The sequence below is a fragment of the Plectrocnemia conspersa genome, unplaced genomic scaffold (assembly GCF_051122295.1).
Source record: "Plectrocnemia conspersa isolate PC_06_02 unplaced genomic scaffold, ASM5112229v1 ptg000003l, whole genome shotgun sequence".
In the NCBI taxonomy this organism is placed as follows: domain Eukaryota; kingdom Metazoa; phylum Arthropoda; class Insecta; order Trichoptera; family Polycentropodidae; genus Plectrocnemia; species Plectrocnemia conspersa.
Window position 1 is genome coordinate 15129300 of NW_028277167.1, and position 121896 is coordinate 15251195.

A 121896-nucleotide genomic window follows, 5' to 3' on the forward strand; every position below is an offset into this window, starting at 1 on the left:
TAAAATGCTGCATTTGTTGTTAATGATGCACAATTAATTGAGCATTAAATAATTAGATTATGAGCAATTAAATGAGCTTGATATGAATATATAGTTTAGTTGTTTACATAAAACGTTTTTAAACTATAATATGTACTATTAAACCAAAATATTTATTTATATATATTTTTATTGTTTAGTATATAAGTTATTTAATTTTCTTAGTCTATCTTTATTTATATAGATTTTATACAATCTAATTTATAATGTGTCAACTGGCAAAAAAGTATATCTACTCATTATTTTAGTTAAAATTTATATTCATTAATACATTCAGATCCAGTCTGGTTCCCGCTACGTTCTACATACATATATAACACGCGTTAGCTTTTGACTTCTTTTAACAAATAAAAAACCCATAGACAAAAGTGTAAGGTGTAAAAATGCCGAACAAAAAAAATGTCTTAGTGAAATTGCAAGTCACGCATTTTGATAATTAAATTCAATTTATGAATGAATCGACAGAATTTGAGACACTACAGAACAGTAGCCATGTTGAGGTTGAGTTCTCTTTATATATTATATTATACAATTCAATACATTCACGATGTGTTAGTATATATAATATGTGTATCTTGCGGCCGTTACTGTCTGAGGAACGAGTTTAGTGGCGCCAGTGCGACACATCTGAAGAAGCGACAGATTTTGTATTAATCGCTGATTAATAAATCGCATTTATTGTTATTAAAAAAAAATCTATTACTGCGCTAGTTAACTATATAAATATGTCAAAACTTGAATGAACGTATCAATATAAATTGAATTAGTTAAACGATTTCCGTTCAACAGGGGTGGTTCTAGTTACCTGCTCTTCATAATGGCTTCTCGCGTCGAGAGCTAATTAACTTTTTTTATTTAGCTCCGACGGCTAAAATAGATCGCCAAAGAGCTGTTAAGCAAATATATTGCACAAAAATACCATTACGGCTTTTTCTGAGCTCGGAGGTCCCCCCATTAGCGACGCCGCCCCCCGTGCGTGAATTTTTTTGCGAAGGCCGACAGGTCGTTTGTCGGCACACGTCTGGAACATTAGAACAGGTAAAAGCTCACCTGTTTTGTGATATTCTAAAGTATCTAGAAAGCCATTTCTTGCGAATAATACCCACTTTGTGGATTTAGAAAGGTATGTATTTGCTATCATATCCAATCATAATGATCGTATCTAAAACTAATATTTCTAAGAATGCATACAACTATTTCTTTATTTATTTATTACTGTTAATATTTTGTAATGTTATGCTGCCATTATTTACACCAATTTTATTAAGTTTAAAATACACGTTTCAATGCATAAAATAAATTCCAAGAAGTAATCGTATTCGTACGTCTAATATAAGAATTATATTTTATATACCTATGTGTAGATACCTACGAGATATCCCAAACACATAAAAAGGTAAATATATTTATTAGGTCCAAAGAAAATATACAATAATATAAATTAGAACACAATAGACGTGAGTAAACGTTTGTCCTTTAGATGTTCCGTGACTAATTTTTGAGGCACAAAAGGGATGCCGCTACTTCTGGTGTAAAATACATATTATAGTATATTCATAATATATTACAATCAATATATTATTCAATAATAAAACTCAAAATTACAATGAATGTTTTAATCAATAAAACTTTAAGTTTAATCTAACAATTAATGCTTATATCATTGAGAGACAATATATTAATTTAATATAAAGTGTCTAGACGTTTTTTTATTAAGTTAACTTCACACCGCTCAGTTGAACAGACTGTAAGAAATCTACCTGTTCTTTGATGCACAGGTAACCGACGTAAGAACGAAATAAAAAAAACAAACAATTAAAGTTATAGGTGATAAAATAGCATAAGTATCAAATAAATGTCAACAAAAATATGCAATGTATTCAATGTCAAATAAAAATATTAATATATATATACTAAATGATTTGCCAGAAATAATAAAATATTTGGTTTACAAATATAGTGTGAAAATGTCTAATTAAGACAAAACATGTCATAAATGTTTTATATTAATTGGGTGTCGCAATACAAAAAGGCTTCAAACACGACCCGATCTTCTTCAAAGGATCGTAAATTATATAGAGAGCTGTAAAAATCTCGATAATTAATATATTATACCAGGAAAGGACGAGTTTTATGATATTTTATGCCACGATCAAATAATACTAATTTTATATTTTACATAAGTTTTTTGTGTTGTAAAACTAATAAGGCAATAGATTTTCTACGATATTTAGTAAATAAAAATATCTAAAGAGTAATAAACAATCATTAGTTAATTAAAAATAAATAAGAAAATTATATAATTTAATGTAGCAGAGCATTTATTAGAATGTGTTTGATAACATTCGTAATTTTATAATTAAATATAAGTACTAAGTACCTACTGACTTTTGAGACATCCTGTATATATTGGTATGATTGGCTCCGGCTTTTAAGGAACTAATAGATGATGTTTTAATAGAATCCGGCTACCGTATGAAAGCCAATGGTTCGATTTTAAATGTTTTTTTCACTCGCAGAAAAAGAGGAGAGTACACTCGATTGCGACGTGCTAGACCAATTTTTTATTTTAAGTTATATTCTTCTGTTCATACTAACTTTTAATAAATCAATACTACAATTTTGTTTATGTTTAGATTTTATGCTATTTAATATATATGTATCTTCCCTTATAGCGAATTTGTCATTAATTTCGTCTGGTTTTCGATATTTGACTATATTTTAGTTTTTTTCTAATGCCTCACTTTCGACCAACGAATAGTACCTACTAAAAAATAGTAGAAATAACCAAAAATTTTTTTGCTTATATCCTCTGTAAAATATAATTTACATATAGTTTATTTAATATATTTATGTGCTGTTATTTAATTTTATATTTTATAAAATTAGACAGTAATGTTTAGAGCAAATATCAGTATTGAATTATTTATTGTATTGCATAAATCTAACATTAAAACTATTTTTAAGTTTCTTAGAAGAATTTGGTGTTATTATTTACATGGTATTAATTTAAATACTCTATTTTAAATATTTACAAAATTAGGCTGCGCAACAAAATAATCTTACTTTTTCCATAAAATAATATTTCTCATCCTAATAATTATTTCTTAAATTTAAAACATGACCGTTAGTACAATTTAATTACTAAATATATAACTTGTGTTACGAAATTATTAATTTTTGTTTTTTATAAAATGTATATCTCTTCTCCAAAAAAATTTTTGTACTGAAATAACTGAGATATGGAGTCATGACATTGTGTTAGAAGTGTACTTACTAAAATAGAAGCTAAAAATGGTAAATTGTCACAAATTAGCTACTACAGAATAATTATTTACATAGTTATAAATAATTAATGCTATAATCGTTCTCTCGTCAGTGCCTGTCACTGTCGCCACAGTGTTGCCAGAAAACCGCATTACTCCAGAGTAGCCAAATTAAATCAGAACCCACAAACATTTCTGAATATGTCTTAACTGCCTAGCGCTTATTCTGAACCATAAGTCCGGTTTTTATACGACTAAGTTTAATCAAATTAAATTTTTCCTTCTCTAAATTAAGTTTTCTTCTTCAATAAATGATTTTTTATACACTTGATTTACTAGATAAAGAAAAAACATATTTTTAAAATATGCTCTAAATTAAATATAAACGCATGTGGCAAAGGCTTACTCAGATTTCTTGCACTTTTTCTACATCTGGAACCTCTCCCACTACCCATGCAGTGTGTCCTGAGCTGTTTTTTTAGTGTTTATGCTTGTTTAAATAATAAATTATTCTAAAATAGAAGCTTACAATTTTAATTTGACTACTTTTTAAAGTAGATGCCAATAATATTTTTAGATAAAATTAAAGTTTTTTTTCAATACTCTTCAAAAAGTTTAGACTGTACACAACTAAAGTATATCACTATTAATGGAAAATCGCAAGGTTTTTATACGAAAATATTTGTCATAGATTTAACTGTTTAATTAATGAGTCGCCTGTTACTTATCTCTTTTTAAAAAAATACACATATAAATGCTACTAGTAGGTACAGTATTTATATATTAAAAATCTTCATTTTTTAACAAAAAATAGTTTAAGTCACTGGTGAGATAATGGCGTGTATAGTGAATCAAAATACGCTGGAGTTTAAGTTAAGAGTGCAGTGCTAAAATAATTGATATTTAATTTACCTATTTTTTGCACTTAAATTATCAAGTTATTTAGATCAATAATTTTTTTCTCATAAAAGATAATTTTGATTTTTTTTCTCAAGGGCTGCTGTGTCCATTATAGTAGTGCTATAGCAATAAATCAGAAAATGATTTGAGTTGAATTATATTTGGTGTTTTTATATGTCTATAAAATTAATGATATGTTAGCATAACAAATGTCGCTCTCTAAAATTGTAAATGTCACATTGACTCCCAGCCTCCCCGGTCCAGGTGAGATCCGCTCCCGTTCCCCCGCGCCGATGGCGTCATCGCAATTAATGAGGTGCACGATGACGCGCATTGTTGTCTCGGGGGCGCCGGCGCGACCATCTGCAGACATGGTAAAGCACAACGTGAGAAATCAATTGGCGCTGACGCACTTTTTCGGGATGCTGCTGGACCCGCCGCGGAAAAGGTGCCGCGCAACTGTTCATAATGACTGTGTGAACGTGCCAATGAACGACCACTGAATGACCAAACTCGACACTGAGAAATTCACTCGCTCCAAATGGCATCCAACGACTAATACGGCTAACGGATTTCGATTATTGCTTTTACGGAAAATTTAACGTGTGTGAAACTCAAAGCTCACAAAGAGGATCATCGCCATTATGATCTTTATAACTTGGCTTAATCATTCTTTTTAAAGCACTCAAGCAGTTTTTAGATACAGTTTTAATATTCTTAGAAATATATGAAATGTTTGGATGCACATATACGTTTGCTGATAAACGTATGTGTGGTTTTGTAGAGCTCGTAATAATTAATCTATTAATACATAATCATTTGGGAATACCGCAGATGTCCAATTTGTGTCCGCTGCTTAGTGGCCATCAGCAATCAAAAAACTTATAAATAAAAATATATGGATCTAAGCTGATTTTATCTTAAAAAAATAATTGCTTTTAATAAGTCAGCGTTTAAAATCGGAGTCAGTAAAATTTTAATCGACTCACATCCCTGAATTAAATAGATAGTTCAATAGTTGTGAGGTTTTAGACATCAACGACACTATCATTGAAATCGTGTATAATTTTTCATCTTAATTTAAGTAAATATAAATTAAAGATACATTATAAATGACTATTTATGACAATAGAAAAGAGTATGAATTCACCGTTGATTTTTTTAAATTAAAAAAATAATTATTCCCAACTAAAAAGTATTATATTTGTCCGATATTTATCTCTCGCTATAAACCGTGTACCACAATTTAGAAGCCACTGGTTTATGAAATTGATCAATCATTTTTATTAAAATTTGAGTGACTTTCTCATAAGCTTTTCTTTACTAATATAATAATTTTAATCTCACAGATATGTATCTCACAGATAAACACAAACTTACATTATTCTTGGCTATACCACAGAATTTGCATTTTAAAAGGTATTGCAATAAGATATTTAGTAGAAATTATTTATAATTAAAAAATAGTTCAAGTATTGCACCTGTACCTTGCTTTATGACTACTGATCGATTGTCCTGATTTAAATATTATTTAATTTCAGATCAGATTTATTCATCTTTAAAATTATTGTAATTTTTTTAAATAGATAGAACGTTAGATGATTTATTCGCTTATCTATATGACTAATAAGTATGCATATTTATTATTATTGCCATGCAAAAATAATTTGTAAATTGTACTATTAAATTTCTATAGCCTTCAACATAAAATTATCTTAAATGTACTAAAGTAAAATTATACACCAGAAAAGTACACATGTATGTTTTGCATAGGGATTTTACCTTCTCTCTAAACAAATATATTTTTAGCTCTTAACCTTTGTATACTACTATATAATTTAAGCTTTTTATTTTTTACAACTATTATTTATTTGAGTGTAAGTACAGTATTTTCCCGTCAATGTTTAGAAGAAGAAAACTGAAATATGATCTTACTAATATTAATAATTTTAATAAGACATAAATTTTATGGTAGCACTAATAGATAACTAATAGATAATTTCAGATAATAACTAAAATTTATTAAGACTAGACAAAAGTTTATAACAATAAAAATATATTATATGTATATTTTTTATAATAATAAAAATAATATATTTATGTTTGTAAAACAGTCACTTAATGGCGATGATTATCACAAAAATAAAACAATATAATTCTCGGAGCAATAAATATATTTTCAATAATGTCATCCAATTTTTCTTTAGGGTTGTTTTTAGTCCATCTTTAACTTTTTTTCCAATATGTAGATTTACTATCATCGTTTTCAACCGTCACATTGTATTTTATGATCGAAATATTACGTTTTATACGACTTGCTATGGCGTGATGTTAACGCCGGTTCATGACGAATTTGTCTAGGAACTTGACCCCTTGGCACGAGGGGCACCTGTATAATACAGTGCGTGTATAGTAACTTTTTGTTCGGGGGAGTCGAACCGCATCCCTTTGGCTATGTATGCTGCCGCTTTTGGCCCCGGGGCCCTACAAACGTAACCCATAAAATTTTAAAGGCGAACCGCCGAGAAAAAAGCACACACATACACACCATACATACGTACGTATAACACTACAATAATATTCAGGAACACGCCTTGGCGCCAAGTCGAAATAAAGGTGTAACAGACCGCTCTCTTATAGCTGAAATACGAATAAAGAAACGATAAAAAATATTTACTACATGTAAATATAATGAACATATACATACACACACTTTATATATGAATTTATTTTTATCTCCGCTCTACAGCTACACGTTCGATCTTGTGCGTGCGCAAAAAAATAACGTAAACGCAATAAACACATTACGCTGGCGTGATGTTTGTATCTAGATAATGAAAATTATATTTATGTGTTGACGTTAACGCTGGAAATTAGGTCGAAATGCCTCTGATTGACTTTCCGGTGAAAAAGCTCAAGTGTTGGGCTTTAAAACTAAAAACGTAAATAAATGAGATTCTCGATACGCAGCTTAATATTTCAGCTTGGCAAAATCATAATATAATATTTCTCATACAAACCTCACAAGATTACTTAATAAGTTATAATTTAAAAATATTATAGTTTAAGAACTATTTAATAATCTTGATGTTTCAATCTTCAGCTTTATAACAAAAGATTTTATAAATAACTGACTGCAACGCTTCATTTAAATCAAGTAGATAATAAATTTAAAATCTCTCTAAAAAATATATTTAATAGGTGATAAATATTTATAAGTAAATCAAAAATAATAAATATTTAATTATTAATAAATTTCTAAAAATATTTTTTAATCAGTGTGTATCTCATTGTATACAGTCATTTTATAAAAAAGTTTATAGATAATTTTACGATAATTTATGCTGCATCTTTGATTTTAATATTATAAATACATTGTCGTGCAGCTAAGAATTATACTTTGGTCTAGAGAAGGCTTTTATACTTTTTAATTACATCTATATTTTGACATAAATAATTATCAAATATGCATATTTACATAATTTATTAATATATGTATATGCAAATATACATAAATATTTAAATTGTTATAAAATATGTAAAGTAACTTTATAACTTATTTACTCATGCAATTATTATATAATGAGATAATTTTATAATTAGATACTATTGTTTTCAATATATATGATTCTATTCAAAATTTAGTTTTTTTATAATTCTCTTGCATCTTAACATCTATATAGTTAGATACGGTAGATAGTTACTGTTAGATAATAAAAAATATACCACGACTTATTCTTATTAAAATTGCTTCGGTAGCTTAAATGCACATAAGTTGGTTTGTTTGTATAATTAAGTTTAAATCAGTTAACTATTATTTTTCTTAGATTGGCTGAAAAAATGGTAAAGGTTAAAGGTTAATAAATTAAAGTTTAACGTGCAAAATAAAAATGCACAAATATAACCTATAAGTTTGTAAGTAACAATAGTTTTAATAGACAAAAATAAATATTTAGGTGTAAGTATTAATAATAAAATCAGTTTGCTATCATTTTCTTTAGATTTGCTGCGAAAATGTTTATTAAAACTGATTCTATTCAATATTTTAGCATTATATGTAATATTTATATAACGTCTTTTAATCATCTACGATTTTATTTCCCTATCAGAGCGATTTTTATAGAACGGAATTTTAGCTTTTAAATATAATATATCATAACTTATAGAGAACTAACTTAACCAATATGAAAAAAATACATTAGGTATTCTAAGTTTATATTGACATTTTAATAAGAAAATTATTGAAAATTACGCTAAATTTCGTTAGCTGACCTGTTCTGTTTTTCATAATTTTTTTTCATCGCTTCCTCATATTGAATTGAAGCTTTTGCCATCTAAAAATATCTAAAATCTACCTTGTTTTGAAATTTAATTAAAGCCTCCACTAAATATTTTAGGTTCTTCAATAATATATCCATATTTTGTTAATAAATAATCAAAAGCGCACTTTTAAACTTTCGTAAACTTTCGAAAAAATAAAAATTTTGTGAAATAAACAAATCTATATGAAAATTAAATTATTTTATTAATTAACATTGGTACTCAACAACGCACTCTTAAAAATATTGCAATTTTTCAACAAAAATGAAGTAAAAAAAAAGTCTAACAAAAAAATTAATGAAAATCTAATATAACTATTTTTTAAACAATCACATATATGTATATATTTTATTATTAAATAAGATATATTCAAGAAAATAAATTTTACTATAAAAATTAATATGACACATTTATCAACAAATATAAAAATTCTAAAAGAGACTTTGAGCAAATATAAAAAACTTGCTAATAGATTTTGTTTAACTAAATTAATCTGCAATGAAATTTTATTATTTTTTTTATTAAATATGTATTCAAAACGCATTCTTAATAGCTCCCTATCTATTTTAAACGCTTCAAAATAAAAACGTAATATTTTTTATACGAAATGCTAATGTAACTTATAACTTAACAATATTAAAAAATTAATCCATATTTTGTCAATAAATTGCCAATCAAACTTACACTGTTAAAATTGATGATTTATACAAACTAGAAATAAAACTTAGACAACTTAATAATATTCTATATAATATCAATATTATGTTAATTAAATGGCAATCTAAATTGTATTCTTAATAATGAGTCGAAAGTGATGTAAAACAAATATTATATTATTGTGTTGTAATTTTTAACTCTAGTCACTTTTTGCTTTCGCATAAAGAGTTATTAAAAAAATATATTTTTTATATGTGGAATTATTTTATACGAAATAAAAATTCATTATCCTTGATACTGAAATTTTTACTCGAATATTAGTTTCTTGACCCTTACTCTTAATGTTACGGTATAGTTCATTAAACAAAAACTTCAGTAATATCAAAAAGTTAAGAGGTTGAAGATTAATAAATTAAAGTTTAACGTGCAAAAGAAAAATGCACGATTATAACCTATAAGTTTGTAAGTAACAATAGTTTTTAAAATGAATATTACAATTTAGTTAAATATTATTAATAAATACGGTTAATAATAAAAATAAATATATAACACAATTGTTGCTCTATTTTTCTAATTAGTTAATTTAACAACCATTTAATTGTTAGGCAATATGTAAAATTAAAAACTTGCAAAATACAGGAATGACAACAGTTCGAAATAAAAATATATAAGTATGAGAAACGTGATACATAAAGTAGAGTATGCTAATTAAATATAGAGTATGAATTTATTAAAATAGTGACATGCAACAGAAAGAAAGAGGAGTTGTGTACGGAGAAAGTAAGACATAAAAAACTAAAAAAGGTATAAATATCTTTATAATTATGTACAAAATAATTGATTGTACTATATATTTAATTATTAATAACTAATCAATCGAAATAAGTAACAATTGATATTGTCATTGACTTTGGTTGACAACGTAAATTAAAAATAGCTTACTGTTTTGTACTGATAATTATTTAAATTATAGTCTTTGACGTTGCGTATCTCGTGTAATTTCTATTATATACAAGTTAAAATTAAATAATTCTCATTATAATATTCACTAAATTATTTATGTGAAAATATATTGAAATTCAATGTATACTGAGCGTGTAGTACCCCATTAACAATACATTGTTTGAATAATTTATAATTTATCTTCCACGCATTTTACGGTAATTTGCGTTACGTGTGTAACAATTGATTAATTTTCTTCCTGCCGTAAAAATCGCGCATGCGAATTTGGATTGAATTTTCTATTATTGCTCAATTAATAAGGTTATATTTTTTTTAGAACAAATGCAGTTTTTATACCGGATATAAATTTTGCGGCTTTTTATCACTATTTTTTTCTTCGTAGACAGTTTTTTTTTATATTGAAGCGGCTTCTTAGCAAAGAAAAGGTGTCTTGTCGTGTTACACATGTCGGAGTCGTAGTTTTGACCGTTGTTACCTGTCATAAACCAATGTACCACGAATGTGTTTCTCAAATATTGTATTCAGCAATTAACAATTAAAATAATAGATTTAGAGATATAATTTTATATTTATATACCATTTAAAAAACAATAATTGTTTATATGTTGAGATAATTTTGATTATGTCCGCAAAAAAACTTTTTATTATATATATATAGAATAAATAAATTAAAGTCCTTCGTAATGTTTTAACTGAATACAAAAAATAATAAGCCTTAAGCACGTTATAGTAAGGGCTAAATTTTTGAAGTATTTTATTATATTATAGGATCAAACCATGAATGTCAATCCATAAATATTTCGAACCGCTCTTTAATTATTATTGGCGCCACAAGTTGCGTGATTTTCACCTGAATCCACATACGTGTATATATTTAGCGTTGCGGTTTATAAAACAATAGTTCTATCGTCGGCCGCTTTCGTATCTTTTTTCAATAAAAAAAGTCCGGCGCCCTTTTGGGCGTTAACCCTGTCTTCTCGTAGAGACAATTGTCGAGTTGGAAAAAATCAACCGACAGAGGGATTCGAACCGGACGCCTCGGGTGCAAAGGATGCCCGAATCCTTGTCAATCAATCCCGAATAAAAATATACTATCCTTGTGTGTGTGTTTCATCTGTGATTGTGTGCACAAAAGCCCATCATTAGTGCAGCACATGCGTTTTTTGCAGCATCAATTATATCATGCAATCGCCTATTATGGCTATGTTACGGTCTAAATTGTTGTTTCTTATTCTTTTATATGCACTTTTTGTAAAAACGCTAGAGGTCAGAGTTTTTGTATGTGTGAGTATGCTGGAAAGCATCGTCAAACTTTGTTTAGTACGAAAAATGTATTTCCACACCCTAAAAGGGCGTGTGGAAAAAACATGCGTGTATCTAACTCGTAGATATGTTTTTACATAAATAACATAAATTGTGTTATTTACTAAAAACTACTTTAAATAAATTGTTATCTTGTGATCACTATTATTTAATGTCCCTAATGTAAACCAAACTAAATTAAAACATCTAAAATTGTCGCACAAAACATGTTCATTAAAAACGTATAATTTATAAAAAAAAATATGCTTCTATAATATATATTTTTAATGTTAAATGACATTTTTTATAAAACGATAAGTTTTTCGCTGTGCTGCTTAAAATTTAGAATTAAAATACGGTAATGGATTATAAAGAAAATATTTTTTAACAAATTTTTTGAGAAAAAAAAACATAATCTCAGCGCGTATATATGTTTTTTGGTCTGTTTTTATTAGTTCGTTATTATTTTTAAATTAAATCTTTATATTTTACAGATTTTTTTTATTATATAATAGTAATATATCATACAAGAATAATAATAAATAAAGATGTACTTAGATTTAATACTAGAAATAGAGACAAATTAAGGATAGTTAATTATGAGAAAACGAGTACGGCCAAGGGAATAATGTAAGTGTGAAGTTGTATAATAAATAAAAATGTAGCGGGTTTCTTTAATGGAATGAATAAATATATTCTTGCATTAACTAATAAATTATAATATTATAGCCTTTTTTATACTCTGTTAATGTTTATTATTTTGTATGTATGTTTTGATTAAATTTGTTTAGTATATAAACAATTAGTAATTAAATAAAAATTAAAAATTGTCTGTAAAATAAAATCACACATAAAATGTAATGTTTGATCATGTCGCTAAACTACAGTGTCGTAATAAATTGTTAACTGACAACATATTTATAATATTACAGACCATTTCATTTAAATGTTATTTATTTAGTTGCCATTTTTTACTTTTAAGAAAATAGTTTAAGAACTACAAGAAAAGATATAAATTAATACAGTATCTTAAATAATTATTGAAATTAATTGGAATAATAATTTAATTAATCCAAAGGTTTAATTTAATATTGAAACTATCACTTATTGCGACATGCAATAAAAATATTTCACTGATCATTGTTCACAAATTTTATTTATAAGTTAAATACATAAAAAAAGTTCACTGTGCAACTAATTGAACCTCAAAATTATCTTTCAATAAAATAGGTATTTGTGAGTAAATTATCTAAAAACCTTGTGCTATTGATGAAAAAAAAATCAATTGTTTTGCTGCCAATTATTTCTCAGCGTTTTCTTAAATAACAGTTTATTAGTAAAACATCCCAATACTATGTGCTGCACAGCTAATTGCGCATTAATATTTTATAGAATGAACTACGATTAACTATATTTTCAGCTCATAAAACTCGAAAGCTAAAATATTAATAATTAAATATATTATGTATTTATGTTTAGCAACATATTATTATTTTTACTTTAGAAATATCGCTAATGAATCAAGGTTCCAATTGTGTGTACCTAAATGAAAATATGAAGGTATAAACATACAACTTAAAAAGTAAATATGTTTTAGAATTACTAAATCGTTTTATTGTATACATATGCACATATATGAACAATAGTTATATACAATACTAACTAGATAATATAAACAATAAAAAAATATAACTAATTTGTGACTGGAAAGTAGAATGAATAATGTAAATTTCATTATGATTTTTATGAAAAAAATTGCATAATAAAACTAAAAAATAAATATAACATTAAAATAAAATACATCTAATGAAAATAATGGTTTAATTTTACTGAAAAAATATCTCGAAAAGACTGATGTGAAAAAATAATAGTTTAAAATAACCCGAAAAATTATAAAACGATAAAAAAATAACACTACCAATTAAAAAAGACAATAATTAAATACGTTATATGCTCAATGAAACAAATGAAACACGGATTTCGTCGGCGTCGTTCCATGGTCACTAGCCTATTGTACCCTTTGAATGCGGTCTATACCGACTTATGCAAAAAATGAATGTCTTGTTAATATTTTGCTCATTCTAGAGTACCACAGGGATTCAATCTTGGTCATATGCTCTTTTAATATGCGGCAATTATTATTTCGAAAAATTTATTATAGGCTTATAACCTGAAAGTGTTTCAGGGTATTCACATAAATTTGTGTTGACACCTTTTCCAGATCTTCTTACCTGGACTATGTTATATACTTTGCGAGAGTAAGGCCAAATTACATTAGTAGACATCGTGTAAAATTTGAATTAGTTTGAGGAGAATTGAGTAAAAAAGTTTAAGAATTTGAAGAGAATATAACTAAGCAACAACATATTTTTAAATAATTAAAAATAAAAATGTTTCCGCAGCTAGAACCAGTTACCATGTTACCCAAATTATTACAAAAAATTCCGATCTTTTACTGATGACGAAAATGTTAAAAAAATGTCTTCTGGCACTTTCTAAAGAAAACATAGAAAATTTTGCTGATATATAGTAGTTATGAGATAGATCAAAGACTTAAGAGCAAATGTTTTTTTAAGCTCAACGAAAAAACATAAAAGTTCATACGTTTCGCTATCACGCGAAAACGCGTGAACGGACCGTAATATGTTAATGTCATTTACTTAACTCATTGCTAAATTTAATTATGTTTCTTTAATTGATTTAATTGTATATATGTATGTATTCGATTTTTTTATTAATCTAAGGGTATAATTTAATCAATATTCAGTGATTTACATTGATCAAAACTGGAGTGATATTAATATGGAAATTTAATAATAAACATCATGAAACAATAATAAATAGCATTCTCGATACGATCACTAGGGACAGGGCCACAATGGCGGCACTATTTTCCCAAACTTTCGATAGCTATCGTGCCGCGGGGTACGCGTTTAGCAGCGCTCAACGCAGACCCTCGATCCTAAACTTTCAGTTTTCCTCGTGTTCCTTTCCTTCTTTCGAACATATATTTTTGTTTTTAATTTTGTCACGTTTAGGAGCGTTCGTTCCGCCCTCGCAGAGTAGTAATACCTCGGCAGTCGGCAGACATGCTCCGAACAAAGCCAGAAACGTTCTCTCTATATATACTTGAGGTTTGTGCCTGCAACACGCAATGTTGCGTTTCGACCGCGAACGCATCCGCTGTCAGGCCAAGCCAGGACAGGGTGGCCCGACATTAACGACACGACACGACCCATTTTTTCCCCTTGCACCGCAATCATCTCGGACTCGGTGGCTGTAAAAATTCGACTTCACTACACACATTGAACTATTTATCTACGGTTAAACCGCAAAACTACAGAAGATTTCGGCCTAGACCAACTTCTAGGCCCGGGGCGCGTCTGCTTTTATATACTTTTGTAATTAATAAGTCAAAATTCTGATATTTCTGGATTTACGCTCTATTGGAAAAAGAGCGTATTCAACCCATGATATGTTCGACGGTTAAAATATACCTACTCACGTATGCTTTCTTGCTTCAAATCTTCATTTTCATACTTAACGCAAATAAAGATCACAGATAACTGACACACATTTAGAAGATCAACTGAAACTGTGAACGTTTATGTTTGATCCAAATATTCGCCAATACAAACACGAATCAGCATTAAAGGTTGGTTAATTGTAACATTAACAAATATTTTTAATTAAGCATGTATGTTTCTGATGCGATAAAAATAAAATAAATTGGATTGGATTAAAATTGAGATATAAAATATTGGATTAAAAATATTCCGTACATAAAAATTAATGAATAATACGGTGAAATCTCAGTATAACGAAGTTCACGGGACCGAAGAAAAAAATCGTTATATTGCATGTAAGGGAGATATTTATTTTATTTTTAATTACCATATTACTACAGCATCAAAATAACCTCTTACAAGATTGACAGATGATTTTTAGATACTGATTCATTATTACACAATATTTGTTAAAAAAATGTTTAAAGGTCTGCGAAACACTTTGAATTTCACTTTTGAACACATCCGGAAAAATATTTTGTCAAGTTGTAACGTCAATTCGGATCAAAATATTTCGTTATACTGAAATCAGTCTTCGTTACGATGAAAACATTTTGTATGAAAGTTTTTCGGGGATAAATTTAAGATTAGTTATACTATGAATTATTTCGATATTCGTTACAAAGGGATTTCACTGTATATTATGATTATTCAAATAAGTATAACATTCCTGTGATTTTCAGTATTCTGTTTTTTTTTAACAATAAATTTATAATTTTGCAATTTTTTATTAATAGATTTTTTAAATAAAAATAATCATTTGGGGGGGGGGGAGTCAACATTTTCTTGAGTGCGGCCTTATGTTGAATCAGATAAACGAATGCGGTTTTTCGTTCGCCACACCTGGTCTAGTCACTAGACTAACTAATGTCCCTAATGAGTTATAATGTAGAAAATACAATCAACAACTACACCAGTCTATAAATCAGTGATATATATTTTATAATTTATTAACTATTATTACCTCTCACAAGTATTGTCTTTATGCACGACTTAGCTCAATTTTATTTTAAATATTAATTGCGATATTTATCCGTGAGATTAGGAAAATCTAAGAAAACCTAAGGAATTTTAATTATATAATAATCACTAATTCTGATTTTTAGACACAAAAAAAAACACTAGACAAAGACACAAACTCACTGGTATATCGTACTATCTGTAATGTTCGTCCAAAATTATAATTACATAAACACTAATTCTGGTATTGCTGCCACTAAATAAATTGAAACATGTTAGGATTCATCTAGGATTCGAAACTAGATCTTTCGGATGTTTTTACCGTTTTTAAATAAATACTTTAAATAAATGTACAATGCTAATCAATCAAAATGCTAAGATAATTGCATAAAGAAAAGGAAGAGGAACATATTATTATTTTAATAATTTATTTAGCATAATAGCTAATTTTTACACCAAATTTTTTTTAACTAAACATACGTATAATATATAGCATAAACAGAAAATGAAAAAAAAAATATAATAGTTTATTTCTTAATGCACGAAGGTGTTTTTTTATTCCATTTAGGAAACCCGTTACAGTTTTATTTTTGCGGATTGTCCTAGAAATATATTGCGAATAAATATATTAGTATTTTTATTCAATATAGATCAATTAACATGCTACGAAAATTTTAAAAATATACTTTAATTTATTTTTACCATTTACGATATATAAAATACCAATTTATTTAATTAAATGTCCTAAATATACCTCAGGTTTTCTTTGATTGAACTTCACCTATAATTTTAGCAATAATAATTACAACATATTTTAGTAGTAATTGTATTATATTTTTACGATTATGAATTACACTATTATATCATATAAAAGTAGCTTAGATTTTTTGCATAATGACCCAAAATTTGAAATAAACTGCCATTTTTTTAGGAAAATGATGAAACAAGTTTAGTTTTCTCAGTACATAATTTCTTGATATTTTCACGAGCATTTTTAATTTTTCTACCTCGATTAACAATGGACAATTTGCTTTTATATATTATTACTCGGACAGGGGTTGCGACGCAATTAAATAATCTGTCTTTAATTTAAAATACTTGAAAAATAGTAAAAATCCTACGTTTCAATTAGAAATTTAGTCATTTTTCAATGACGTTATTTTTTTTAATTTGACAATACAATAACATTCTTTTGTTAATATGTAGTTTTAAATAATTAATATAAATAAATACGTTTATATTTTCTCCATTTTCATATTTCTACTACTGAAAATATAATTTAACTGATAGGCGCTAGTGAAATTATATGCTGCTTTTAAATGTCTATGAATGTTTAAATAAACATTTTTAAAGTAATGTAATAGCTTAGGTTAGGTACATAATAACTTAATTTAAATAAATTAATATATAATTATTATTATAAATAAATAAATGTCTACAAATATTTTTTATTTAATTGCTTGATTTATTTGGTAAATAAGACGTGATTGATTTTCATCAAAACTGATTTCGCGGTGTCAAAATTTCGTCAATACCATTAGATATTTATATGTGATAGTTAAATATCATATATTATACTTTAAATAAGAAGGTCACTTTCGCTTTCGTTTGAGTAATAATTACCTAGTGTTTTGTCAAGGGGGTCGTTAGAGCAGGACCTTGCGCCCCGGGCCTCGTCCTCCTCACAAAGATCGCTTACCGAGCGCTCATTTTCATCTTTAATTATGGTATACTCGTTACGATTACCACTGAAAAAAAATATTCATATAGTATATATTCCGGAGCATTAGGCCGGTGGTGCCGGTCGGTGTGCTCGCCTCTTTTTTATTGCTTTCCCCGAATTTCAGGATTGCGCTCGAGGCGCCTTAAACCGGGATATTTCGGCCATCGCGTGGTAAGCCTCGGGTTTTCGGGGTAAAACGTGGCGGATCTTGTAAGAACCGAGTACGAAAAAAAAATATGTATGTATACGAGAAGCCGACGCGCCTCAGGCAATGACGTCTACGGTTTTGAGTCCTATCGTGTGGTTTTGTGGCCGAGTAGAGATAAATAGTTCGATAGAGCAGTCGAATTTTACAGTATACAATCTGACTACTCAAAAAAAAATGTGATAAAACATGGCAAGTTTTTGAGAGGAAGTTTATGCTATATAAATTTATGAAATTTATGTAAGCTCAATATGTTTTCAAAATGAAAATGTCGTTGATTAATTGACAGCTTGTAACTGTATAAACCATAATAATCGAAATGTAACAGATATATTTTCATCTTATTTACAGAAAAGTTTTGATAGATTAATCAATTACGCAGGATTTTTTTGTAATATACCTATGTGATTATTGGAATATTTTTTACAATAGTAAAACTGTTTGTAACGCACATATTAATTTTCACTCAAATTGAATGCGTAGTTTGTGTTTGAAAGTCAAGTATTGACAATGCCTATTTCGTGCTCTTCGAACTATGAACTTGCATTAAATTTTTCGTTAAAAATAAAATTAGATACAGTTAGGTGAAAAATATTTTTGTATTGAGTATATGTGAGTCGTATATATGCTGTCTATCTTCACAGCCCAAGAGGGCTGTGAAGATAGACAGCACATCAACCACCGATAAAAATACGAAAAAATAAGGACATCGTCCTCAATAATCGCTTAATCACTATTAGATATATTGCTGAAGAAGTTAATTACAATTTTTACTAACATTTTAGCATTAAATTTGTTTTAAACCTGAGAAATTATTTAAAAAATGTATAATTGCTACATAAAATCATAAATGGCGTTAAATCTTTGAAAAAAACGAACAATAAAAGTGCATTAAAGAGAAAAGACCAAAAAGCACGTCAAGTTCAATTTATTTTCAATGTTATCATTACTCACTACCAGTTTTTGCGTTCAATAAAGAGTAGGCAGATTTAACTCATGTATCTGCTCTTTTATCTAAATCATATAAATAACTTACTTTTCTAGAAACACTTATTTTTTTAAATATTGAAATAATTTTTCAATCCTCTCCTACAAATTGCTATAACAATTACATTATTTTCAAGAGTACGTTGCACGTATTAACTACATATCGTTTTAAAGCGACCAAATATTTATAGTATAACTTAATAATAACCCATCGACATTAATTTCGAGGATACAAAAAGCTTTTTTATCAATCCTCTTGTTCGAATAGGAACGGAAAAGCCCCACAGCGATGGTCAATCATCGGTCACGACACTTGAAAAACGACCCTCTAAGGTCCTCAGGCTAATCGTCTCGAAAAAACACTTTTTGCTCTTCTGCTCGTCATTAAACACGTATGCTTCCACACGTGAATAATCACTCTAAAAACTCACTAATGTGTTTCATATCTGACTTATATAAAAACCTCACGTACATATACAAATGCAATGATTCAATTTTTCGTGGTATATCGTCCGTTTTTTTAATAAACTAGAAAATTAACAATAGTGGTTCTACATTTAGCTTAGATTTATTTAACTTTTTAGAAATCAATTCATTCTTTCAATATTAAAATATTGAGCATTTATGCATTTAATCAAAACATATAACAACCTCGTATTCAAACTAACTAAAATTTATATATAAATAGTATAACGCAATAGCCTAAGTTAGGAGTAACAATACATAGCTAAGCCTAACCATTATTTTTATATTTAAACACTTATTTAAGAATCATCTTTAAACATATATTTAAGATTTATCCATCAAAAATCAATTAATATTATATTTATTTATTATTATTACAAAAAAAAATCATCTAACCATATTTGAATTCCTGACTAAATTACTTTATTATTTAATATATGTATGTTATAGGGCGCCATTTTTAATATTATTTTATACTTACAAGGAATTAATAACAACATTAAATTTTAAATAAGAAACTTAATAATCTAAAAGAAAAATAATATTAAAAAATCTTCCGAAACATAAAGAACATCCATACATTTTAAATATTTCTGTAAAAATAAAAATATAATTTGTTGTAGAGCAATAATACTAAACAATATTATTCTCACTCGTTATAAATCCATATAAATATTTCATTTAATTATGTAAAATATATTTTATTGATCTATACTAATATTTAAGATCTATAGTAATATAAAAAAATGGCCAAAAAATAAAACCTAAAAATATGGCAGTGTCTGTACTTATGTGGAAAATTATTTATTTTGTTACCAAATAAATTTGGTTGTAGATTTTATTAGTCCTTAAAAAATAAATGCTTATTATAGTTATTTATTTATAGTATATTCAACGTATTACATGTGAAATTAACTTGCTCTTATAGTATGATTTTAGAGTAAAATATAATTTAATAAGGAATAAAATTATTTATTTGCAACATTAAATTGTAGGCTACATATATATATAAAATATATGCAACGAAATAAAAAATATATTATAGTATTTAATTTTTATACTTTTTGTTTAAGGTTTGAAGCAAATTAGTGTATTACAAAAAAAGGGATTCTAAACTTTTTTTGTAACTTAAAAATTAAGAATTAAAAATAAATATAATAATATTAATAACCCAATAATTCTCTTAATTTATAAAAAATATATACTTCAGTTAAAGTAAAACTTATTGCTGTCATCTATTGTCGAGTAGCATAAGCATTTATAATACATTTTAATATTATTATTTATAATGTTCATAGTAATATATAAAAATACATTATATCTATAACTATTAATAAATATTACATAATTTTTAAAACGCATGTATGTAAAATGCGTACAGTGAAAATATTTAATTGTCGAACTGAATTGCACTAATTCGTTAATTTTAGGCAATTTTCCGACTCCCTCTTATCTTAACGAGGTGTAAACGTCTCTTATAATTATCATAAATAGTTCAAATCTTAAATAATGACTGTTTTTCTTAAGCGCAAAACGATCTTCTAACGAGCCTAATTTTATATGTATGTATGTACTTCTTACTACGACACAAATTGTCGAAACTTTTAATCTATTAAATGGAAATAATGAGTATACAAATATAAAAAAGTATTTTGATGTATTATAAACAATGCTATATTCAATTAGTTAATGGCTTAATAGCACACGTTTTTTCCCTGACCGATTGTTAAATTGTAGCAATATCAGAATTGAAACGCTACTATCGCATCAATTCCATCTAGGATGTCATATTTGTTTGTTGTTATGATTAAAAAAACATATATAATTATTTTTCAATAATTTTATATGAAACTTGAAAACTGCACGATGGAATTATTATGTGACAAGAAAATTAAATTAGAAAAAAAATACGGAAATTGTCCACAAGCTAATTTTATTTATGTTTCCAATTCGTATTGCCAGATAGAGCACAGGATTAATCTATGGCCATTATAATGACTATGTCGTAAATATAATAATCTCGTGGCAAGAAGCCATACTGTCATCGGCATAATGAGAAACTAGATAACCGAATATTACTTTCAATTATGTCGTTCTGTTTTTTATGATCGTTAGACACGTCATTTAAATTGCGCGCCTATTAGTTGACACACGCCCAAAATCCCTATTTGTCTCTCGGGTGGGTTTAACTTAAATAATATAAATTAAAAAAAGTATATACCTAATTACAAAAAATGGTTGTGTAATTGTTTTTATCTCAATTGAAGATTTTTGCTTATTATATGTATCACAAAACACAAATTTACTGGAGAGCAGAAAAGTGTTTCTTTTTTTATTTATTACATTTTATCTTTAAATATTCCATACTAATTCAGAATAAAAACTAAAAATGCAGTATACAAATAAAATCGTACATTTTTGCAAAATACGTAAAGCATTCATTACTATAATATCTTCAGAAATCACAGTCAGTAAGCAACATTTAACAAAAGAAACACGTTTATTTTTTGTAGATTCATAAATTACGATTTTATATTAATTCCAAAACATTTCAAAACGATACGTAAAAAGCAATGTGAATCTATCACAGTTTTAATTTATGTCAGCTGTTTACCCTCATATTCTGACCTACCGTAATAGCATTGGAATTGCGAAATTGTATCGGAAATCGGCGTTAGTCAAACAAAAAGCACTCGCGTATTATCCACAATAATGTCTGTCCTTTGTTCGACACAACAAACATGCGATTCGCAGACGAATAATGACAAAATTAAAATTGCAAAAGCTCAATTAAATCGACAATGGTACGAGGTATAGATAGTTATAATTCGTACGTCATCTCGTCAATAAAAGCATCCAAGAAATGCTTTAAAAATAATTAAAAAAATATATATATATAATCATTACTATTATACAGGCCTGCTGAGAGGAGACGAATTCCCGGGTCCCGTTCTCCTTGAGGGGTCCGACACTGGAAAAATCATTGCAAGAATATATATATAAAAAAAGTAAAAACCGAAGAAATAATACGATTTTATTTAGCTACTCAGTGAAAAATTCGATTGATATTTATTTCCGAAAATTTAAGACGTCTTCTAAAAACAATCTGCAGTAATTGAAAAAATAGACAATATGTGAATAGTTCAGTATGCATTTGTGTCTTGCGTGACGAGAAGCGCATCAGCATAATTCAATATCGACAATCATTCGCCAAATTGTTTGCAGCAAAATGTCACAAGCAATTGCCTTTCGACGAACGCCCGGGTAATTTCGCATAATTCCAATTGTCGTTTGCTACCGCAACTGACGAGTCATACAATAAAAATATTTATCTTGTAGCTTACCTTTTTAAGATACATAGAATTTTGATATAATACATCTTCATCGAAAAAACAAATGCAGAATCCATATAAGGCAATATAACTATTCAAATAAAAATTCAATGCAAATAAATAAAAGAATATTGCTATGACAAAAAATAAATAATATAATTCGTTATGCAAGATCAAATTAATTATAATAATAAAATCTCACAGTCGCGTAATAAAAAAATTAGCATTTTGTAAGTAGGTGTAGTTTCTTACCTATGCATATGAGATACATATGACGCCCCAGACGTTTGCTTGAATAGTTGAATGACTACCATACCACAACTCCACTGCATTTATTTTTGCCATATTGTCATATTATGTGAACGTATGTACATGTGTATGTATATTTAACCGCTTAAAAGCGACATGCGACATCCATTATATTATAGTTTTATACAATGCTGACATTTCAATACAATTATTGCCCATATATTATGTTGTACACATCATATCTTGCATTCATAAAATATTGCTAGTGTTTTTTATTTTTTTGATAGAAAGTAAAAATCTAGTTTGTGTCAAAATATTTCATTGAATATATTTATACCTAATATGTACTATATATAGAATCCATTATTCAAAAAATTAACGTAGAACTATATACTATATCTGGAAAACATTTTTAATAATAAATATTTAAATCGTATGTATTACAAAACTATAAATTTTGCATATAGCCGTATTTTACGCTGTTAAGACCATGTGTCAATACATTTTATAGACAAACAATTATTGTCCTTTTTACTATTAACCTTCTAAATATTAGAAAATAGTTCATGCGAATGTGTATAATCGTAGTTAATTAATACAGTATGGCTGCAATATCTTGTATTTAAGACCAAATGTGTCAAGCATTGCAGTTACTTATTATTTCTTACACACAGTGACTCGTTCAACGCGCATGCGCAAGCATAGTAGAATTATCATACAAACAAATCTTGCCAGTCGCATTCAGAAATAATTTATCAACAATCCTTCCTGCTTATGAATGAAGAATATGAGGACATAAAAATACTATAATTTTATTAAAATCGAAATATTAAAAAAGCAACCACTAACTGAGAAAGTGTTGCTGCCTCCCACCTCCCCCTAGAAAAAACCGAAATAACGTCCCTAGTTTTAAATCAGAATTTCTCGGGTTATACCTCAAATAAAATCTAAAATAGAGTCTCGAATCTATCACGAAAATATTTTTTAAATATGCCATTACAGTGAAATACATTTTCACCGGTAATATAATTTTTTGCAAGTGAAAATATAGTTTATATTGCAAATGCTACTATAATTAAATGATTTCAACTCTTCCATACGTAGTAATATATTACTTTTACATATTTATCATTATTTGTTTACATGCGATGTATAAATGTTACAGTGACTGTATTTTTCACTGAAGTCCAAATATACTTTCACCAGTAGATATAAATTTCCATTAGCGAAAATATATTTTAACTAATAGGCGCTAGTGAAATTATTATATAAACGACCACTGAGTTGCCAACTTTTATTCCCCACCCCCAGAAAAATTGAAATGCCATCACTGGTTCCCCCTTCACACTTTATGAACATATGTTTATAACTACCCTATCAAAAATATTTTTTTATATTTAATTTCAGCTTTACATTAATCAGTTATTTTTATGTCTTAGTGGTATAGAAATTTTGCTTTAAGTATTTTTTGTTCAGTAATTAAATTAAGTGAAAACAGCGCCGGACGGATATTGTGAAATAGCGTTAGTGGCGGGCAATGCTACAAATAAAATGATGTATTTTGATTACGTGCCGATCAACGGAACGCATCCTTCCATTGCGTCGCCAATGATTCCAACTCTCCGCTGCCTCTCCGCCTCGGTGTTGCAAGCGTAACTCCAGTTTCCTACGCTCAAATTAGGTTTTCTTCTTAGAGCGTAAACTTGGATTAATCGATTGAAGTTTTAGCTCTCGAGTCAGTGACAACATTTAAATATATATGGCGTACAAAATATTAAGACTGAACTAATTCACTAAGGTGTATTTTGTAATACCATAGTAAAAAGTCGATTCCAGAGTATACCTCTAAATGCTTATAAAATATAAAATAATCTTATGCCAAATGGAAATGGAGATTTTCTATAAATGACAAACTTAACACGAAATGGGCGATGAGTTTAGCTGGCTCTTACTATTCTAAAATACTACTTTGTAGCCTACTATATCGAAACATGAATTTGCTAACCACATCCTAAATATTCTCAATACTTCATATAGCATTGTGCACTATAAAGTAACTTTGCATGCCGATTAGAAAGCTTTAAATGGTACGTGAACCATTAAACTACTAAATTCCATATAATAGGTAATCCATGGAGCGTTAACCCCAAATTTTATTTATAATCTTAGACTAATTATAAATGTGCTTAGCATAATAAAAGCCCGCATTAACTAAAATATATGTAGGACAATGTAATCCAAAAATACATTTAATAACAATTTTCTGATGAAGTCATCTGATTTTTCAATAGACGCATTTTATAACTATAATCCAATCTTAAATGTTCTTTGATTTAGTAGTATTTTCGTTGGTGTTTTAATAAAATTTCGTTTAAGTCTCTTGAACTTTAAATTTTTAAGCATTCTTAAAAAGCGAATTGTTAAATAATATAAATACAATTTATTAATTTCGATGATGGTTTTACAACTTCACGGGGACAGTTTCGCAGCCATCGGCAGAGAGCTGAATGAAAGATAATATAACAAATATAACAACACAGCCTTCTAATCTAAATGCATAGGTTTCTCCACGATAAACTAGAAAATAAAAACACAAGGTTACTAATTTAAAAAATGTGACTTTAGCAACAAATATAAACTTGTTACATTCAGTTTAATAAATATATTTATAAAATAAGTTACATTATCGTGTATATCATAACATATTCAATTCACAATTTATTAAACGCAATTATAAAATTTAGATAAATATATTAACGATTCACAAATAGAACGGATTAGACACTTTGCAATAATAAGCACACCGTGAGATTTCTCAGAAGCCGGGACTGGCACTTCACGTAACGACAACGACCATTTGTTTCTTCGGAACAACAGCTTTTCATTTGAAAAACTTAAATACTGAGGCAACAACACCCTTACTTGTTCAAACACGATCACAATGCGAAAAGGCAGATGAGACATTATAAAATTTCATTCAAACACAGTTTAATTTTGTTATCCAGATACCACCACATAAAATAAAAAATAATTTCAATTCATTATATCATTATACACATTTACAATAATTATAAATCAACAGCAATATAATCAATTACAACCATTTTGATGGGAATGTGTAAAAAATAGTCTATGAACATTCAATACAAATTGTCTAGTAAAAAATTTAACCATCGTAAACAAGTCACAGCGTAAAAGTCATCGCTTATGTACATATTCATAAATATAATGTCAATGCATAACTGATTCAAAATGAATTTAACATTGTTAAATGAATAATTAAATAACCCTTATCGTATGTTTTTGTAATACTGAGAATATTTTGTCAAAAATAAAATGAAAAACACCGAAAGCGGTGCGATTTTTTTGGGATAATCTTTGTGAACATATTGTAAATAAATCAATTCGAAGAAAAGCTATGTTTACACAGCTTCCAAAAACGCACCGCCCCTCGAAGGCACCTTTCCATAAAAATATTTAAATTGCAATTCATATTTAATATCATATAATTTTGATGAACTGCTTAAAAGAAAACCTAATTAATTTTAAAAATACATAAGATTGCCTTCCATTATTTTAATTTAAAAAAAACTGACATTACTAATTATTATACTATAAATATGTATGTATAAAAACAGTTAATCGTTAGTCATATTAATAAAAAAAAAGGCAGATGAATATCATTTAATAGGAATTGCACAGTGAAAATAAACGAAAATGAAAACATCAATCAACTCGCTTGCTCCGATTTATTCGGTAAGTCTGAAGGTGGTTGATTAGCAAATATCTCTACTGATGCTTTTGATTGTAATTTTGCAGCACGGCGTTTCGCCTCTATTAAAGCTTTCCTTTCTTCGTCCCTCTTTTTGGACAACGCTGATTTTGAAGCCGGAGCAGATTCACATTTAGATTTGATGGATTTTTTAGCATTCGAAGATGGTTTTGATTGTACGTCAGCTCGTTTCTTTGTAGGGATCTGCAAAATGTATAAAAAAAGTCGATTAGAACAAAGAACATCGATCATTTATTTTTAATTTATATAATTTAATAAATCACCATTTTCCAACCAGTACTGCGCATGGAATCGATTTGTTCGAATAAAATTCCAATATCGTCGACTTGAAGATAGACCATATCCCAAAACCCTCGCAAGTCTTCGATGGTGGTGGGAAATTTATTATCAAGCTGGGCGTTTAAATTTTTGAAACACAAACCTGAAAATAAAAAAAATACACATTAAAAATACTGAAAAGATATTTATATCATATATTTAATAAAGACACATTTTTAAGAATTATGTATTTATTTTAGTTACAAAAAATTGTTTTAAGAATATTCGGAATGATTTTAGAATATATTGTTTAAAACATCTAAGTTTTTATAGAATTCATGAAGTTAGATGCAGGTTAAATAATAAGAATCTGATTTATTTGCTTTAGTTGACAAAATTTATTTATCAGTTATTTAAAAAAAATGTTTATAGATGTCTTCATATAAATATGTAAAAATAATAAAATATTTTTATTTATAATGCATGATTTTTAAGATACAACAGCATTATTCTCACACAGAATAATCAATTAACCCTTTGTTGCCAAAATTTTTAGTATTATCATCTAAATTTGATGTATCGCATAATATAAAAATTATGTCTACAGAAGCATTTATCCTACAGCTCATTAAAATGTATCTTATGTTGTCTTCGATGATGGCATCAGATCCAGCAATTCTTGCAAAAGTCGATTTATCGGATTTCGGCAATTAATGGGTTAGTTTTTATAAATTTAAATTTAAAAAATAATTATTATATTTAAATTAGATTAACACAAAAATTAAGTAAAATGTCAGTTGATGACATTCTGCATTCTGGCCGCAACTTAAAGTAAGATGTTTTACTGAAATTCAGCGAGATTAGCTGGCAACCCTTAACAGTATTCCAGTTCCCTGAAGCGGGATTGTAATTTGGTAAATAACTTTTAAAGAATTATAATTAGATAGAAAAAGTTCTAAAAATATTTTTTTTAAATAATTCTGTATGGAAAAAAATTGCAGAAATTTTCTCACAAACTTTACAAAAAAACTCCATAATAGTAAAATTCACATGAAGGATTAAAACTTGGTTGTTTATTTCTATACTTTTTTTCTTATAGATCCAAAAATAAAATATTAGAATTACAAATTTTCTAGCAACTCTGCAAAATATTTTTGAAACGTTTCTGTAAAATTACTTGGTATTTGATACATTGAGATTTTTATAGCAAACCCATCAGAATGGTAGAAACATTATTAAATGACGTTAGCCAATGTACACTTAAGGCCATTGATTGATACATTAGTATGAATGACACTAACCTTCAAATTGTTTCATTTTCTCTGTAGCCAACAACCTTGCTTTGCCAGCAGCGACTCTTAAAAATCCCCTAACTTCTTCGGAAACTTCGGGATTGTCCTAAAACAAACACAACATGTAAATACTTATACATCACAATATATTTCAAGAAAAAGTCCAGTATATAAATCTCACTTGTACTCCATGAAGTTCCAACTCGGCCTTTTCAGCCAACTGTTCTAATTTGAGGGTCTCGACATGACACAACGCCAAAAAATGGTGACCGTCCTCGCACCCCGTCTCCTTTGGTGCGTTTATATGAATAATTTCAGAATTGTTTATTTGGCTAACGTTTGTCTGCGTCGAAGCAGCATTATCGACAATTTGTTTTATCACAGGAATGTTTTCATAAGATTCAATAATTGTTTCGTCTACAATCGGTCTAACGTACTCGACTGATTTATTTACATCGTCGAATTCACTATCAATATCACTAGATACACCAGTCTTTGGAAGTAGATCCCCGTTCGAGGATTTGTTATTATTCAAACTAGATTCGGTTTTTTGTATAGGTATAACGGTTACGACCAATTTTGTCTCATTTTCGTCAGGACAAACTCTATCGACTACGTCCGCGCCCTTTAGCCTGGAACATTCCGTATTAATTCTACTCGCGTTGTCTGCAAATTTGCACAACGGGCTTTTCTTGGGTGACAGCGGTAACTGGGCCCGGAATTCGGCTCTGAGATGACGAAAAACAGGTAAAACACTTTCGTTGTCAACGCAATCATAATTTGAATACATGTTATTGTGAGCAATGCCGTTTTGAATGTTGTTTATATCCTTGTGCGGTGATATTTCGCGCAGCCCATTATCTCCGTTGAACGATTTCCTGTTCATTTGTTTCTTCTGATTAAAGAATCCTTGAGCGAGCGCCCCGGGTCCGTACAGTCTTTCCACTCTTTGTTGAATGAAAGATTTTGAGCACTCCGCCGCCGCGTTCCCATTTGATATTGTCTGATAACTCTTCGAAGAATGATTTTCCGACGAGATTGTCTGACCGTTGGATTTTAAATACGTGATGACGTTTTGCGAACTGATGCTCGTTTCAGACAGACTGGTTTTAAAATATGTATTAGAATTGATCGACTTTGTGGTGTTGTTCGCCATAGTGCTGTTAGGGCAGTTTCGCAGTATAAATGAAGATATATTGCCAATTCTCGCTGGCGATTGCTCTCTTGACTTGCTCAGCTTTTGCCTTAACGTCGAATCATAAGTAGTCAAATTAGAATAACCGTTCACCGAGCAAGCTAAATGCAGGTAACTAGGCTTCTTCGGCTGAGTGTTGTTAAATTGAAAATGATTAGATTGCTTTATTTGCTCGGCGATATCTCGATACACCGGTATATGAGATGTGTTTTCCTCCTCTAATGGACAACTGCGCAGATCTTGCACGACGGGAGCTGTTCTCTCATGAAATTTTGAAGCAAAGTCTCTGTAATGACTGGCTGTCGAAGAGGGCGTCAATATATTGAGACTCCCCGATGTAGTATCTGTAAAATAAAAACAGATATTTAAGAAATTTGAATATTATTAAAATTAAAACCCGAAAGAAGTATCAATTATTTAATTTTATAAATTGAACCAAAATCTGTTAGTATGTATATATATAATATTCACACAAAAAAATTACCATTCCGCAAGCTAATTGATTCTCCCGTATTTTAAGTTATATAAAAATTGTATCTTATTATATAAATGGTATTTTATTTATGAATAACAGTGATAAAAAATAATACATAATAATATAAATAAGGTATAAATAATAAAAAGAAAAAAAACAGAATGAAGAAAAGTTTATTATATGAAAAATAAGCACTAAAAAGAGGCATTGTGAAACTTGTTATGTAATGAAAGTTACTTGTTAAGCAATATTGAGAGGATGAAAATTCTCCCATTATTATTGATTATATACCGAACATTAAATTATAATAATTCATTAATAATAAACCATTACGCATGTTTCAAAATGCTCACTTTCGTTATTCTACAGAAGAAAAGATAAAACACAACAACAAAAATGGCATCCAAAACGAAGATGTCGTGAACGAAGATGTAATGAAGCTGGAACACATTTGCTACTTCAAAATCACACTCCTTAACTGTATATACCTGAGAAATCAGTATTTTCCGCGTCCACGTCCAACGAGCAAGATCCTATCGAATCTACGGACTTGTCCATAGTTTTTACGACCAAGTTCTTTGTCTTCTCAATATTCAAAATGTCATCGTGAGTAACGTTGATTTCATACGCCGACGAAGGTGTTCCTTCCTTGCAACAAATGCCTCTCGATTTTCTATTCGGCGTCAAGTTCGAACAGTCTATCGAGCAAGCGTTCACATCGAAGCTGACAGAGTTTGAAATGGAGGAATGCGAATGTTCACGAGCGGCACCGTTTCTTTGCGATTGATTCGATCCAATTTTATGGGCTTGTTCGCCCTTTACCGCAACATGTTCCTCCTTCGGGATATTAATATCGTTCCCAATTCCGATTACAAGTGTGCTCTGACTTGTCGTAGAACCGTCATATATGGGCTCGGCATAAATAGGTTCCTGTCCGTTACCGCACTTGTTACTCGCTACAGTTTGTCGAGAATTTTTTAATCTTTGGATCTTATTAAAATGATTCTCTAGCTTATCCAATCGCTTCTTACACCTGGATTCGTCGGAAATAAATTCGCAGTTTACAATCACGGGTAAATCTAGCAAATCTGGAGTAGCTCTTCCTTTTAATACGGGCGAACACTCTGCGCTACTGTCCAAGTAAAATTTGCAATACTTCGATGAATGAAAATCGTCGATTGACGAAGCTTCCGATCGTCTAGAATCCAAAAAGGTGTCAAGAGTGAAGAACGACTTTGGTCTGAAGCGTTTCTTTTTAACGGTTTTACTAGACTTGTCAGTCGAATTACTTGAGCAATTGTTCAGGTTAAAATTTGGCGCGTTTACCATAGACTTGGGTCTGGCGTTGCTACCAGACACTTTACGATTATCATTGACCCTGGAGTCGAGACTGAGAGTTTTTCTAAAGCGTTCGTTGAGCTGCGTTAGCAATCGTCTATGTCGTTCAGTTTGCGGTTCGACGGGCAGTGCGAGATAATCAGAATTTACTATATCTTCTTGCAACGGTGATTGAGTTTTGTGAACTGCGAGCAGTAAGACGGGTGAAGAAATTTCTTCGCGATCTGGCAAATCACTGTAGACAAAATTAGGCATCATTATTTATTTTCTGCTTAAATAACAACACCGTCAAACCATTCTTTGTACAAATTACAACAACCGTGCATGTCATTTCATAATACAGTGCTTGTTTATTTCTATACATAGAACCATTATCGTTTTGTATAATAATGTAGAAAGATCCAAAATATTTATGCTATATTATGTTAGATTACTACATGCAAATACTATGTACAACATGTTACATATTTCCATGCTAAAAATACTTATAAATAATAAAAAGTACAGTTTATCAGTCGATCAATTAATCCTAAACGTGTGTATACATTCATTATCCTACATCACGCAGACAGGAAGCAATTTAAAGTACACTGTTTTAAAAAGGTACTATGCAATGAGTGCATTCCTCTGTTCAATGAAACCAAATGGGCGTAGAAAAGTTCACTGAAGCATTACGCTACCATATTGATCATGTAGTAAAAATATCAAGCAAGCATTTAACGATGAATATCAAAGGTAACGTTACTGGGAACACACGAAAAATAAAACAACGAAACGCGCATATGTGCACGTGAATTTTGTTAGTTCGTCACTCTCGATTTAATAATCGTTTTACCTTTTAATCCATTTGAAGAAGAACCCTCCTCTTTTCCTTCTAGCCATTTTTTCTCGCTCTTAGTTAATCCGTAGAAACTATTAACAGTTATATTTTTATATATGTATATGCAAATTTAAAATCTAAACACTGCTGCGAAATGAAATAAACACTAAATAAAAACAACTACTAGTTATTATGAGATGTTTTTTAGTATTCAGTAGTTTTCATTTAATTTTTAGCAATGAAAATATGTTTTGCTAAGAATTGTTGAAACACACGTCACTGGTTAATTGGAGTTAATGTAGAGCAATATAAAATGCCGGTTATGTTTTTTTTTTAGGTGTAAGTATGATATTTTTTATTATATCTGGAAAGATATAAGGTACATCGGAAAAAATATTATATTAGTAAAATTCTTGATACGCGGCTTTCTACATAATACGTTATTTAATTATAAAAATAACAATTTTTTAAAAAAAAACGATCATCATAAATCTGTTTTTAAAATTTGACGTTAAAACGTTGACTAATTAAAGAGTTACGATGTTTTAAAAAAAATAAATTTGTATCCTAATTTTCGCAAATAATCCCCGCCGCACGGCTCGATTTTTAGGAATAATGCCCAGTATTCAATGTGTTAATATTTCGATTTCTTCAAGATTCATAGTATTTTATTAAATTACATATTTTTTCTGGCCAAATTCAAGGGGGGAGAAAATCTCCCACCTGCCCCCCTCCAAATGACTAGCAATAAAATCGTGCCGTTGTAGTGGAAACAGTCGGTTATCTAGCGTTAATATAAAGACTTTTATATAACAATATATCGATTTACAATAAGTGATAATTAAACCAAGCATATCTAAACCGAATTTTGACCAATAAAAGAGCGCAAAAACAATTATCTCTTCTCAGAAGTCAAAAATTCACGTCAAAAGCAATAAAATAGTGTCGGAGCCGTCGCAGTGGGAACGCTCGGTAACGAGCGTTTCCACTGCGACGGCTCCGACACGATTTTTTTTTGCTTTTGACGTGGATTTTTGACTTCTGAGAAGAGATAATTGTTTTTGCGCTCTTTTATTGGTCAAAATTCGGTTTAGATATGCTTGGTTTAATTATCACTTATTGTAAATCGATATATTGTTATATAAAAGTCTTTATATTAACGCTAGATAACCGACTGTTTCCACTACAACGGCACGATTTTATTGCTAGTCATTTGGAGGGGGGCAGGTGGGAGATTTTCTCCCCCCTTGAATTTGGCCAGAAAAAATATGTAATTTAATAAAATACTATGAATCTTGAAGAAATCGAAATATTAACACATTGAATACTGGGCATTATTCCTAAAAATCGAGCCGTGCGGCGGGGATTATTTGCGAAAATTAGGATACAAATTTATTTTTTTTAAAACATCGTAACTCTTTAATTAGTCAACGTTTTAACGTCAAATTTTAAAAACAGATTTATGATGATCGTTTTTTTGTATTCGCAATGATAAAATCAGTAAACGTCAAACTGTGGATCGCGTACCAATAAAATAAAATATAATTTTTAGTTTAGAATAACCAAATATATATATTTTTGAATAAAAACAATAAAGATAATAATAAAATGATGATAAAATACTGTTGTATATAATAAAAACCGAAAATATCTAATTTTGTTACCTATACAATCAATTCAAATTTTTTAACACTTGACGGTCAAGTTACGCAGCGATATTTGCACGACACCCAACTGTCCAATTTCGAACAAACGTAACGTTTTTCTATGGCTGTAATCTTTTATTGTTTATGTATTATTATTTTATATTTGTGTTATAATTTATGTATTATTTTTTTATATAGTATATTTAATATAATTAAAAATTATCAGTGATTCTAAACATTTTATTGCTTTAATATTATATTTACCACTTTTTGTATTTTTACCACACGGTACGCAATTTGTTAAAATAATGAAAAACGCGCACTTACTGTATACTTAGCATCCAATAAAGATTCGAACCACCAATGTGCTTGGATAGTTACACAAATTAAAGTCCTAATTTTTGCAAATAATCCCCGCCGCACGCTCCATTTTTAGGAATAATGCCCGGTATTCAATGTGTTGGTAATTGAAAACATGTTGAGAACAGTTTATTTAATTTGAACAGATCGGGATCATTTCAGGTCTAAATATTATAAAATATCACATTTGGGATTGATGAATCTGCATTTAAATGCCCACGATACCTCTACATACATATATATATAACAGAAAATAATGATAAATAAAAAACATTATATTTTATATTATAAAAATATGAATTTGATTTACTGTAATTTATTTATTTTACCTGACTGGCCAATTTTTGTCCCCCCCCCCCCACCCCCGCTACACACTATATGAAAATACGTTTATAACTAGTTATAAATTACCAAAAATGACGGCTTTACATTAATATTGCGAAATAGCGTCAGTGACGAACATTGTTACATAGAAAACTATGTATTTTGATTACGCGCCAATCGGCGGAAGGCGTCCTTCCGTTGCGTCGCCAAATGATTCCCTCTCCACTACCTGAATTTGGCTAAAAAATTAATGTCATTTAATTAAATACTATGAATCTGAATAAAATCGGAATATTATTAGGATTTATTGGCTTACACTTATACTTGGAAATATTTAATTATTGCAATATTTATTTGTTTGATACCCTTAATAATAAACAAACATGCGAATTAAAATGAGTTTTATATACAACTTTCACGGACAATGATGAATTACAGTTGTATAACTTAGCATAAATATATGCTGTCTCTCATTCATGTACCTGGACAATTTAAAAAAAATGAAGGCTTGGAACGCTTTAATCTGAATTGTGAATATCTGTCCGAGATTACCTGCATAAAGGCAAGGGAAACTAGAGTATCGGGAGATAATGCAATTGCGTGTTGAATTCGTCGTTTATATTCTGAAAATATGAAATATCCATCCGGCACAGCACATTTTTCTTACTTCATGAACATATAGGGATTTATAAATAAAATGAGTTCGCCCTCTTCAAGCTTCATATAATATCGAATCATGTCTTCAAAACAATTGCAAAATGGTCAACACACATTCAGAAAACTGTCTTTATTATATAGAGTATACTTTCGTTGATTATCATTAAACCGCACATATCATAATCAAACTCTTTGTCGGACAAAAATACACTGTGCGTGTATATACACGATGCACGCGCAAGATAAAAAAAACGAAGAAGACGCATCCGACAGACGCCCAGTTAAATTTAGACTTAGAGGGGCACGCGCCTATGCGTTCGTATGTAGAAAATAAAATTTTAAATTCGATACAGCGAGAGTGAAAGAGATATGTGTATAATCGATGCACACAATCATAGATAATAACGATGACGAATTGCGCCCGAAATGGAAGACGACGCCGGAAAAGTCGACCGACGACTCGCTGCGCGGTTTTCGGCGATTTTACCGCGAAACACGGCCCCGGTTCGCGCTCGGAACCTGGGCCGCCGGAATGCGCCGACAGACTGCCATCTCAGAAGCGTCTCCACAAAAAGCGCGTCGAATCCACGGAATCCAACGATCTATTTGCGGGAAAGCACACACGGTATCCATGGAAACGGAGCGATGGGCCGTGATGGCCCGAGAGGAGGTATTTCATGCCGAAAAAGCTGTAAGCTGCGGGTTTACGACCCGATAATTACAAGATCCGTAAATAAAAACATAGCGTGATAGCTTCGTTCTCCTATCGCAGTGTTTGTACCTTTTCATAGACATTGAGAGAAAAAAAGAAACATTCGCTTCGCTTGATCTTGAGGCGAACGAAACACGCGCAAAAATCCCTTTACAGCAAGCAAGCTACCGGTAGCTCTTGAACTTCAGAGAAAGAAAACAAATCTAACCATTATGATTCAAAAGGTTTACCCGATGCGTATCATATAAAGTTTTTATATCAAAAAATTCATTCGCTTACATACACTATAGTTCATCTCAAACATGCAGTCATATATTTGCATATACAGTAGACCCCCCCAAATAACACGGCAAATTGGGGACGTGCTATTTGGGAGCGTGTAATTGGGGGAGATATAAAATACTTATACAATTTTTCGCAATACGTACGTACGAATCAGACGCGTGTGGTAAGATATCATCTCTTCGGCTCGCTCAGACATAAAGTAACGGGCATCCAAATAGCACGTCCCTACTTTACCGTGTTATTGGGGGTCTACTGTACACACAAAATCTTTGTTTATACAAATGTAATAAGGTAAGCATTCTCGAGCGCTAAAGTCTTGGTTGCGACGGTAAAGATTAAGGGTCGCAATCGCGACTCTCCCGTAGCTCAAAATTACCGAGCATCGACGGATTGTCGACACCGTCCCCTGCGAATCCCTGGGATTCCAGACAATATAGCCATACTCAACGACACTACGAACTATTAAATTGTTGACAAATTATTAAAATGACACGCGCTCCGCATAACTAAACCGAACATCCTCAATTATACAATACATATACCAATCGATGCGGCCAGAATTTTTTTTTATAGCAAGAAGGATTCACGATATCTTAAAAAAACATTTGTTTCAATGTTACAAAGATTTTTAAATTAAATATCAAAGGGCTTGATACATATAACTTTTATTTTTTCTACAGCATAAACGATTTAGGAGATAAAAGCCTCAATATGCGGATTTAATTAGGTTTTTTATATTTGTTTCACCACAATTGTCTTTGAATAACCAATTTTTAGCATTGTGAGCGAGTATTTAAAGCGGCTGCGTTATTATATTTGGGACCAATAACTCCAGGGCATATTTTTTATCACAATAATTTAGCTGAGGTAAATTTTTAGACTTCTAATAATACCTTGACATATAAAAACTAACTTATTTAGCGTTATGTGAAATTATATTTCTTTTGCTTATCAATTTTTCTTCACAGTAATTATAATTATTTTTAAACTATTATCGTATCGTACATATGAACATGTAAAGAAGCAATTGAGAATATTATTAGCTAGTAAAATGTCAAAATTAAATATAGTTTTATATATTTATTCTTAGATACATAATTGATTCATAAAACAGTATTAATCTAATACCACATATTAACCCTTTAATTGCCTAAATTTTATATCTGCGAAAATTGACGGATTCGACAATATCTTTGTAGAAAGTCAGATTTAAGTTTAATGGGTTTAATTTTTAAAAATATTAACATATCATATAATTATATTATTATGTATATAGAAATCTAAAATACGCAATAACTAATTGTTATTAAAAAAAAATAAAAAAAATGTTCAAAGCCTGCGGAAAAATAATAGAAAGCCTGAAAGTTTTGAGTTAGAATTCTACAATACATGAACCCTAGTGTTTCATCAAAATTACGATGGCTTATCTGTGATCATTGTTCAGAGAAATATTGTCACAAAGCAACTTGCTCGCACGAAAATTGGTCACACATGGATCGCTCACAAGGCGATTGCCCATACGAATATTGTTCACATAGTTTAAGGAAAAGAAAGTTTTTTAAGAAAAGTTATTTAATATCATTAACATAACCAAAGTGAAAATATTCATACACTATTTTTAAAATGATTTTATTCGGTTTCACAAGAAAAATCTCCTGATTAAAAAATAATGTGGCAATTATGTATTTAAAATCGAAAGCACATAGATAATTTGAATTATGAAAGCTGCTGATTTGATAAGCAAAATAGTATGTCAATGAACGGTGAAAGATATAAACATATGTAATTATATAATAGCTGATTAAAAAATAAATAAAATCAAATTAATGATTGTATTTAATTATTATATAGGAAATATGTTTTTTAATTCCCACCATAATTCAGAACTCTTCTAAAAAGTGTTTCAGCACGGGTCTGCCGAGCACCCAAAACTGCACAATAACCTTTGAAACTCGTATAGAAAAAAACATTAATGATCTCGCATCGAATGAGCATTTTTTAAACTATCCTTTGTAATAATCAGACGGTCGTCCACCGCGGGGTGTTGCCTTTAAAATATAAACTTTTACTTTAAAGCGGATGATTTTGGATGTGGAGTTGGAGTAGTATTATTAAATTTTATGAAATCTTATTTTTAAATATAATACATAAATTAAAAACATATTGTTAAGCTAATTACAACTTTAAATCGATTATTTCACACTTATATTATATAATGCCTGTCAACAATTTTTTGCGTTTAAAAATTTTGGCAGACGCTGTTGTAAATATACACAAGCTCACAGCGGAGCAAAATATTATAATTCTTGTATTAACAGAAAAGAAAGGAACTGTAACTTATTTTATAAATTCGAAAATTTCCGAAAATATATGCATAGCCAGTTAATGGAAAAAAATCACATTTAAATATTTATATAATAATTTCAGCTAGTTTACATAACAGAAGCGTCGTATACTTATTTATATAGGCAAATTATTATAGAAAACACTCAAAAAACGAGTTCACTGCTTATAAAACAACCAAACGGTACAAGTCGTCTCTAATAACTGAGGCGCCTAATTCTAAAAGTTCACTTATGTAATTGACTGTGGGTTAATTTGATTAATTAATCGTACATTTGAGTACACCGCCCAGGGGGCAGTGGCACAAAATGTTCAAAATGAACGGCGCATCGTGGCGAGAAAAGATAGGAGAAATGCGTTCTATTCTTGAATCCCACACATACTATAATTATTACCATAAGCGAAAGAACTCGGCGCATATCATCACACGCCTCGCGGAACGTAAAAGCGATAGCGGTTATCGTCCGCATTCAACGCAAAATGCGGAACAAAACCATGACGAAAAATTACAATAATAAAATAATAGTTACACAATAAAATAATAATACACTTAACGCATATTGTTTTTATGAACTTTTAACAATTACAGAAAAAAAACACGGAGAGTTCGTTACTCTTGCCGTGTTATTCTCGTAACAAATTTTTCACCAAATAATATGTATCAGTATTACCGTTTGATTTTTTACTTCACACTAAAACAAAAGTAGCAACGTGGCACAATAAAGAGCGAAAACAGTAGCGAAAAACAGGTACAAAGAAAAGTGATACATAATAATAACACTTAAATATTTAAACGGTACTGCTAACAATTTCAATATATCGATCTCTAAATCTCGAACGCTTAATGGTGAAAGAACTTTCATATTGTATGCTTTTTATTTTATTTTTAATCAATATAATTAATTAATTTCATTTTTGTGTAAGACGATTGTTTATATGGTAAGTATTTTTAAAGATTAATAACTGTAGTATGTTTTCTTCATAAACCAGATAAAAACATCGTCAAAAGTACAAGACATCAACGACCAAAGATACACTGTCTACAAATCCTCGTCATATATTAGAAGTTGTAATATGCAATCAGGAATAAGCGCGAAACCTGAGAAAATGTTCGTCGACACCCAATGCAAAATCAACTAACAAGACAGAAAAAAGTAAAAACAATATCTCCCTATATACTTAGTATCGGAAATTTCATACAGTGCAACATAGTGCAATGCTACAAGTGTGTTTACTAATTGGAATGTTGAGTTGAAATTTCTCATGATGCTCAAATAGTATTAAAATAAAACTGTGTTTGGATTATAATTTCGAAATTTTCCTAACTGATTATCGAGATTGAGTAACTAGAGTCACTATTATGGTAATGAAGTAATAAAAAACACTAAAATTTCTTAATATTTTAGTATCCAATCAGAAACGCGAAGGCAAAAAAATCAAATACGCTATATTGATATTACATTATGGTTACTTACATAATCATGGCGTCGAAATTACAAAATTTTATAAAAGTGGCTCTATGATTTGCGTCCCTTGAACTCTTAATAAACCAAGTTTTTCTTGTTGGCGTAAACAAACGATAATGCGTATTCAAGCGGATATCATCAACAGTTACAAAATCACTTGTATAAAGACAAAGATATGACTGATATTAAAATATCAATATGTTTTAAACTCTACCATATTTATTAATACACGTGTATATATATCATATTTATATTACTTTATGTTAATACATTCCTTTATAATATTGATTGTGTTTGTATTAACTTTTTTACTATTTTAGTACTATTAGTGTTTCCATTTTGGAACATTTAGAAAAACTCATATAAAATCAACACAAATGTAAAAAAAAGAAAATATGTCATTGTGTGTCATATATCATTATGATTTATTATTATTTTCATAAATTTTAAGAAAAAAAAATTCGAGCAAAAATATTTAAAATTGCGCTAAAAAGTAACAATCATCCCCAGATCACATATTCAGTATAATGACAACGTTGTCAATTTTTACCGATTTCGAATCTATCGTTACACAAATACACGCTAAAAAGCCTAATTAGTACTCCTTTTGTCTTTTAAAAAAAATCCTGAAATTACTTTTTTTAGTTTTCGCAGCAATCCTCCTTGAATTAAAATTTCCGAGATGGCCTTTTTTTAATGTCCTCGTTTGATATTTTCAAAATCTGGTCACCTTACAATAACAAAGAGGCTGAGGCTGAAAGTCTCGAATCATCGACATTGATCAGATGCTCCAAGGACTTGGATGGATGTTTAACTTCTCCCTTTGAATTAAATCCTTCGGACACTTCAGACAGGAATTTACTTCTGCCATTTCAATCAGAACTACCACTACGTGTCTTAACAGATACAGCTGAAACAGTAAACCGAAATCACCAGAGTGCAACTAGAACTTCGATACGACGTTGAGACTACGTAGCGCAGTACTACGAGTATAATTATCATTGCATAAATTGTACGACCACATTTCAAAACGCCAGGTTCCACAAATTACTACTGTATCTGGTGATGGCATCTTAAAGATACATCTATAATAACATTTTAAGTGAATGTGTTGCGAAAGGCTACTCAACAGGCCGCTACTTCCTACTAGCTACTACTTGCCTTTCACGCGATACCACCATTTTCAGCTATTTCTGCGCACGTTTTTAATTCGTGTTCTACTACTTCTCATTTTCCCGTTAATTAATAATATCACCTGACCACTTCTGATTCTTAAAACTTCCTATTTCTACCACAAGATTTTTTATGCATTTTGTTACGTCCACATTTGCACGAAGTTACATTCTCCAGTTGAAGGCATTAAATAGAAGGTGTACAATGAATGAAGATATTAGGAAGTAAACATCGCAATTTCCGTTTATGAAAGTCTTGGATCACCTTCCTCCATCTTCAACTGTTAAATATATTGCGTGATAGAAGATTAGCACCATGTTGCAATGTAGCTTTAGTTATTTTACGTTTTCAATTTTGTCCGACAACAGCTCAAGTCGCTTCTGCCGTCAGTACCCTTGATCATAGTCATTGCGACCAATGAACCTTAACATCACTAGTGGGCTGCAAACATTTTTAGTTATTACCTCTAAATCAATCAATTTCTGTTCAGTGTTTCAAGTTTATTGGAGTGAAAAATACATGTTTTCAAAGATAGTTTGTTGCAAACGGCATCAGAATTTTCTCCGGTTCCCGACCTCTAATCTAGGATGACGCATTTTTGGCATTGGTTTGGTACTCACGCACAGTGAAATGCCATATGTTTGGCAGGTCATGATTACGACATAGTTTAAAAAATGAAAATATCGAATTTGACCCCGAGCGCTGGAAAACTGGAAAGTTTTCCCGAATTTTCCGCTCTTTATCGTCATGTTTGCGTAACGCGTCCATGGCGAATATCATCTTCGGAAAGGTCGCAGTCGAACGAGAATATCCCAAATGCACTCATCGAAGAGGGTTACGCCCACAGTCGAAATAGAAGCATCTTAACCCTGAAGCCGGACCAAAACACTCGCGCACCGCACTCGCAATATAAACAAGCCAGTGGCGCACTTTTTTTCGAGGGGCTGCCCACTCCGGCGTGGGCCGAGCGAAAAAATTCGGCGAGACAATGAATCCGGAACGAGGCGAGTCCTTGATCCGGTTATTCGAGAGACGAAGGTCGCGATCGCGAAGTTTAATCGATCGAAAAAACCGTGACCTACCGGCTAAAAATCTGATAAATTTAAATGATGAACTACATATCGTTCAACGATGATGTCATGACAAATAAAATATGCCAATGCTTTCTACATATTTAAATTGGGCGTTTAGGAATGCTATCTACTGCACTATGTAAACATGGGTTCACAAACCAAGATGGATCATGGTCCAACTCGGTTCTACTCTATTCTGGGCCATTGCTTATTTCTAAGAAATGCTATCATCCCTGAAGGATTACCGTCTGCGAATGTACAGTCAATTCTACCGAGTTTTAGCTTTATTAGTTGCTGAAGAATCTTAATGAATGGATAATAAAAGATCGCGTTGTTCGTTTATACTTTAATCGTAGAGAAACTCCATTACGGTATTTAAAATTTGTTTCATTAATATTATTGTACTATTAATGAAACAAATTTTATCTTTTTCGCGAGTGTGTATATAGATAGTGTTGTTGAAAGAGCAATAGCCTTTACCCACGTACATTTATGATTAAGTATAGAGTATCCACATATGTTAGAACATTTAAAAAAAATGTAAAAATAAATCTTAAATGTAACCAGTTTGTCTTACAAATATCTTGACTATAAGAATGTGCAAAACTAGGCTATTTTACAGGGTTTAATTTTTGGTGTGGTGTACTAAATTCGGGCAGAGCACGAGCTATGTTTATTATTTGGAATCCTAAGTGTTATAAAATATTCAACTACCTGATCATAAAGAACAAATACCATGACTTCTTGAAAAAAGTTTGGTTAGTCTGAAATGTTATTCTTATCGTAACCTTACTGTGTGTCAGTAACGTAAAATTCAACCGACCAAAAAAAAATTGTAGTTAAACACATCAATACTACAAAAAATTCTAGTCAGACAAGAGTCGCCAAATGTCCGCTTTTTAGAGTTCTAATCCGTTGGCCGATATATAATAATATTAAGCTTCCCGTTACGGTGCGCTCCGGTGATGTACACTCAGTGTACAAGTTAAAATTAGTGATTTTAAAATTTAAAAAACTCGAATATTATTATAAAATAATCAATACGTAACAATTATCGTATAATGTGCTGAAAAATGCATAAATTTAACGTACCAAATATTTATTTACAAAAATTATAATAAAAAATCAAGTTTTAAATCTTTAAAAACAGGGATTTCGGGGACCAAAATTTATTTTTCTGGTGAGAGCTAAAACAATTACGTTTGTTTACGGCGTAAACGAACAAAAATGTCTGAGATGACCGTGATTTATTTTTGTAATACCGGTATTGACATTTAAAATACCGTAATATAATATGAAATACCAGTATTGATGAGTGACAAAATAATTAGACCACTACAACATTTCACATATTTTGATATTTTGCAAGTAACTAATATAGGAAATAAATATTGAGGGTTAAAAGATTTAAATCATGAATGATAATCAAGATCAATATAAAAACGTTTTGGTTAAATATTTTTATCTATATTTTATCGATAAAAACATTAAAAACAATAACTATATTTATGCAAGATGCGGCAATATCAATAAAGAATTATTTGGCAAACAAAAATATACAAGTTTTACCTTGGCTAGGTAATTCACCTGATATAAATCTAATGGAAAGTAGTGTGTAAAAACTACAAAAATATGAAAAATAATGCCTGGTCCAATTATTATGTCACACCATTTGTGTATTATTCCGGTACTGCAATCCCTACGCGAATATCACTCTCGTGCGAAGCAAAAGATACGACTTGCAACTCTGACTGGTGAGCTAATAACCGATTTTGTCGACAGAATATTTATTTTTCTCACTTCTGATAATTACTTAAATTGTAATCATATGATTTAATATGTAAGTGTATTATGAAGGAATATCGTAAATATGTACACTCGGCGTACATTACAGTAAAGCCTGCCCGTTTTTCCCGTAAATTCAAAATTCAAATAATTTATTAAAAAAATACGTAGAACATCGAATATCCAGTTTGTTACGTAAACTCTAGATATGCGCCGAGGATTTTCAACCGCATTCTCGTGGATTCGTTCCAAAAAATAGAGCCTAATCGACCGCGGTTGCGTCTTTCTCGGTCGGGCGCGTGTTAACGGTATTCCTATATTGCTACGTGCATCACCATTTCGGCGCAGTTCATCTATCTTTCTATAGGACAATTTCTGCCATAAATGAAACAACAATCGACGCATTTGCAGCATGAATCACCGAGAGACGTCCCACGATAGCGAAGCGAAACTCGTTTGCCAAAAAAGCGTGGGATGAGAGCGGAGAAAGTGAGCCGCTGCTGCACGCTAGCGTTGCGTTTGTTTGTTGCACACCAAATATTTTTTTCTGACTCAATTACGAAACGGTGAGCTAAAATTAATAATAAATTAAGAGTCATCGACGGCCGCCGTGACCATAAGCTCTATTGATCCATATTAGGTGCATAATGCGACATTGTGCATGCAATATCATTCATTGAAATTAAAATGTGCCACTACTATATTATAGTTTTATAAAAATACCAAGGACAAGAAAATATATCTCTACCATAAAAAATAAAACTAACATACAAAATTAAAAATAGTTAGCTTTCCAAATGATAAATCAATAGTAGACATAAAGACGACTCTGCAAGACAAAGAAATTTTTGATTCAAGAATTTAACACGAAAGTATTTTATAGGTATCCTGAGTTAAACATACAAAAATTGCTACTATGCTACACGCAAGTAGTAAAATTAGTTGCATCTGATTTTGAAATTCAACTTAAGTTACACGTCGTGGATTTTGAAATCAACTGCTTTGGAGAAATTGAGAGAAGAGTTTTGCTAATAAATTATGTGAGCCAATGCTAAAGGAAAATTACAATAAATTGTACAAACATTAAAATCGTTTTTTGTAGTAAAACCAGTATCGTACCCATTGAAAAATTAACGGTGTAGTACATACAATTAGTATAAATTAACGGAAAGTTGTATATGCATAATCCATTATTTATAACATATAAAAACTATATTTATAACACATAAAAATTGTAATTTATTCATAATACGTAATTCAATTTAAAATATATATTATGAATACTCAATCAAATTACATATTATATTATGTTGTGAAAGATAAAACTAAAAAACTCGTCACATTCTTCCACGTTAATTAATCCGAAATATATCTGTATGGTAAACACGAACAGCAGCTAAATAGCGATATGCATCATACTTTAGAATGACGTTATCTATAAACATACAACGAGCATTAACAGATATCAATATATTGCCATATTTATCGTTTGCGCAATTCACACAAAATTATTCATCATTATATATAGAAAAAATATGCAATGTTCCACTTTTAGAATAAACATGCTTATACACACATAGATACAATATATATGTTGAAATATTTTATAAAGTTAAAAAAAATCACTTAGTGGGGAATCATCCATAGAACAAAATAAAAGCGCGTATGTGCCCTCAGAATTTTCTGGGGGACTCGCGAGGCCCTCTGAAATATATTTTTATATATTTGTAAGAAATATCTATCTACTATCATCAATGACCCTACAAAACAATATTTTTACTTTTGACGTGACTTGTATATTACCAGAAAAATACATATCTTTTAATAAAATACTGTGAATCTTAATAAAATGGAAATATTAAAAAATGACCGCTTACTGGCCCATTCTTGACCCCCCCCCCCCCCCCCGCTGAAATGACATCCCTGCACCCACACCAAAAGGAATAAATTCAATATAAAAAAATGGGAGATATATAAATAAATCTGTGTATATATATAAATAAATGCTACGCTAAAAAAATAAAGGGATATATTATATTTGCAGCTTTGAGTTGTGATAAAAATAAAAACAAAGTTCTTCCAGAATCTCTAGATTGTTTACATTGCCTATCAGAATCCTCGAGCAAATGCTTTTCCAAGTATACACGTCGACGCGACTCGAGGGAATCATATCACAGCAAACGTCGTAGAAATTTTGTGAGAAATAAAAACTAATAGTATTTATTATTTCATCGTGAAAATGTATTTAAAAAACTATTTTTAGAGATTTTCAATAAAAAGATACATTATTTGTACACCAAAACAGAGGAGTATACGCTCAAGGATACTGCGCACCAGGTGATTATACGCGAAACACAGTACCCTCGAGCTCCTGAAATGATAACATCTAAGAAGTTTTATTGCTTATGTTTTTTATTGAATAATGAAAGATTTTTCCAGCGTGTGGGGGGGAGTGGAATAGCCATTTAGATTTCAGTAAGATTCCTAGTATTTCATTAAATAACATGGATTTTTCTGCCCAAATTCAAGGGGAGGACAAATGCCACCTGCCCCCCAAAATGACGTGCCAGTTTAGAATCCGCGCCAAAAGAAATAAAATCGTACCATCGCAGTTTAAGTGCTCGGTTATCTAGCGTTCATATTAAGACTTTTTATAATCGAATGAAGCATATCTAAACTGAATTTTGACTACCATGAGAGAGCAAAAAACAATTATCCCTTCTCAAAAGTCAAAGTCCACGTCAAAAGCAATAAAATTGTACCGTCGCCGTCGCAGTGGCAACGACGCCGACGCGATTTTATTGCTTTTGACGTAAATGTTTGACTTCTGAGAAGTGATAATTATTTTTGCGCCCTCCTATTGACCAAAATTCGGTTAGAATATATTTTGACAAATGCTCTCATATAGGGATTCCAATCCCGGGATCCCGAACGATTTTCAATACCCGATGAGTCCCGGGATTATAAAACATAATCCCGATTTTTTCGGATTGGTTGATTTATCAAGCACAATCGAATTATTATTGACAACATCGTTATATTTCGTGTACAAACTTGCGCGAGTTGCACGTGTCATCTGTGAATCTTTGAGGCTGTGAGTCTGAACGTGCTTTTTCAGCAGCAGGCTGCTTAGGAACCAAAATCAGATCAAGGCTAAATGATAAAACACTTGATGCTTTGATGTTACTTCGTGAGTTTTATTCAAAATAATGTTTTCAATTAATTGTGTCTATGAATGTACATACCTATGTGCATACATTGTCAAAAGTTCATTTTTTTCTTCTCAAATAAATATATAAGACCTTCCCTTTTTTATTTTTATTATATTATTTTCTATTTTAAGTCCAAGACTAAAATTATACGTACTTTATACATTGTACGTTATAAAAAACAGATGTAAAAATATATTGTATTATTCATTTTAAATTATTTTTGTCGATAAAATAACATGAAAATTATCCCGGGACTGGTCCCGGGATCCCGGGATCGACTAATTGCAATACCGAAATCCCGGGATCAAAATTTTGGCCCGGGATTGGAATCCCTACTCTCATATCATAAGTAGTAATGTAGTAATATAGGTAGAATAGCTACCATGTATTTAAAACATTGTATAACATCGAAGTGCAGACAAATTATGAGGCAATATGCGAAATGCGACATCAGTCTGTATTTCTTCTTGAGAGATGAATTGGCTTAGTTTATATTTTGGAATTAAAGGTCTAAGATTATAATTAGTTTAAAAACTTCAATTTAGAAAGTTGAGTTTGGTTAATTCGTATAGGTCAGGTTTGGGTTTAAACAGTAAATGGACGTTTCGCAACTGTCAAATTGAGTTTCAGACATTTTAGGGCAGCATATTCATTAGCGGCTATCAGTTAAAATATATTTTCGCTAAAAATGCGGTGAAAATGTATTTGTACTTCACTATAAAAATATAACTTCACTGATAAATACACATTCCCTGTAGCATTTATACATCGCATGTAAATAAATAATAAGTATGTAAATGTATATATTACTATATTTGGAACAGATCACATGATTATTGCTAATTTCTTTATCTATACACATATAGCCCAACTTATGTTGCACTTAGGTCTTCCGAAAAGCTTGATTCTTCATTGCTGAACACACTTTTTATCATAATTGAAAACACGTCATAACAAGTAAATAAAAGACGACCGCGAAAAAATAAATTGTTAATTGTAAGCAGTTGTCCGATTTAAAAGAGAATGTTGGCTTAGCTTGTTCTTATTATAAAATAATATTGAATCATAAGATTTTCTTAACGTTGGTCAAAAACTTATTTGTGTTAATTTCAAATTCGATTTACATCAACGGCCACGTAAGCTATTTAACATTACGCTGAAGACATCAAGTCAATCTTTTTCAGTTGGCGCAGTGAGATTGCCAAAAATCTATAACAATGTCGACCTTTTTGATCAATATCTGGATAAGTCTCAAGGAACGATACCTCTTAGCGGACAATCGTCAATTCAAACATTGTCATCGACACGCCGACACAGTCACCGGGTGACAGAGAGCGAACAGCTGGTCGGCGGGACCGGTCTCTTTCCGGCTTGCCCTTACAAGGCCGACAAGAGCCCTCGCGTCGCAAAAAATCGCAACGAGAACAAAAATAAATAAAGAACCCACCTTCTTCGATCAGCATCTTAGCGCGACGATCGACCGCGACGAAGCGGTGCCGTTAACTGAACAACTCCGACGGGGGCCCTCTTCGCATGGCGGAGGTGGCAGCTCGGCACCGTTCCGCCGAGGGCGTTCACTTGGTGGTGGTGTTTATTTTTTTTAATACGCTTACTTTTAGTGGTAAGCTGAAGAGACGACCTGCTCGATTTGGCAAGACACTGGTTAGACACAGAGGTGGCATGCCATGGAAGAGACCTTTGCTAAGCAGTGGGCGAAAGACACGGACTGAAGATCCTTTTTATGGTATTACAACGATCGATGGACCAGTCTAAGCTTGTGACCTGGCATTCTGATATATCGATGATTTTCATTTTTCAAGAAACGAGAATTCTCTACTTCACTTCTCAAATTTCTTGAGAAATTTTGATGAATGAAAAAATGTATATAATACAGTCAAGTATTGCAGATACATTATTACATGTTATTTTTAAAATAACCCTTTAAAAACACATGCCATCTAAAGTAGAATCAAACATCCTCGTTCTTTTTTTGTAAAAAAAATTCGGCCGTGAAAAAATTTCTCTCGATTTGTGTTGATATTGGTTTAATTGACAACAAGGATTCAAATAGGCACTGTAAAATATTTTTCCTCTTGCCCGTCGATTCAAATATTTTGAATTTTCTCTCCATTAATTCGTAAGATGTTGGTTTTCTTACAATACTCTGTAAGGCAGATAGAAATTTATTTTTCTAATTGTTGCGCCAATAAATTTTCAATTTCTTTAACGGATTCTAATGATTTAATTGAGTCGCGAAGGTCCTTAGAATTCGTCGAGCAATTAAATAATCTGCGAATAATTTGTTTCACCATTTTACATATTTCTGTTTTTGAAGAATAACCAAGGAAGTCATTATTTGTTTGACTGCTGAAAGATTCTGGATTTTGCAAATATTTAATTAATGACATCAATGTCTGGTTTCTTCGATTATATAATTTCTCTTCAATTGCCCGTTGAAATTTCGAGCTTGGCTCAAAATTTATATTTTCCTATTTTTTAACAAAAATGTTAAAGCCCCTTCGGCTGTCAATAATCGTGAGACAATTTTCAATAACAGCTGTTGCTACTTTACAAAAACAATATAAAAAACCTTTTTGGATTATCGAAAAAGAAAAATATAGCTAAATCGTTTTGCATTCTGCGTATTTTTTTTCTTATCGGATCATAGATCACCAAAGCAAAGATAAAACCGCCGGCCGGTTAGAGTAGTATAAAATCACAAAAAAATTGTCATTCAAATACTTTCGATCTTCCGAGAAAGTATGCATATTTTCAAACATCTGGCACGAACGCCTTCGGAAAGGTTTCTTATCTGAGTGTCCTCTTTTATTACTTAAGAAAAAATATGGCGAGTTCGAGTGTTAAAAATTTGTTATTAAAACCTTCTATAAAGTATGCATATTAGGCATTAAACACCTTTACATATGCAACGTTATAAAAAGGGCAGTGGTTGTAAACCTTATAAAAATACTCGTACAAATTTAATTTTATATAATAAAAAATGCTTTATAAAATTTCTCGAGAAGAAACACTACTTGTGACCATACATTTAAATGTTTGCGTATTTTAGAGAAAAACATAATAAAACTTCCCGCAGCGCTGCTGAGGTGTGTTTTAAAGTAGATTATTTAACCCGAAACTTATAGTCCAAACTTAATGAAGTTGAGGGTTAAATGAACAATTATATTGAACATACGTAGTGTGTTAAGAAAATATATAATACATATTGTATATCTCTTGTTTTTTATTAATGTAAAGAAAAGGCAATATAAGATGTCAAAACTAATGGTATACCAATTGGTATTTGTCCCACATAGATGTAACAAAAATAGAGTCACGCTTATCAGCGGTGTGCAACGATTCTAGTATACTGGATATCACTGTTCTAGTGTTTAAAACAAATTTTAAAGACGAGAGTTCCAACTTCATAAAATAGATTGTTGCACTATTATGCAACCCAGTTTATCTGAGCTGGAAATCGGAGACGAAGAAAAGCGAATACTTTCATTTTAAAAACGACACTAGAAAACACTGCATATATGTATGTTTTATTGACATTCTATCGTTGTGATTTCTAATGGGTTTGTATCTACCTGTTTTTTTCTAAAAAGCTGTCTTAACATAACGATGGGCCCACATTGGTGACCCCGACACCAATGTACGCCGAATCGAAGTTTGCGCCTAGTCTTTTTAACAATGCGTTATTGGTTATAAAACAACGGTGACCGAATCCGTTATATCGAAACTACCTTTCCGCCGGTGGAGCGGAACGTCCCGCCGGATCAAAACTAGCATAGTCCATCCACAACGGCCATATTTCACATTCGGTGACCGAACCGTGACCGCCCGACCGCTTACGGTCACTCTGGAACGGTGAGTATCTGCTACCGTCGAAATTATGGGGCCGCGATAAATCAGCGCGCCTTTTTCTTTTAGGCGTGTCTGCTGCGTTTTGTTTTTGGTCGTCCATTGTGGAGTCACGTGACGTCCTGACAACATTAGCAGTCATGGCATGACACTGTACAGCGGCAACGATTAAATAATTAATAAATGGGGAAATGGCGAAAGTGAACGCGCACGGAATGTTTTTGTTTTCGGTACTGTTTCTCGAAACGCTTCCTATTGGGCAAGGTTCCTCAAATGAAATCAATTTTACATACATGATATTATCACAGCATATCGAAAAATATATTAAAGATAGCTCGAACGCATATACTATGAAAGTTAAGTGGTTTAACAACAGTGTAAATGTTAAATCAGCTAGATATTTGTTGGTAACACTTTTTCCAGCGACAGCCAATTTGACAGCTGACAGCTGATTTGTGATCAGTTTGGTTTGCCATTTCAACATGAATAGACTTACGCCAAAATGCTTGCAAATTTATTTCGAAAAACGTGGTTCAGATCGCGACACTTACCGTGCGCTACGTCCATTTTACGGTCGACATAAACGTCCATCCGAGCAAGTAATTCGAATAACCATGGATCGTTTTGCACCACGAATAATCAAATTGATAATACGCATCCGCAGAGACGTCGCACAGTGCGCACCGAAGAAATTGTTTCTGCTGCGAAGCGTAATATTGAGGAGGACCCAAATGAGTCGATTCACCATCGTGCACAGCAATTGGAGCTGTGTCCATCCACTTTATGGAAGATTTTGCGGAAAGATCTTGGTTTACGAGCTTACAAGATACAGCTTTAAAGCCGCTTGAATATCGTGTACGTCGTACGTTCGGTAAATGGACCGAAAACGAGAATGCTCTTGATCCTCAATTTCATTATAAAATTTTGTTCAGTGATGAGGCTCATTTTTGGTTGAATGGCTCCGTCAACAAGCGCGCCATAATCAATTTATTGAAAGAAACACTGTATGAGCGCATAATTTCGCATAATGGACCAGTGAATTGGGCTCCAAGATCGTATGAGTTAACACCTATGGGATATGTGAAATCGCTAGTCTATGCCGATAAACCAGAAACGATGAACGATTTGAAAGCCAACATTCGCCGCGTTATTTTCGATATATAGCTGATCGAAAAATGGACTTCCAGATTGCGCTTTATTCAAGCCCGAAATAATATTTAAGCACTAATGGTATAAAATTATCTTTCCAATAAAGCCAATACCATGGCCATTGCCACGATTTTTATGCATTTTATTTAATTTTAAAGTTCTATACCTCTAAAAAAACACCTTTATATGAACGGACTATTGCTCACGTGGCAACTGGTCACAGGAAGATTGCTCACGTGGACTATTTCTCACACGAATATTGGTCACAAGTCAATCGCTCACACGGTTTAAAGAAAGTAAGTTTTAACACATTATTAGAATAACATAAAAGTCTCGTCATTGCTTGCAATAATAGATTTCTAGGAATCTATATATGACAAGCAATAGTGCTTGTTACCAGCATAGATTGGGTTTGGTTGAATGTTTTTCCTGTAATATTTATCATGTTTCAAACTATGTTTTGTTACAATTTTTAAAACATATAATAATGTTAGAAGTGTGTAAAGCTTATGAATATTGTATTTAATCTGTTTTAGCAACCAAATTACCACAGTACTCAAGTAAAATAGCAGTGTTTCAAAAATAAATAAAATACTTATTTATGGCGTGGAGCGCAAAATAAGGTCTAAAAAAGTTCAATAACACCAATTTAAACTGGTAATCCTATAGAATGAAAACGTCTCGTATGTACGCTTCGCTAAGTTCTGTAGATGCAAAAATCGAAAAGTTGTCAAACCGTTTGAATCCAGTCTAATAGGAAAAAAATGCCATGACACACCACCTCGAGAGTCCTTCAGTAAACCGGTCGAATCGTCAAGTATGCGAAGAATTAACAGATAAGCAGTCTTGAATTAATGTTTATTAAACGGTCAACTTTAACTCCAGTCGTCTAACCGAGATTGGACAAATACAGAATTAACCGAGTGTTCGCTCTGCGAGTGGAATGCGAACGTAGAAGTGCTGTGGATGTGGTTTACAATATTTTATACATATGATAAAAAAAAACACAATACCACATACCGTTTCTGTAAACACCAGTAAACGGGTTTGAATCACGTAATTGCGTGTAACGTAATGCGGAATCCCTGGATGCCATGTTCTACCTAATCACACTAATTTCTAAATTGTATTCAGTCTAACCTATATAACAAAAAAAAAGTTATTTTCTAGTATTATGATAGGCTTAATTTACATTAGAACATGAAAGATCTTACGAAGAATATGTGCATGAACTAATAAGTCTAATTACACCCTAAGTCTCACTCTCTCTCTCTCTCTCTCTCTCTTTCTGATTTTGTGGATGATATGACAAATTGTATATTTGAGGTATATAAACCATACTTATAGAAACCCAGCCCAGATGCTGACTCTGTACTGACTTGTCTTTTGCATGCGGAACTATTCAATTCTACAAAATTCAACAGTTTATATTATATGCATTCCTGAATAGGTTGTAGACCAATCGGCAGATGTCTCGATGACATTACAAAGGTAGAAAGAGACAAAACAGATTCTTTTCAATGTCCATAAATGTAAGCATATCAATTGAGCTCGAACACAATCGATAAAAAATCATTTATATATGAAAAATATAATAACGGAACAATAAAAATACGTTCGCTTTCCCACGTATGCTGGTACTGTAAACGTACCGCTTTTACCACAACTCGCTCGGCAATTACAACCGTAGAAACAATGAGATCGTCATCTAATCGAGATTTACGCCGCTCTAAATCGTCGATTTATCTCGTTACGAGGCAATTCACCGAGCTCCGGAACGTTGTGAGCAAAGTGAGTAAAAGTAGCTCAACGAACAAGTGACAGGCGACGAAGTGCAAAGGTCGTAAAAATTTAGGGTTTCTGTGATTACAACGTTCGTTATTTGATGACGTCTCCAACAGTGGACTTTACAGTGAATCTGAATCGACATTTTAGGGTAGTGATAATTACACAATTGTAAACATAAAATAAACGAAAATTTATCACCTGCAAAACATTCGAATACTCGTAGAGAAATTGACAGTAAATATTTTGGATAAATTTGATTTTTTTTTACCAATTAATATAGTATATTCAGAGGTACCCACTATTTTTCTACTTGGGGTACACGATTAAATAGTTCAGAGACCACTGATCTATTATACAATAACTCGACATAGAATTATTAATTGTATTATTATGTAACACTGAATGTCCATTTCAGTAAAAAATAAACAAATCTACAAAATTGGCAAAAGTATTTGGCAAGGAAAAAGGCAATATCAATAAATAATAAAAGTAGGAAATGTAACTTTTTCTTTGATAACCACACAAATATTTGGATATGATTGTGACATACATAACTAGTAGCGTATCGGTTGAAAAATCAACGGATAGTACATGAAAAATGAATTAATCGAAATTTATCGATATTTCTACCCTAGAAAATATAATGTATTCATAATATGTAATTAAATTTAAAAAATATAAAATAAATATGTACGTATGTATGAATTTCTTGAAAATATTATCGTATTATATAAATAGCAATAAAAAAATATTACTACATACATACAAAAAACCATTATTGAAATAATGATGGACTATTTCACACTAGACTAATAACTTCGGAGCGTTCTACGCGGATCTAATATAAGTTAGTGTTTATTATATTAATCCAGAACATTTAAATAAAAAGTTGATACTAGTCGGTTTCATACCTGCCATCGCCACGCTTGCACACGCATAATGAAGCAGTTTGGCGCATGCGCAAAAGTCGTTATTCATCGCGTAATCTGTGAAAACAGCTGTTTCGCGAAAACTTTGAGCAACAGAGTTATAACAAAAAATTATGATAACTTTTGAATATAAAAACAAAAATATATCAAATATTTTGACATTTATTGGTACATATATTAAAATTATTTTATCAATATTTTTCAATCTGTAGATCGCATAAGATCAAAATTAAAATCATAAAATATATTTTATTCTTCTTTGTTTTATTTCTAGTTGAAAAAAATGCAGAAAAACTGAATGTTTTGAAACTAATATATAAAACAAAAAAAGTTGATTTTGAGGATTATTTCACAAAATGCAACGATTTTGTTCGGTACTTATAACGGCGCCTGCCAGGCGGAGCCACGTTTAAATTTCACAGTTGCGAACCTAATTTGCTGTTCAAACCCAATCCTAACCTAAACGAATATAATAACAGTATAATGGTTCATTTCTTTAAGTTAGGTTTGAAAAGCAAATGAACGTTTCGCAACTTTCAAAATTGAGCGTGGTGTCGTAATAATGAACAATTCTCAAAATTTGGTTTAAATAAAATAATTAATAACTTAATTTTTCGATTGTTTCCTGCTATCGGGAGGCAAATTTATCCAAAAAATAATTATTGATTTGTTTATACATTTTATTTATTTATATACAAATGACACTTTTAAAGTAGATTCGTTATAGAAAGTTATTCATGGGATGTTCACTGATTCTGACCAACGCTCACTCGGAAAACGCATTTATCAAAACAACGTTTTGCTATATAAATAGTGCGCACAAATGAGACCCAAATTTTGAAAACCCCTGATATAATAATTTTAATATACCAATACAAGTCAAAACATTTGATAAATTTGTTTTTTAATTTATTTTAATTTAAATGTAATCATATTTCATGCGGCGAAAAGACATGTCACTCGAGTGTTAATGCAACTTCCGCGCGTGCTCCCAATTGCTTCAGTGTATGTGTGCAAGCGCGGCGGTGGCTGATATAAAATCGACCAGTACCGATATTTGTATTTTGTATTTTAACCATTTAATTCACATGAAATAAGAATTTTAAATACAATTTGAATCAGCTATGCATATAAAAACTTAATTTAGTTGTATGCATTCATTCATTCTGAAACGGCGCGTGTCTTATCAAGATAGATTATGTTGAAAGCAATATAATAATACAATTCTCTGACCAACGACAACGATGGTATTCTCGCCTGAACAGTTTGTATAGGTACCCTATGAAGTCACATTAAAAAAATAATGTATCGTGCTAGATACCGGTACAGGGACAAGTTGCTCGTCGTTTATCTAAATTGATTCACCAGCCGTGTGCTAAGTGAATCAAAGAGAAGCCTCCTTTAACCTATAAGTAAACAATATCGTTACTAAACACCTATGATGCCATAGTAGCAAACTTATCGCAATTTATTGGAGAATGTAAGTTCAGTACGGTGATGCATGTATGTCGCTCTAGCAAATATACGATTGGTGAAGAAAGTTTCGAAAAGTTGTGTATTATGTTACTTCTCTCGAGTGCGGCAGGTATTTACTTCCACATGTGCTATACTTCCAGCAATTACTTCATGTGTGGAACATTAAAAAAGGCAATGGGTGGAAAAATATCAAGTTCGATGAAACGATAAATACTTTTTTCTATACATTTTATAAAAACGCAAAAGTATTTCGTATAATTAAGCCAAGAATAAGCTTCATTAGATTTTTCGAGAATTATTAAGTACCTTTAAATAGTTCACGTCATTTTATAACCTGCACTGTATTTATCGGGCTACCCAAAAAGTAGATGCATTGACATGGTTGAAAGATTCTTGCTATGGATCAAAGTAGCGATCAACATTCTAAGAATATCACAAGCAACTGTCACATCTGAAAGAAGTTTTGTCATTTTTAATACTGTTCATAAACAAAAAACACAGGCAAGAAAATTAATCTACATATCTCAAAATCTAGATATTTTAACTCGGGAGATTAGTCGAAAAGATAAGTTTACAATAAAAGTGAAAAATGAAGATAAAGAAGAATAACAGATTATCTGATTAAATGTTTATAATAGCATACGTATTATTGTTCTACGATAGTATTTCAAGTTGCAACGAAATGGTATAAAAACTAAAAAGTAAATTCTCAGCAATTTTAAGTTGAAAAAATATTTTCCTAAATATTATTCTCAACAATTGTACAAAACTTTATTTAATTATAATATACGCAACAATTCCTAAACAGAAATAAAATATATTACACAAGTATTCATGAGATTTATTCCCATTTCCAAACCATACCAAAGTAAAAAGTCTGTACCAAAAAACAGGACGAAGCAAGTAATAGGAGTTTGAACAATGTTAAAATAATACACTTTTGAAAATATATACACATTATAAATGATAAAAGATTTATAATATAACCAATAATAAATAATTTAAAGATTAATGTAAGAAAAAAAATTATACATAATTAACTATAAAACATTCGTAGACAAATAAAAACACGTCGTTCTTGCTACATGCCAAAAAAATAATCTTGCAGATTACACCACATTTATTTGGCTCAATCAATAAGTTAATATTGATTGAGCCCAAGATGTTGCAGCAATATAAACGAATAACAGTACATATATAGATCTAGAATTTTTTATTATAACGAACGCACATCTCGTAATTAGAAGAATCGTCCAAACATAAAATTAGCATTGATGATCCGAGACAAAGTACCAAGAGCGAATAGTAGAAAGCCGTACAATATGTTAATATAACTGTAAAAAACATTACTGTTTCGCTCACCGCAACTAAACCATAACAAATCGAAGATGTGCCAAAATATTATATGTGCATTTGAAACAGGTTTGTGAAACTTTATACGTAGAAAAAAGAAAGAAGTTAAAGGTGCAAAAAATAAATTTGTATACATTTAAAGATCAGGTTTTATATATATGCAGTGTACCCTCACTCAATGATCAAATTATTTAATCATTTTTGTAAGTAAAAAGAGACAATGTGATTGATAAATTTAGAAAACCAAATGGCAAAAATATACTGATATTTCGATTGACTCGTAAAAAGGTAGATGTTAAAGCATGATTTACGGTACGATTGAAACATAATCAAAATTGGTCACAGTTATGTTTAAAACTCTCATAATTGAAACAAATTAGTCATAAAAGGCTTTCCTAGCCAATACTGTAAATGCATACAATCACGTAAACCACAATAATAACTACAAATAAAATTGTCAATTGTCATTATCTCGCTATTAGCTTATTCTTGCCTTGGATAACTTTGTTGAGTCATCAACTTGAGTCAATATAATATACAAATTCAAATGCTTATGTAACTAATATTACAGTTGCATGCCAAATATTTTCATCACATAAGCAAGAGATCACTGCAAATTTAAAACGATATTAAAATATATGATTGTATATGTACATATTATACATGCATTTAATCAGCGAAATTCGATATGTATAAATAATTAATTAGGTTGTACCATACAAATATTTTACCGGTTTGGCTGTTGAAAATTGATTAGATACTGTACTATTGTTTGATTGTTATTATATACATTTAATAACAATCAAACATGAGAAAAACGTTTGTTTTATTTTATGTTCTATATTTCAGCCAGAGTAAAATCAAAAGATGTTTCTACAAACAATTTACAATACTTTCGAAAAAAACATATTGAAAAAAAACATTAAAAATTTTAAAGAGACAACCCAAAATCAATAATACTTCTGAAAAAGCTCCAATTTTTCTGGTTAGAATTTGAATAAGGTGGTGATCAGAATTTATATTAAAAGGTCAAAATATAAACGGCCAGAATAAACATTAGATGATCAGAATGTATATTAATTGGTCAGAATTTATATTATATGGTAAGAATTTATATTATATGGTAAGAATTTATATTATATGGTAAGAATTATTTTGACAGATGCTCAGAATCATTTTTTCAGTCAGTATTATTACAGTTCATTGGTCAGTATTTATACTATATGATCTTTATTTTAACCTCCATGTCAGTTTTATGTTGACATATGGTCAGCATAATACTTGGTCGTTATCAAGGTGTTTTAGGGTCAACTTGTTTAGTTGGGTTTGCAACATTGTCGGATGTCAACACAATAAGCCAAGCGTGCTCCCCGCCGCCGCTCTGTCATTATTCCTGTTTCGGTTGTCACTTTGAATAACTTATTGTCCTACATACAATTAAATAATAAGTTGGAGATTCATTAAGAGTTATTCATGGGGTATTCACTGTTTTGATCAACAGTTTGAGTGTGAGCAAGATATTTTATGAGATGTTTCTAAAATAAATAATTTTTTCCCCATTTATATTTAAAAATGTTATATTTTTTAAACTCACATGATCATCTAATATTTTAATTCTGATCGTTCTAAATTTTTATTCTAACCATTTGTTATCTATCCTGACCCGGAATAATATAATTACGAGCAGGGTGTTAATAAAATTCTAATCGAGGTTTGATTTGTATTCTGACCATTTAATTTATTCACATTGTAAAATCACCTAATCTTTGGAGAAAGATTATAATTTTTTTATTAAAAAAAACGTCATTTCATTTTACTTAATAATTAGTACTTCAAAACAATAAAAATGGTATAACCAATTTAATTCCAAGTTGGAAAATGAGCTTTTAAGCTAATGAATTATGTTTTATAAAAATATCGAGCTTTATAAATTTTTGAAAATTGATATGGTACTACCTAATACTTTATGTAATGTATTTAATTTTCATGCATGATTATAAATTGAAAACATAGCAACATTGATATTTAAGCTTTGACATTCAAAGTTCCGAACAAATCCGATACGATCGATTTTATCTAAAGCTTACGAGACATACAGATTTTTTTCTGAATGTTATGACATATTAGAAAACATCTCATTACCGAGGTCGATCATTACAATATATCTTGAAAGATACATTCAAATATCAATAATGAAAAGTATGCGAGATATATGGTTACATGATTTGAATACGCCCTCTGTAAGGGTAAATTCATACGCAATAGTCGCATTGCTAATTATGAATGGATCTACGTTTTCGAGTTTGCAAATGAGTCTCCAAGGACCCCTAGCGAATCCTTGTCGCGCTTTTCGGCGCAAAAAACAGGTTTTTCGCCTCGAGACGTGAATTGTGGCGCGTTTGAAAAGTGACATTCGGCGGCATTGTATTTACATGGATGGAACAACCGTTCAAAGAGAAATGACCGACGGTCATGATTTGCGCATCGATAGCGCATATAAGAAGCTAATTAGCCACTGACCTGTCAACGGAGAGGGGCGCAGTCGTCGCTGGCGAGGCCCGCCGCTTTTGTGACTTCAGCTCCAGCCACCATCAGCCGGTGTGGACGACGGAAAAAAACGAACGCACAATATTGACTTATGGCCAAAAGCGTAAAATAAAAATCATACCTTCGTTTTTTTTAATTATGTTGTAAAAAATTTAACAATATATATTTTATGTTTCAAAATATTATATTTTGAAGCGCTCACATTGGACTGAGATTTGATAATTGAAAATATCACAAAGTCCTTAATATATGATAAATTCTCTTCAATAAAAACACAAATATATTAATGCTTTCGATACTGTATAGCACGACGAATAAATATATAATTATTATCAATATAACGCTACAAATATTTGTGCGTACTGTTCAGTCAACGCAACGGCGGTCTACCTGTGCTCATCCTAACCTCAGGCTTATAAAATATTAATCGTTTCGTGGATTTCGAGCCGTCAATTTGGAAAAGATGTCCAACTCACCTGAGTCGTTGTATTTTAATTAGACTCATCATACATCCCGGTTCCATAAAATTTCCAAGATGACCTTCTTTTTTAGCTCCCGCAGCATTTGTAAATGAGCAAAAATTTCTGAGATACCCTTTTTTAGCTTCCTTGGCTACCCAAATTGAACAAAAACTTCCAAAACTATAATTATTTTAGCTTTCCTGATTTAGAGCTTAATAATTATGGTAAACCTAATTTTTATATACTTGACTTCAAACTCCTGAGTCAATTCGCACAGTCCATTGCTGTAGCAGCGACGCTAAGTATTAACCTAAGGTGGCCAAATTTTAAAAATATCATAGGAAGACCCTAAAAATAAAAAGGGCCATCTCGGATTTTTTTTTCCGAGGAAAGAAGAACAAATTACTATGGGACCTAAAAAAAGGATTTTTAGATTTTTTGTTCAAGGAGGACAAAATGAGAACAAAGGAGAACGTCTAGTCACCTTAATTAACCTCATAAATAGACCCAAAAATATTCAGGGCCCGAAATTTTGTGCAATAATTTCAAACATCCGAATGCTGATACACAAATATATTGTAATCCACATAAAACTTTCAATGAGCAACAAAGCCAAGGACTAAGACATGGCGATGTTTTCGCATGCCTGATATTTAATATAGTCCTTGAAAATGTCATTTGGGGCCCTAAAATAGTGTGATAATGGAAACTAGTTACACAAAGTTGTTGCAGTTACTGGAATTGCATATGATATTGACATCACAGGCCGCTTCGAATTATGAGCTATTGAAGCGTTTCAAGAGCTATAGCGCTATGATAATTTAAAAAAGTCTCAAATTGTAATTGGGAATGTTAAGATATAGGGCTAAAATTCTGCGTGTTCTAGGTGCCGAAAAAGTGAGCAGGAATGAAAAATTCTGTAACATTGGGCTCGATACCAGGCTCTTCAAATGAATAAAGGTATACGGTAATGAGAAAAAAGGGTTTTAAAAGTCAATCCCAAAACAAAATGCTCACTACATATTTTCTATTAATATTTAGAAATATTTCGTTGCATGATAAGATTACCCACAAAGATATTCGTTAAATTAAATAATCGTTTTGCGAAAATCTTGCACTATATGATGAGTTTTCAACTAACGAAAATATAAGATTAAACATAAATGTATTATAACAAGTAAAATTTCGCAATATGTGGCTAAATTTATTTTAAGAACTTGGTTTTTATGAAAATACACACAAAATAAAGGTTAATCGTGAAGCACAGTGATGTTTACTTCAAGTACTAAAAGGGCTGTACAAATACCAATTTTCAAGATAGATTTGTAGTATTTCTATGCTTTTCTAAAAATATACTGTTTTTATAATCATCCTTTGTATTTTCGTTCTTAACGTTTTATTTTATTTTTTGATCAAACAGAAAATATATATTTGTATGGATGATAGACGACTTATTAAAATAATAAACGCTTTTTTAAATATAAGTGGAATATATTTTGTCAATAAAATATTTATAAACATTTCATAAAACTAAAACATGCTACCTACTTCGATACATACACATTTAATTATTTCTTTATATATAAATATTAAAAAATTGATTGCATCAGAATCAAAATAAGTATTTACCATTTCACTTATGATTATTAATTATTATTATTATTATTATTAAAGCAGAATAAATTAATGTTGTAGCTATGATTGTGAATTATTTTTGGTTTCATTATCTGTATATTATATATAGAGCTTATGTACAAAAAAGCACTTTTAATAATCATTCTATTTACAAAATGAATTGCTAAAGGTGAAAGTTTAAATTAAATTATAAATATTTAACAAAGGGGTGGAGGATTGATTATCCAATATTAAAAAGTTTAAATTAAATACAGTAAATCGTACATGGAAAGAAAAGAGCATCAGCATCCCATTTCTCTGACTATTCTTGAACTAGTTTCGTTCGACCAACAGACTGTTCCTTGCGAGCAGACGAGCGCCCAAACGTAAGGTGTGAAGAACTCTTCTGGCTGCTCTTCTTCGACGTATCGAAATTTTAACTCCGGAAATTTCTAAGATTATCGATTATGTGAATTAGTGAAATAAACATTAACCAAATAATTTCAATAGCTAGTTACTTACTCTCAATCTATCGGTTGACCATTGGTCGGCGGCTCTAGTTACAACGGCCAATACCTCAATGGCACCGAGTGATCCGCGTTGCTCTTGAGCCCTCTGCAATCTTGTAGAAAAGTATCCAATGACCTATTCGTACATATACAGTTTTAAAAATATATTGTTAAATTTATATAATCTATAAGAATATTATAAACCATTTCAATATTCTGAATAAGATCTTGAAATGCTGCATGTGTTCTATAACGATGGAAGAGAGCTTTCTTGTGCAATAGAGTGTACACTAGATGTACGTTCACTCGCAACTGTGATGCCAGACAGGAGTTGATTATTTCTAATACCATACGTAAAACTTCTTCAACAACAGCCATATCTTGAAGCTATGCATAAAAATATTGAACATATAATAAGAATTTAAAAAGATAATTGTGTAACAGTAATATCTAACTAGTTCTTCTCGCATCTGATCCGTAATAACTTCTTCTCCTTGCTCAATTTCCATTTGAAAAGACATGGAAGAATCTGTCGGAGGCGTCGATGGTATGGGTAAGTGCGCTCTGGCCGCTAATCTGGTATGCTTACGTGACAAAGTTTCAAACAAAGATACTAGCCTTTGTGCTACATAAGGATGTAAGTTTCTAAATTCACCTAAAATATATTTAAACATATGTATGTCGTGCAGGTAACAGTATTTAAAGTGCATGAAATCTGAATACTCACTACTCATATTAGCTAGTGCTGCTAGACAGTTTGTGTGAAGATATTTGTCTCTCATCTTCAACATGTTGTATTGGATTGTCCTTATTATAACCAAAATCAATAGTCCTCCGAGTGAGATTTCAGCCATTGATCTTTCCGTGTACCAAGATATATTCTTCAGCGTCTGATTATATTTTAAATAATTTTTTTACTAATAAATATTTTACAATACAATTGAGTAAATAAAAAACACATACTATTTCATGTATACTTCTATTGAATGTGTCGTCTTCGGACAGAATCAATAGTACTATTAAAGACATATAAATGTGATGCGAACTACTGCTGGCTGCATCGTAAAGTGTTTTCGTAATAGGAATTACCTGAAAAATAGAATAAAAGCATCAACATTCAAGATGTTCTTGGACTGATGTAAAAATTTTCCTCACCAGCGTGTGTAGATCGATGTGTGAAAGTAAGTGGCTTCTAAATGCAAGATTTTTATGAAGTAGTAAATACAATAAGAGAGTCACGTGTTCGGCTGCAGCCGAATTTCCTAGTGCCGCATACAGCGAGTTAAAGTCTACTCCCAATGCTCCAGCATTTGAAACGTCTATGGAAATAAACAAATTATATCTCTACTTACATTAAGATGTGTTAAGGAATAAAATACTAACCTTGACAATTGAACAATGCTTCTTTATATAAGTTGTTACCGGTCGTAGGCGGGCAATGATTGACGAGAACGAGAGCTAAAAGACAAGCTTGACTAGCGACGGGATATTTAAACTTGTGCATCATCCCTTCGTTCACAGAAGCGGTCGGTCCCAACGGCACCTCGTTTGTCCAACGTGAGCCCCATACCATTGACCATATACTCGCTTAAATATAATTACTTATATTAAAAGATTCGTTTCATAATAGTTGCAAAATTAAAAATTAAGCTTACAAGCTAAACCTAGTACTATACTTCCACTGGCAGCAGCCGGAGGCGCCGGACGAAGAGCTGCCACATCTCTCAAAAGAGCTCTGATCAATAGTCCGGCGTGAAGAGAATAACGACCGCCAAATATTGTTCTAAAATATGAACAGGTTGTTTGAAATGTTTGTCTTCTTAAAAACAATGAGGTAGATTTTCTACAATAAAGTTAAACTCTTGCAGGAGTACGATTTCAATGTTCAGCTTAACAAGTGCGCATTCCTCAAGCGATTTTTTTGCACAAACGCCGAAAAAAGGTAAAGTAAGAGTTTTCAAAATTAGAGTTGTATATTATAATCAATAGTATATATGTTACAGTGATTTCATACTAGCAGTGAGAGTACACTTTCAGTGGCCTTTTAGGGAATTCATATTCCGAATACACTTTCACCAGTGGGTGAATATTTTTAGACGAAAATAAAATTTCCCTGCTATACACCAGTATTGACAGTTGAGTGGTAAAAGCAGAGTTGTTAAATAGAGGCAGCTTTGCAAGGAAAAATTGACAGATGTAAACATTATCAGATATCAACACAATAGGCCAAGCGGGCTCTGTCGTTATTCCCGTTTCGTTCGTCGCTCTGAATACCTTCACATCCTGTCCAACAGTTTATGTACGAGCAAGATATTTTATAAGATATTTCTAAAATAAATAATTTATTGCCCATTTATATTTATAAATATTATAATATTTTTTTTAATTCACATGATCATCCTATATTTTAATTCTGATTATCCTATATTTTTATTTTGACCATATGCAATTTTTATTCTAACCATTTGATATTTATTCTGACACTGAACAATATAATCATTTGATTTTTATGGTGACCATTTAATTTGTTGCCATTTAAGTATGCCAATCATTTGTTTACGTGCACAGATTCACAAAATATAAATTCACTGACCACAAGCAGTGAATTTATAAATGTATTGATTGTTATGCTTTTACCGATTGAGTTAGCAAAAGTATACTTTCACTGGGGAATATAGATTTACTGTAACATATGTATATAATATATCTTGTAAAAGCAAAAAAAAATCATCACTATTTTAAAAAACCAAGGTTAAATCACAAGAAAAATTCTTGTGCAATGCGAATTCAGTTTCTTGCACAACTTTATATATTAATTTTTTTACTTACTTATATATAAGGGAATTTTCCGAATTTACTGCTTCTTGAGACGGTGCAAATAAATGCACCGATAAGAGAACAAGTAGAGCATTCACAGCTTCTAAGTGTAAATGATAAGTATTGTCACTGAAATATAAAAACAGATTATTTAATATCACATTAACTTTATATAAACAACAGCAATAAATGTTTGAAATATTTACGTCACTGGAACGTCGATTATAAGACCGAATATAGCATCGACCAGCATTTCTAGCACTCCGTCTTGACATACCAAAGTAGTGGCTTCGTCGGCTACGGAAACTACAGCCTCTTCAGAATTGGAACATTTCATGGAACTATCCTGAAGCTCTGAATTTTTATTTGAACTCGTTTCATTAGTAACTTGAGTTTCTTGAACAGAACTGTTGCCGTTCAATTGATCAACGGAATTATTTTGTACCTAAAAATAATCAAAGACTCGCTCGTAAGAGTACTGTTTATATAAATTAAAAATATATTTACCTCTCCTTGATCACTACTGCCGCTAAAGTTATTAGGTGTTTCCGTTTCCCAACAAGCATTTAAATGCTGTCTCAAAACTTGTTCAGTCACATTTTCGACAAGATATTTAGCGACACATCGCACCATGAAAAGAGCGTTAAATGTTTGCCATGATAAAATATCACTAAAAACAAGTTATGAACCTATAATCGAGTGTTTAAATAAACGTTTTATAAATTAAAAAAATAAGTTTTACTTGTCGGCGTTTGGAGTAGATAACAAATCGGTCGCGCGTGTGATAAAAACGTTTATGAGCGATGCGATATTTCCCGACGCCGGATTGTTTGTTAATAACGTTTGAAGTAAAACTTCTGTCGCAGAATCAAAGGCTAATTGTTCTTCACTAAATAACAAAATTGATACACATTTAATAAAAAATATTTACAGTATTAAAATCAGCATTTAATACCGGTTTACTTACTTACTAGTAGGCGGCATCAAATGAAACGCAAGCAAACGCTGCCAAAACGGATCAGTCGACGGAATGTGTCCGGTGTCGATAAATCGAACTAATAATTCATTGTTATCTAGCTCACTGTGTTTACTCACGCCTGTGCCCATCCTTTAGAATTGTACTTGAAACTGCAACGTTACAATGAGCGATTGCGTTATGGTTTAATACATAAAGAAGGTAGAGCCAGAGCGTGAAATTATAATATTTTTTATTGGTTATGAGTGCACGTAGTGATAAAAGCGTATAAATGTTACTGAAAGGGTACGTTACCGAAATTCGCATTAAGCAGCTGCTTCGTTTGATCGATAAATCATATATAATATCGCTCGTAAAATCCAAGTCGCCGGCGTACGCGTATTAGGTGACAGCTCGACGCCAACTTGACAGCTGAACGCCAGTCGATTCAGCGGAGCACTTTATTATCGACGTTCAAATTAATCACTAACTTGAGGATTATGGTCAACATTTAAAAAATAATAATATACAGTTGAAATAAAAAGCGTAATACTGTAATAATAAGCGGATTCACTTATTTAATTTTCTATTCAAATAAATATTATTTTAATATTATCCCAAGACATTAACATGTTATCTCACATACATGTAATTTAGGGATATATAGGCAGAGCCGCTTCTGAATAGTTTGTCGACCCCTCCTCTATCCATATTTATTGATTTTAAGAAATCTATCTTCTGAAAATATTGCTAAAGCATTTTATTTTGAGATTAGCACATATAATACCTTTATAACACCCCGTTACTTTATTTTTAATCATGGTACTATAGACTTGTCTTAAATGTCTTTTGTGAGTTTGGGAACGATTTTATTGAATCCAAAGTCTCAGAAGTCTCACGCCTGCTCTCTTTTTCGGCTCTTACCACGCGCAGAATTGTCCGACAGCCTAATATTTTTGTAACTGTTACATAAATAATAGCTATGTACACTATTTTTATTTTGGATGGCTTTCAATTATTTTATTCAATATAAACCTGATGTCTTCTGCAAATGAAATTCTACTGTAGCATATATTTTACAGTGGTCGAAAATTAATGGTAAATTATCCCTAAATGGGTAAAATATATTTTTTGGAGAGAATAAAAACAAAGAAATATGCAGTGAAATATGCTAAACGAGCACCTCCCATAACGAAAAATTCACATAACGAGCAAAACATATTGTAAAAAAATACTAGTTTAACGAGCGTCGTTTCGCGTAATGAGTGACGAGGAGAACACTGGTGAGATCCGGATTATGCCAAAACTTTCTGTAATGCCAGCCCTACACTACTCGCGAAGTTTCCCGAAGTTAGCTGAGGACGAAAGTGTAGAGGTCACTTTGTGCTATTTCGTTTCGCCTCGGGCCGCTTCGAGTGACTTCCGCTCCGTGTCGGTATTTGTTGTCCGAGTCAAAGTACGAAGCGACTCACCACACTACTCGTTTTATTTCAGTTTGCATGTAGACGTATTGTTATTTGCACGCACGATGAGCGCTGCAACGTAGTCATGAGCAAACGCTTTTCTATTTGGAATTGCTTTGGTCGGAGCCATGTATTTAGGACCCTAATGATAAAGGGGACAAAGATAAAAAGAAAGTGCTGCTTCGGGATATATCCAGAAAATTAACCTAATTCCGATAGAAGAATCGAAGGAAAAAGAAGATTCCCTATTTGTCACATACAGGGGCTATAATGTAAAAATATCATCGTCGCTTAATACGTCTTGGTGACCTTAATAAATCGATAACAATGGCGTGGTGGCGTGATTTGGGAACACCAATAATTTTTTAAAAAATATAATTAATTTTAATATATTTATAAATGTATTTCAGCAAAAATCAAGAATTGTTAAATAAATGTTTTAATATTCTGTTTAAGCAATTTTCAATCTTAATATATATTAAGCATCTGCGATATAAGGTTCTAAGGTTCTGCACCTGGACCTTGTTTGCCATGACGGCTGAGCCGTCAAACTCGGTGAAAGGGTTAAATGGAAAATTCCAATTCATTAAATTTAACGAACCGAATAATATGTTATTTTTGTTCTTTAGGATTTAAATCCAAATTGAATCTTCATACACACAAGCCAGAAATAATTTAAAATTAACCCTTGTGACTACTATATTTTTCTCCCCTACTCTAGCACACGCTGATTATAGTTGATAGATATAAATATTTAATTTAAATTGCTGATATTAGTTTGAGTTTTAAATAACAAGTATAAGTGTATTGGTTTTCTGTATACAATATATAAACAATGTATTTTGATAAATATATTGAAAAAATAGTAAGATTTTTTAAACATGGTTCTTATTGAAATAAAACACACTAAATTTAGAAAATATTTTTGTATGAAATAGTAAATGTATCAAGAATAAGTAATAATGAGTTGAAAGATAGTATAATTTTTCTCGTTTCCAATAACTTTTGTGTATTTAATTTTTTATGCTTGCAACATATATAGCCGGCACGGCGCCATTGTTGATTTGCACTGTTTTCCGGCGAACTTTTTCCGTTGAATTAATGGTTTCATGGTATATATATAATCTTACGGTTAGTGACATAATACATATAGCCCTATGTGAAACAATTAGATATATTAGTTATATAATTTGATCATTCACTTGCCTCGAAAAAAAATCTAAACATAACCTCAAACCTAATTTGTCAATTTTTGTGGGTTCAATGATTATTACGAAACGAAAATTTCAAACAGCAAAAATTCCAATTATAGATGATCACTATACACATATGTAATATATAAAAAATGTCTATATATATAAAATAATGTTTATATCACAAATGTCAATATGATTTTAATTTAAAAATATTTTACAATTATATTAGTAATTTACATTGGTATGATTTTACACAAATTTTTACTTAAAAATAGAGAAGAATATAAAGTAGATGGAATTAAAAGTAAAACATATTTGACGATCAAACAATCATCTATGTTTTTATTTCTGTGTTTACATAAATTATGATAAAGTGACCAGATTTTGAAAATATCAAAATACACTAATAAAATATAAAAAGGTCATCAACTTTTTAGACAATCCTCAAAGGAGGACGTTTGATCACCTTAATTATGAGTAAAGTTGTTTTAATAAAGAACAAATTGTCACAATATTTAACTGTTGTGAAACTACCACACATACTTATTTATATTAAAAAATACATAATATATTTTCAGAAATGATTCCAAGAGGTAATCAACGTTACGAGATAAAATTACTTTATGTACATAATGTACATCTTATGTGGGCGCAGATCTGTGATTTTGCAGAAGATAATTTTTTTCAAATTGGACTGTATGGGGTGTTTCATAAAGGGATAAAATCTGATAATCCCACTTATAATGATATCATATTTAGCAGCGAAGGTACTGATAGCATAAGACAAATAAAAGAATTGTTATACAAATTTAAAAAGATATATTTTACACCAGTCTGGTATAACGCTACGTAAGTTTTATTTAATTATATCTGTTTATTTAAATGTTTTTGTAAGTTTTAATCATTTTTATAATTTTAGGTTCCATCTTTTCAATGATGCGATTGACATTTTTGGTAGAATTGAACTTTTAGATAAAGATGGCACTGTGTATCAATTAGACAGATTGATTTGCGAGAAGGATTTAGGTTACAAGACTGAAAAGTTTGAAGAAAAAATTAATGCTTGTAAGTTTAGTAAGCCGGCTAATTATTTAGTTAAATTGATGAAAGAACAATTCCTATCTAATATACACAAAAAAGATGTAAAGAAACCGTGCAAATCTCATTCCTATTTCGAAGATAAAAAATCGTCAAAACATAAGCCTTGTCAAGATGTAAATATTGGTAAGTTTTAATTGTATTTATAAGCTGAGAATAGATCTTAAATTGTTAAATTTTATTTTTAGGCAAACCATTAGAAAGTGATATACAGAACAGCAGTATCGAAATGAAAGATCCTAGAAAGACTATAGAAACTTATAAAATTTCAAGCCAAAGTGATAATCCAAATAAATTTTCAGATGAACGTAAAAATGTAAGCAAATTTAATGTTTCAGAAGAGTATGATCAATTACATAAAAATATAACAAGGATGATTGAAGAAGCTTCCGAATCTACTGATCAAAGTGATAATACCATAGATACGACTACTGAAAATGAACAAATTATTGTTGAAGAAAAGATATGTTTAGATGTTGTTGATTTAGATGACTTTGAACAATCTTATGATGATAATGATGACTTACGGAAAGATTGCAAGAAAGCAAAAACTGATTATGAAAAAGAATTAAGCGTCAATTGCAATAAAAATCAAAAGAACATTTATGTAAATAATGTATCTGACCCTAAAATGCAGGATTTTTACAAGGTTAATCTATCTTCTATAATACCTTTAAAAGATGATAAGCTGTTGGAATCAGTACCAAGTATTCAAACAGTCGATAGTCACTCAGTCAGTATTGATATGTCAGATATGAAATGCATGCCTGGATTTGTGAGCAACGTAGTAACCCCAAAATTATTGATTCATACAAAGAAAGGATTGTTCGACAAGAAGAATGATTTATGGGTGCATCTAGAAGAATGTACTTATAATAGTGATTTTTATAGACGTCTCGCGTCTATGATTCTAGTTCCTAAAACGCTACAAACTGCCATTTGGCCAGCAGCTAACGACAATCACAGCATTTTTGTAGTGGGTCCAAACTTGAGTGGAAAAACATTTGGCATAATAATATCATTATGCAATTTAGTTCTCGAAACATTGTGGGATGATACTAAACCCGAGGCACGTGGACCGCTAGCTTTGGTGATTTGTTCAAATATTAAAACCACAAGGGAAGTAGAAAAAATATGCAATCACATGCTAGATAACATTACATTGCCTAATTTTTCTAAAATTAAAGTGTCCAGAATTGATAGAGATTTTATAGATTATAAAAATGCGCTGAAGCTGTTCGGGCGTTGTGACATTTTGATATCAACATTGTCGGTAGTAAAAATTGTAACCCGTCAACGTAACCCGTTGGATCTGAGTCGTTTGACTTATTTGGTTTTAGAAGATTTGGACATTATCGAAGAATATTATAAGGGCGACGCTGAAAAATTAATTAATATATGCCGACTAATGGTAGCTGCAAAGAATGATACGGTTGATTTAAAAATATTTGCTACGTCCAAAATATGGTGCGAGACAATGAAAAAATTAGCACTCACAGCGTTCAATCCTTTGGTGTGTATAGTAGCTTTTCAAGAGTTCTTCATGTACTCGAATGGATCTATACGATTTACTTTCATATCGAAAGCTGAAAAATTGCAACATTTAGTGAAGAAATTTTCGAAAAATTTTACCAAAAGAACAGTTATTGTGTGCATTGACGATAGTGATGTTTTAGAAATTTCTGAAAGTTTAAAAAGCACCTTTTATGTAATCACGGCCACTGGGAAGGATAACATGGGGACTACTATGGACTCATACAACAAATGGAAAAAGATATTGTACGAACATGTCGTTTTAGTGACATGCGATAGTCAATTAGATCTCTTGGATATTACAGATGCGGAATGTTTGATACACTATTCTTTGCCTAGCACGTTTTCATTGTTCCATAAGAGATTCACGACGATTATGGATAATATACCAAATTTGTGGAACAGCGTTGAATCGGTCATCGAAACTGAAATATTCATCGATGAAACTAACCACATGCAACTACCGAAACTGACAACATTCCTTGCCGATAGATGCGGAGTTGAATTTGACGAAGAAACGAAAAATATTATCAATGAAGTAAATTACTCGATGGAATTGATCAAAGCGAAGAAAGATATCGATATCTGTGAAGAGCTTCTAAATTTAGGCAAATGTAGCAATTTAAATTGCACCAATAGACATATGCTATTTTCTGACATTGACGAAGTTACTAATTGGATTCCCAAACGTGGCTATATTACATTTGAACTGTTGCACATAATTAGCCCTAGTCATTATTCTGTTAGATTACTGAAGCATATTGATATGGACGGAAAAGTAACTACATTCGAACGGCAAGTAATGTATTTAAACGAAAAGATGCTCTTGTTTAATGCTAATAAAGGCAATCATATACAATTTAAAAATCCAAACGTCGGAGATATATGCAGCGTACTATTGAAAACACAAAGTTTTCTGAGATGTCAAGTAATACACATAAGATCATTAAATCATCACGACCGGAATTATTGTGAAATACATCTTTTAGATGAAGGACGAAACTTAACTGTTCACTTAAACGATTTGTATCACCTTCCTGTCGAACTAAAGGAAATAAATTCAAACGTTATTAACGTTAGATTATCAGGAATAGTGCCAAATGATAAAGAAGCGAGATGGGATAAATTTTCGATAAATGTTATGAGACTATATTTTCAAAATATTAGTGAGGATTATTATTTTATGAAAGGAAAAATTGTCTTAGCAGTGAAAAACACTTTATGGCTTCAATCGTTGTATTGCTGTTTAACAATGGAGTCTTATAATAAAGTGGCTGTAATTTCAGATGTTAAACAATACATTTTATCAAATAGGATTGGAACATCTAATCCTAGACAGTTGAGCCTAATTTATGAACTTTGCGAACAAAGTTCATTTGAAGTTCCAAAATATGATAACGTAAAGAAAGAGAATAAAACTATTGTAAAAGATATTTTGCCTGAACCACAGTGGGCTCATTTAGATGACGACGTTTTTAACGACGTAATGTTTAGTTCTGGATTATCAATCTATGTGTTCTATATAAAATTGATAAAATGGCAGAGCTTATTGGATTATTTATCAGACGATTTAATGGCACATGTGATAAAATACATTGATGATACTCCCTTTGATGAAAGTGTTTATCAAGTTGGCGATTATTGCATCGTTAGATATACGGATTCTAAATATGCCAGAGCTCGTATCGATGAAGTTCATGAAGATAAATCGAATAGTTTTTCGTATAAATGTTTCTATGTTGATTACGGCGATTGGTCAAATATTAAATGTGAAGATATATATCCGATCACAGCAAAGTTTATAACTCAAATGCCTTTTCAAGCAATAGAATGCAAACTGTTCGGTTTGGAGAGCAATGATGATAAATCGATCGACCTATTGTATGATTTATCGTATGAATCGAATGATGGAAATGTTTTAAAACAATTATTTTCATTTACGTTGTCAAAAAGTGAAGCAAAACACACAGATAAAAGATACTCGATAGCGTTATACGATCCTGTTCAAATGTTAAATCGTGCTATTGTTTTAAAAGAACTTGCGACGTATATTAACATAGATATTGATGAGTTAACGAGGGTCGATGAGAAATTGTTAACATTTTTAAAAGAAAAACAAGAACTGGAAGCAAGTCTAAAAGACAATGATGAACAAGAAAGCCATTCATGCGATAAAGTAACGCCTACAAGTTCTTTTGAAAATCTTACAATTGACCAAATAAATAAAGAGTTGGTATTTTTCGAAAGCGAAGAATTAAATATTGACGATCAATGGGAATGCACGTTTGAAGTAGAGGATTATCAGCGGCTCTGTGCCCAAAAAGAGTTTGATAAAAAAGAAGAACCAAAGATTGTCGAAGTACCTAAAAACTTCAAAGAATCTGATATAGAAGAAATATTCAAAAGAGCGCATACATATAAAGATAATCCTGTTAAAACAATCCCCACACCTATATTTTCTGATCATAAAACTCCATCTATCAGATGGCATGAAAGTAATACGGTTGTATACTTCAAAATAGATTTGGTTGGAGTAGAAGATTATGTTCTAGATATCACAAAAACGACTCTTCATTTCGAGACACTCTTAAGAGGTGATAGCTACAAATTTGATTTGGAGTTGGCTGGAATGGTTATTGTTGATAAGTGCTCGCATTCCGCTAGAGGTCTTTATGTTTACGTTAAGTTGATAAAGTTGCGCAAAAAAAAATGGAATGAATTCGTGAACGCCGATTATCAGCCGAAATGGATCAGATTCGATTATGATTTTTACGAGGGTGATGATAAGGATCTCAAATTGCTTCATAAGGCGAAGTTGTGCGAGGAAGAAGAAATGATGGAAAGAACCCGCGATGACGACAGCGATGAGGAAGAATGTATCGACGATGTTGAATTATCGAATGAGATGGAAAATATTCAGTGTAAAATCTACGAAGGATATACCGAAGAAGACTTTACCATATTTAACAATTAATGTGTTCATTTTAACTAAATAGGAAATTAGTTGAAATTTAAAAAAACATGTAATACTGTATAGCAGTACTATTTTTTATTTTATTGCATTTAATTCCATAATCATACCATTGAGATTGTATAATATATGTTAGATTACTAAATGTGCTTGTAAAAAAAGTTCACATCACTGTTAAAGTTAAATACATATTTTTATAAGATCATATTTTTTTGAGTTTTATCCTTCTTTAATTTTACAAAATATTGTAGATAAAACAATTCTTCAGGAGCAAAGTGTCGAGCATGGCATAGATGGAGTATTACTGAAAATTCAAAGTAGTTAAATAGAAACAACTACTCTAACTTTTAACAAATTCTAAATATATTTATTCCAATATTAAAACTATGTTTGCATAGTAATCCCTCAATAAACACTATTTTCAAAGGTCTTTCATAATCCTAAAATACCGCAATGGAAGGTATTGTACGAATTAAAAAAAATACATTGTTCTAGTTGCCAGTATTGCTTTGATTTCTTTTTCTCGGTTCAATTATGGTACCTGAATTTTATTAGTTGTAATTAATCATTTCTTGAGATTGTTGCCGAACCAAATAGACTACTTTCTTATAGCTATTAGACATCGTTCAAACCTAATCGATGTAAGAAGCTATAGTGGTGAAAACATTAATCTGATTTGTCATTGCAAGATTCAGAATATGTAAGAGAATAAGCAAGATTCAAATGTAAGCCACCTATAAACTTGATGACTAAAACAAAGGTGACCAGATTTTGAAAATATAGAGCACTAAAAACAGGGCCGGCCCTAGGTTATTTGGCGCCCCAGGCAAAAACTAAATTGGCGCCCCCCCCCCTATTAATACTTGAGCGCAAAAATATAATTCAAATTAAATAAATAATATATTATATTTGACAACATGCTCTTTTTTACGATTGTGGGTATTTAAGAATTTATTTTTTGTTGTGATTTTTTTACGTGTGAAATAATTTAAAGAGTACACAGTAGTGTATAAAAACTAATATCAGATGATATTCTTTAACAATATTGTTTGATAATTTTAAGTGAATATTGCGCCTTTATTTGGTATCACGGCGTCCCAAAAAATCTAGCGCCCCAGGCGATCGCTTGTACTGCCTGCCCTTCGGGCCGGCCCTGACTAAAAATAAGGTTATCTGCAAAAATTTTGTTAGAGGACAAATTGCCGCAGGAGCTAAAATAGGTCATTTTGGAAATTTTTGTTCAAAGGCCATCTCAATCTTGCTCGATTTCTTGTTCGAGGAGGACATTTTGCTGGGGAAGTAAAAAAAGTAATTTCGGATTTTTTGGTTAATTTATGTAGGGATGCTGCAGGAGCTAAAAAATGGTCACCTTGGACATTTTTGTTCAAGAAGGACAATCCTCGAAGGAGGACGTCTGGTGACCTTACTAAAACACCCACAGAATACAACTCAACCCTATCATTAGCAGCCTTAATAGTAACAATGTACTAGAGCAGCGTAATTTAAATCTTGATGATATTGACATCATGAGTAGGCTTATCATACATCCCGATTTCACATCATTGGTCTCGGCCATATGGCATTTTATCCTGGTTTCACACATTGGTCCCGGCCATTGCGGGGGGAAAGGTCACTTCAGACATGAACAAAAATTTCCGACATGACCATTTTTTGGAGTCCAAAACACTGAATATAAATAAAATAAATTAAACATTCGATTTCAATTATTTATTATTCTTCTTAATTATATTCGACTTTCGAGCTTCTTATATTGGTGGCACTATAAATCAGACAACTGCCAATAATCACGCGTGTTCAAAGTGTGAAATGCTAGTTGGCAACAATATATTTTATGAACTAGATCGCTTAACCTGACCAGACTTTTAAAAATTGCGATTATAAAAAAAATGTTTTCTCGTGGCGTTTTAAAGAGTCCCGATTTTTGGAAAGAATGCTGTACCTTTCTGAATGCTGAAACTTTTCAGTTGTCAGTGTACTAAAAAAATTCCCTCAAATGGGAAATATTCGAAAAAATAAAGGGTTTTTAAAGATTTATAATAATATACACATATGAGTATATATATTTGTAAATTTTACATATGTTTAAACTAAAAAAACATATTATAATAAAATTTTTGCGTTTTATGATAATAAAGTTTTGTTGCTCTAGAGCAGGGATGGCGAACCTTTTTCCCAAATGGGTAAAGTTGTTGGCTATTTCGTATACACATTTTCATAAAAATGATATCATCTTATTTTAAAGTCTTATTCTTTATCGGACGTCGGGAATTATTCTAGCTATATTTATTTTCTTTATTACTGTCCTGATTAACGCGGTAATGTTCTATACAAACCACTGCCAAAGATTTTTCAGTCAAGTTGGTTTTATTTTTCTTGGTCTTATTCTTTTTGCATCTTTCTTTGAATGATAAGTGGCAAAAGTTTCCATTTTCTGGGATAATGCAACACGTAACCAAAGTTAAACTTAAGAAAGTTATTTCATTGTCTGGAATAATCTTTGAGCTTTCTTGATTCACATCACTAATCACCTCCACGCTTTTAGCTCTGTATACTTAATTGATACGAAGGCTTCTATACGGTTGATTGTTTTCTCTGTTTCTCTGCAAATTTATGTGTTTCTTTAGTGATAAAAGATTGTAATTAAAGATTTTCCTATCATTTTGTCATATAATACATCAGAAGCGATGTTTAATTGCTTACCTAAAAACGCGTTTTAGTTTGTTCACGGCTCTGGTTTCAAATCCTTCTTATGATAAACAAATGTATTGTACTTTACACTAAATACGGACTATTAAAAAATATATAGATTTGCTTAGAAGGAATGTTTTATTTTGTTTGTATTTATAAACAAAAAAATATAAAATTATATTAATTTTAATATTTTATATGAAATTCAAGGAATATCCACATCAATATTTTTTTATGAAAGTTTACATGCACAATATAAATGTTGCTATGGCCTGTGAAAAAAGTAATTCTTGGAACTGTCAAGTTGGCGGATCGCGTGTTACACGTACTGGGCGACGGTAATAATTTCATAACTGAAAATGATAATATTCGCCGACGAAACCAACCCGTCGACGCTTAAAATAATAATATGCGCCAAATTAGCCAGCAAGTCGTATGAGATTCGTAAGATCAAGTCTGGTAAGACTTAGGTTATGAATATCTGTAATTGACAGTACATTCATGCAAAATTAATAACGCTTTCAGAGAATGCATCGTTACCAACTACTAATCCGGTTTTGCAAGTTAACGAAGAAGTCTGTTTCTTCTCTAGTAATGCCGCATCACAATATCTTTTTCCATCCAAAACTGAAAGTGGCGATTCGGCAATTAAAAGGTATGTAATTTATAAAAAAAGAAAAAAAATACAATGCTATGATAATTTATATTTTAATTGGCAGAGTCGAATGGTTAGAATGGGAGTATATCAACCTCTTGCAATGCATCTTGAAATCGTTCACTGCCGCCAGTAGCTCGCACAATTTAACCATCTGTTTGCTGAAAATAAACGACTGCCTCAAAAAGAGCAAATTTATCAATGGAGTAAATTTAAATACATTTTTTTTATAAAAAATATTGTGCAATTGTTGCAATTTTATATTTTAATTTTAGGATGCATTGTCTGTCGTTGACATTTGTATTTGGTGCACTTTGTATCCAATTTTGGATAATCAAAAAGACAAGAACTATGAAAACGAATTAACTGAATTGCTGAAGTGGTACGAGAGTATTAAAAATTTAGCTGAAGTTCAGGTAATTTAAATAATATATAAAAAAGAATTATTCATTTTATTAATTTACTATTCTTACACTTACAGGAAGCTTTGAAAGAGAGCCCGATTAAATTGAACTCGGTTAGTAAATATTCGTTTAAGAAAATCATTGAAAGCGTTGAAGCGAGTCCTAAAATTGAACAAAACATCAACGTATCCGAAAGGTGATTTCATAAATCACATAAATATTAAATATATCAATTTATAATAATTAATCTATAAATGTATTTCAGTCCTACTGTTTCATCTCCGGAACAAAAAGTTGAAGTCACCAGTGATGAATTGATATTCGCAGAAGACGCTTGGCTGAACGGTATGAAATCGTTGGATAAACCTTTGCCTGATGAAAAAATAATGTAAAGATTATAATATAAATAAGTGTTATAAAAATATATTAAAATGATATAAGTTATTTATAATTTTATAGACTCCCTAAAGAAGGATATAGAAATGTGTTGATAACATCAGCTTTACCTTATGTAAACAATGTCCCACATCTTGGCAATATAATTGGATGTGTTCTTTCTGCTGATGTTTTCGCTAGGTATGTGAATTCAATTTTTTTATAAATATGCAATATAAGTATTGTTACAAATTTTAACACGTCGTCGTTGATTTGTTAAACCTTTAATGTAAATATCAGAACACGTGTAATAACTACTATGTACTTATCAACACACGTATTTAAAGAAAATGTTTATTAAAAAGTGAGTTAAAACAACCAACACAATAAAAAAAATTAAAGTCATCAAATGAAAGATTTGCTCCTAAAAATTATGAAAACTTTGTTCAATACAAAAATTGCAATTCGTAAGCCTTGTATTTATATAAAACTTTTGCCTGTACATTTACAAATTTTGCAATAGAAAATTACATAAGCAACCAGACACGATTTGGTTCATGAAGCGTTTCGTATTTCCAGTGATCTAGCTAGATCTTTCTCTCTTCTCAAGGCAGCAAGTGTCGGTTTTTTTATATGTTCAAATTTATATAATTTTATAGCAATATATGTTTTTAATGACATTTTATATGTTTAAAAAAATCGGTGGTTCTTATTGATTTTTATATTAAAAGAGTACATTTTTCTCTCGTATCAAATTTTTATATTATTACATAAGTTGATAGCAATGTGTTGATAAATTTAATTTCTTTAGATATTGCCGATTGTGCAACTATAATACTCTTTACATCTGCGGAACTGATGAGTATGGAACTGCTACAGAAACAAAGGTAATTTATTAGTGAAATATTTGTGAAGATTTTGTTCCTAAAGTTTTTCATTTAGTATTGCATTTCTGGTGCAATATCCGAAATTACATCTTTGTAGCAAAATTGTTCTTCAGTGTTATCAGTGTGCTTTATATATTTTTTATAAAATAACAGGCTTTGGAGGAAGGCATCTCTCCGAGACAAATTTGCGACAAGTACTTTGAGATTCACAACTCGGTGTATAGATGGTTTGGTATCGGATTCGACTATTTTGGAAGAACCACCACCCCGGAGCAAACTGAAATAACCCAAAACATGTTTTTAAGCCTTTATAAAAACGGTTTTGTAGAGACACATACTGTTGAGCAACTATTGTGCGAAAAGTGCAATAGATTTTTAGCAGACAGGTGTGTAGATATTCTACACTTTGATAAATTTTTATTTGCTATTTAATAATGAAACTAAATGAATATAGATTCGTGGAAGGCACTTGTCCTCATCCAGGATGCGGATATGAAGACGCACGCGGAGATCAGTGCGACAATTGCGGAAAGCTCATAAATGCTACAGATTTAATAAACGCTCGCTGTAAGCTATGTTCTTCCCCTCCAGTCATAAGGAACAGTTCTCATTTCTTCCTCGATTTACCTCAAGTAATTAACATATTGATAAATTCATGATTATTTTGATTAGCAGTACTATAATTTAGGTTTATTCAACAGTTGGAACCACTTTTACAAACTTGGGTGAACGCAAATGAGAGCGGCTGGTCAAACAGTGCTCAACAGATTACACGCGCTTGGTTGAAGACTGGTCTCAAATCCAGATGCATCACCAGAGATCTGCAATGGGGAGTTTCAGTACCCATTGAAGGCTTTAAAAATAAGGTATGGTCTTATTCTCTAAATGCAAATGTGTGTTATAGATTAGATAATGACTATTTTTAATTTTAGGTGTTCTACGTGTGGTTTGATGCACCGATAGGGTATATCTCAATCACAAAACGATACACCGATCAGTATGAAAAATGGTGGAAGCCAGATTCTAAACATAACGTTCGTTTCTGTTACATTGCACGTTAAAATAAAAATCATTTATGTTCTAATTATATATCTTAAAATTACAGGTGACTCTTTATCAATTTATGGCCAAGGATAATGTGCCTTTCCATTCGGTCGTTTTCCCAGCAACACTTTTGGGAATTGCTCAAAAACATGTGATGGTCAAGTACATAATGGCAACAGGTAAACATTGATAACAATAATAATATTTTACGTTGTAAGTCACTTAAAAATACTGTCTCAATAAAAGGGCGCAAACCGCCTTTAGAATTTTTCTTACCTTGTTCTAATATTGGGCTTTAGACCCAGCGACGTCATTTCAATTTTTTCAAGGGGGGTGGAGGCAAAAGTTGGCCACTCAGTGATTGTTTTATTAATATTTCAATTTCATTAGAATTCATAGTATTTTTCTGGCCAAATTCAAGTGGGCATCCCTATTTAGAATCCACATCAAAATCAATAAAATCGTGCCGTCTCAATGGAAACGCTCGGTTATCTAGCATTCATATTTGGACTTTTTATAACAATATTATGACTTACAATAAATGAGAATTGAATGAAGCACATATAAACCGAATTTTGACCTAATTTATCCCTTCTCAGAAGTCAAAAATCCACGTCAAAAGCAATAAAATCGTGCCATCTCAGTGGAAACAGTTGGTTATCTAGTGTTCATATTGACACTTTTTATAACAATCTTACGATTTACAATAAGTGAGAATCGAATGAAGTTCATCTAAAACGAATTTTGACCAATAGGGCGCAAAAAACAATTATCACTTCTCAGAAGTCAAAACCAATAAAATCATGCCGTCGTCGTCACAGTGGCGCTGACACTATTTTATTGCTTTTGATGTGAATTTTTGACGTCTGAGAAGTGATAATTGTTTTTGCGTTCTCCTATTGACCAAAATTCGGTTCGAATATAGTTTGATCAGCCCTTTTATATTAGAAGTCCATAGTAATATCTGTAAGACTAGCTATCATATTTTTAAAAAGTAGTGTAATATCCAAGTGCAGAAAAACTGGAACAATATGCGAGATGCGATGTATGTCTGTACTTATTCTTCTGCTTATTTTCTCCTGAGAGAAGAGCTGGCTTAATTTGTATTTTGGACTTGACTTAATGAAAGTTCTAAAACTATAATTAGGATAAGTTTAGATTTGAATAGCAAATGGACGTTTCGCAAATTCAGTTTCATAGCCATTTTAGAGCAGCATATTAGCGCATATCAGTTAAATTATATTTTCGCTAGTAGAAATATATATCTACTGGTGAAAATGTATTTCGACTTAACTGGTAAAAATATAACTTTACCAAAAATTCACATTTGCTGTAATATTTATGTATCAGATGTAAATAAATAATGATAAGTATGTAAATACCTATATATATTACTACATATAGATAAGTTGAAATCATATATTTTACTAGCATCAGATAATTTATATTTTCACTGGTAAAAATTTATTTCGATATGATTTTACTGAAATGACATATTTAAAAAAATATTTCCAGTATTAGTGCATCTATCGAGTGACCTTTTGCCTAATTTATGTATCTAGTAAACTCACCCATGACTCTGTGTAAATATTTCCTACAATTATCTTACAAAATGTATTAATCTCAATTACAATATTGTTATAGAATATTTGAACTATGAAGATGGCAAATTTTCTAAATCTCGCGGTATCGGCGTCTTTGGTAGTGATGCACAGGTAAATAATTCTATTAAGTGTGGTTATTTAAAAGTTGAGATGAAATTGAATTTGAATAAATTTTCAGGATACTGGAATCACAGCCGATGTCTTCCGTTTTTATTTGTTGAGCATTAGACCCGAAAGTCAAGACTCAAACTTCAGCTGGATCGATCTGGCCACGAGGAACAATTCCGAGTTATTGAACAACTTCGGAAACTTTGTAAATCGCGCCATAGTCTTCTGTTCGAATTTCTTCAACGGAATCATGCCATCGATTAACTTGGAGGGTCAAGACATCAACTTGTTGGCATTGATTAACAGAGAATTGAAAGGTTACGTAGATTCAATGGAAGTTGCTAAACAACGCGATGGATTGAAACACATATTAAACATCTCTCGTTTGGGTAATCAATTGATGCAATCTCAACAGCCGTGGGTGCTCCTTAAAGGCACAGATGATGCCAAGTATGCTTATATATAATGCACTACACACTTATTAGGATTTTTAAATATATTATTGTTTATTTAAAGGGCTCGTGCGGGAACTGTTATAAGTCTTTCGTGCAATATTTCATGCTTGCTCGGTGTCCTCGTAGCTCCGTTTATGCCGCAGACATCTAGAAATTTACTGCAACAGCTCGGTACATCACTTACGGACGTTGGGCGAATCAATCCAAAGTAAAATTGAATATTAGTATATCATTTAATAAATAATATAAACTTTTAATTATATTTTTATATTTAGGCAACCGTCGTTCTATATATTACTTTCCGCTGGGCATAAAATCGGTAAACCATCTCCGCTTTTCGCAAAGATCGAAATAGCCAAGGCTGAAGAGCTGAAGAAGAAATACAGCGGTAAACAGGCTGCCAGTCCTGCTAAAGAAGTCAAGTTGGAAACGTTTACAATCGAAGAGTTGGAAGCTAAAATTCAACAACAGGTTAGTAAATAATAGTACAGGTTGATAAATTATATATTATATATGATATTTTAATTATTGTATTAATATTACAGGGTGAAAAAGTTCGCCTGAATAAAACAAGTGGTGCGGATAAATCTGTTTGGGCTCCGATGGTGGAAGTATTGCTCAGTCTCAAAGCTCAGTTATCGGCAAAAATGAATGCAGATGGAAAGGTATGGGTTTTTAATGATATTTTATATTTAATTTTAATTACATATTTCAATGTCGTAACTCAACTACTAATACTAAAGATATTTACTCTAATACTCTATTAAATGCTTTAACCAAACTAACTGAATTAATGTACTCCTCTTTTCTATATTATTATCTTTTCTTTTAAGGTCGAAGCAATTCCCGCAGACAGTGCTACATCCAAGTCTAAAAATAAGAAAGCATCCAAAAAGAACAAAGCTTAAAATAACCTATATATTCGAAGCTTTTGTTTATAGATTGCAATATTTTCATATTTTATGTACGTTGTCATGTTTATTGCCCTGCATAATTTTCAAACCATTAGTAAAGATCTAAATGTGTATTTATCTACATGTCTGAAAATTTACCAAATTTTTTTTTTCGAACGTGTCAGTTATGATGTTTAACAATATTAGTCATAATCCAATATTAGTCGTCATAATTCGTCCATTTAAACTATTATTAGATCCAAGTCCTGGTTGTATTTATGTTCTGTGATTTTTTAAATTATTTATAACTATAAATATGTTAACCCATTTCACATAATGTTTTAATTTATTAATCATGGTTGCACGTAACGTTTAACGTTTATTTGTTTCTCAATGTTGTTCATTCCACTTTTGTAATCTGTGCTTTAAATGTGTTATGGGATACTATTTATTTGCAATAAGTGTGATTATTATACAAACTAGCCTTGGTGTAATTTTATAATGTATTATATGTGTGGTTGTGTTTATTTAATAAACAATTTCGAATCAATGATTTGTTAAATTTAATCAATCCAAATATAAATAACTAGTGGCACAAGTTACAGTATTGGCCAGTAAACAGAATTTTTTAATAAACTGGCGCATAGTGAAACATATTGTGCTAAGACAGTATACAGTAAACCCGCATATAGCGGAGTTTCCTATAACATATGCGGCAGTCCCTCCTATAGCGTAGTTTTTGTAACTGTTTGTCCCTCGACTTCGCTAGATGTATTCTGTGACAGGCGAAACACCGCCGCCCTATAACGTTCCATGGATATACATCACAATACAGTTAGAAAATATTATTTTTGTGTGGCTATGGAAAAATTATGATCAAGCAAATCAATGTACACGTTTTTTTAATGCATTATGTATACACTTTACAGGGGGTTTCAATCGTTCTAATTTTTTTATAATAAAACTATTTAATTATGTAATACATCTTTATTAAAAATCTAAAAACGTATTAATGAATGATAAAATATATTTAATTATATGATATAAGACACTTTATACCCAACATTAAAATTTTAGTGTATTTAAAATAATACGTAATCTTTCTAAACTTAGCTAATTTTTTATTTCAAAATTTAAATGCAAAACCCATGTAAATATAATAATTTATTCAATATGATTGTTCCACAGAGCGATCTGCTGAATTTAAAAAAAAACAATTAGAAAAATATCAAGCACCAAATCAAGAAGAAATGCAGACAGAAGACAATAAAGAAAATTATACTATTATTAATGAAATTAAGATATTAAAAAGGTCTTGATGGAATGTGATATTAGATGACATTGACAGTAATTAAATGCATAATTACACGATTTAAGATGTTTAACTTTTTTCATATCTAATAGATTTATTTTGTTTTTATTAATATCCTAAAATAAAACATACTGCAGAAAAAGTTTGATAATTTATATTTATTTTTCATTATTTATTCATTGTAGGCTTACGCGTTTTAAAAAAATATCTCAAAAAACTGTTGCGTTTGACTCCCCTGCCACTCGCAAAATCAAGGACATTCTAAGCGCGCGTGTCGCAATAAGAACATAGGGCACGTGCTCTTGTTTACAAACAAAATACAAGGTAATTTAATACATAAAAAATAGGAAAATATGATTTGCTGATTTCGTTAAATTCACAAAATATAGCTGAAAGAACCTAATCTCAAATTTTGTATGGGTTCCTAGTCCCCTATAGCGTAGTATTTCTATAACGAAATCTCAATCTCTATGCTATAGGGGCGTTGACTATTTTCGTTTAAATATGTACTTCATATAGTTACTTCCTCAACTAGAATTATCTAATAATATATGGTTGTACATAGGGGATAAAAATAATTTATATCAAGTTTGTATCCATTGTTTTTATTAACATTTGCAATAATTCAAGAACAATACAAAAATATTTACATTTTCATATATACATAGGAATTTTTAATAAAAAATAATTATTATGCAAATTTGTTAATAAATTCATAAACAGTTAATTTGTGATAGTAACAATTAAACAGTTCAAGGTACGTGTAGAATAATTATTTAAAATTATTACTATGGTATTCATTTTATAGTGAAAGCGTTGTTATAAATTATAAGATCATTATATTAAAAAATGTACAATATATAAAAAATACTTATTAATTAATCTATATATATAATATAATATTTACATAAAATTACACATTTTTTTCTTTTTAATATTTTTTAATAAAAATATGCTAGATATATATTAATATATAGCAAAAAAATATTTTTTCAGTCTATGAAGAATAACAATTACATCTATGACACAATTATTGATATTGCAATCGATTGTATTCTCATCACAAATTAACGTTTCAAATTGTTTCAATAGTCTTTTTTCAATTCTAGACTATAATAATTTAACATCTCTTTTCTTCATCTGTTAAAAGTTAAACATTCAACTTTGCGTCTTTTATATGTAAAATCGGTCTTTGGACACTGTTCCATATATACAAATATTAAAAACCAACTCGGTCCTTTCGAGCGAAAAAGACTTGACTTGTACTGGTTTCAATAAAATTGGCATTAAAGGTAAACTCTTACGTTCAACCATCACAACTTAATGAACTTTGCACCACATATCTTAACACTATGGCCGCTCCATAGATTTATTTGTCTATTATATACGTACAATGTATGAATCACAATACTTTGACGGTATAAAAAATATATTAATTGTCCGTAACACCCTTACCATTAGCTTATGACTTATGTACATGTATAAAAATAACATAAAATCACTAATAACAATGTATAAATATTAAATTACACAATTTACATAAATATTTTTATGTATTTTTTCTCGATATAAAAATATATTATTTTTAGGATTTTTCACTATGATTTTTATTTTTAATGGTAGTTTAAGATCCATTGTTCTGGCTAATTACATGTGTTATCCAATCGACGGTGTGAGCGACTCGGTGATAGATGCCCGGCTGTTGTCTGTTGGCGCAGGAATATCCTGCTGACACTACGCCGACTAAATACCAACGTCCTGTTCTTTCCAACATCAAAGGTCCTCCACTATCACCTTGGCAGGAATCCTTTCCTCCACCTCGATAACCAGCACATATCATCTCTGGGTAGATGACGACGTTTATACCTGAAATTATATTTGATTAAATATCGAATATTTTAAAGAAAGTTAATTGATACTACTCTTATGCCTCGCTTGAATCACCACTACAAATTTTTGTGAGAAATCTAATTTTTATATAAATTATCTACATTTTAGTACACAGTGTCTTATATACTATCATTTCCTACAATATCTTTCAATAAATTAATATAATAACACATATTTAATTATGATTTGTACTATATAACAAATTATAGCTAGAATGATATTGTGAAATTTTGATTTTATAAAGATTCATAGTATGTATTTCATTAAAAATCTTTCTGATCAACACCTAAAAGTAAGCAGTAAAACACCAGACTGAAATCAATCTGTGAATTGGTAACATATATCTTATTGATTATAAAATATTATTACATAGATGTCACTATACATGTCCTAGCTCGATTTTGCATTAATTATTAATTACGATATTCATCCGCGAGATAAGGAAAATCTAGGAAAACCTAATCTGTGATAATCTGTCAGAATTATAATTATATATTATTCAGTGATTCTGATTTCTCAGACAATATAGAAATTGAAAATCATTTGAGTCCATATGGAATTCAAACCCAGTTCTATCAGGTATTAGTCATCTACTTATATATAAAATATGTATTTCATGTTATTAAATATTATATTATATTTATTTAATGTAATATGAATCAATATTAATTAGGTCATTCCTGTGTTTAAGAAAAAAATACACAGCTATGTTAAAAGTTGACAAATCAGCTCTAACATAACTAAGAAGAATTACCATTAGCTCTGTGCCATCGTTCACAAGCACGGTTATCTAAAACAGGCACATCAACAGCTTGAAGAGTTTTCGGCCGCAACCGCGATCCAGGACTCAAAGCTCCCCAACCAGCCGCCCATCCAAACTGTCCCAAAAAGTCAGTGCCTTTTTCTGGTAAGCATATAGGAGCTGCAATAATAATACACATATCAATTACCCGTTCCATTTATATTACAACAAAACGATAACCATAAAAGTAAAAGTTTTAATAACAGCAATTATGCATATGGCAACGTTCATTTTACAATACCTACCGATTGTGTTAAATCACATGGAACGTATTGTAATGTATAATGGTTTTACATAATAAGATATAAATGTACATAAGAGAAAATGGCAAACCTATATGAGGCATATAATGGACATTTCTGTCCAGCGTTAAAACGGCCACATCAAATCTGTCCGCTTGAGGGGTAAACTTGAAGTAAGGATGAACGTTAATTCTCGATACTCCAAAAGTATAGGCCGGAAGCGGTTCCACCGCTGAATTTATAACGTAGTCTCCGAGAGTCACGTGGACTTGACGGGGAGTCGCTCTAGCCACGCAATGTCCTGCAGTCACCACGTGTCTCCTAGACACTAGCGATCCTCCGCATCTGATGAGTTGAAATGGCATACATTAATATAGTATTAAAAAAAATACTATACCAATAAAATATTTATATAATAATATGTACAATAAAAAATATGAGATAAACAGATATGTCATATAAATAATATAAGAATTGTGCGATATGATAAATTTAGACTTGTAAAATAAAAGCAATCAAATGTTATATAATAAACCATTACTATTTAAAGCTAGATGCTTCTATTTTACCACTAGTTGTTATCTCGAACGTTGACTAAGCTGATTTTATCAAAATAAGTACAAAACAATTTTAAAACAAGTTAACAAACATCATATTAATAAATGTTCATTGAATATAATACATATTTTGTAAAATATCATGAAGAAAATTACTTACAATAACGAACATGACATATCTGATATAGACTAAAATTGTCACAAATATTTTTACAGATAAAAATAGTCAAAATATGCATATTTTATTAAATCATATATATAAAGACTGTTTTAAAATGACGATTCACAGAAAAAAGAAGCTCATAAAATATTTTTGAGATTTTTGCTCTACAAATAATGCTATGTGTTAAAAAATAAACACATAAATAATTGTTGAACTTATTTTTTCTGTGCAATCTTTAAATATTAAAATATAAGATTAATCGAATTGTTATAAACATAAAATATTAGAAAAGTACATACCCATTTATTGATTTTTTGTGTGAATTTTTGAAATTGTTGTTTTTAAAAGATGAGACTTTTAGGTTTAATTATATTATTTTTGTAATACTATTTTAGATATATACATGTTGGTCTTGGTATGTTTATATTTATAGAACTGTCTTGAATAGTATATAAAAAAATCAGTCTTATTCTTATTCTTATATATAATATATATATACATATAAGTGAGTAAAATGAAAAAATTGAAACTGAAAATTAAATTCAAAGCCCAAAATTGCCAGCAGTGATACAAATAGTTTGAAGGGCTTCCAATAGATGGCATTATGGATCAGGGCCGGCCCGAGGGGCAGGCAGTACAGGCGACCGCCTGGGGCGCTAGATCTTGTGGGGCGCCGTGATACCAAAGAAAGGCGCAATATTCACTTAAAATTATCAAACAATATTGTTAAAGAACATAATCTTATATTTTTTTGTATACACTACTGTGTACTCTTTAGATTATTTCACGCGTAAAAAATCGCGATGAAAATAAAATTACAAATTCTTAAATACCCACAATCGCAAAAAAGAGTATGGTGTCAAATATATGTAATATTAAATTACTTTAATTTTAATTATATTTTTGCGATCATGTAACGAGTTATTAAAGTATTATTAGGGGGGGGGGGGCGCAAATTTAGTTTTGCCTGGGGCGCTAAATAACCTAGGGCCGGCCCTGTTATGGATCAGATATGCACTTGCAATATTCAGAAAATGATTAAACCCATTGAAATTCATCAAATAATGAAAGTTCAGTATAGTGAAACATGCCTGTCATTCTAGAAAGTGTACAAGTGGCAACCCATCAAAACACATAATTTATTTCTACTATTATAATTTGTATAATGATTTTGTTTTTAGGCGCGTATTTTATTTTTCTATTTAAAAACGATTCTTATGCAAGCTGAGCGTAATTGATTGCTACCTCTCCCCCCTGTTTTATGATATTCCCTTATTGTCTCATTAAATTTATAAGTGATACTGGATCAATAGCTTCAAGTCCAACCACGTCAAAGTCCGCGCAGTATATTGAAGTGAAATACCGATTAGGTAAGGATCGTAGTTGCTAGTATGCCGAAATTCTTGAGCTAAGTGGGTAGCACAAGAATTGACCGACGCACAGTATACGATTTGACTAATCTAGGTGGACAAAAGTCTAAAATTATAATGTTCAGATATTGCTTTTTTTTAATATTACTATACCCTTGAATGTTCCCTACAACCGGTAACGTACTCCAAAACAGTTTTTGAGTCGCGATCCCTTCAATAAAAATGGGCAAAGTTACCGTTTTGGATCTAGGTAGCCGCGATTAGCCGCTTAGTGCAGCTGTGAACATTGACGTTTGTGCTTGGCTTACTGTGTTTTGTGTGATTTAAGTACTTTTTAGTGATGGGTTCTTCAACTAGAGGTAATTATCAATCTATCATTGCATTTTAATCCACCAAAATATTCGTGAATACTTAGGAATACTGTCTTAAAATATACCATTTTCAAAACAACAAAAAAAACACAAAAATTAACTTTGGATGGTCTTAAAGTATGTAGTCAAGTTGAGTCAAGGCATGACGAAGCTCTAAACGTATTCTCGCATCATTATAGTTTTTTAAAAGCATAATTAATTTGTGCGATTATGTGCGATTCTAAAGATTTTTAATTTGTTTCATTATAAGTGCCCAAATTTCACAAAAGTCATTATTTGACTTTTGGCGTTCTATCCCTTCCAAAGGCAGATTAAACAAAGTTATTATGTTTGTAAAGTCAAGATTTGTTGATTTGCTCCTTACACAAGATCAGGAGAAGCCCTTATGGACCTTTCTGAAAAAAGAATGTGAGAAGATTCGTGTGAAATGGCTTCGTACGATTAGACTTATTTTTAAGTGTCTATGAAAAATGGTTAAATTAAGAATTAGTGTTTTATATGTTCCACGAATAGTCACCGAAACCAAGTTTCAGTATTGGTAGACCGAAAAAGCGTTTTGAAGATAGTTGTACAAAAACGAAAAAGCGCAAAGTTCAATTGGAAAAATATAACGATGCACAGCTATTTTTTGCTGCACAATTAAGTGTGCGAGCCAGTGGAAAATGAGACGCTGCTAATTTAATGGAGGAAGTATCTACAGTTTTACCAAAACGAGCTACTGGTTATAAAAAAGCTCGGAGATGAATTAGCGTGAAAAAATAACCCCGGAAGAAGCGTTGGCTTTATTTATTGCAAACAATTTCACTGTGCAAATGTATGCTGAAGAAGAAGAAGGATGAAATAAAGGGTAAATTCAAAGAAATCAGTCTCATAGTAGACAAAGTTAAACCAGATTTTGGTACGAGCAACGATGGGAACACCGCAAGGGCGTTTTTCACGATTTTAAAGCAATGGCTCGTATCACCAGTATCAAAGAAAATTTTATTTATCTACTATTCTTACAGTCATAGCGTCTGGCTATAAAATGGACCCGGACAAATTTAAGCAATATTGTTTGGAAACACGAGACTTATATATCATCCTATACCCGTGGTATAACATGCCAGCTACATTGCATAAGATCCTGATACACGGAGCAGAAATAATAGAACAAATGTCTGAAGAGGCTTCAAAGGGCAAAAACAAAGAAATTAGGAAGGTCAAATTAGGTCACACATTAAAAACTTCTCGTGTTCGCACAAATTATGATTTATTTAAATATTTATTAATGTCGTCTGATCCTTACAATTATTTATTACGGAAACTGCCTAAGAAAAGCAGCATAAAACATTTTGCTTACATAAAAACTTTGTTAAAATCCAAATAAATTTAGTAAGATTAACAAAATTGTGTTTTATTTGCTGCCACATCTCTAAATTGTAATTTGAGACCATTTAAAATCCTATACGTCTGATTCTGAGTTTTGTCCAGCTAGATTGGTCAAATCGTACACTGTGCGACGCCCAGAAAATAAAACGCTTGGAGGCGTGTTCTTCGTTAATGATTTGAAACGAAAAAATACATTTTTGAGCCTGTGGTGAAAAGTGGATGCTGTATGATAACATTAAACGATTTGAACAATGTTCAAATGCAGATAAAGTTCCAGTACATGTACCTAAGCCATCATTGCGCCAAAAGAAGATAATGGTCACTGTTTGACAGACTGCTTAAAGAGTGTTTAATTACTTTTTTTAAACCAGAAAAACTAATTACAGCTATTTCATATTGTTGTGAAATTCATAGTGTGAACGAAAAATTAAAAAATAACAGCCAGTTTTATATAACAATAACAGGCGGAAGTAATTATGGGGTTCAAGATTTCAAGATTTAAAAAATAGTATTTTTAAATACACAGATTTTGAATGGGCTTTCGATAAAGTTATCCACAATTTACTCGTGAAAAATTGATCAAATTACGGGTTTTCTGAAGGTCTCATAAACCTATTCTTAAATTACTTGACAAATAGATATCAGTTCGTCAAGTATGAAAACTTATTTTCAGAACGATATATTGTAAGATCTCTACTGAAGTACTTCAAGGATCAAATTTGGGTCCATTGCTGTTGCTATTGTTCATTAATGTACATTAATAACATATAAAAAAATTATTATATGCGTATGTCTGGAATATTTTCACGAGAGTCTTGTCGATTTAGGATTCCCTCGACCTTCATACGTTTCTACTTCTTTCTTCATACGTTTTCATTTTACTCACTCTAGTACATATCACTTTTTAAATGTACATATTTACATAACATATTTAAAATAAGAGCTCTTCCTTATGTATCATACATAAATACACTAGAAACAAAAAGCTATTTTTATTATTCTAATATAACATTATTTATTTATAAAATAATATTAAAAAATATTTTCTATTAAGTTATTCGTTAAAATGTTTCATAAGTCAGTAATTAAGGAACAAAATTTAGGATACAAAGTCTAAGTGAAAAATAAACTCTCTCAATTCACTAACATATATTATCATGCTGTGAAAACTGTCGTTTTAATATTTTATACTTTCACTAAAAATGCGTAGAATGATGGCACTATAAAATAAAATGTATTTTATTGACTCAAAAGATAAGCGATTTCACCATTTTAGACCAATGAATCTAAAAGTCTAACCTATCGATCGCGATCACGCATTTACTGTTATGCTCGTTGTTATCAAATATATGAGCAATAAAATGAGCTTCTTTTGATGTAAAGTAGATAAAATTTTGGCTATAGCTCGTATATATCACGAATAATTAAATCGTTGATTGAAAACAATTGACTTGGATAAGTTTGCTATAAAGACAAATAGTGAAAATAACTTTAATTCCACTCCACATATTTATATGTACACGTATTGAACAACACTATTTTTTTAATTAACAAAAAAATACAGTCATGTATTATGAATTAATTATTTTTTTGTATATATGTATAAAAATGTGACTTTATAATAAAATATAAAAAAGTGTTGTATAGTGTGGTATATATATATATATATATATAAAATGTATATAGTGCAGTGAAGACGGAGCGTGTTGGATAGAAGAGATGAGTCTACTCTACACACAAAACACAAACATACAAAAAGCCCAAGTCTACAGAGCGCAAATCTGTAATGTAAACACTACAGAGCGACCAATCTAACGCCGTCGTCTAAAGTTACCTCTCTATCCAACACTGACGCCATCCTATTAGGTCGAATATTGACATTAGCATGTTGCATCTGCAAAGGCACCACATCAGCGTCAAATCAACGTCAAAAGCTCGTGTTAATTTCGCACATAGATATTATACACCGCTCTTTTTAGTAACGCTATATTATATATGTATTATGCATGTGCGAAAACGAACTGAAAGCTCCAGTTAACTTTTCAAATAAATTTTATGTGTTTTGTTAATTCAAATATCAAACACAGATATGTCCAATATATTATTATTATAAGAAAGAACCGATATAAGACATGGTTTATAAGCATCAACAAGAGCAAGACTGATATAAAAATTATGTCTTGCTTTGATTTGTCCCAAAAAAATCAAAAGACATTTGTCATGTTAAACAACGTAGCTTGAAATTTTTAGATATTATTGTAATTAATTTTAATTTTATTTTAGCGAGATTATTTAATTAATCAATTAATTTCTTCTTGCTAAAAGATTTTTGAATATCTTCTCAATTTTGTATTAACTGGTTTCTGAAAACTGATTGTCTGACCATAAAAAATAATAGGAGACTATTAGATGTAAATTTTACCCTTCATCAGATGAAATATTGTAATTGTAATATTGTATGTAAATGATCAATAATAAAGCAATTATAAAAATATATTAAGCCGGAAATGTTTACATTTACACAATATTGTAAATTGCATTTTTTGATTATGATTATGTATTGGCAATTGGAAATTGAAATTTCTCTGTATTGCATTACGTTTTTAACATGAATTTTTTTATTATTAAAATATACATTTGTATTAGCATAAGAGTTTTTAATGTGGACATATCTGTTTTTAGTTATTATGTATATTAAATATTTTTGAAAAATATTCACTGAAGCTTTCAGTTCGCATTTTCTTGTCATTAATTCTAATTAAATTAGTAAAATCAGTAAATTAGTCTTTATAGTAACTTGGCTATAAAAGGAAAGTAGAACCTCGACGATCCAATCCTGATGTAGGCCTGCCATGGGAACGATCCAAATCCCGCATCGTCACCTCCGACTATTCTTCTCTGAGCTGCCTGTTTGGCAACTGAAATTCCGCATCCTGAAGAATACAACAGAATTAAAATGATACGGTATACACAGTATATATGTTAAAATAAATCAATGTGTTTATTTGTTTGTATTTTAACACGAATACATGCTAATAATGTGTATTGTTATTCGTTAATTATTATTAATCAATACTATTATGATATTGTTAAAAAATGTTATTTTTGTGATTGAGTTAAATTGTTATTTATATTATTTATTAATCTGTTAATATAATAATATATTAATATTATAGTTAAAAATAATAATATAAGCTTTACATAACCTCGATTATAATTCATTTTTTTAATATATTTATTAGGATTGAATTTTATTTGAGAAAAATATTATGATATTTTATTAAAAAAATATGAATCCCTGAACGCGGTAAAGGACGTACGTATGTAATATTAAAATATTGACAGCTAAATTAATTGTTTTAGACCAAGTTGTTAGTATGACAGTTAAGGACAAGAAGATAACAGCTAACAAGCGCGCGGTTAGGATCGGCATTATACTCTTCCGACTGGTTTTGTTGCCTTCGGAAGTCAATCTAACAAATTTATAATTTATTTGAAATGTGACTTTTAGTACTTCTGCATTATAATGAAAAAAATAATGTAATTACTATTACAACTATTTTTCGATAAAAAAATATAAAAAACAACTCTTGCAAAAATTTCTCGTTGCGCGGCTCAAAACACGTGATCGTTTAAAAATACATTTCATTTTCTACAGTATTTTATTTTTAAAATACAATATGAATAAAATAGTTGTTTTTAATTACGCCACTATCTGAATTTTTTGTTTATTTAATTTCTATAAATATATTCTTCATGAGAAATTCATATTGCTTAGTATTAGTCAAAAGTTTAAAAAAAGAATTATAGTTGTCTTTAAAAAAATTATTAAAATATTTTATTTTTCGCAAAAGTGAATTTAAGCTTTTCTTGAAAATTTAGGAAAAATTTCATTCCTACAAAAAAAATTTGAGGAGGAGGGAGGGATTAGAACCTATAAAAAATGATAAAATAAAACATTAAATATGTTAGTGAAAACTCATAGGAAGTTTGATTAACGAATATTTTTTGCCAAACGAAATATGTGTTTTTTTATGAATTATTGAATTTATAATTAAAAATTAACACATGTATCTTTTTTGTAAATATATTTTTAAAATAATAATTTATTTTTTAGATTATTAAACGTACTGATTAATATGACCTTTACTTATACATTATTTGAGTTAAAGTTAACTTAAATGGACCCATAATCTACAGACGATGCGATTTGTACGTCCTCTCTGTTTTAGTGCTTCGTATATCTAAAATATATTTAGGGCTTCTTCATTCTTAGGTCTAAGCAACTTTTATTAAGAATATAAAATTTGATATTTATATTAAATAGTTTAGTTGTATTTAGTATAAATTTAATGTTATTATTTACTTTATTACTCTGATTGTCTATTAAAAGCTTTCATAAAATTGCAACCAAAAAGTTTTAAACTAACATAAGTATAAGTAACTAAAAAAAAATAAAGTCATGATTTAACAATAATAAGCTAGTGACTTATCCCATTTTACCTCTGACGTTATCAAATTTTTTATCTACATATATGTTATATTTAACCAACTCAACGTTTTTCGAGTTGCAATTGTATATAAAAAATTATTTATTTTCTTAAACTTGCACGATCTCGATTTCAAAAAAACAAACTTTTGAACTTTCTAGCGTTCGGGTGAAATCTAAAAAGGTCAACGTTCGTGACTTCTTCAAAGTCTGCTTCACACGACTACTTTTTTCAACTTGCCGTTTTTTTCGATGAACCTTTCGCTCTTGACGTGAAGTTTGTATTGTTCCGCCGCAGTTTTCACACACGAGACACGGCCGAAGAAAAACAGCGACACGACCGATGACAGCACCACGACACACGACACTTTCATGTCAGATCACTCAAAAATCTGGCATAGAAGATTCGGCTCCGCGGCTAATGAGCAGCTTCTCCCGACCTCGATTCTTCAAAGACGACAGATGGATAATATAATCGGACGCGATTTCCAATTCGAATCACGGACACTTGACTAACTATTTGCACAAGGATGGATCGCACAATTAGCCTTGGCAGTATTCAGATTTAATCTCAGTTGCAAAATCTGATGTTATGGAAGATGGAGTAAGAAGCTTGTATAATGCGATATAAGAGCATGTAAGAGAAAAAGGGAAAGCTCTTAGCGCGACCGAGTCTCATGAGCGACTAAATCGATCTATCAGTAGAACGCGAGGAACCGTTCGATGATGGGGATTTGTTGGTGAAATATAGAAGAAGAAAAAACTGGTGAAAATTATCGCAAGTACACGGCGTTCGGAAAGTTTGCGGTTAGATAATAGTAATATTAATAAACGTGCGTCGTTGTGCAACGAACCGTGCTTCCGAAAATTATCGCGAGTTTCCTATATTGCACAATCTTGTATCAAAATACAATATTAATAGAAACGGTAATAAACATTAACTTTTTCGATAGTTAAAAAATGAATTTCTATGGAAAATTTCCCATTTGTAAATATATTTAATAAATAATATAAATTCTTACGACAAATGAATTTAATTACTGGATATTTAACTTTAAAATTAACTGTTACTGCTATAAAAAATAATAAATAACACCGTTCTTCATTAATCCATTGATACTTATCAAATATTACTTTTTAAAAACTGAAATGTAACACAATGAGGCAATGAGCTTTTTTAAAATGTTTTTCACAAAAAATCTTAGGTTCAATTTTAAAACAATATTTTTTTTCGAATATTGTGAAAGGTTTTTATAACCTCAAACATATTTTCTTTAAATTTTATATTATATTAAAAGTTTGCGTAATATCAATATTAAAAAATATTTTTTTTACTATCCAGTTAAATATGTCTACATACTAATATTTGTGCAAGAGTTGTAACACCACTGACACTATAGATAAAAGATTGCAGCAATTCCATAAAAATAGAAAACATTGATATTCAATATCAAATGCAAATTTATTAATAAAAGTCATAATTAATATAATTCTCCGCAAGTCTAACTGAAAAATCAGTCTAATATAAATATAAATATGAGAAGTTAAGATAATAAAAATATATTACTCCCCGAGACTCTCTCCCGACCGTTGAGCAATACTGTGCTATCGCACAGTATTTTATTCGCTATAATTCGAAAATAGTTTTAAAGCGTTAAACTATTTGACAGCTAGTGGTATTATATGTAAAACGTGATAATTACTTATAAATCTAATTGCCAATGTATAACATAATTTCGATATTAATATTCTATGTAAAAGGAAAGCTAACCAGCAAGATAAATTGGTGATAGAAGTCGATGACTAATACCTGAAAGACCTGTGTTTGAATCCTGTATGAAGTTTAGTGTTTTTTTTACAATTTCTATCGTACCTGAGAGTAATAGTGATTATTATATAGTAATAATTCCGATCGATCGTCGTTAGGTTTTCCTAGATTTTCCTAATAGCACGGACGAATATCGTATTGATATTACGCAATCGACTTATATTTTTATAAGCTATAAAAAAAGAAAAACATTTTTAATAGTTCATACAATGATTTGAGAAATGAAATAAACTTATACAGTAAACTATTTTTTTACTCTCCAGTGTCGAATTAACTACCGATCATTTTATTTCTCTCTTAAAAAGTTGAGTCACGTCCGAATGGCAATTCAAATAGTTAATTTATTGATTAGAATTAATATAGAAATTTTTGCAATGATTTTATTCAATACACATTATTTATAAAGTAAATTATAAAGAAATGTCATATTTTTTTACATAATATGATTAATAAAAGCAATCAGTAATAATTTTTAGATAATGTTTTTATAGTTTTTGTGATAGAACGTGTGTGTGTGTTTTTTTTAATATTTGTAATATGTTTAATAAAAACATATATCTACGATTTCTCAAATTTTATTTGCATATCTTATAATTTAATTCTTTTATCTTTATTTTACAGTACTATAACTATTCTCTGCTATATATAATAAATACATTAAGTGCATTAATTATATATTAATAATTTCTTGAAATTTATTTAAAGAATTAATAATACAGTACAATATTTTACCAAATTAAAAATTGTAATTATTCTATGCTATATATTTTAAGTGCATAAAAATAGCTCAATAATTTGTTAAGATATGTCTTAAAGAGTTCCTACAGCAATAACATATTTTATTTTTATATGGCACTATTCTCTTGAGTGCATAAAAATATCTCATGATTGTTTTGAGTTTTTTTTAAGTATTTATAATTTATTGAAATTATTCAAATTACTATTCTCTGCTATATGTATAAAAATATTTTAAATAAAATTACAGATTTTTTTATTTATTTCTTAAATTAATACATACAATATACAATAAAATATTCTCAATGAGAAAAATGAATATTATTTATATAGATTAATATCTATGTATATAAATAATAATACTTTTTCCCTATACTATAGATATTTTATAGTTAAACTTTATAAACACTGTAGGGGGCCTATTCATATACATACATATGTATTTATTTAGATTACATTATTGCCAAAACTTGTCGACACTCTGGTAACATTGTCGTAGCTGACATATTACTCTCGACTCAGGCGGGCTCGCATGCCGGTGCAGGCCCCGCGTACCGTTCACTGTATATTTATATAAGTAACATCAAATCGTCAATAAAATACTACTGTAGCGGCTCAATTTGTGTTTAATTGCCACCCGTTACCTCCCGTCGCAAAAAAAACTATATACAAAAAACGTATTAATTTTTTTAATCTCCTGTTGTAACCTGAGAGGCGTAAGCTAAATGCGTTACATCGGGGTAAAATCTAAACTAACTAAGGTAATTCAATCAAATATAATAAATACTTACAAGTAATATTAAACCAAGATATCAGTTTTGGAATTGGTAAAATTTATATAATTAATATGTACGTATTTTTAAAAATTGTTTTGAGAATATATTATATAAGACGAGTAATGCTTTCCTCTATAATTATCGAAAAATATGTAGAAATCAGAAATCATGTAATCGTTACCGAAACGTTTAGCAAAACATCACTTGATTTTTTGATGAAAATATTTATTACCATTCTAATTTTCATTAGAATGATTGAGAGGCACTTTCACATCTTTGAATGCTAAACAAAGCTTTGTGATAACAGCAAATAAATGTCAAAGAAGATTTTTATTGACGTATAATGATTCAATAGCTAAACGAATTTGGAAATTTGTTACTGCGTTAGTGTATAATTTTTATTATTTAATTTTATTGTTATGTAGCATGGACTGATGAATGTGTGACATCGTAGCAGCCAAAATGTAAGGAAATTGTTTATTTTTATTTACTTCTGATACCTTTTTGCTGTTTTTTATGGATAAATTAAAGTAAAGTAAAGATATAATACTAGTAACAATGAAACTAATTTTTTAATTGCTCGACAACGAAGACGTTTTCCAGAGACTCCACGTGATACAGAAAATCAATGTGTGTTAAAATTCTTTCAAGTGCAAGGTTCTCTGTTTTGTCATCGTGAAAGGAGTTTCTGTTTATGGTTATGGATAGGCTAAATGTAGCAAGAAAAATATATTAAAGAAGTGACTTCCATGATAAAGAAAGTGGTGGAAGGCAATTCATCAACGATAAAATAATTCATTGTACCAATTATGATCTTAATAAGCCACATCGAGAATAAAACGACTGCTTAAAGATTAAGGTATTGGAAACTATATGAGCACTTTCTCCTGAAAAAGAGAGCAAACGTGAATCTTAGAGTTTGATACTGGAATTAAGACTATGCTAACAAATATTCTGGACTGTATCTTTATCTGTTTATCTAAATATTCCCAGTATAAAAATAAATACATTATGTTAAATGCATTTTCGATTAAAATACTCTACACGTAAAAATGTGAATGAACTCACATCCATTGTACTTCCATCAAATAAGGTACGTGGGTAGATATGTATTTAAAGTGTTAAAAATAATACATATATTAATGTATACAATCAGAAAAACGAAATATGATTATAATTGTAAATCTACCTGTAAAATACGACAGGCGTTAGCTCAAAGCGTTCCAGTGATAGCTTTATTTTAATAGAATATATTTTTTGTAATCACGCATCATCATAATACAAGCGCTAAGGTCAATCTGCACCTTGAAAGCGACCAAGAGAAGCTAGATTTTCATCTCTACGATTCGGCTCTCAACGTGCATTGAATCTTTAATCACCCTGTACTTCCTCGAATATGCGTATTGACCAAATGTTAATTATTGAGCTCATGCAAAAAAAACGTTGCTTAACACCGATTTATCGCCGATCGTGACTAGAATGCTCCGAAAAATCGTCAGTCGGACACGAACGCATCAATGAGACATTTGCAGTCGGCTGGCAACACGCTTAGGACGTTGAGACGGAAACTTGGGTATTTTCAGGACATTGAGTTTTCAGGGACCACAATGGCGATTCTGGGTGACGCGAGAGGAAAAAAACGACGTGACTAATCACTTCTTCTCTTTTTGAGAAATTTTCAATTGATTGAATACGAAGAATTTGGACCGAGAGTATATGAATATTTATGTGTTATTTTAATTGCCGGTTTGAAACTAATTTTTACTCCGAAAATTGTAAATGTACGTGAAATTTCTATGTAAAGAAACGAAGCATTGACACTTATAGTATTTAAAAACTATTTTTTATTTATAAAATATATAAATAAACTATTTATAATAAATAAAATTTAAGATATATATACTTCTACACAATCCTACATCGTTTGAGCGATCTAAAAATTATTGCATAGCTACCCTTTAAGACCCTGCATAAAACCTAATATTATGATAAATGAGAAACGTTCCATAAAATGCTCAATTACACGTTAGGATTCTGAGAAAATATAACTAATATAGCTACAGTATTACATACATTGAAAAAGAAACATTTATGACCATCATTCTTTTTAATTTGTATGTAAATATAATAATAATGACTCTCTTAAAATAAGCACACGTTGATTTCCGTTACATTTTAATTCATAACAACGTCAGATACGAACCACTAGTCGTATAGAAAATATAAAGTGTGGTTCAGTGGAAAAAATAAGTTATCGTGATATTTAGGATAAAAAAGCATTTGTGAGCTACTTGTGATTTATTTTACTACAAACAGACGTGTCACTAGAAAACTTATATCAGAAATAATTTATGGAACTTTTCATTATGCCACTACTTATTATCCCAGTGTAATGTTTTACTTTTAGCAAAAGTTAAAAAACTAAATTTTTAATAAAATATGATTTATCAAATTTACTAATACATATAAAACAATTCATAATTTTTAATTTACAACTAATATCTTCGTAAAGTTTCATTGTAAAAGGTAATAACTAGATTAACTTATCTATATGTTATTAAGTGACAATTTTCAGAACACAAATTGAAGTATTATTTATAATATAATGGCGAATGTTTTTCTTCTTGCTATAATAAATTTATTTAAATTTATTAAATAGCTACGTGCAAAGTTAAGGTCATTGGTAAAAATAACTGTGACTGATTTAATTCCATATAAATTCTTCTATCCTCTGATTATAAATTGGTAAATGCATAATACGTGTTTATATTATAATTTGTAAGTACATATATAATACTATATGCATTTATAGTGTAAAAATATACTTAAAATAAATATTCTAACAATGCTATTTTTAATGTTATGTTACAGAATACTTTCATAGATTTATAGAATAATATATCATAGAATTAAATATTTTTAAGGTCTGATACATAATTTCCAATAATCATATAGATATAGTCGACTGTATTTTAAATGTTACAAATAACACTAAAACATATATAATAAGCTTAATAATAATAATAAATTATAAGCCATGGATTTGTATTAAAAAATAATTTAATATTTGTTTATTAAAAAAAACTGTTAATAATAATATATATTCCTTTTAAATATTTCTTGCAACTTTTTAAAAGTTTTGACATATTATTGATTATCAGTATTTATTTTGGTCTTTGCCGAAGAACATGATTCAATCTAAAATAATGAATTTAGGATCAAAACTAAGCACTTATAAAAAAATATATATGGATTAATTGATATGAAATCAATATTAATAAGTTGTGACACTTTCGAAGAGAGAGTCCTCTTTAAAATATCGTACACTTGATACAAATTATTACGGAAAGTGGCCGAGAAGATCATGTTAATAAAATCAGGATAGAAATCTCGGATTATCGACGTGCATAATAGGCAGCAGTGGTCGTCACCGGTACCGGTATACGTAACAATTATGAAAGGATTGTCTTATAAAGCAGATAGCATACTGCATACACGTTCTAGAGTGCCCAACTAGTTTCAACCGATCATTAGAACTTTGACTTCCTCTAGATTTCACTCGCTAGACGGAAGTCGAAAAGTTATCTCCGAGTATTGCGTAACCATCGCACTACATGGTTTGTAAATGATTTTAACCAATTATTCCAATATACGAATATTCGAAACTAATGACTTTTCATAACGTCAATATAATTAAAACTGAATGATGTGCAGAATTTTTCGCACGATTTCGCTTAGTAAATAATTTATTGACAGTCGTAACAATGAACGATATTACTAAGAAAATTCTTCTATAACGTGCGTAATGATTTAAAAAAAACGGTTGAAGAACAACTTAACGACATTGTAGATATTTCAATGGCGTGTTAAAATGTCGTTAGTATGAAAATGTAAAAAAAGTTTATAAGCATATTAATGAACTATTATTAAATTGATTTAATTTTAAAATGTCAATATATTATCAGAAAATATAACAATTGGTTAATGTTTTGCATGATTTTATAAATCAGTAATAAAAAATCATATTGCCTTGACTCTGTATTACAAAATTATATAATCAAAACACTGATTAATTCCTTATACCATATTCAGTAATAATGCACATTCTATCAGAACCAATGCACAGTTGTAATTGGTTGTAATACTAAATTATTTCCTAACTTTAATATACAGGCCAGAAGTAATAACTTATGTCATTAATAATATTTCAACGCTAGGTTTTATATGATATGAACACAATATTAACTGAAAATAAAATATGTATATGTATTAAAATAAAAAGTAATTTTTTTCACTACTTTTTTAAAGTAATTCCTAAATATCATTGATTATTTTAATGTTTCTGAAAAATAATATATTTAACAAAAAAAATCAATTTTATATTGAAAGCTTCTGTAAAATTAAGTGTTTGTTAATCCGTATACTGAAAAAATACTCAAAAAATATTTTTAGTAACGTCTTTATATGTTTTTAATATATTTTAGTTTAAATAGTGTATATAATTTTATCTAAAACTAAGTTTTGATCTCTTCGAGAAAATAAAAAAAATGTGTTTTTATAGTTATTTTTTTGCCAGCATAAATTTTTTTGTTAAAATCATATTTTTATAATTTAAATTTTTTTTACATATCATAAGTGTTTATAATTTTATATGAAACTAAAACAAAATAAATGGTATTTATTAAAAAAAAAATGTTTTTATGTCTTAGTGATTTTAACAATATACTTCGGTGGTTATGTTTTCTAATATTATATATAATTTAATCGTCAATTATTTAATCATAGAGTTTATTCTTTACATATTTTTTTACAATTGATTATATACTGAAAATTAAATCTCTTTTTACAAATTATTTAAAAACTCTAGTTTACATTGAATATTTATAAAGAAGTAGAAAATTTTCTGTAATATATCTAACTATAATACTAATGCAGTTTTTTGTTAATATATCCAACTTTTTTTTATAAATTAAGATTCTTATTAATCCTTTCTAGAAAATTATTTGTTAGTATAAGGATTGAAATACTTTATTAAAATACTGAAAAAATCATGTTAAATTTGTTTTAATATACTAGACAAAATTAAAGCAAAAAAAAAACATATTTTCAAGCTGCTGAATTTATGTTTGTAAAATATATATATATTTTTGTCATTTTAGTAAAATATATAGAATTAATAAATGTGGTAAGTTTTTGCTAGCATAATATTATAATTCAAGGTGTGGCACTTAACGATATAATTAAAGTAAAACACATTTTTTTATTCAATCAATGATCAAATAACTAAAAAAGCTGTAAAATTATATGCTAATAAAAAAACTATAATTAGTTTTTCTAATTATGATTAAATTTATCATTTACTGGTACGCGATATGTTTTTTTTTCATTCAATAAGATTGTTGTCAACAAGAAAATGAAATTCCTAGCACACGTTATAAAGTATAACCTAAGTGAACTAAAGCATATAGTGTCACAAATAGTCTAACAAAATACCTTACATACTTTATCTTGTTATTACTATTATTGAACCTTTATTTAGTCCTTTTCCCCCTTTTTTATTCAGTTACTTGAATCTACTTAACTGAAACTCGGTAACTTTTACTTAATTTTTAAGTAGGCAGATTTTTTGCAGAAAGAATAATTTTTAATATTTTACAAATAAAATATGTATTTTATATATGTGTATAACTAATCATAATATTAAAAAATATTAAATAATTAAAAAACGGGCCTAATGATTAAAACAATTAAAATTATCATATGAATTGGCGAATTAATTGAGTCATGATATATTTTTTGCCAAATTGTTAAATGTTATTAACAAAAGTTTTTTAAATAGTTTATTGACAAATCTTTAAATTAAGCTCGTTTCTGAAATCCCATCGCATTTCGACACTCGTTCTCTCATTTCGCTCTCAGAATACAGAAGTTCCGCACGTACTTCTACCAGAGGTCATTCTACCAAAATCTCTGGACGTCCGTACGTAACCGTGATGCATGTCGAGCATAATCATGTGCCATTGTGTGTTAGGTATTATAAGCTGGTGGCGAATTTCACTTTCTATGTTCGCCGGGAAAACGTGTAGGCATTTTTCACGAAGCTCAAAGAAAGTCTACGCATTAAATTGCCATCACGGTTCGATAAGCTACGAAATCGAAGGGTTCCCAAGTGGCGTGACTGATCGAAAAACTACTCTTTTTCGTCAACTACTAACGAGATTCTCATATAATATTTTTTTAGTGTTGACGTACGCGTGGGAGAGGATACGCGCCGTCGCCGTCACAACGCCGTATTGTTAAAATTGAAAAGTATATAAATATGATATTACAATTTAAATTTGTTATTTTTAAAATAATTTAGATGTGTTTTTTTAATTTAATCGAAAAGTTCATGAAAAAGGCAAAAGAAATTACATACATGATTTTCTCTTACGAATTAAAGATACAAGTCTAGTGAAAAGAAGCGATTTTTTCACTTAGTTGGTAATACGTGATGTGGTAAAGTTTGTCTGGCTTCAACCACAGTAACCTTGTGATTGGTTTGTCCAGTTATATGCATATACGAAAGAAGAAAATGTTGCTGAAATTCATTTAGAATTTGTTTCTGTTTATGGTAATGGCAAAATAATATTATGCATTTTTAGCATGAAGAAGTGACGTTCATGATGAAGAAATTAGTAAATGAAATCTATTGTCATGATGAACTTATCAAACAAATTAAATAAAAAAGCGTTTGAGCAATCCATGCCAAGAAGTGAGTAGGACTGTTTCTTTGTAGAACAATTACATATAAAACTATTTTCATAAAATTGTTTTTAATGATGAACTCATTAAAAACAAATTAAAGAAAATGTCAAGAAGTAAACGGGACTGTTTTTTGTAAAACAATTTAGAAAGAATATGCTATCTGAAACTACTTCCATAAAGTTAAAATCACATTAAGACCAGCATATTGTCAAGACTTCATATTTTTATATTTGCATGAAAAAAATTGCCTAACAACTCAACTTTAAATCGAAAGACAAATAAAGTAATTTATAATTTTTGAGAAAACTATTTATTATTGATGATGAAATCTGAATCAACCGAAAAAACTCTGCCTTGATACAAGAACAACAAATGTCAAAAATAATACTTAAATTGTTCATTTATTTACTGACATTGGTTGTTTGAGTATTAACATATATACCATTAAGCTGTTTTTAAGCTGCATTAAAAATAGTTTCAATTGTAACAAAATGTACTTGTATAATACTCTCTAAAGTTAATTTATTCTGCATTATAGCAATAGTTGTTTTAAAAGTCAAAAGAGTTAAGGAATAGGTTTTATGATCTTTAACAACTGATAATATTTCGGGAATAAAAAGAATTTAATTAATTTTTTTTGGATAAATCTACTTAGATGTTTTCTTGACTTTTTTAGTTACAATAAAATGCAATTCTTGGGTAAATATTAATTATACATATAATTGTGCAATTTCATTTTTTCCCTATAATCCTAAAATTTGGTAAAAAAATACGCTAATTTAAAACAGTATTATTCAAAATACACTCTAAAGATACAACTGAAAATACTAAAAATTAGATATTAAACAAAATTCTGACATAATAAATTGATTTGCTTTTTGTATCGAAATCACAGAGGTGAATATTATTTTTATTAAACTAAAGTAATATCTATACGCCAACAAATAATTATTAGTATTTATTTATTTTCTTAAATACATCTACACATTGCTAAAAATACACTTATTATATTTTATAAATGAAAGTCGATTTATACGTATTCTTAAAAATAATTATTCAGAATTTTTAATATGGTTAAAAGTTAGAAAATATGTGTGAAAATGAAAAAAAAAGAAAAAGTACATTATTAAATAAAACAGTTTATTATTTGTTAATACTTAAAAATATTCCAACACATGCACATGCAAAAATAAAAAAAAATATTTACATAATATACTACATATATACAATAAAAATATATTTTATAATAATACATTATTTAATACGGCATTAATTTGGATTAATTGGTTTTTATTAATATTTTATCAATCGCTTGATTTATTAATTTCATTGATCGCCGACAGATGACTGTCTTTTTAAACATATCCAATTTTCGAACCATCGTTATTATTATTTATATTTTTAATTAATATTTTATAATAATAATAATAATAATAATAATAAATATTATTTCCATATCCTTAAATTATAAAATCATTAATAAAACAGTTGTGAAGTAATTATATTTGTGTGAGCGTGCATAACCAAACAAGTAAATAAAATAAATTGTGTAAATGTTATTTACGTCGTATGCTACGTCATCAATTTAGACTTACTGTTGTCGTTTATTACAGATCCTGGATTTTTTTCCCAGTCGCTCGTTTCAGACACGGCAGTGCTGTCTAAGGTGTTAGAATCTTGGACACCTAATGCGCCAGTTTTTGCCACTCTGTGGCAGCATCCTTTCAGGAGACCTCCACAGCCACCGTCTAAAAGTCCTCCGCTCATCCAACAGTATAAGAAAAATTCACAAGTTCCACCTTGACTGCATAGTTCATTGTCTTTTCTATTAGAAGTGAAATCTAATGGCGGTCTTTCAAACGGGGGACTAGGTACCAAAAAGTTCGGATTAGGAGCTTTAGGCTTTTTCAATAAATACTGCAAAGTCTTCGGCTGTCTATTGTTCGAAATCAGATCGTTCCTGGCTATACTCGAACTCTCATTATATCGCATGTATTCCTTTTTGCACATATATCTTGAGAATCCTTTGGCGACGTCGCATTTTTTTCTCTTATATTGTAGTTGCGTCGGATGTTTGAGCTTTTCTATGAATTTGAATTAAAAAATGTTTATCTTATGCAATTACGCCTCAGTGTTGTGATTATTATAAAAAATATAATATAATATAATAAATATATACATGACGTCATTATATGAAAATTAAAATCTTTAGATACATATATAAATATAATAGAAAGAGAGAAAGTTCTTTACGAAGCGTCAGTGACTCATGATTTCATGATACAATAGCGGTAAGCTCATTTCGTACAATAAATTACATGTGAGCATTAAATATTTTTTTAGTGCTGTATATTAACATTCTTAAGCTGTCTACATAAAAAAATGTATGAAATATATGAGATTTTCATGCGTTTTTTTCGAAATCATTAGAAAGCATTATGTATTAGAAAACATCCTAACGTTTACGTAACTGCTTAAGGAAAAAGTGACCTTTGATAGAAGCACACATGATCAATAATATGTTGAATAAATGTACGAAAATACTAGTACGCAAAACGTTACATAAGCTTAACATATTTTTAATACTATAAAATTAAATTAATTAGATACCGATATATTTTTGTGTTTTTTCTATTAACTATGAACCGATAAAATTATGGTGAAATAAGTTATTTAGTAGTAGAATGCATGTCGTTTTTCGTTTTATAGAAATATTAAAATATTAATGACACACGAATATAGTATTGTTTTTCAACATGCATTTTAATATAAGAAAACACCAGATATATTACATACATTCAATTAACGACTCAATAAGTCAAAATCGTGCTATTTTCTATTTATGATACATGCTAAACTGAAACCTATTGTGATGATTCAATATATTAGCCATAAATTAGATAGATGCCTATAAAAAGACAGTTATTATGACACTGTATTGTAACAAGAAATTTACACAAGAGAAAGGAAGGAAATTTTTAGATACATATATTGTAATATTTTACATAAAATTTACATATTTTCTAACAATCAAGCACATGTACTCAAAAGGATAAACCAGTGACTTTCGTTTAAAGGAAGTAAAATAAATATGCTTTATAAGGCTATATTTACTATCCTTATTGTATATTTTTCAGCTGGCATACAAATTAGGAAGAAAGCAAAGAGTATTAAAATAATTTATTAAAAACATTACTTCACATTTCAATATATTGATCGTTTAAAGTTAACTCCACTTTTGTATTGTCCTTATAGTTATATTTATATAATTTAAATAAGTCATTAATAATAAAATTAATTTGAAAAAAAGGATTAAATAAGTAGTATTTATATGTAAAAAAGGTTTATATAAATATTTAAAATAATTAGTGAAGGTTTAAATAAACATATAAAATGAACTAAGCTTTAAATTAAACTTAACTTTAAAACCCTCGTTTATACCTAATTTCAATTTTTAAAAGCTTTAAACGATATTTTAATAAGAAATTATTTCATACGTAATAGAGAATAATTCATTAAATTTATGTACTTTGTACTTTTCAAATAGAAAAATTAATTTAAAATATTTGCAATTATTTATGCGGCGTAAAAATAATATTGTTGTATTTATTAAAATGAGTATTTTATAAACCATAATAATATTTATTTGCTGATTTTTTCATTATTAATTTTTCAGTTAGTGAATTTTGTATTAAATTTTAAAATAAACCGTATATTTTAAGGAATATAGTTAAAAACTTTATTGGCACTTAGTATACTTTTAAATAATCAAAGAGTTCGTGGACCTGTCAGCAAATAAAGTGTACACAGAGAACTGATCTGTCCTTCATGTACATTTTAAAATCTTGGAGTTAAACAATTCACGCTTCAAGTCCTATGTCCTATTGAAAAAATATCATTTGAAAACTGATTAATTTAAAGAGAAAGATTTTGTCACTATAATATTTTTTTTTGATTCCCAATACTTCCTATTCTGTATATTATCCTTTCTGTAGAGAGTTTACTTAAATTATTGTACAAAGTGACAACATTAACAGTATATGTTGTCCGTTTTGAAAAATCCCACGCAATTTCCAGCAATAAATAAACGCTCACCTCGCCCTAGGCGCGAAACCCGCAAAAACCGGCCTGCGTTGACTTTTCGGTGAAATTTCTTCGAGTGACTTATTTCAAAACGCTGCCTGTACTCTCTATCTACTGCTGTTTATCTCTGCGCAATACTACATACAACAAACGCACGTATTTACAATTAAAATTAGCGAAGAAAGTTTCGTCACATTAGACGGCTGGCGATTCGGAAAAGCGGCGCCATGACAGGACACACGTGTGACGAAACGGCGCGGTCACGTGACGTTACATTACATGTGCGTACTTATACGTACGAACGAAAGATGGCAGGCGAGTGAAAGTCTTTCGCCGGCCATTGTGTAAGCGCTGAGACTTTCGCTTTTGGTCACTCGAAAACGAGCCGACCTTCACGCGCGGTCACGTGACACACATCTGCCCGGCGCGCATGCGCAAGGCGGTCGCTCGGTCGTAATCGTCTTTGTTTACAGCTTCCGATGATGATGGCGATGACGTCACCGATGGAGGTCACTCTCGAAGATCAGCCAAACCGGGCGGTCAAATTTTATTTCTAATTTAAATCAACAAAAGCAAACTCTCATTTAATTTAATTCAAATATAATTTATGAGGTCTACACTCTGGTTAATCTAAGAATGTATCGCTTGTTTTTTTAGCATAGCTTATTTACTATTATTGTCTTATAAAATTAGATAAATTACAAATTCTCCAAAGAGATCGGTATTAATTACTTATAAAAATCATTAAAGAATAATTTAAATTGTCGATAAGGATCTTTGAATTATTGCAAATCTATACTGAATAAGCGATGAATCATAAGATGATATATTAGTTAGGACTCCTAACTAAGATATCATCTATATCACTGTCTCACTCCTAACTTAGAAGTGAGACAGTGATATATTTTATCCCCTTTGAGTTTAAATATTTAACCAGAGACGAGCCGAACACAATGAATTTGCAATACGCTACTATTGCAGTACTCATAGCAGATAGGAGTTGCAAACGTTAATTTGTTAAGCAATAGAAATCTGTAAAAGATACAGACAAAAAGGAAAATACAACAAAATACTAGAGATAAAACGTCGGATTGAGAAAGACAATGCAATATTCACCTGAATGAAGAAAGTATTTTTGCTGGCACATTTTGAGCTTGATATTAAGAAATAGATTGAAAATCTGCTATGTATTAAATAATATGTCTAGCTTTATTATCCTGCTTCGCCTTTGATAGATAAAGGCTCATTATTTATTAATCATTAGTTTATTTGTAAATATGTATAATATTATATGTACTATATCACATAAAGCCCCAATCTTTATAATTGCTTATTTTTATAAAATATTTTTTTATAATAAAAAATAGATTTCTGGGATTTTAAAAAGTGCCGATCAAAATTTTGAGCTCCCTTATTTTTTTATATATATATGTATTTACAGCAAAATCTCATTAATACAAATACTTAGAAACTGAAATATGTAAAAAACTATAAATTGTAAAATGTATACTTAACATTTTTTTTGTAGTCAAAGTTTAAGATTATTTTATGGTTGAAAGTTTCGAAAAAATGTATTTCCATTAAAAATATGATTGACTTATTCATTAATTTCTTTGTATAATATTTGTGGAATTAATTTAAATATAAATAAAATATTCCGGAATTTTTTTAACTAGTTTTCGCACTGAAAACGAAATTTTGTCGAAGATCAATTTAAAAGTGTATTGCAATAAAATATTTAATAGACGAATTCTAGTGTTTAGTTTAAATTCTATTTATATTTAATTTACGTATAATACATTTTACACTGAAATTACATAATAGAACTTCTATACATCTGTGATTTCTATAGCACGATCTCGAATACTAGTATTTTAAAAATGCTGAGGATCAGAACTAACAGTTTCTTTTCTACAATACAATTAGATAGTTGTAAATATACGTCTGAAATTTATAAAACGTTCAATCATTCCCAAGAATTGCAAAAAATAGTTGACTTATTATTATTGGCATAATTACAAAGAATAGTCAGTTTAACAAATACAGATATTTATTTGTTTTAAATTTGTGACTTTTTTACAACATATTATCCAATACATTTAAAAGACATTTAAGATGTATAAAAGATTTTATATAAAAATAATTATTTGTAAGCAAAAGTAATTTTAATGCTTATGGTAAATTTATCAAATGCCAGATTTAATAAATGTTGAATAAATCCTGTTTTTGTGGATTTTTATATATATACCTACATATATATATTTTTTAAATTTATGTAAAAGAATAGCTTTCACAAATAAGTTTAAAATAATGGGTAAATTCATAAGCAATTAAATAATATTAATAGTGCAATAAAATATTAAATATTTTTTTAATAACGAATAAGGTAAAATACTATATAACACAATACAAAAATAATAGATGCCGCTACAAATATTGTTTTAATCAATTAGTTTTAGGTTTTTAATGTTACAAAACAATATGAAGTCTTGTGTGCTAGATTTCATGGGAAAAATGTTCTTAAATAATCGTTTGTGTAAAAATTAAATATTTATTTCTATTGTGCTGTATTCAATTTAATAAACGATGAATTGAAGCACAAGCAATAATTTTTTTAATGAATAATATAAGCTAAATTTGACTGTGTAAAATGGATTTCATTTGATTTTTTCAATACTAAGTACAGTTTTTGCTAAGCTTGGAAAAATAAATAAAGTAAAACTGATGTTCATGTTATTATTGCTATTATAAAAGTAGTTAATGATTTTTTTAGATTTAAGAAAGAGAATATAATTTATTTAGTGTTAGTCAATGAAAAAACGGTTTCATTACACAGTATATCCATAGTACTATATACAACGGAAACTTTAAACCGTGAGAAAGAAACAGTGAATCAAGATTTACGCTTTCGAAATGTAGTTCACATCCTGTGCAAAATTGAATACTCAAATTCAGCAACATGCATATTAAATTTATTATCATGCGATATGAAGATTTAATAGTTTGGAAAAGTTAGTAGTCACTGAGATTTATTTAATTTTTTAAACAACTACTGACTCACCTATTTTTCATGGCATTTCCAAGTTTGGTAGGCAAATATAAGATAATCTTTATACGCGCTTATCTCCGACACGAGCTACGGATCAACGCCCATTTTTGTCCAATCCTTTCTACCTTTTTATAACTCCCACATTTTTCAACCATAAACGTAACGCGAAAGGCAGAAGAACTTTCTACCATTGTAAAAAAAAAACTTTCGTGCAATTCGCTGCTTTATGCGCGATTAAATTACGTCACTAAATTGATTTTCACTAAGTGGTAATTTTATCAATCCATTTGAGTTAAATGATTGATTTTGTAATAATTATGGGAAATCTATATAAAAGGGAATTACGTAACAAATATTTTGTTTTATTAATGTTTTTTATGTAATATAATTAGATTAAAAATTAATAGTATGTTATATAAAATATAGTTTGTAATACACTTTTACTATTTAAAGTAATCTACATTTTTATTATAATTATATAGGTCAAAGATGAATAACCGGTCGATCGACATTGATCTTGTAGATCTCGAAGTTATTTATTTTTTCACTTCAACTCTTACTGCTGTGACTAAATGGTAAAACGACGACGATTTACTTTTATTATTATTCTATAAAGCGGTTTCAATTTCATATTATGATGATTGAATAAAGGTAAAAAGTAGGTTTTTATATATCATATCATATGATAAATAAAAAAAATAAATAATTATCATACATTTATAGACATTAATCCTTTTTAATTAGATTTTCTAAAACAATTATTTTTTCACTGCTATAATAAATAAAATCTTTGTCTATCTTTAGAACGATAATAAGGAAAATTATTTAAGAATACTATTGTACATTAATATTCACTTTCCCCAAAATGAATTATTTGACATTTTAATGTACATAAAATACTTTTTGCCAGAGAAATCACCTCAAACTTAATTTACTTTTTGCTGAATAAAGTATATTTATGAAATACGTAATATTAAGAATTTTTTGTTAAGTTCAAATACAAATGTTTGAATCTATGTTCAATAAAGTCATCCTAACTAGTCGATATTATTATTCTTCAAAATTAATTTTAAAATCTGGGCTACTTTTAAGCGACCAAACCCCATTGCCATTGAAAGCGTCCAAGTGCAATGTCATGCGTCATATTATAAGATATTTTTATTCCACCGTAAAATCGATTATCCGTTTGTCTTCTCGTGTCGGCCGGTCGTGTTGCATGTCGGCGAGTTGCACGCAACGAGATTAATATTTCACTTTCATTACCCACACACACATACACTTTCAGTGAAAGTCCATTGGCGAACGTTCGAGAGATGTATCTCTACAATACGCAAAGTACATGGGCGAATATGTATGTATATCCGAAATACCAAGAGTCGACAAGATGATATAATCACCGGACGCGTCATGATCGTATGCACAAGTCGCGAAACGAATAATAAAAAAACGAGTAAAAGTTCTAGACACGAAATCGTGTCCGGCGCCAACGCAGTGAAAATTTTGGTGAGAGAACAAAGATGCGGATGAAGGAAGTGGCCCGGGCTACTTTTGAACGCGCATCTTTACCAATATAGCCAGCTTTTCAAAGTAGTTTCTACTTCTATAAAAAATGCACTTTCCTGAGCTTTTAGTACTTCGTGATATTCCACAACTCTGATCCAATCGTGCAACTATGGATCAATATTTAATAAAAGCATAAACTTGTTAGCTAATGTAATACTGATGTAATTATGTTAAATATAGTAAGATACTGAAACCATCAAGTTCATAAGCTATCGTGATGACAAATGTTTTTGCTACAAGCTTTTGACCACTTGATTATATGGGATATAATCTATCTATGAGACATCAGTAGGATTATAAAAACTAATTTATATATTTTTGTACAGTAAAAAATATTTTACATAATCAAGCTAATAATTTATTTATAGTAAATATTCCATGGTAAAATGACAATATAACTAAGTAAGAAGTGAAACACTAGACTGAAATCATTTTTTATATATACAGTGTTTTTTTTATTTATTGTAAATATTTTGCAGTAATGCATTACAATAGTATTAAAATAAGTAACACCAAAAATGAAAGTCAGTGACATATATTTTAATATTAATGAACTATTATTACAGCTTACTATAAATTTAATTGTTTTTCAATTATTCTTTTATGATCTGAGAAAATATAATCTGTGTTGATAACAATCACTAATTTAAATAAAAACATTATTGGCCCACATGGGTATTGAGCTCATATCTTTCAGTTATTAGTATGGTTTATCGTTCTATTATAAAGCTTATACTATGCTTTAAATATATAATCTACTATTTTTTTAACATTTACAAAAAAATCATAGATTTTTTATTTTTTTAGGAAAACACAAATTCAAGAAGTACTTAAAATTGTGGGAAATTATGTTTTTTCTGTATTAACATTCAGAACAAGAGCTTCTAATAATAGCAAAATATATTGCTAGTAACCTTCGAAAATATTATAAATAAAAAAGATTTATCTGATAAAATATTTAAAAAAAAAGAAATCCAACGATTAAAAATATTTAAAAAAATTAAAATATTATTAATAATAAAATCAATACTGATTTTTTGGTGTCAAAAAAAAATTACATATTTTTATATGGAATATTTTATTATAAATATAGATTTATATTATTTAAAATTTAACTTAATAAAGTTTAGATACAAATATGGCATTTACATAAGTACTTGAATCATTTCAATACTGTATAATTATTTTAATATCAATGAAATCTAATTTAATTAAAAATGTTAATTAATTAAATTTGCTCTTGAGCTTTTACCTTTTAAATAAATAGGTGAGTAATAATAAAAAAAACACAATTATGTGTATTCTCAAGAGTTAATGTTAAAAATTTTTACAAAACTTATTTTTTTTTAATGAAATATTATAGCATACTTTTATAGGAATATATATATATATATATATATATATATATATATATATATATATATATATATATATATATATATATATTTTAAATACAAATTTGTTTTAAAAAAAGAAATACTTTTTAAAGTTTAGAATATAAAAATGTTAATAAAGTATAATAAATACTGCATTAACGTATAATTGTTTCAAATAAACCCATGAAATCTGAATTTAATAAAAAAAAATTGTTCATACGCTTTTACCTTATAAATAAATGGATAAGTTATAATAATTATAGTTAGTGTTAAATATTTATATAAAACTTATTTTTTTACAATAAAATTGTATAGCATATTTTTGAGGGAATATATATTTTTTAAATACAAATTTCTTTTTATAAAATTAGAACTATATATAGTTTAAAATACAAATATGTTAATAAAATATAAAAGTACTGCATTCATGTATAATTGCTTTAAATAATAATATTAATAAATTCTGAATATAAAAAAAATATTAATAATTTGTTGTTATATTTTTAAGTTTGTAATAAATGGGTGAGTTTAATAAACACACGGTTATGTGTGTTCTGTAAAATTAATGTTTTAATATTTATATAAAAAGAGCGTTTTATAATTTTTTTTTATGTATATTGAATAATTACTAATTTTTTTATATATATAAAAATACAATTACAATAAAATTTATACTGAAATTTTAGTATTCCAAATAAATCTTATGAATATGAATTTGTTTTGATAAAGTTTAGAATACATTTTACTGAACTGACTGCATTGATGTTTAATTGTTTTTAATAATACCTATTAAATTGTATTAATTGGTTGTTAAGCTTTTAGCTTAAAAAATGGTAAGTTATAATAAAAAATAAGAGCAAGAAATATACATTATATGTTCATATTTTAAATAAAAATATGTAGATTAAAATCATTTTGCTATATCAATTAAGTTGCAAAATATTTTTTTGAAACGTCAGTTAAAATCATAATTAAGCCTTTAATAAATATAATAATCTTTACTACATAAATATTTTATATTAAAACCCAAATAAGGTATCTAATCTAAAAATATCGTCTGGTTAAATGCCATTTTTTTGCTGAATAATAATTATTTTTATATATTAAATAATTATAGTGTCAATATCGAAACCTAAATATTTAATTTATTTTTTAGCTGGATTTTTATTATTGTTATTTTAATATTTAATTAATTTTATGATATAAAATTATTACATAACTCAAACTGGCCTGATTTTTTTATGCAATTAAAATTCACATTTTATGTTGCATTTTTTCATGTACTTTCTTACATTTGAGTAAAAGTAACCAATTAATTCATACATTTTACGAAACCGCTCATCGAGACGAACAATTTGGATTTTATTTATTTATTATATTATATTATTTAAATTATCAAAATTAATGCGCCGTTAAATTTATATTTAACCGTGAGTTTAACTATGTTAAAACGAACGTGGTGTTGTTAGTGAGAAGCTGTTAGACGAATTAATTTATTATATATTGGATAGCAAAAGCGACTCACCCCTGTCTTTTTGATCATCACCTGCTCCGAGATCCTGTAGATTGAAATCGTTCCTAACGTCCTGAACGGCAGCCAGATCGTTCAGTCCAAAGTTTTGATCCCTAAACACTACGTTATCGTTGTTGTAGTTGATGCTGTTAGACACAGAATTCCCTGTGCCACCTTGATGAGAGTTCGACTGGAATTGGACACCGTTTTCGTTTGGATAAGGAAACACTACCCTAGGAGTCCTGGTTTTCCAGAAAGGCTGTACACTTTTAACAGCCGGCGTTTTAGGAGCGAATCCTTCGCCGTAAAAGTTTTGCGGAATCGGAGTGAACTCTCCTTCGTATGGAGGTGAGTTAAAATTTACATTTTGCGATTTAGGATGCATGTAATAATGCCTAATCGGATATCTGGGTTGGTATGGTATAACTGGATAAGAGAACGGTCTTCTATAATTCGGCGTTATAAATCCAGCCCTATAATTGTTGATATATTCATCAGAATATCGCTGATTTATCCCTTCTCTTTCGTCTCCAAACTCTTGGCTTTCCTCAGGATCGTCTCTAAATATGATTTGCGATCTTCTAGCTCCTGGTACGTCTTCATATTCTTGTGTTTGAGACTCTACTTCTGTGAAGTCTTGTCTATTCTGTATTAATATGTTTTTGTAATCATGTAGTTTTGGGGAGCCTCTTCCTGGACTGTCTATCGCTTGAGCTAATAAAATTCCTGCGACTAAAACCAAGATTTTCCATCGTCTCTCGCCGAACATTGTTATAATGTGTTTAATCGATTGTTGTTGTGATGATGATGATGCGACATTTATATCATTATATAAGTTAATATATATTTATTTATGTATGTAAATGATTTTTTAATTTCGTCGATTCGGAATTATCGGTCCACTCGTCACCAGTTCAAAATAAATACTTTCATTTTTTCTCAAACAAAACCACTTTCTCCTTGCACCTTGAAAATCTGCGGCTAATTCACACACAACGGAAGAAATTTTCGTCTCTCTGCACTCGAAACGTATTTAATGATTTCACTTTGTCGCCGGTTATTATTTTATAATAATTATTTCAATAATTCATATATAATATGAACATCGAAGATCGCACGAATTAATTATTATGGAATATTACACAATTTTTTTTTTTTTTATTTTAATTATTCTTTTGTTATAGTTCGAAAAATATTTATTTAATCGAAAATATTTTTCCTCAAGCGCTTCATGTAAAGAGAAGCGTCCGTCCGGCTCGGTGGTCAAAAAACGACTATGTTTTCACGCTCAGGCGCTCGCTCGGCGAAACAATTTCTTTGTTGTGAAAGAAGTGACAGTGAATTTTTAAAAGGGGAGATTCTCCGCAGTTGAGCAACCGTCCCCACCACGGTTCAGATTTTTTTCTTCTTCACTACTTTTTTATTCCATCGGACTGAAGATGATGAGTGTTTCGTGTTACGAAACTCTTCCCGCCGGCGGATGTGCTTTTTCTTTCACTGGCTGTTACTGTTATTCTTGCTAAAACATACATGCATGTTTTGCTATTGTTTCCAATGGCGATTGGCTGTTTACTTTATAAAATTTAAGTTGTTGAGGATGAAGAAACGAGTGTTTATCGTTCGTTGATACGGATCTGAAACACAGAAAAAATAAATTAAATTATGGCAAGAGTTCTATTCTCATTCTCATTCTTCGATCGATTATCTATGATTAAACCCTTTACTTTCATTCTACGTAAACATGTAGCCTTTCTCATCGTTAAATACATAGATTGAAAAGTACAAATACATCCATACCAGTGAGATAAATGCTTTATCTAACTGATATTCAAAAAGCTCTATTTTTTTATACAATACAGTGATTGACAAACTCGAACGATTTAAATTATTTAATAAGTCGGATTTTTAATAATTTTATATTAAAATTAGTAACTTAATTTTAAGAAACTTACAAAATGTTAGTTACCCTAAATTGAGTTACTTAAAATGTTGTACATTTTATTATTAACTTGATGATTTTTAAGTTACTTGAAATTAGCTTTTTTTATCTAATTTTCAAAGTCATTAGTTCTTTAATGAAATTATTTAATTTATTCAGAAAAAGCTAATTGCATTAAACCGCAAATCAAATAACTTTTCATAAGACACTGATTTTAATTTGTCAAAAAATAGTATTGAAATTTAAAATAATGACAAAACTTTGACTGTAAATATTTCTGTCATATATTAAAATATATATTAAATATACAATGTTTTTTTTTTATTTGTAATATTGATTTTCAATAATTTTTTTTTGATAAATATTACAATTTAATTTACGCAAATTTGGCATCAATACTTTTCATGATTCCACCGTAATTTTATACTTAAATAAATGTGAAAATATCAAATGATATACAACATTTGCTCAGTTGCACTTTAAGACACTGAGGAAAATATAATAATCAAAAAATATTTATTTAACATAAAAGCAAACTTTTAAGATCAGAAATAAATATTTTTCTAATTTAATTAGCACAGATGTTAGGCTAAATATTTTCATTTCTTTCATAATTTATTTTAAACTTTTGTTGTACTCAACAGGTGTAAGCCCAATGCATTACAACGGAGTTAATCTGTACCTATTAAGTAACTCGATCAGAAATGATACATACCTATAGGAAAATATTAACCACAATGTTTTTCAGTCTGTGAACCGGTAACATATATATATAATTAATTATAGAGCATTATATATATATTATAATTTCTAATCAATGGATGTAACTTTACAACTCGGGCCGATTATTAATAATAGTGTATTTTTATAAATAAAAATGCGAGTCTGCTGCCGTAACTCGAACCCACGACCTCTAGGATCTTATGGACTACGCTATTCATAAATATATACAAATAATTGTATGCATTTATGAATAGTTTATATAAAACTGACGAAATATTATTAATAAAAACACTAGTTAATTAGCTAAATCGTTAAAAAAAATTCATAATGTTTATTAAAAAAAGTATTAATAACTTCGATATTGTATAGTTAATCAAGTATTCTAATATTCTTTATTTTAATTATTTGATAATTAAAACGTATACAATAAATTATTGAATAATGAATACAGAGTTACACACATTTTTTTTTAATAATGAAGCATTAAGTATTTTAAACTTTAAATATGAAGGTTTATTTTATTTATTTTTGCTACTAAAAAGAATTATTACTATATTAAATTACTTTTGACAGACTTAAAATATGACATTATTGTATTGATTAAAAATAGATAAAACATGCAATACAAGCCAGTGAAAAAGTACACAGCTGCTCAAAATTAACTTTTAAATATGTAATTTCTGCAATTATAAATATTTTTTTATTATTATTATGTTTGTCAGCTGTTAATTGTTAAAACTTTGGCTTTTATAAATCACAAAGACAACAAAACAAACTTGCAAAACAAAAAATGGCACAATTGGTACATCGATTAAAAAACTACTATCTATGTTGTTTTAAAACACAAATATTTCTTAAAATTAAGAGTTTAAATATATTTAACTACAAATATGAACGAATAATTAGACAAATATTTAAATAACTAATAGTTAAAAAATAGGCAAATATATTTGGATTCGTATATTATAATATTTTGACGTAAAAATAATATTAGTGTCT

General features: G+C 29.8%; 5 protein-coding genes across 23 annotated transcripts; 2 read left to right on the forward strand and 3 right to left on the reverse strand.

The window, feature by feature from the left end:
• Nucleotides 1-25535: 25535 nt before the first annotated feature.
• vlc (disks large-associated protein 2) lies at nt 25536-60305 on the reverse strand. Of its 12 annotated transcripts, none has more exons than XM_088181949.1 (7): nt 60224-60305; nt 32121-32197; nt 30436-31520; nt 28459-29816; nt 28287-28383; nt 26991-27148; nt 25536-26910 (listed from the first exon to the last, which is right to left on the reverse strand). In XM_088181949.1, exons 2-7 carry the CDS (start codon nt 32165-32167, stop codon nt 26665-26667), a joined length of 2991 nt encoding a protein of 996 aa, XP_088038075.1. In that variant the 5' UTR covers nt 32168-32197; nt 60224-60305; the 3' UTR covers nt 25536-26664. The 12 variants fall into 12 exon arrangements, with proteins under 12 accessions (XP_088038075.1, XP_088038076.1, XP_088038071.1 ...); XM_088181950.1 differs by lacking the exon at nt 60224-60305 and adding an exon at nt 48589-48646; XM_088181945.1 differs by lacking the exon at nt 60224-60305 and adding an exon at nt 35580-35643 and having other exon boundaries at nt 32121-32252.
• Nucleotides 60306-62373: 2068 nt separating this feature from the next.
• Nucleotides 62374-67044, reverse strand: LOC148236729 (dymeclin). Its single transcript, XM_088182065.1, has 15 exons — nt 66922-67044; nt 66619-66779; nt 66394-66540; nt 66159-66321; nt 65858-66096; nt 65664-65780; nt 64490-64617; nt 64218-64421; nt 63990-64153; nt 63798-63923; nt 63562-63724; nt 63290-63489; nt 63039-63221; nt 62848-62970; nt 62374-62777 (listed from the first exon to the last, which is right to left on the reverse strand). The coding sequence occupies exons 2-15, from the start codon at nt 66756-66758 to the stop codon at nt 62628-62630; spliced, it is 2247 nt and encodes a 748-aa protein (XP_088038191.1). The 5' UTR covers nt 66759-66779; nt 66922-67044; the 3' UTR covers nt 62374-62627.
• A 2059-nt stretch (nt 67045-69103) lies between these two features.
• Nucleotides 69104-75089, forward strand: LOC148236730 (putative ATP-dependent RNA helicase TDRD12). Of its 2 annotated transcripts, none has more exons than XM_088182601.1 (4): nt 69104-69200; nt 69844-70114; nt 70185-70489; nt 70552-75089. In XM_088182601.1, the coding sequence occupies exons 2-4, from the start codon at nt 69846-69848 to the stop codon at nt 74868-74870; spliced, it is 4893 nt and encodes a 1630-aa protein (XP_088038727.1). In that variant the 5' UTR covers nt 69104-69200; nt 69844-69845; the 3' UTR covers nt 74871-75089. The 2 variants fall into 2 exon arrangements, with proteins under 2 accessions (XP_088038727.1, XP_088038729.1); XM_088182603.1 differs by having other exon boundaries at nt 69104-69181.
• Nucleotides 75090-77861: 2772 nt separating this feature from the next.
• MetRS (methionyl-tRNA synthetase 1) lies at nt 77862-84551 on the forward strand. Of its 2 annotated transcripts, none has more exons than XR_015809172.1 (19): nt 77862-78035; nt 78102-78231; nt 78296-78437; nt 78507-78647; nt 78713-78831; nt 78901-79023; nt 79095-79211; nt 79822-79897; nt 80051-80283; nt 80352-80529; nt 80599-80763; nt 80830-80931; nt 81003-81120; nt 82586-82656; nt 82724-83103; nt 83170-83316; nt 83384-83583; nt 83654-83773; nt 83942-84551. XR_015809172.1 is itself a non-coding variant. In XM_088183505.1 (19 exons), the coding sequence occupies exons 1-19, from the start codon at nt 77936-77938 to the stop codon at nt 84014-84016; spliced, it is 2733 nt and encodes a 910-aa protein (XP_088039631.1). In that variant the 5' UTR covers nt 77862-77935; the 3' UTR covers nt 84017-84551. The 2 variants fall into 2 exon arrangements, 1 of the variants encoding a protein (XP_088039631.1); XM_088183505.1 differs by having other exon boundaries at nt 83384-83579.
• A 1892-nt stretch (nt 84552-86443) lies between these two features.
• On the reverse strand, nt 86444-119199 carry LOC148236732 (trypsin-1-like). 6 transcript variants are annotated; one of them, XM_088182136.1, is made up of 6 exons: nt 118248-119199; nt 108247-108735; nt 94898-95009; nt 88339-88592; nt 87958-88125; nt 86444-87179 (listed from the first exon to the last, which is right to left on the reverse strand). In XM_088182136.1, the coding sequence occupies exons 1-6, from the start codon at nt 119002-119004 to the stop codon at nt 86938-86940; spliced, it is 2022 nt and encodes a 673-aa protein (XP_088038262.1). In that variant the 5' UTR covers nt 119005-119199; the 3' UTR covers nt 86444-86937. The 6 variants fall into 6 exon arrangements, with proteins under 6 accessions (XP_088038262.1, XP_088038261.1, XP_088038265.1 ...); XM_088182135.1 differs by having other exon boundaries at nt 94874-95009; XM_088182139.1 differs by lacking the exon at nt 108247-108735 and having other exon boundaries at nt 118248-119148.
• Nucleotides 119200-121896: the final 2697 nt, after the last annotated feature.

Excerpts from the sequence above, each read along its gene's own strand:
- vlc (XM_088181949.1), bottom strand. The coding sequence starts at position 32,167 with ATGGCTAGAAGGAAAAGAGGAGGGTTCTTCTTCAAATGGATTAAAAG. Across the intron at positions 29,817-30,435 it reads GGAAAATACTGATTTCTCAG|ATACTACATCGGGGAGTCTC; the intron begins GTATATACAGTT and ends TTTATTTTACAG. Across the intron at positions 27,149-28,286 it reads GAAAATGAAACAATTTGAAG|GTTTGTGTTTCAAAAATTTA; the intron begins GTTAGTGTCATT and ends TTTTATTTTCAG.
- LOC148236729 (XM_088182065.1), bottom strand. The coding sequence starts at position 66,758 with ATGGGCACAGGCGTGAGTAAACACAGTGAGCTAGATAACAATGAATTA. Across the intron at positions 64,618-65,663 it reads GAAAATTCCCTTATATATAA|AACAATATTTGGCGGTCGTT; the intron begins GTAAGTAAAAAA and ends TTCATATTTTAG. Across the intron at positions 64,422-64,489 it reads TATAGTACTAGGTTTAGCTT|CGAGTATATGGTCAATGGTA; the intron begins GTAAGCTTAATT and ends ATTATATTTAAG.
- LOC148236730 (XM_088182601.1), top strand. The coding sequence starts at position 69,846 with ATGATTCCAAGAGGTAATCAACGTTACGAGATAAAATTACTTTATGTA. Across the intron at positions 70,115-70,184 it reads CCAGTCTGGTATAACGCTAC|GTTCCATCTTTTCAATGATG; the intron begins GTAAGTTTTATT and ends TTATAATTTTAG. Across the intron at positions 70,490-70,551 it reads TTGTCAAGATGTAAATATTG|GCAAACCATTAGAAAGTGAT; the intron begins GTAAGTTTTAAT and ends TTTTATTTTTAG.
- MetRS (XM_088183505.1), top strand. The coding sequence starts at position 77,936 with ATGATAATATTCGCCGACGAAACCAACCCGTCGACGCTTAAAATAATA. Across the intron at positions 78,648-78,712 it reads AAAATTTAGCTGAAGTTCAG|GAAGCTTTGAAAGAGAGCCC; the intron begins GTAATTTAAATA and ends TTACACTTACAG. Across the intron at positions 83,317-83,383 it reads GTTGGGCGAATCAATCCAAA|GCAACCGTCGTTCTATATAT; the intron begins GTAAAATTGAAT and ends TTTTATATTTAG.
- LOC148236732 (XM_088182135.1), bottom strand. The coding sequence starts at position 119,004 with ATGTTCGGCGAGAGACGATGGAAAATCTTGGTTTTAGTCGCAGGAATT. Across the intron at positions 108,736-118,247 it reads TGATGATCAAAAAGACAGGG|AAAAGCTCAAACATCCGACG; the intron begins GTGAGTCGCTTT and ends TCAAATTCATAG. Across the intron at positions 87,180-87,957 it reads ACGATGGCACAGAGCTAATG|GTATAAACGTCGTCATCTAC; the intron begins GTAATTCTTCTT and ends ATATAATTTCAG.